Source organism: Megalobrama amblycephala, linkage group LG5, assembly GCF_018812025.1.
Source record: "Megalobrama amblycephala isolate DHTTF-2021 linkage group LG5, ASM1881202v1, whole genome shotgun sequence".
In the NCBI taxonomy this organism is placed as follows: Eukaryota; Metazoa; Chordata; class Actinopteri; order Cypriniformes; family Xenocyprididae; genus Megalobrama; species Megalobrama amblycephala.
In genome coordinates this window covers 32,320,620-32,444,743 of record NC_063048.1, presented here as the reverse complement: position 1 = coordinate 32,444,743, position 124,124 = coordinate 32,320,620, and the positions used below count along the sequence as shown (strand labels likewise).

General features: G+C 36.9%; 3 protein-coding genes across 3 annotated transcripts in view; 2 read left to right on the top strand and 1 right to left on the bottom strand.

Annotated features, from left to right (window-relative positions):
• Nucleotides 1-2,881: 2,881 nt before the first annotated feature.
• LOC125268171 (arf-GAP with SH3 domain, ANK repeat and PH domain-containing protein 2-like) lies at nt 2,882-61,794 on the bottom strand. The gene is made up of 7 exons (XM_048190262.1): nt 61,111-61,794; nt 30,575-30,647; nt 16,411-16,556; nt 15,516-15,590; nt 7,138-7,187; nt 3,078-3,207; nt 2,882-2,971 (listed from the first exon to the last, which is right to left on the bottom strand). The coding sequence occupies exons 1-7, from the start codon at nt 61,234-61,236 to the stop codon at nt 2,882-2,884; spliced, it is 690 nt and encodes a 229-aa protein (XP_048046219.1). The 5' UTR covers nt 61,237-61,794.
• A 6,127-nt stretch (nt 61,795-67,921) lies between these two features.
• On the top strand, nt 67,922-73,607 carry LOC125268170 (piggyBac transposable element-derived protein 4-like). The gene is made up of 2 exons (XM_048190261.1): nt 67,922-68,207; nt 71,810-73,607. Exons 1-2 carry the CDS (start codon nt 68,062-68,064, stop codon nt 73,605-73,607), a joined length of 1,944 nt encoding a protein of 647 aa, XP_048046218.1. The 5' UTR covers nt 67,922-68,061.
• A 13,964-nt stretch (nt 73,608-87,571) lies between these two features.
• The window catches only part of mboat2a (membrane bound O-acyltransferase domain containing 2a), an 83,865-nt gene continuing 47,312 nt past the window's right edge, over nt 87,572-124,124 (top strand). Inside the window, exons 1-2 of the mRNA XM_048191878.1 lie at nt 87,572-87,919; nt 120,893-121,038. Coding sequence (XP_048047835.1) covers nt 87,842-87,919; nt 120,893-121,038 — 224 coding nt within the window. The 5' untranslated portion in view covers nt 87,572-87,841. The remainder of the gene's footprint in view (nt 87,920-120,892; nt 121,039-124,124) is intronic.

Sequence of the window (124,124 nt, the reverse complement as noted above, 5' to 3'; positions counted from 1 at the left end):
CTCGCAGCTATATTTTTTTTTTTTTTTTTTTTTTTTTTTCCGTCTTCCGGGGCTTTTTGGGGGCCTTAACATGCTCAAAAACTCTTGAAAATTGGCACACACATTGGAATCCGCGGCCATTAGGACGCCGCAGAGGCTGGTACCCGGGCGTGGCAGGGGGGCTCGATAGCGCCCCCTTGAAAAAAGTCTGAAAATTTGGTCCATATATTAAACACGCTTGCACGTATTAGTATGAAACTCGGTACACATATAGACCTCATCGGGCCGAACAACTTTCGTACTCTAAGTTAAACGCCACGCCAACAGGAAGTCAGCTATTAAGGGTTGTTTGAAAAACGCATGCTCTGGAATTTGATATACTCCTCCTAGGCGATTAATCCGATCGCCACCAAACTCGGTCAGCATGAAGTCAAGACATTGATGATTAAAAATTGCCAGCGGATTTTTGATATCTCGAACGGTTTGGCCGTGGCGAGGCAACGAATTTATGGCGAGAAAAAGGAAACAGGAAATGTGTTATAACGTCTGCATACATATATTGATCTTTATGAAACTTCACGAGTGTGTTGGTTGTAGTAGTCCGATCACATGGATGTGATTATTGTGAGTCAAAGTTATAGCGCCACCAACTGGCAGCAGGAAGTGTATCACTTTTTGAAATGCTTTGAGATCCCCCTCTTATTTTTACCTAATTTGCTTCAAGCTTCATCAGTGTAATGTCAATACACAGCAGATGTAGACCTATGACAGGATTTTTGATATTTGTAATATTGTTGCCATGGCAACAGGTCAAACTGTAATAATATTCTTGAGTGTTTTTGAGGCTTTTAACATGCTTCAAATTGCATGAAACTCGACACACTCATCAATATTGTCAACCAGTAGACATGGACAAAGCCATAGAAATGGGCGTGGTGGAGGGGCTCAGTAGCGCCACCTTTTGACAAAAGTGGGGGGGTTAGTTTTTTCTACAGTCACCAAACTCGGTACACATATTGTTCTCATCAAGCCGGACAATTTTCTAATTTACATTCATTAGCTCCGACCAACAGGAAGTCGGCTATTTTTGTTTGAATGTTAATTTTTTTTTAAAAACAGGCTATGAATTTTATACTACTACTCCTACAGGGTTTATCCAATTTACACCAAGCTTTTTTTAACTTGTTGCTAACACATTGAAGTTGTTTAATTGCAAACGGATTTTGGATATCTCAAACGGTTTGGCCGTGGCGAGGCAACGAATTTATGGCAAGAAAAGGAAACAAAGTGTTATAACTTCTGCATACATTAATTGATTTTGATGAAACTTCGGCTTAGTCTTCGTTGTACAAGGCTGATCACATGGATGTGACTATTGTGATTCAGAGTCATAGCGCCACCAACTGGAAGCAGAAAATGTGTCACTTTCAGCATACATTGAGATCACCCTCTTATTTTTTACCTGATTTGCTTCAAAATTCATCAGAATAATGTTAAAACTTGGCACATGTAATCCTCTGAAAATGGGCAGGGAGGAGGGGCTCTATAGCGGCACCTTGTAGTGCAGTAAATGTGGAGTGAATTTGACATAGCCCTTTGATGTTTAACCGTTTTAAATGCCTATTGCCCGCTGTGCACAGTTGCCCTGAAGCCACCGGGGTGGCGGTGCCACCGGGCTTGGGCCCGCCATCGCTGCTCGCAGCTATATTTTTTTATTAAAACTTTATTTTTTAAATGAATAATCACAATTCTTCTTCCATGTTATAATTTTAACAGTAAAGCTCTGTTGTGCAGCACTTTGTTTGACAAAAAAAATTTAATATCATATAATTAAAAGATAAATTAAATTAATGTGTTACGCCTTCATTTGATTGCCAGAAAAATTAAAATGCACAACACAGAATCTGAAAATCTGAATCTGAGAATCTTCTGAAAAAATAAAAACAAAACATTCCATAGAAATTAAATAAAAAAATGAATACAACGTTATTTTTATGAATTATTTTTTGATTATTAAAGTTTAATTAAAACCATTAAAATGGAATCCAGAAAACTTAAAACAGAAAAAGAATTTGGTAAAAATAAAACAAAATTTGAGGAAAAAAAAAAGAAAAAAAAAACTATTTCATACAGCCCTAAAAAATTTAATTTTTGTTAAACTTTTAATAAATTGTTATTAAATTGTATACATTTCATGATTTTAATTAATTAGACACGCTTTTGATCACAAAAACTTTATTTTACCATTAAAATGGAGTCCCAAAAAAACAAAAACAAAAAAGCACAGAAAAAAAAAAAAAAAAACAGAATCTAGAAAAATTAAAATGGAAAAAATGGAATTTGGGAAAAAAAAAAGGAAAAAAAAAAAAAAAGAAAAGAAAAAAAAAAAAAAAACGGAATTTGAGGCCCCAGGGTCCCAAATAACCTAGTGAGCTGCCTACCTAAAAAGGCAGTTTTGCATCTTTTTATGCCTAAAAATGCTGTCTTAGGGTTGGTTCACAAAGAACGTTTTTGCAGGTTAGCGTAACGAAAAAAAAAAGGCAAGCTTTTTGAAGTTTTGAAGCGCATATTGATCCCAGAAATCGAGTGAGCGAGAGAGAAACCCTGTTTCCACTAAGATGTGTTTTGGGTGAACCCATCACAAGTGGTCAGCGAAAACACATCACCGTTTACACCTGGTTTTCGCAGGATTAGAATGTCTGAGATGCAATTTTTTAGAAGTTGAACAATTTAACTTTAGCGCAAGACGGTGCAAAAGACACAAATGCAAATGGTCAAAGACGTCCGTCTAGCGTGTTTAAATATAAACAATGGAAAATCTGCACAGTGGAAAGGAAAAATGCATTCTGTGTGAACAGGCCCTTATGATTTTTTTAAGATAAACGTTGACATGAGGCCAGACTTACTTGCACTGTGCATGAAAGTATTTGATGAGATTCTGGAGAAGGTCGACACCTTTCTTGATCTTGATTTCATTGACTTTGAGGAGGTACTGTAACAAAACAACAGAGGAGACTGAAGCACACACACACACTGCACAGGAAGTGCCTATTACAGCACCATAACAGGATTCTCCAATGAAATGAGTCTCTTCTGACCTCACACATCTGAAGCTGAAAGAAACGGCGCTCCTTTTCCATCTCTTCTGCTATCTCCGCTCCACTGATCTCAGTCCTGATCATTCCGTGCTGTCGGGCGTGCTCTTTTTTCTCCTTCTCTATTTTAGAACTGCGTGAAACACACAGATGACCTTAAAATTGAGACACACAAATACAAACACACGCACAGGAAACACTCATGCAGCAGGGCATTCTTTTCCATATGCTCCAGCAGCATATTGTACCCCACGTTACGGATGCAGCATTTCCTCTGTGGGGAAGGAGGGCCCTGATCTCAGACACAGGATTCCAGAGAGAGCCTCATGCGTTTGGTTTAGGCCTTTATATGCTCTCAGCTCCAGCGGCCGATCATGAAGCAGGCTGGCCATTTCTGGAACCTCTGCTTTCAGAGTTTGAAGCCTAGCGAGGAGATGTGATTAGGAGATGGCTGAACACTAGAAGCCATTTCCAAAACAAAACATTTCTAGTCAGTGAAACTAGAAACTAGGTAAAGGCAAAAAAAGATTGTGATAAAATGCATCAAGCGCTGAGTGAAGTGATGTGTTAGCATGAGAAGCTGCCTCTGACAACAATTTTGATTTCTGTATTTTACTGTTGGGGAGAAGCAAGACTACTAACTTAAAAGTGATTGTTCACCCAAAAATAAAAATCATTTTAGGTTATATTATGTATACGATGTACTAAACACGGATTGGAAACGCTTTTCCTTTGCGTTTTTCGGATACAGACGACAACGTTGTCAAAATGATCCCCGTTCACATGGATCCGCGAAAACAACAAAAAACGCTGTATTATTTATGCCAGGCCAGTAGATGGCGATGTCACTTTGTAAAGAAACACTACGCGCCTAAAGACTGAACACGTAATACGCATGAGCATGACATCACAGTTTTCGCAAATTAGCGTTTTGTAGTTTACGTGCAGATGATAATGACATCGTTTTCAAAAACTTGCACTTTGAAAGCTGTTTGGAAAAGTTTGCATTTTCAGGCCCCGAAAACACTGTTGTTGTGTAAATGAACAGCCAAAACATATAAAAAGTTTTCAGTTTTTAGTTGAAAATGGTGTCGTGTAAACGGCCCCCAAAGACTATAGATATAGAAAGACTGTTCACTCCTATTGCTTGTAAATGGGAGAAACTGCAACGCACAATATGGCGGAATAGGTCCCGCCTTCTAAGTAAAAGAGCCAATCGCTGATTGATAAAGTCATCGCGTCACTGCAGCTGCCGTTACAAGCTCCAGTTCCCATAGAAACCTGAGACTCACGCTTAGGACTGCACATGTGCATTAGCTCGTCTAGCCTGAAAAATTAGCTTTTTTTAATGCTATTTGAGCATAAGAACCAACATTTATGAAACAAATTTAGTTCATGTCAAATTTTGTTGCTGATTTGAAATATGTTATTTAATTGTGAGTTTGCCAAGCAGTTTTTGAGATTTTAGGATTCCCACATTCAAATAGATAGGAGTTGATCTTGGATGCCTGAAATAACTGCCTGGAGGTGTTGCAAATATGGCCGCCGAGTGAACAGACTTTCCTTGAAAGGGACTTTGATGGCCCCTTAGATTGTTCACCCAAACAAAAATTACTCACCCCATGTCATTTCAAAATTCTATGCATTTCTATCATCTGCAGTACACAAAAGATGTTATTTATTTATTTATTTATTTTAAAGTCTTCTTTTTGGCAAGCTAGTCTTTTAACTACACTTTTTAATAGTGTTACAGAAGCTGTTCAAAATAGTGCAGCTTTTCCAGAAACCCATAAAATTTCAAACAAGTTTCAAAAGGTATAACTTTTTTCTTTTGTATAGATATTTTGCTTGCAGTATTATTTAAAAACTCTTTCAAATAACACTGCCAAGTCTGATTCACTTTAGTTAACCTGTTCTAACACAATTTCAATCAATGGTTTCAATGAACATTTCAATTCAATGAAACAATTCAAAAACTTGCTGACTAATTCGCACCACTCAGTGTTTCCACAAGTCCTTGCACAGCATAGCAAGTTTTCCTTTCTTTTCTTTTTTTCTTTTTTGTAGCCAAAAAAAGTTTATATTTTAGCAACATGCCAATTTCATGGCTATTTTCATTGCGAAAGCCAGGTAACAAAAAACAAAAAAAAATATTAAAGCCTATTTAATATTTTTAAAATCTGTCTTTGATAAAAACTTGACAACTCAATGTGGTGTAGTAAAATAAATATTTATGGAAATACTCCTATTTTTATTTTTTTTTTTTGTTATATTAATTATACATTGTCTATAGAGTAAAATTCTTTCTATTTCAACGTCTTGTACTTTATTTTATATATATATATATATATATATATATATATATATATATATATATATATATATATATATATATACTACCGGTTTCACAGATAAGGTTTAAGCCTAGTCCCAGACTAAAATGCATGTTTGCTGTTTTAACTGAAAGCAATATGTCAGTGCCATTGTTTTGTCTCAAAATGCACACTAGTATGTTTTTTCGAAGGCATGTTTATAAAAGCTACTTAAATCCCCTAATTGAACTAAGGCCTAATCCTAGCTTAATCTAAACCCTGTCTGTGAAACTGGGCTAGGGCTGCACAACGATTAATCGCGATTAATCGTTTGCAAAATAAAAGTCTGTGTATAATAATTATGTATATATTATATATATATATATGCACATACATGTATAAATTTAAGAAATATATACATGTATAAATAAATATACATATTTATATATATTTTATATTACATATAAATATAAATATTTTATATATAAATATATTTTTTTCTTAAATATATACATGTATGTGCATGTACTTACATATACATAATTATTATACACAGAACACACACATATTACGTAACACAGACTTTTATTTTGCAAACGATTAATCGCAATTAATCGTTGTGCAGCCCTAAACTGGGCCATAATGTCCTATCCAATAAAGGCATAAAAAGTTAAAAATATAACTTAAAAGCCGGGAAGCCAATATTTTTCAAAGTAGCTTCCCTGACAATGATTACTTTAGGTATTTCATCTATACATCTGACAGATGGAAGAAATGAGTCTGAACAGACTCCCTCATGCCAGCACATCACTTCCACAGGTGACTATAAAGAACAGTCCACCATTTTTAGTGCAAACAAATCATGTTGTTCAATATCAAACCAGTTAAAAAATAAAATAACATAAAATGGTGGAGTGTTGCTTTCATCTTTGGGAGAAAGAAGTACACGCAAACAAATTAAATATGAATCGTGATTTGATGCTTCCTGCTGTTCACCTGCTCTCCCGAGGCACCACATTATTTTTAGCATCAGATTCTCTGACTATTACACAAACACAGCAAGATCTTTAGCACAGTCATCAGCAGGATATTTGCACTAATGAAGCGTGCCGCGCAAACTGCAATTTGCGAGAAAGCCGAAAGCTTTGCACAGACAGAGAGATTGAAGAGAACTCAAACTGTAGCGGCGGTGACGATGAAAACCAGTTTAATGGAGTTAGGGCCAGTGTCACGTTAGAGGACGGTTTCGTTTCTTTCTGTCTGGAAACATGAAGGTATCGGTCACAATCAAACACCCGAGATTATATCCAGTGATGGGCAGGTGAAACATGTATTTGACTGAGCAAAACTGCTGATGATGGAAAACAGCAATGATATTAAGAAAGACAGGAATGTAAAAAGCACCTGCCTTTAAAGGTAAATCAATTAATCAAATGATGTGTTATAAGAAAATATATTACCCTTTCAGTAAAGAATGTCCCTTGCAGCTTGGAAAATATATAAGAAGTGCTATATAAATGTCATACACTGTCGCATGCAGAACAATCAGTGTAAGAGCATAGGATAGGAATACAGGAAGTGAGGTGGTAACAGTGACAGCTCATTATCCAGAGTGCTAGGCAGCACTGATCCCTCATTTGACACTCAGACAACTGATGTTTCCTTTCTATTTGATTAATTTTCAGACTAAGATATAAACATAACAAACATGCATGACAGAAATTAATAAATATTCTTTGAAAATGTCTTACACTTTAGTCTCATAGTCTTTCCAGGCTTTATCAAAGGGCTTCTTGAGATCCTGCAAGAGAGAGAGGATATGCATTAAAAAAGACCTATGACTCAACTTTCATTTTGACTTCCACAGTGTAACCCAAATGACTAAAGGAAGAACAGGCCGTCGTCTCACAGGGCTAGACGTTTCACTATCAGCATAATGTCTGGTCCAGGTTGTAGAATTTTATGCAATATTTTTTCCTCTGAACATCAAGATATAGCTTTGGCATTGCCATACAATTTGACATTTGCTCATTGGTTGTGCGTTGAATGCATTGAGAAACATTAACGCAAATTAGTCAGGATTGCTTAGACTGGATGCATCAGCCAGCCAGCCAATCAGATTGGAGCTTGTGTTATGCACAAAAATGGCTATGCCATTTTGAGGCTTAAATTAGCTTAAAATCATCCCGCAGCTGCCAAACTCAGTGTACACCATCACGCATGAAGTCATGCTCATAAAGAAAGTACCTGATGCAATGCCAGTGGCTGCTTTTTGTAATGACATCATCTGAAATCTTTAGGGAAATTCTCTGCTTGTACAAACAGAGCATTCTCCAGCAGCTCTACCGAGGGTTTACACTAATAACAGAAGGCAGTGTTTGTAGAGGGACTTCCTAAGAGTCCTATGCACTGCGCTAATGTGCTTTCATAACAGATGTTACACGCAGCTTGAGTTGTGCGGAAAACAGTCTCATCTGTGCCAGCAAAATGCGGTTTGACAAGAAAAATGAGTTCAAGAACACACATCCAAACATTCCATACTTGAATCATTGTAATATAAATTAGAGGAGACAGGAAATGTTGTGCCCATTCAAACAGAGGGGTGATGTGGCAATTCTTTTTTAATTCAACTAGGGGAAATATAAATAATAATAATATATATATATATATATATATATATATATATATATATATATATATATATATATATATATATATATATAAAAGATGCCATTAAACAAATATTCGAACATGTCTACATTAATTTGGAGATTCAATGTGAAAATATGTATTACAACAAAAATATTTAACAAATTTTAAATTACATAAAAATGAATGACGATTAATTAATTAATCATTAGCACTAATTAATTATAACATATATAATGTCATCATGTAACTATGACTATAAAAGGTAATAACTGATAATGAAACTTAAAAATAATGAAAAACACCGTACAAATTATGCACATTTACCTACACTTTTTATGATCTTATAATCTGAGCATTTACATTTTACAAAACAGCAAGAATTAACTTTAACTTAATATATTTTATATTAAAGGTGCCCTAGATTCAAAATTTGAATTTACCTCAGCATAGTTGAATAACAAGAGTTCAGTACATGGAAATGACATACATTGAGTTTCAAACTACATTGCTTTCTCTTTCTTATGTAAATCTCATTTGTTTAAAAGACTTCCGGAAAACACGCGGATCTCAACATAACACCAACTGTTACGTAACAGTCGGGGTGTACGCCTCAATGTACGCCGTCGCTATTTTCATTTTTAAACACTTGCAGTCTGTATAATTCATAAACGCAACTTCATTCTTTATAAATATCTCCAACAGTGTAGCATTAGCCGCTAGCCATGGAGCACAGCCTCAAACTCATTCAGAATCAAATGTAAACATCAAAATAAATACTTTACTCACATAATTCGAAGCATGCATACAGCATGCATGACGAACATCTTGTAAAGATCCATTTGAGGGTTATATTAGCTGTGTACTTTGTAAATGTGCTGTAATATAATCGAGAGCCTGTGTGGCAGGGAGCACGCGAATTAAAGGGGCGGCGCGCTGAAAAAATCAGTGCATAGTTAATGATGCCCCAAAATAGGCAGTTAAAAAAATTAATTTAAAAAAATCTATGGGGTATTTTGAGCTGAAACTTCACAGACACATTCAGGGGACACCTTAGACTTATATTACATCTTGTGAAAAAGCATTCTTGGGCACCTTTAAATAAATACTGTTCAGACACAACACAAGGCTGCAGATACATGTCAACCAAACAAGTGAAAATTTAATCATTTGGATCGTTCATCCTCTTACCAATTAACACCAACATTTGGGCTATTGTAATTTCATTTATTCTCAATTATTTTATATTGGAATAATTATATTTTTTAAAAACCTTTGCACATAATAACATCACACATTTAATAGACTTTTATATTAGACACAATGTTTGAAGGAGGAGCATGGTGCAAGATGTGAAATAACTGATTAGTTAAAGAAATAATCAACAGATTAATTGATTACCAAAATGTTGGTTAGATGCAGTGGCCAGTTGCATAAACTGCTTAGACAATTCTTAAAAATTAGTCATCTAATTTATTTTTTTTTCCAAGAATGATCATAATTTTTTAAAGTCAGTTACACTGTAAACCCTAATGAAGTTGTTTCATTGTTTTGAGTATTATTAACTTTTATTAACTATTTTATTAATTCAGACAAACAAATTGACCTGAAATTTCTATTCCCCAGCATGCTTGGCCATGACACCTGAAAGGGAGAATATGCAAAAATTAAATGTTATATAAATGTTTTTGTGTTTTTGTTTTTGCTATGCTAATTTAGAAGAGTTTCTGTTATGTGTGGTTTTTGTGGTGTTACTGGTGATGAGTGATGAGCAGAGCAAGAGCTTAGTTTGAGAACAGGTTAAATGTTTTATATTGCCGTACTCTTTCAGCAATTGCTATGCAATGCTAATGCTATCAAAGAATTGTGTTACCAATGGATTAGCTAGTTATAGCTAGCTAAATTTCCACTACTAAAAATATTTAAATTGAGATTACATGATAATATTAAGATTGTATGAATGAACTCAAAAATTTCAAGTTACGAGCAATTCAAATGTATGAGTATAAAATTTAAATCTGCCAGTTCTGCTTGCTTAAACTTTGAATTTCTTACATTCAAAATTTAATGTAATGGATTATCACAAATTTTATGAGTTTTGCCAACTTATTCGGGTTTACAGTGCACCTTAAAAATGTACATTGGTGTCATTTGACACAGTCTTAACATAGCGGCTAAGTTTATGCAACTGGCCCCAGGTCTAATTTGCAGCTGTTTTTAAGACCATGGCTCATTACAAGAAAGATCTCAATCACAAAAAGGGCCACTTCAGGGATTCAGAGAATGAATGTTCAGCAATTCAGCCTATTAACTCATGAAAAGGGACAGAGAGAGAAAGAGAGATGCACATTTCTGAATGCCAGTGGGATTGAACACCATTTCGAGCTGCTTCATGTTGGTTTGACTGAACTTTAAATCATCATTCCTCACCACACAGCACCAGGATACATGTCTCTAACAAGCTGAGTCACAATGCCGTCACCTGGACTTTGAGACCGCAACATCTATCAGCCGGAGGGGTCTAAAAAATCTCGAGTGGGTGGGTTTCACAGCTCAGCGGGCTTCAACGCTGACATCACTCCCTCTGAGGCCGACAAAAACCGTCTACTGCAGCAAAGTCACTGGGACTGACTAAACAGAGGATGTGTCGTTCACAAACACACTGGAAGACAATAGACACAGCTGAGGAACAGACAGCACCATCATCAAGTTGAGAGGTTTTGGCATGATGTCAGTCCGTCTGTGCGTCCGTTTTATGAGGACTACGATTCCGCCTCCCTCAGCAATTCCGAAAACATGCAACTCAGGGTCAGGAACAGGGAACGTTGGGGTCAAGCTTTCTGGCATATTACAAACCGTAACCATTTACATTAAGGTTGAATTCATTAAAAAGATGTATCTTGAACTAACAGGGGTTTCTGCAGATTTTATGAAGGTCAATTTAAGACTTATTTTTAAGACCAAAGAAATTTAAGGAATAAACTGAAGAGAAACACTTCCGAGTTTGAAAATACAACAGATATTGGTTACTTTTTAATTCATTTCACCAAAAATAAAAAGCTTGATTTTTTCTACTCAAAACTACTACAATATGGAAATAACTTTTACTGTAACTTCTGATGCAAATGTAAAATGAAGTCTTGAAAAACTAAAAATTAAGTGAGTTTATGCTTAAAACAAGAACAAATATCGGTGAAAACTTCTAAATTAAGTTGATTTTTCTGAAACCATTGGCAGATATTTGTTCTTAGTTTAGTCATTAACTCCATTTTGGCTCAATTTCACAGAAAACAAGACTTTATATCTTATGTCATTTTACATTTGAACTGAAATTTGGGGAAATTTGAACTGCGTTGCATAGATAAGATATCTCCGGAAGGGGGATTAGGGCTGTGTGGCGCAGTTTGAGGTGTCTTGGCAAAAAGGGAGATTGAAACTTTGTTTATCAGTTTGAAGTGCCTTAACAGGTAGCAGTCCTGTCGTGTGAGGAAGATCCATTTAGATCCGTTCTTATGGATAGATCCGTTTAGAACCACTCTGATAGACAACAACAACAACAACAAAAACTCCCTAAGACTTCCTAGCTCTTCCATCCAGATAGCAAAATTCTGTTTTTACTGTTATTTCTATTCGTAATGTTCTAATTTTATTCTTCTTCTTTATGTAAAGCACTTTGAATTACCATTGTGTATGAAATGTGCTATACAAATAAAATTGCCTTGCCTTGTCTTGCCTACATCTAAAATAAATGTATCTTGATTTAGGAATCTTTAGATATTTGTACTGGAAAAAAGACAGAAATACTGAGGAAAAACAACTTTTTTTGCAGTGTATAAGAAATGACAGCACTAATGCCAGTGACGAGTAATATCTTACTTGTTCACTAAATATAAACATTAAATAAGTTATGCTAGCATGTGCTAGGATAAGTGTTGATTTCAAATGAAATAGAAAAGATTAGCTAATTGGTTCCAGGACTACAACTCTGGAAGTTGGAGAGATTTAAATGCTTTATTTTTATTTTTTTTTTATTTATTTTGAGTAATCAACTTAATAATTTGTGTTTATGCTACAAATTATTAAGTTCCTCCAACTCAATGTAGCTTGGTGGTTGAAAATAAATTCACTTGTTGTCATAGAAAAACATGATGCAAACTGTTGATTTAAACTTGTTCAGATTTTTGTATTGGAAAACAGGACAAAAATAAGAATGCATGCAACATTTAATGCCATGAGCCTTCTGCTCTTATTTAAGACCGTTTTAAGGCCTTAATTTGTGTAAGGGTGAAGACTTTAAGACTTGCAGAAACCCTGGGGAACACTTTGAACAGCATTATTGTTAATTTATAAATATTTAACAGACTATGGATCCAAAGACGGGTAACAAAACAGATGACCTCATAATGACACCAAAGACACTTCATTTCCAAGATCCATTTTCTGATGGGTTAATGAGGCACAGGGTCAGGTTAATGACTGGAATGATGGCCCAAGACAAGGCCTGTAATTTCTATCCATTAGCGGCAGTCCCCTACTGCGCTCAGAATCAAGCACAATGCTGACACAGACCGTTCTGAGACCATTAGCGTTCCATAACTGCAGGTTAAATGAAGCAGCCGCCGGTGTCCTCCCAATCACCTCTACAGAAAACTGACACAAAGCAGAAATTACATCTTCATCTGGGGTGGATTTATATGAGAATCTGATGCTTCAGCATGGGCTGAGGCCAGACTAGTTACTTATTTTAATTAATCATTTTAATCCAGTCAGTTCGCCAGAGTACGAAAATAGAAAGGTAACTGTAATCTTATTCCTCATAATTGCAACTTTATATCTCACATTTATTTTTTACAATTTCTTGTTATTGTGACTTTATAATTTCTTATATTAATAAATTTAATACAAATTGTAAAAAATAAAATAAAATGTTGTATATATTTAATTATATATATATATTTATTTAATTATATATATATATATATATAAATTTAATAAAATTTAAATTTAATAAAATTTAAAATTTAAAATAAAATTTAAATTTAATAAATTTAATAGTTATCTTATATATATATATATATATATATATATATAAGATAACTATTAAATTTATTTATTATATTATAACTTACTTTTTGACAGCTTGTCATAATTGTGATTTTATATGAATAAATATAAATTACAAATAGTTAAATAATAAAATGTAATTATATATACACATTGACAGCATACAAATATGTATGTCAGTTTTAACAGACACCTTCAAATTAAAATGTTTATCACAGCAAATTACATTCCTAAAACATTTCGTCTTGGTGTGAACAGGCCTTAAGTATGAGAAATAGTTGTGAGAGGCAGTGATGTTGTGAATGCTACCTCAGATGGAGAGAAACGCTTAGGTCACTGTAAAGGTCCAAACACGTTACAATAAGTCACTATTAAGGCCCAATTAAAGCCTATAGGAGTCTCACTGATTCAGTTAACCATCCTTTCATTTTTAACTACACATTTAAGGAATCACATCACCCAAGCAGAATGTCTTTTCAGCCCCATCGCAGAGAGAGAGAGAAGTCTCCAGGGAAACGAGACAGGGAGCTGAGTGAAGAGCCTCATTAGGAGTAAATCACATCAGATTCCCCCTAAGAGCTAACAAGACAGAGTCACATGGTGCAGAGAAGGTCGGGAGGTCACAGTGGACATTAATGAACTAAGGCGGCCTAAAAGGACATTCTGAGAATCACTTCAGTATAGAGCTGCTACCAGCTGTCTTTCGCTCAAGCGTGTTCATGTGAGCATAAATAGACAGGGGTCTTAGACTGGTACTTGACTTTCCACCAGACACATTCAACCAACACCATTGGGGAATATGTTTAAAAGTTGCATTGCTAATAAAAAAAACTTCCAATGTCTGAGTTATCTTATTCTGAATCAACTGTGCCACAAATCGTCATGGTAATATCAAAGTAACATGGTGGTGGGATCTTTAGGGGAAATTTACAAAAGCCCAGTGTGGAACATTGGATAGGATAGGATAGGATAGGATAGGATAGGATAGGATAGGATAGGATAGGAAATACGATAAGATAGGATGCAATACAATACGATACGATGGGATACAATGGGATATGATGGGATACTATGGGATACAATAGGATACGATAGGATACAATAGGATACAATAGGATACAAAACGATAGGATAGGATAGGATAGGATAGGATAGGATAGGATAGGATAGGATAGGATAGGAAAGGATAGGACAGGATACTATATGATAAGATAGGATACGATATGATTGGATACGATGGGATAGGTTAGGATACAATAGGATACAATACAATAGGATACACGACAGGATAGGATAGGCTACGATACTATACGATATGATAGGATTTGATACAATATACAATAGGATATGACAGGATACGATGGGATACGATGGGATACGATGGGATACAAAATGATAGGATAGGATAGGATAGGATAGGATAGGATAGGACAGGATACTATATGATAAGATAGGATACGATATGATATGATTGGACACGGTGGGATAGGTCAGGATACGATAGGATACAATACAATAGGATACACGACAGGATAGGATAGGCTACGATACTATACGATATGATAGGATTTGATACAATATACAATAGGATATGACAGGATACGATGGGATACGATGGGATACGATGGGATACAAAATGATAGGATAGGATAGGATAGGATAGGATAGGACAGGATACTATATGATAAGATAGGATACGATATGATATGATTGGACACGGTGGGATAGGTCAGGATACGATAGGATACAATACAATAGGATACACGACAGGATAGGATAGGCTACGATACTATACGATATGATAGGGTACGATACAATATACAATAGGATACGACAGGATATGATAAGATACGATACTATACAATACTATATGATATGGTATATGATATTATATATAATGTGATATATTATATGATAGGATACGATAGGATACGATATACAATAGGATACAACAGAATATGAAAGGATACGATAGGATATGATAGGATACGATATGATATATGATAATATTATATGATACGATATACAATAAGATATGATACGATACGGTATTATAGGATAGATAGGATACGATATACAATAGGATACAACAGTATACGATAGGATATGATAGGATATGATATGATATATAATATTATATATGTTATGATATACGATAGGATAGGAAAGGATATGGTAACATAACATAACATAACATAACAACATATAAAATGCAAAAAAGTAACAAATTCTTCCAAAAGGCAATGTGATTACACACGAAACTCAAGACCTGCTTGCCAAGGAATATTATCCATCCATTGTGTTTTGGCTGACTATCATGTGCCTGAAACACTTTGTGACAAGCACTGATCAATATGCTGCTGATAAACTGCCAAAAAGAGAGAAAGCATTTATAGGCTTAAAGTAATGAACTTACCCCTTTAACCCCTTTCAGATCACCCTTCAGCAGACTGTCCAATGGGAAGGTAATGATGTTATTCATGTTCTGAAACTAGAGAGCGAAAGCACACCATTAGACAAATGTCTGTCTTCCCAGCTGTGCAATTGTCTTTCTTATTACAGCAATCAGAGATAAACACACAAGACGGAGAGGAAACAAAACAGTCTGTTGCAGCAGGAGAAAATTTAGACGGTTTGAGTAGTATTCAAACAAACATGAAGTTAGGGGAATTATTCATTAAGTATGCAAATAAAAAACAATAACAAGAAAAAAATATTCCAAATCATAAATTACAGAATGAATTATACATGCCCAGAGGTCCAAGCACATTTAAGGACCAGTTCACCCAAAAATGAAAATTCTGTCATTAATTACACACCCTCATGTCCAAACCCATAAGATCTTCGTTCATCTTTGTAACACAAATTAAGATATTTTTGATGAAATCTGTGAGCTTTCTGACCTCCATATAGATGGCAATGTCATAACCAATTTCAAGGCCCAGAAAAATAGTAAAGACATCATTAAAATAGTCCATGTGACAACAGTGGTTCAACCTTAATGTTATGAAGGAACAAGAATACTTTTTGTATGCAAAAACAACAACTTTATTCAACAATGTCTTATGTCTTTACTACCTTTCTGGTCCTTGAAATTGGTTATGACGTTGCTGTCTATAGGGAGGGAATCTTAATTTGTGTTCCAAAGATGAACGAAGGTCTTACGGGTTTGGAACGACATGAGGGTGAGTCATTAATGACAGAAATCAGTCGTTTTTGGTTGAATTAACCCTTTAACAGCTGGTAGGTAAGATGTTTAAAACCCATTTGCTCTACATAAAATCACATAAACACAAAATAAATGTCCTCACCAGGTTCTTGAATAGGGCTGTGAGCTCCTTGGTGAAGACGGAGAACTTCAGGAATGCTGATCCCAGATCAGGATCATCTCTGTACACACAGTTCTCTCCAAACTTCTCCAGAGCTTGAGTGTACTGCTCCTCGTTCTCCACATGAGCTACAAACAGAATGTCAATACATCAAAACCTAAATAATCCATAAGCGCTTTAAAATGTGACTAATTTCATTAAATTATAAACAGCCACTAAATTCTATGTAGACTTAGAATGGAATAATGAAAGTGAAGTTTATTAAGCTCGACACACACACATAAGCCTAACATTCTTCACAGTCGCAGTATCATGTGTTTTTCTTTCCTGCTGTTGCTTTCTTTCCTCCAGATTGTGTCATCCTGTATTCCAGCATTATCAGTTACAGTCCACCTAATCACATCTACACACAATATAGTCTATTTATTGTTTTAAGGAGTCTTTTCCACACTCTGTTCATTGTTATTGTATGGCGAGATAAAAAGACCCTGATAGAGCCTGATGGAAACTTAAATAAATACAAAAACCCAGAACTTAATTCCATCAAACTCCCAGTTGTCATCCTTTCCAGGGGCAAAGCATAAAAAATGGACAACAAGTAAGCATGTAATTCACTCATGCAGTGATGTTGCAAACTCCCCATAGTTTGTCTGCAGGGAATATGTGTAATTTACAAGTACAGACATGTCGTAAAATGTCGGGATACTAGTCAGTGTGTAAGCCTGTTTGTAATCTACACCTGGAGATTTTCGAGCCTCCCTCGTGGATGACCGTCTTCCCACAACTAGTTAACATGTTTGTTCTTCCTCCAACAAAGACCGTCGCCAAGAATAGCCACACAGTATTATTATATAGTCGATGCCCTCTTATGAATAATTCATAACTGATTTGTTTTAGTGCAGCTTGTGATAGTTAGCTTGAGAGCTTTCTCTTTAGGTGACCTATTGTATCTCGATAGGAAGGACACAATGGGACAGGAAGTGAGGCGGTGGTACGCTATCACCCTAAAGCTAATCCAGAACTCGGGCCATGTGGAGACAACACAGCACAAAAACAAAAGGAAGACCTGTAGAAGCACTCTAGCAGATCCGAGCACTCACGTGCTTGAGTAGACTTGGAGCACTGCCCAGGTCACAACAACAGGCATGGTAATTAGATACAGGCCAATAAGGATAATGGATATATGAAGGTCGTATGCTGAGGAGATTACATTCAATTGAAACCACTTTCTTATACCTGACTGAGAAAGCAGGGATAGGGCACCTGTTTATGCTGTATGTCCTTTGCCTATTCAGTTTGATGAATGGCTACACCTGCTTCAATAAATAAACACTTGATAAATACAAGTGAGACCACAAATGTGCAGTATAGGCATTAGTAAAAACTGCTAACTCCAGCTCAAACTCAGGGTGTCCAGACTCCTATTAGCTGTATATCTTGTGTAGTAGTCAGGAACTGAACATTAAAAAAGCTCTTTTCCAAAAACTTGCTGACTCACTGTATACAGTAAAAATCATCAGATATCATCTAAATCAACATCCTAACTAGGCATGTGACAGTATCAAATTTTCATGATAATTGCTGAAGCTTTTATCACGGTATACGGTATTATCACGATATTAAAATAAGTTGCAAAAAAGTGTCACAGTATAACAGGTTTAAGAACTCTTTCTTATAACAAAAAGATCTCTGAACATTTAAATACAATAATGCAGTACACAAAAAAAATAAAAAAATAAAGTAAAACATTTCAAACAGATTAAAGTGCAAAGGAATTATAAAGAACAACAGGTAACAATATATAAGGTCTCATTAGTTAAAGGTGCCATCGAACGTTTTTTTACAAGATGTAATATAAGTCTAAGGTGTCCCCTGAATGTGTCTGTGAAGTTTCAGCTCAAAATACCCCATAGATTTTTTTTTATTAATTTTTTTTAACTGCCTGTTTTGGGGCATCATTAACTATGCACCGATTCAGGCTGCAGCCCCTTTAATTCCTCACGCTCCCCGCCCACGGAGCTCGCGCTTGCCTTAAACAGCATAAAGTTCACACAGCTAATATAACCCTCACAATGGATCTTTACAAAGTGTTCATCATGCAACATGTCTAATTGCGTAAGTATTGTATTTATTTGGATGTTTACATTTGATTCTGAACGAGTTTGATAGTGCTTCGTGGCTAAAGCTAACATTACACACTGTTGGAGAGATTTATAAAGAATAAAGTTGTGTTTATGAATTATACAGACTGCAAGTGTTTAAAAATGAAAATAGCGACGACTCTTGTCTCCGTGAATATAGTAATAAACAATGGTAACTTTAACCACATTTAACAGTACATTAGCAACATGCTAACGAAATATTTAGAAAGACAATTTACAAATATCACTAAAAATAACATGATATCATGGATCATGTCAGTTATTATTGCTCCATCTGCCATTTTTCGCTATTGTTCTTGCTTGCTTACCTAGTCTGATGATTCAGCTGTGCACAGATCCAGACGTTAATACTGGCTTGTGTAATGTCTTGAATGGCTGGCATATTCAAATATTGGGGGCGTACATATTAATGATCCCGACTGTTACATAACTGTAGGTGTTATGTTGAGATTCGCCTGTTCTTCGGAGGTCTCTTAAACATAAGATTTATATAAGAAGGAGGAAACAATGGAGTTTGAGACTCACTGTATGTCATTTCCATGTACTGAACTCTTGTTATTTAACTATGCCAAGATAAATTCAATTTTTAATTCTAGGGCACTTTTAATACATTAACTAAGATTAAGAATGAGTAATAGCTACATTTGTTACACAAGGTATTACTTGTTGTTAATGTTAGTTAAATACAACTGATCATTGTTAGTTTTAGCTCAGGTCCATTAAATAATAGATACAACTTTTGATTTTAGTAATGTTATTAAACATTAACTAAGAAATGAACATTAACTAAGATTAATAAATACTTTATAAGTATTTTTCATTGTCAGTTTGGTAACAATGAATTAACATGTTAACTAATGAAGCCTTATGTTACTGTGAACAATAACACACAATGTTAATCATTATAGGACATGTTGTAGTCCAGATTAAAATATAAAAATTTGAAAATAAATAATTTAAATTTGAAAATAAATAGCCTATTTAAGTCTTAAAGTATTAAGTATTTGGTGCCGTGATGAACAACATTGCGAACACAAAAAACTTAATGGCTATTTTAAGAGTTCAGTACAAGGAAATGACATACAGTGAGTCTCAAACTCCATTGTTTCCTCCTTCTTATATAAATCTCATTTGTTTAAAAGACCTCCGAAAAACAGACGAATCTCAACATAACACCGACTGTTACGTAACAGTCGGGATCATTAATATGTACTCCCCCAATATTTGCATATGCCAGCCCATGTTCAAGGCATTACACAAGGGCAGCCAGTATTAACATCTGGATCTGTGCACAGCTGAATCAACAGACTAGGTAAGCAAGCAAGAACAATAGCGAAAAATGGCAGATGGGGCAAGAATAACTGACATGATCCATGATAACATAAACTGTCTTTCTAAATGTTTCGTTAGCATGTTGCTAATGTACTGTTAAATGTGGTTAAAGTTACCATCGTTTCTTACTGTATTGACGGAGACAAGAGCCGTCGCTATTTTCATTATTAAACACTTGCAGTCTGTTTAATGCATAAACAACTTCATTCTTTATAAATCTCTCCAACAGTGTAGCATTAGCCGTTAGCCACGGATCACAGCCTCAAATTCATTCAGAATCAAATGTAAACAATATAACAGTATACAATACTCACATAATCCGACGCATGCATGCAGTATGCATGACGAACACTTTGTAAAGATCCATTTTGAGGCTTATATTAGCTGTGTAAACTTTGTTTATGCACTGTTTAAGGCAAGCGCAAGCTCCGGGGGAAGAGAGCGCGCGATTTAAAGGGACCGCAACCTGAATCGGCGCATTTCTAATTATGCCCCAAAATAGGCAGTTAAAAAAATTAATTAAAAAAAAATATATATATGGGGTATTTTGAGCTGAAACTTCACAGACGCATTCAGGGGACACCTTAGACTTATATTACATCTTGTTAAAAAAACATTCGATGGCACCTTTAAACACTGTTCAGTAGTGCAGTTCCTTTGTTTACGGGTTTCCGGTGTAACCACTGCATTTCTGCTGTCCCATCAGTGCCCTCTGCTGTCAGAGAGGGAACGTGCACTTTCATTAAGCACGTCTCCCTCACTCGTTCCACCATGTGCTTCTCATGAGTGTTGGGCTTGTTTACATCTGAGTGCGCATGTCCCTTTGATGTAGTATACAGCGGTGTTGTGATACGGTTGATGGGGAACATTCATTATCGTGATATATCGTATTACGGAAAATTGGCACGCCTAATCCTAACTGACACTGAAATGATCTGAGATGTTCAACATAGACAGAAATGTCTTAAGCCCAAAATATACTTCAGTTTAGCGTGTTTATATGCGAATGTACAGTCTTTCAAAGTATGCATTTGATAGCATTCAACCATGTGCGAACAAAGGCGCTCGACACGTGCGCACTAGAATGTTTCATCTTTATCCAGTGTCTGCCCCTCACACAATTGCTCTTCAACATGGGCATCTGTTGTTGTTTTGATCACTAGTTACGGTACACGCATTCGTAACAACATCACGGTACAGACGTCATGGTTCGGTGCATACAGTCACACAACGAATACAGGGCATGCAAGGTAACGCAACGCTACTGGTAAAAAGCGCAGAAGAAGAAGAGGAGACAATTGATCGATATGTACATGTAATCTCTCAATCAGAGCAAAAAGATAATAAAATAGCTTGGGAATAATATCTCACGTAGCATTACATTTACCTCAGGCAAGTCATTTAGTTTCTACAGCATGTTAGTTTACTAGAGAAATTAACTCTAGAGGGGAACATTTCATACATGCACTATATTATCATATTCATTATATTTAATTAATCTGTTAGTAATGTCTTGATTATTTAATGTATGTTTAAATAAATTTGCACTCAAAAAAATTATGTCCGGTCTTAAGGTTTCTATTTGAACAAGTTTTAACAAACAAATTAATAAACTGAATGTGATCCATATTTGTCAGTAATACGTAAACAAAACGGGTAAGATTTATGAAATTGTACACAACAAAACACCCATGTTAAATTAACACTGCCCAGTGTCCATGTGTGTGTACACTACAGAGTTAAAGAACCATTGAAGCAGTGTTGACGTTAAGGAGATAATTAAGTGATGATTGAGCAGTAATGATGAACACCTGCTGTTAACAAGCAGAATCACTGAAGGAAAGAGAAACACAAGAACTACAACTGACATCGGCCAAAGCCTTCGATGAAATCAGCTGAAGATAAAAGACATTAAATCTCTCAAGATCTGATTAAGCAACTCCACAGACAGCATTACCAGATTCACATATTATTAACCAGATTGACTTTATTTCTGTCATTTCTGTTTTAATGAAAATAATAGTTTCATTTGAAGTCACCATTATGGAGATCAGCAGTGGTTTTAGTTGGGCTCTTTACACTTTACTTTTAATATTAGATTTTCTCTTACTGCTGCAACTTTGTGTTTTAAAAGCACATTTGTTATGGCAAGGAAAGCCAAGAGAAAATGTGAATAATGAATTTAATAATTTGCACTCTGTTGTTAATTGTAACCTTTAATATTATAGTAATGTGTAAGTAAAGGCTCCCTATATAGTTTATATAGTTTACAGCATTAGCTAAGATAGATTTTTTTTATCCTAATGTTAATTATAATTGAATTTATTTAAACACAGAGACACATTTGTTCAAAAAAGCTTAGTTTAAAAAAAATCACTTTTATGTTTAGTTCATTGTTTAGCTTTGGAGATCTGAAAAGCGTGGGGCTCAAAAATAATTGTCATTAGTAACTCATTTATAGAGTTATTTTTATTTAAATATATATATATATATATATATATATATATATATATATATATATATATATATATATATATATATATATATATATATATATATATATATATATATATATATATATATTACACACACACACACACAAGAGGAAGGAGAGCAGTGGGATAGTGTCTGATTATGAGCTGTGAAGACCTGTTCCTTCAAACCACCAGCTGCTTCAGAGTGACTCATCTCATCTCATTACAGGCCTGCAGACTTTCCTGACTTCATATCCTCATTTCCCATTGATAAAGCCAGTGCCATTGCGTTCTACAAATTTTTCACTAAAGAATGTTTTCAACACACCCGGTGAATACTTAAACCGGTTAAGGTCTTGCGATCTCCAAGAGGTTTGACATTCACAATAGGGCTCTTCACATGCAGCTGATGCCGGCGCTAATGTTTTGACAATAAATCTCCAGGCCCGGCAGTGTGTGTACAGCCTCAACACAGGCTGTGTTTGGCCTTCAAACATCCCATCTTGTTTTCTGTCGCAGTGGCTGACTGAGCATTTGGATCTGACTTTTGTTTTTAAAGCGACATACGAGCTCTGCACATCTTCTGCACATCTGCAACGACAAAACTTTGGCTTTGGTGTCCTTCCTTATGGTAACTGAACCCTAGCAGGCAGCTTTCCGTGCTGTGGCTGTCTGAATGAGCTTTAGGGGAAACAGAATGACTGCTTCATTAGCCTTTTTCAGGGTCACCTTCAAAATCAGTCACACAAAAATATACAAGTTAGGGCAATGACTTGGGTGTTTAGTTTCTGAAACACCATTACACAAATACTGTTGCATAGGATTGACTTTTCTGATGGTTTATGGCTACCCAGTCGCTAAACTTATTATGTGGTTTCAGACAGTCAGCCCTGTAACCACAGGCACGACTGAGCCTGTGAGTGGAGGAGGGTTTGTTTCATGTGACTAATGCTTGAGTCGTTTAAACACCTGTGTATATTGCACCTGGTTTAAAGGGTTAGAAAAATCCCCCGTCATAAGTCATAATCTACTCCTAGAGTTTATCTAGAACAAGCTTTTCGATGCTATAAATTAGGGGTGTAGCGGTACATGCAATCAGACGACGAATACAGTCAGAATACAGTCGATCCACACTCCAATCCAGAAGGGGGCGTGCGTGGTAATACAGCGCTGTTTGCTAACCACAACAACAGGAAAAAGAGCAGAAGAAGAACAGCGCATACACAAATGACTTGAGCGCTTGAAAACAAAGTCCACTATATAGTGCGTATGTGTCAAATGCGTCTTTCTGTGCTCATGGACAAAGGAGAATACTTTGAAAGGCTTGCGCACTCCGTACGCGAAACAGAGCGGAACGTGGAAAATTAAGTATAGTTGGGTTGGACTTTAGCTTTTAATTTTGTACCTGATTGTGACCAAATACCTTTTGTTTTTATCAGATTCATTCAGGAACAAAACAAGTGACCATCTTTATAAGTGAGTCATTGAATCATTCCTTAAACCGATTCATTCAAAAAAAGCGATTCAGTCAGGAACAAAAAAGTGATTAGCAGCATCTGAAATCACATAGTGAGCAGTAAAAAAAATTACATTCTCTATAGTATGCATGTGTGTAGTATAACTGCAGCCCAGACATACTAAATCCACTATGCTGGCAATGATATGTGACCTACAGTGACAGTTGGTATTCGCTTTGCATACGTCTTTGTGAATATTAAAGATTCGGACATACTACTCTTCACGCATACTGCTTTCCGCATTCTATATATAGTATAGAAGTACACTGTTTTACACACAGCTACTGTCTTTAAAGGGTTAGTTCACCCAAAAATGAAAATTACGTCATTTATTACTCACCCTCATGCCGTTCCACACCCGTAAGACCTTCGTTAATCTTTGGAACACAAATTAAGATATTTCAGTTGAAATCCGATGGCTCCGTGAGGCCTTCATAGGGAGCAATGACATTTCCTCTCTCAAGATCCATAAAGGTCCTAAAAACATATTTAAATCAGTTCATGTGAGTACAGTGGTTCAATATTAATATTATAAAGCGACGAGAACAAACAAAATAACGACTTATTTAGTGATGGCCGATTTCAAAACATTGCTTCATGAAGCATCGGAGCATAAATGAATCAGTGTATCGAATCATGATTCGGATCGCACGTCAAACTGCCAACGGCTGAAATCATGTAACTTTGGCGCTCTGAACAGCAGATTCGATACACTGATTCATTTGTGCTCCGATTCTTCCTGATTTGAAATCGTCCATCACTAAATAAGTCGTTATTTTGGTTTTTTTGGCGCACCAAAAAAAATCTTGTCGCTTTATAATATTAATATTGAACCACCAATTTAAATATGTTTTTAGTACCTTTATGGATCTTGAGAGAAGAAATGTCATTGCTCCCTATGAAGGCCTCACAGAGCCATCGGATTTCATCTAAAATATCTTAATTTGTGTTCCGAAGATGAACGAAGGTCTAACGGGTGTGGAACGGCATGAGGGTGAGTAATAAATGACAGAATTTTCATTTTTGGGTGAACTAACCCTTTAAGAGTGAGTCACTGAATCAATCAATCACTCAATTGGTTTGTTCAAAAACACTTATTCATTCAGGAATGAAAAACCACTACTGTGTTGCTCTGAGATGTGCAATGGTTTATTCTGCTGTAGCTTCATTTGCAACTAATTTTTGGCAGAGCAAAAATTGACAATATAGTGTCTAAAGTGCAAGTGCAGTAACTCATTGATATTTAGAGCAATGGTATTCTTGCTTGTGTAATAGCGACTAAATAGTGACAACAAGTGTAAAAACACTCAGAATGTTTCAGAAACCTTGTTAGTTGTGATTTAGTGGAGGTTTTCTTTCAGGCCTTGCTCTTCTAAATGATCCTCTACACACCAGTGGGCACAACAGTCCTCCTCTAGTGACATCACTAGACAACTGTTACTGTAACTCCTGATGCCAGCTCAAGGTTTCATTATTGGCAAAACCCTCCAACAGGCCTCAGGCTCCAACCAGACAGGGTAAAGATGCTCCAGTTCTGTCAGCGTCTCTCTCTCTCTCTCTCTCTTACTTCCTCCTTCACTTTCTTCCATCCTCTCTGGGCAGCCTGCAGCTCGCTGGCTGCGAAAGACTTTGATCGTCATGCATAAATAACCCAGCATTGTTAGACAGAAGTGCTTGTTTCTTGAGCTGAAGTGAGAACACTCATGTGTCAGGAGTGAGAGTTGATCACTTTAACCTAGCTAAAGTCACACTGGCAGCTTATTTATTAAAAGTCTTTTGGTGAATGAAACAGCATGTGAAGTTAATATCTACCTCGATATTATATTATAGAATTTTATCCAAAATGTTAATTCTTTACGGTTCAATTTGAAAAAAAAACATTTGTAAATATTTGTGATAAAGCTGTCTTTGCTTAACCACGGTCTTTGAATGATATGAAAGAGCAGAAAATGAGTTTTACCTTTTAACTTTTAACTTAAAATAGTACTAAAATAGAAGCGTATATCTTGTTTGTTTTTTTAAACTGGCACATTACCACTTTTGTCATTCTGTGATCATTGCAGCATCTGCTGAGACAATGAAAATAGACGTTAATTTCAAGAGGATTCAAAATCCCAGCAGTGAATTCCACACTCCAGCAGTGATTTTAACACACTGTCACTGTTCTCTCCAGGTGTGAATCAGACCTATTTCTGCACCTCTGCATGTGACCCAGCAGTTCAGTGTGCTCTGATGAGGAGATTTGTCTCTCCCACATCAACATTGAGAGATTTACATCCCGGGCTGTCTGGCCTTTCTAAAGCCAGCTAAGAGCAGATGCCCTGTTCCTCGTTGATAACAGAATGCGTTAAGAGCAGAGAAATTAATCAAACTCACCATGGGTCACCAGCCTGTGAGCAGACATAGAGTCTCTGATTTATTACTGTGGAAGAACATGACGTTCTAATGAAGGATTATGAAATATGGCTTCTCTAATGAATAACCAGTTTTAATTGATTTAAAGGGGAGTTGCTATGGTGGTTGTTTTTTTGCACTAAAGTGAGTGGTTTTTGCTATGCAATAGCTAGGTTGTTCTGAGTGGTTACTGGGGTTTAGTTGTAGGGTGATCTGGGAAATTGTAAAGTGAACAACATTTCGGTAGTATCCTCGTTATTATATGATATTTATTATTATTATTATTATTATTATTATTAGACTTATATTTACATATCCATATTTAAATTACCATTGTCATCATCAATTACCATTTTTATACCATACATTATAAAGTCCACTTGTTGCATTTAAAATAACTGGTTTTAGGGTTTTATTTTTTATTTAGACAAAATATATTTATTATTATTATATTATAAATGTAGTATGTTGTTGCACATTTAAAGGGGACCTATAATGCCCCTTTTACAAGATGTAATAAATGAAACTTCACAGAATGTATCTGTGAAGTTTCAGCTCAAAATACCCCACAGATCATTTATTATAGCTTGTCAAATTTGCCCCTATTTGGGTGTGAGCAAAAACACACAGTTTTTGTGCGTCTCTTTAAATGCAAATGAGCTGCTGCTCCCCTCCCACTTTCCAGAAGAGGGTGGAGCTTTAACAGCTTGTGCTTCGGTTGCTCAACAACAACAAAGCTGGAGAATCTCACGCAGCCAAAATGAGGATTGTCAGTAACGGTGTTCAGCCTTACATTGATCAAACCGGACACTGATGGAGAGACTCAGGAAGAAGTTACAACTTTTAGAATGAAACTGGATATTTCTGAATGGTTAGTGGATAAATCTTGTTGTAGTCCCTTCCAGCCGTTTGTTGTAGTCCTTAAAAAGCGATTTCTGTAAAAGAAAATACTTCCCTTGCATTGAACTTTAAACACCGTAACTTTTCAGGTGTTGTTTATGCTCAAAACAGCAACATTACACACTAACTACAGTTAAAAAAGTGAAATCATATTCAAGGACCTGTTTAACATACTTTAGTTTTGTTTTGTTTTTATTTAGACAAATTACTATAGAATATATATGATAATATTGTGATGCCCAAATAAACTTGCAGCATTTAAAACAACTGATTTTAGTTTTTAGCTTTTTAATATCATTTTTATTGATTTGTATTTGCCTAAATACACTTGTAGCACTTAAAGCATAAAAATCTGATATGCAAATATGGTACGGATATTAAATGGACAGGTGTGTTTAGATCATTAAAATGCAAATAAGAAAAAAAGAATGAGGTTTGCAAATTAGTTTCAACGATCGAATGTGAATTTGCGTAATCAAATGAGATTACCAGATCCTGCCAGAATGAAACGGCACAAAAGCACCGATTCCCGCAAACAGGAAACAATAACGAAGCCACAGCTCTGGGAATCCCATCAGCATGTACGGGTGACAGATAGACACAAAGTGAGTGTCCTGGCACAGCTGTCCCCTGGGGTGTGGGAGACAGCTGTCCAGCCTGAACAGAGCCAGCAGTGTTCCTGGAAAAGTGTTGATCAGCAGAGTTAGCCCTGCGTTCTCGTCTGGGCCTCCTTGTGCAGTTGAAACAAATTCAGTGTGTGAATGATCTGTGTTGTCATAGGCAGAGACAGGCGGCACAATGGAGAGCTGCTCAACCTCAGTACCGGCAGCCAGTACAAAGAACAGCCCTTCAGTACACGCTGATAACTGGAGCCATTCAATCAAGCATCACTCGGAAACACTCCAAAACACTAATTATATTCCAGGAAGAGCGCAACTCATGAAAGAGATCTTCTCCGGTGGGTCAGTGTGAAGATAACACCCTGTCAGCAACATAAATTTAACGCCGTATCCTAAGCAGACGCGACTTGATAAAGTGGCAAGCGAACATTTTTGGCTCATGTTAATGAGTTTTAGTTCACAGCAATAACGTTTTATTTGGCATCATATGGAATAGCCCCACCCATAGTGAAATCTCATTGTTCTGAAGTCCCAGAATAAATTAGCATCCCATTGACTGTCATTTGCCATGTGATTCTGTCATTTCACACATTTCCACTTTCACTGTGAAACTCATAATATTTGATTCTAATCTTCCTCATTCAGTCATGTTTGATGTGTAATATTAAGATCAGTAATTCAGTCCAATGAGTTTGTAGTGTGGGCGGGGCTACTGTTGGAACTTCCATTGGTTGTTGCTACATTGTATTTATATAAAGTTTCAACATCATTGGCACATCACCAACCGGTACAGTCACTGAAAACGGCCAACTCTCATTGAAAACAAATGACTTTTAGTCAATAAACGATTGTTTTTAGCAGCAAAGCTCGACCGCTATACACATGAAAACACTGCTTGTGCAAACAAATTCGAATGTCAAGTAATTTTAAATAATAAATAGACAAGACGCGAGATTGGGTTCACGAGACGAGATTTTTGCGCAGTATTTTTTTAGGAATCCTCAATCACAAAATTTATGTGGCTGTGTGTGACCTCCTAACTGAACACAGAAATAAAAACAGTATAAAATAACAAAAATAAATAACATTTTTTTCTTAGTTATTTCTTATTAAGTGCAAACAATAAGTGCAACCATAATCAAAGTACTCTCTCAATAATCAAAGTGCAAACAGAGACCAGAGCTAAGAGGTGGTTACAACTGTCCAGCCTCAAGACGTGCATCAGATAGCTCGCGTTTTACTTTCACTTTTGAATTCATGATCATACATTTTTGAGCAAGTAAATGTACTTTTTACTCCACTACATTTGTGATGAGTAATGCAATTACAAATTACATTTCACATGGCACCTAACTTTTTCTGCAGCAGTTTGTTACTGATATAAAGAAGCGATATCGCCATCTAAGGGCATTGAAGGTACTACATCTTGTGTGCTTTGACTTTACTCACCCAAACTTGTCAACAAGGATACTTTAGTACAAGGATGTAGTACAACAAGGATGTGAGTGCATTAGCAGGTAGTTGCTGATCGCAGATATTTTATTTATTAGATGAGGAAATGACTGCAGCTGGTGATGAAGCTCAAACCAGCACATACAGTAGACTTTGACTATTTAATTTTACTTAACATTGTTTTATTTATCCACTATATTGACAAGACTTTTTTGAAGGATATTGGTTTACTTATGACCTTTCTGTGCACTTGAGCTGTAGACGTTTAAGACGTTGTTGTGTCGACCTTGATTTATTGCAACATTGAGGTTTTCAGTTTTATTTTGATTTTAGAAAATAAACTTAATTTCTCATCTTACAAATCAATTGTTTCCAATTTATACTGGCATGTCTCTCAGGACTAGTGGATCTCTGAGCCTACGTTCAGCATGAGTAAAATACTCAAGTACTGTTAAAATCAGATACTTTAAGACTTTTACTCAAGTTGTATTGTAATTGGTTACGTGTAACTTGTAGTGGAGTCATTTTCGATGTAAGGTATCTGTACTTTTACTTAAGTATGGTTTTCACTTGTGCAACGAATCCTCCGCCATGGTCTTGTCAGTCATCTCACCTTATTCTCGTCACATAATCAGTGAACTGTGATTCCTGCTGCACTGTGTGCAACTCTGGATGAGTAGAGTAGATGTTTACAATAGTTTACAATTGACTCGACCATTATCTAAATGTATTAAATGGTTTTTATTTCTATAAAAAAAGCAAAACGACAGCGGAGGCGTTGCCACTGTGGACACTGTAATGTAATGTAAATAAAGCGGTGGCATATTCTATGGTAATTTCAACCTCAAGCTTTGCATGGAGATATTGCGAGACAGCTTTTCACCTTGACGAGAAATCTCTTCACATTTTAAATATCACAAGATCTCATGGCACGAGATCTCAACACACCCCTAGTACATTGTATCAGGACTCTCCTCTTCAAATATCACTTTGCACTTAAAGAACCCATAGAGACACTGAACATCATTGACAATGAATGGAAATCAAACACACTAGCACCTACACTCAGTTCTATTCTAAAGGACAAACTCTGTTATTCAGCATGATCAACATATCATGTATCAAAAGTGTCACCTATAGATAAAATAGAGTACATTCCTTGTATCAGATGGATGCGCAGATGTGCTCCAGAGATTTCCTGACTGTAATCCAATCAGACTGCGGCCACATCATGAGACAGGCTGAGATGATGAATGACAGACAGCCAAGGCAGTGAAGAGGCTGAGATCACTTACCCAGACCGGAGGCGTAAATGGCCTTAACTGACTTCTTCATCTTGTAAAGGACACTGCGGTCCACATCCAGAGCCTAAATACAGACACAGAAAGAGAGAGAGATGTAATATGTGTATCCCAAAGCCTTTAGGGCAGTAATACAGATGCACATTAACATCGCCACTACCGTACCACACACATTTATCAAAGACCCTTAATTATCTTTAGGTCACACTCGAATATAAATCTCACATATACACACCCGTGCCAAAGGGTGTGTGTGTGTGTACACGAGAAGCAGTCCCTGCTGTCTTCAGTCTGCAGGTGATTCATTATTCAAAAGCAAGCTCCTAAAAATACTCTAAAACAATCCCTGCTCAGCAGGAGCAGCGGAAGTCTGCATGCAGGCCTGCACAGCTGAACCTGTACACTTTCACGAAAGAAAACACCCCGGGAGCACCGTAGGATGCAACAACACACACACACACACACACACAAACCAATATAACAGTCCAGAAAGAGTGTATAGCATAAGCAAGAAACTAACATACTTTAAAGCCCAAATGTTGTTATTGTACAGTTACTTTTGATAACTCTATTTCACACTGCAATTAACCCCGGGTTATCATCATTCTAAACCCTGCTTTTAACACCTGGTAAATGACCGGGTTAAAGTTTAGAAGCGGGGTCAGCACCGCTTTTTACCTGGGGTTATAAAACACCGGACCAGGTTTAGAACTGCTTTTGTGGTGTTAACCCTGCATTACATGTACAAACGTGTACAGTGTTAAACGATACTAGCTTATGAATAACCAGTATTAAATTTTAACCCTGGGTAAATTATGAGCAGTGTGAAACATGAAAAACCCAGGATTCCGTTTGCCCAGGGTTTCGAATGACCCAGGGTTAACTATTTCAAGTGTGAAAAGCCCTTATTGGATTCAATTTGATGCAATTCGATGCAATTCGATTTATTTGTGTCTATATTGGTTACAATGTAAATGTTGATTACTGCACTCTAAAAAATAAAACATTGGTTCAACAAAAAAAAAAAAAATATGTTAACATTTTCCACTAGAATTTTTAACTTAAGCCAATTGGGAGAATTACATTAATTCAAAGCAATATTTTGAGTTGATCCAACATAATGTTTTAAGTAAGGTGAAGACGTTTTTTTGCCACAATAAAATGCATTTCTAAGTAACATGAACTTAAAAACTGTCAACATGAATGCAACTATTTAAGTTAATCCCACATAATGTTTTAAGTAAGGTGAAGACGCTTTTTGGACACAATAAAACACATTTCTAAGTAACATGAACTTAATAATTGTCAACATGAATGCAACTATTTAAGTTGATCCAACATAATGTTTTAAGTAAGGTGAAAACGCTTTTTGGACACAATAAAACGCATTTCTAGTAACATGAACTTACCAAGCACCGCTTGTCACCATGATGGTAAATCTCCAAAAACCCACATTAACAGAAACTCTTCTAAATTAGCATAACAAAACACTAATTACTGCTAAATCTCCCTTACCATTAATATTGTGCAAAAAACATTATATAACACTTAATTTTAGCATTTACTCTCCCTTTCAAGTGCCATGGGCAAAGCATGATGGGAAATATAAATCCCAGCCCAGTTTCACTTAACTTAAGTTCATCTAAATTAAAAGAAGTGTTCATACAACTCAAAACAATGAAACACGTTTACACGTCATCATATTGTATTTTACATTAACAGAACTTAAAATTAAATACATTTTTGATTAACTGAAAATGTTAAACTATGACAAGTCATGATAGTATATCAAATCAATAGGCATAATTTGTGTGTCATCCAAGCTCAATAAAATACCAATTACAAGTAAAAAGTCTAACAGCATTTCAGAACTTGATTTTTTATTTCACAACAATATATATATATTTAAGTAATGACTAAAGGTCCCCTGAATTAGTTTTTAGAGTGTGTACAACTCAATAGAAAGACACTTATCAGCATATAAAATTTTATTATTCCTATAGTTACATCTTGTTAAGTTTCCATCCTTTTCAAACTATTTATATTTGCTCTAAAATGGCTTAAAAGTGTGAAAGAAACCAAAACATAATCAAGACGTTTTCCACCACATTGTTTGGAACTTAATTATATTTATTTTATTTTGCCTCAATATAAGGAAACTTAACTAACAACAACCTATTGAGTAAATCCAGGTCATTTTTAAAAATGGTTCAATAGAAATTAATGTCTCTATGCGATCAGAGACACTATATTATTATTAATATTTTATAGTCATGTTGATGTATGAATCACAACATTTTTGGTACATCAAATTGTATATCCCCACAAACAAGCATAGCAAACTTGGAACATTTTTTTAAATTAACCACATTTTCACATTTTAAATTTTAATCGGAAGGTAAAAATAACAAACACACACAGCAACAACACTCAAGAAGAGTATAAATCATAAGCAAGAAGCTTATACTTTAAAAGCCTGAATCTGAGTCAGAGTGTAAATTATTGTAGTTACAGTACATTCAATTTCAATTCAAAATTGAAATTAGATTTACACTTTAAATTTTAGAATTAGATTTTTCCCCAAATCGTGCAGCCCTAATGGTAACCATTCAGTGTAATAATGTCAGATTGGTATATTAGCATGACCAAAAAAAAAAAAAAAAAAAAATTGTTAAAAAATCTGCATCAAGCATTAAAAAAGAGAATCAACATAATAGTTCCTCAATTGAAGCAGCTCATCTCAGATTTGGCCAACTGATCATGTATCCACTTCCTTCACCTCTCAACACCTCTACGCTGCTTATAAAGACTCAACCCTCCAGACAAATCTATCGAAACACCGGCCCCGACACGTCTGTCGTTTGGCCCAGTTCACAAGAGGCTCCGCCGGCCCCAAAATGGAAGAATGTAAATCCCGCTTTTATTAAAAATGCTGTGTAATATTTATTTTCCAAATATATCATAGGGAAGCTTTCCAGATGCTCGTCTAGCGGCAGTCCGTGTTTTATTTAGCTGAGCGTTCAGTTTCAGAGCGGTAGGTAGACTCTAGACTGACAATGCTTTTGCTCGTGAGTGAGCAGGACCGTGAACCACCAAAACCAAGACGCCTGACGAAGCAAAATGAAACCTTACTGAGAAAACAGGACAGTTATTAATAAACCAAATTATTAAGTAAAAATAGAAAGAAATTCACCACATTATTTCATGAAACCACTACCGCTTTAGAAACCAGAAACCAGAATCAGACAAAGTCTTTTATATCATTTTATCATTTCTTATAGTTATCTTTGTGGGAAAGCAGAAAAACAATGATATTTTTTATAAATATCAATAGCGTTATTGAAGGAGTGGACGAGATGTGACCAACACTTGAACTTGACTTGAGTCAAAAAGGGAAGCAGTTTCATTTTAGGCATTAGACCTCGGCGTCCTATTGGGTAAAAAAAAAAAAAACTCATTCAAATTTCACTCCACAGTGTGTCTTTGTTTCACGCACAAAGATCTACTATACAACTGCCTTTCATTGAAGTGACATGAGAATTGTTGAAGAAACAGGACTTCATTACAGCGTTCATATGTGGATTACTTGTATTAGGTACTACTCCCAGTGACTAGTTACTGTATCTAGACTCTTATACTGCCTTACAGACTATGCATTTCCCTTTTATGTGCAGAAAGAGATGCATTAGAGTGATGTGCAGTAAAATCTGACAGACTGATCAAGTATCTCTCTGTAATCTGAAACCACCATCAGCCTCCATTTATGTTCATCTCTACAGGCCCTTTTCTCCTTCACTTAATCTCATTTCACTGGCCTTTATCTTTATCTGTAAGTAAAGCACTCAGCCCTGGACAAACTGAGACAGTGTTTTAATGAAAGCACATCTCGGAAGGAGATCTGACAATATATTTCTTCAGCTACCCCTTCGAATGAATCTTGAAGGGAATTTACAAAGGCATGAATCTCTTTCCACTGCTCATGAAGAGCATATAAGGGGTTAACCTCACCGAAGTGCTGTTATGACAACATGGTGGCATTTTTTCATCTACATCTTTCAACATTAATCTTCGTCGGTTTTAATTTAAATCAGTGAGGCACTAAATGAGGTCCTTGAAAGAATGCAGAGAGCAGAACTGAATTAGTCTCAGCCTCAGACGTCACACCCACAGACAGTTGGCTGACCGTCTGATGCATTAGGCACACAAAATGGGAAACACTTCAGGAGTTTTGAACTCGAGATGTGCGTGTCGCTGTTTACAACTGTGACAATGAGCGCTTATCAGAATCAACTAAACACTGGATTTTCAAAAGTATGTGAAGTTTGGAGCGCCATTGTTGCAGTAAACTTGCTTGAATGCACGTTCTTGATGCATGGTCTGTTATCATAAGCCGCGTTTCCACCGCAGGAACTTTCCCCAAGAACTAGGGACTTTGGGGTGGTTCTCGGTGTGTTTCGACCGCAGGGACCAGGGTCTAAATGAAGGTCCGGGTAAAAATTTCCCCCTCAGAAAGTCCCTGCTCATGAGGTAGTACTTTTTCAAAGTTCAGGAACTTTCGGAGGTGGGACTTGGGCGCTGAACATTTCAATTTGTTAAGTTCACACAGCATTTTGATTGGTTGACTCCACGCAGCATTTTATATCAACCACATTTTTAAAAGTCTGTTGCAGTGTGTGCAGTAAGAGTTGTTTGCTATTCAAATCAACAATGGAGTTTAAAAAATACGACTGATGGACTGACGACGAGGTTCAGGCTTTATTAAGCTAATATGCGGAGGACGAAATGCAGCGGTAACTGGAAAGTCGCGCGCAGTCCTACGTCACCAGACTGATGTTCACGTTACTTTAGACCGCGATGGAAACGCAGACATCTACAGGTCTGGGGGTAAAAAGTTCCTGGGACAAAATGTTCCCCAGTAATTTCTGTGGACACGAGGCTATAGGCACAAGGACTTTAAAATTTAACACAACGAACTGTTATTGTTTGCTTTACATGTCGGTCAGACATCCTCTTGCGCGGTTCTTGGCCAATGCACGCTGCTGTGGAGTCCAGACCTTCTGCCATTAGTCTAAAGCAGGGGTGGCTAACGTCAGTCCTAGAGAGAGCCACAGTTCTGCAGAGTTCAGCCCCAACCCTAATCAAACACACCTGAACAAGCTAATCAAGGTCTGAAGGGTTGCTAGAAAGCTATAGACAGCCGAGTTATCATCAGGGTTGGAGCTAAACTCTGCAGGACTGAGGCTCTCCAGGACCAAAGTTCACCACCCCTGGCCGGTTGCATAAACCACTTAGACTAGTCTTAAAAGTTAAGACACTAATGTTTTTCATGAAGAGTGGTCCTAATTTTTTTAAAGTCCGTTACATAATAAGGTAGATTGGAGTAATTTGAATTGGAAAAATAAGATTGATTACCCCTTGGTTAACTGCAATTTGGTCAAACTAGTTCTTAAGACACAGTCTTAATATACGAGACTAGAGACTGAAGGGAGACTCACCAAATATGTCAACATTTGTGCGATACTTTCATTATGTCGAAACACATTCTGACAGGCTCCTCTGTAAGAGTGTTTGAGTGTTAAATAAGCATGCAGGGACCGACAAGATGTTGTGTTAGTGTTTCTGACAGTGTGAAATGAATTACACACCTGCCACATGCTCACTTTCATCTGTGAAAATACCTCACTTCATCTGAAACTGAAAACAGGGTCCATTGTAAGGGTTGTACATTTCTGAAATTGTTCATTTAAGCAACATGACGTGACCACCCACATTTACATATGCCTATTCAGATTTACATATCAACACCTATTCAGTCATCCAACTGGTAGACAATCACAAACGTTTAGCCCGATTTTCACATACAACTGGTCTGTTCAGATCAATGCATTCAGAATGAAAATGCAAATTCACTCTCTGACAGTAGATGGCACTCATAAAAAAGCAGAAATACCCCGGTTACCCCCCGTGTACACACTCTTTTCTATTCGGGACAAAAACAGCACTTGTGTGATATTGTGCTTGTTACCCTGTGATATTGCTTATATATATATATATATATATATATATATATATATATATATATATATATATATATATATATATATATATATATATATATATATATATATATATGTAGTACAGTCCAAAAGTTTGGAACCACTAAGATTTTTAATGTTTTTAAAAGAAGTTTCGTCTGCTCACCAAGGCTACATTTATTTAATTAAAAATACAGTAAAAAACAGTAATATTGTGAAATATTATTACAATTTAAAATAACTGTGTACTATTTAAATATATTTGACAAAGTAATTTATTCCTGTGATGGCAAAGCTGAATTTTCAGCATCGTTACTCCAGTCTTCAGTGTCACATGATCCTTCAGAAATCATTCTAATATGCTGATTTGCTGCTCAATAAACATTTATGATTATTTTCAATGTTGAAAACAGTTGTGTACTTTTTTTTTTTTTTTCAGGATTCCTTGATGAATAGAAAGTTCAAAAGAACAGCATTTATCTGAAATACAAAGCTTCTGTAGCATTATACACTACCGTTCAAAAGTTTGGGGTCAGTAAGAATTTTTATTTTTATTTTTTGGAAAAGAAATTAAAGAAATGAATACTTTTATTCAGCAAGGATGCATTAAATCAATCAAAAGTGGCAGTAAAGACATTTATAATGTTACAAAAGATTAGATTTCAGATAAACACTGTTCTTTTGAACTTTCTATTCATCAAATAATCCTGAAAAAAAATATTGTACACACATATTTTGTACAATTGTACACATTAAATGTTTCTTGAGGAGCAGATCAGCATATTAGAATGATTTCTGTAGGATCATGTGACACTGAAGACTGGATTAATGATGCTGAAAATTCAGCTTTGCATCACAGGAATAAATTACTTTGTGAAATATATTCAAATAGAAAACAGTTATTTTAAATTGTAATAATATTTCACAATATTACTGTTTTTTACTGTATTTTTAATTAAATAAATGTAGCCTTGGTGAGCAGACGAAACTTCTTTTAAAAACATTAAAAATCTTAGTGGTTCCAAACTTTTGGACTGTACTGTATATCATGATATAAATAAATATGAGACAAAAACTCATACAGAGGCATTTTTGCCCCAATTTCTTGAATTTTAGAGTCATTCTAACTGAATTCTATAGGCTACATCATGCAGTGAGCGGTTGACCTGCTTCTTGTTCATCCCCAATCAACTGTATGAAATATAAGATGAACTACATAGGTCTGGTAACGTAGGTAAAAGCATTATTTTTCCCCATAACTAATCAAATTAATGCATTAAATCTAGTTCTAACATTTAACATTAAGCACAAAAGGTAAGAGGGATGTTAAAAATCATCCTGTAAAACTGAATTACGAATTTGATTTGGTCCAAGAAATCTTGACTTCAGGTGAAAAACAGAGCAGAATATGACCTCTGTAATGTAAATAGAATTTGTTATTCATTCTTGTTTCTTCTCTCTGTTTCCAAAAGAGCAACAGTGTCACAACGTCATCTTTGATTTCACTCAGGTGATAATGAGCGACACGGCATCTGCCACAGAAATGAGACATTCATTGTACTAGTGGTGTCCTGGCGTCATTATCCCGTGCTGGCACACACACCAGCTTTCTGAACAGAGCAAGGAAGCACTGTCCCATTTTTCATTTGCTTTATTTCCACTAACTAATGTATAACAGACACCATGAACACTGCCAAAACATTACAAAACCAAAAGTTTGACGACTATCCCAGCACAGTAAAATAGGGACCTTCAAGTCACTATGACGTCAGGCACCATCTGTCCTGCTCCAGTCTGGAGAGCAGCATCTCTGAAGGTGCCAGGCCATCGCTGGGGTGACTATGTCACTTTATATTCCCCACGCTGGCGGGAGAACACTGGGTTTCAGAGCTTATCACCCCGTCGGGCAGCAGTGACCCTGATTTATGGGACACCAGGGAAGAGTCACACCATGGGCCAAATGGGAGGAACTTTTTCCTGACAGATGCTGCCATGCGTCAAGCTGACAGAACCAACCCTCAAACCAATGGAGTATTGATTCAAAAATAAAGACGTGAAGTCAACTTTAAAGCTACTGAAATATATAATTCTATGAAGTTTTCTAGATATGGGCCAATGATATGATGCTTATTGTTTCATCTGGATATATATATGTTCTCCAAAATTATACATTAAATATGCATTTCATACATACATACAGTGACTTCAATATACCTTTTCTATGAAGAGCATGTTTTTAATTTCTGTAATAGGTCAATGACATGACAGGTCTTATTTGTTGTTGTTGTTTTTGATTTGTTTTTGTCCAAAGGCCTTAATAATAATAAAAACAAAAATATGACATCCAAAGTGTGTAAGGTAGTACAACTAGATCTCTTTCATTGAATCCAAAAGGTTTTAATTACATTTTGCTACATATAAAAGGTATTTTAAAGATTCTGAAGTATCAAAAGGTCATTTGGTTTAACCGTCCAAAGGCCAATACAGCCATTTCATTTGTGATTAAATTATTTAAAAAAATGTAATAAATGTATATATTTTTTATTCTGGCATGATTTTATAACATCACATATCAATATAGTGCAAAATATGTGTAGAAGTCGTTGCTTTGTTATGATAAAGAATGTCCAGAAAAATGAATTTCATTGATGTCATTCGGAGTAACCAATATAAAGGGATGCTGTCAGTATCATGTGACAGGATGTGACATCATTCAGACACCTGCAAAGGACCACATGGTTGTGAAGCAAAGTAACTAACTCTCTTTCAACTATTTGAAAAATCCATGTTTTCACTTGCTCATACGCATGTCCCGACATTCGGTACAACTACTATAAAACATGGAAAATGTAACATTTTAAAAACTTGTGCTAAATATTAAATGTTTGATTGTCATTTTGCTAGCTAGCTATCAGCTAGCTAACAGGCTAACAGTTAACAGGCTGATAGCTAACTAGCTAGCTAGCTATCAGCCTGTTAGCATTGTTTGAAAGTGGCGTCAATCGGTATAACCAAAAATATAATTCGGTAAAACCGCAATTTTGGTTAAACCGAATGAATGTTTTGGTGACAAATTTTTTTTACTAATTTTTTTTTTATACTTTTAAAAACCTTATTCGTCAATGACCCAAATACAGTATATATACATACACATACAAATTATTTTAATATATTTTTAAATGTACAAATAACAGTTTTATAAATTTTTATGAATGAAAATCTGTATTATTTATTATAATTGTATTTTTTAATAAAAAGTTATTTTAATAATTTTATTATTTAATACAAATAAAACATTAAAATATTTAAAAAAAAGTGAAAAGTGAAAAATATTTTAACAAAACTGCTCACTCCTTATTAATATTAACAAAAATGTCATGACAAATGTCAAAACATACTGATATTTATGAATTCATTAATTAATGGTATTTGGTATTTGAATGAATGAATGCTAAAAATATATATTTAAAAAGTTGTGAAAATAATAATTGGAGCGTGTGCCTCAACTTGGTTTCACTGTTTAATTAAGCTTAATCCACAAAACAGGGATGAAAGATTTATAAAAACTGCTGATTTTATTTTATTCTTAGAAATCATAACGTCTTCCTGTTCAACAGGAAACCATTATTTGAAAACCTCAGCCATATTCACCAAAATCACATGCCCTTCTTACCACCACTCAAAAAACAGCCCAACCACAACCGGCCATCAGCCCAAAACGGCTGACCAGAGCAAGGCCCTAATCTGCCGTCTGGCCCTGGTTAAGCCACACTTGGCTCAAAGCAAAGATTTAACACTCTTACCCTGTATCACACAAGGGTTTTTTTAAACGTTAATGCCTTTGCAGACTGAATAGGCTTAAATCGAAGAGCCTCCACATTGACAAATGCTTACAATATGGCTACATTTTCTGGACCGTCTATGATACACCATACTTACACTCGCTGCTCAAGAAACATTTCTTATTAACAATGATGAAAACAGTTGAGCAGAATGATTCCAGGTCCACTGCAGATAGTGGGATTAGCGTGACCTGGTCTGCATTGTTCTCAGATTTGCAACTATTTGATGACGGCATGTCTAGCGTAGGTTAACACCCTCCCCCTCCATTCCCACTGCCCCAAACTGACAAAACAAAAACAATTGTGGAAACTAGCATATTTTTGATGCATCACAATTTATTTTTTACTTCCTCTCACTGCATGCCTTCTTGTCTCAACCCAGATGCCAGTGCCGCCCACTTTGAAGAACAAAGCAGGAATCATGGGAGCGCCGTCTACGGGGCACGTGCTCGGCTCCTGTCTGGTGTCACTTTATAACATGTCGCACTTTCATCTCCTCCAAACCAGACAAAAAAACAGTGCAAACACAATTGAACTTGGGCCAAAGGAGGCCGTCTGGATAGCAATTATCCAATTCAGTGGGGGAAAGGGAGCTGATTAACATCCAGGTTTCACCGAGGCACCAGATGTTTTCGTTCAACAAACAAATACTGTGAAGCGGAAGAAGGGTGATGCAGTTCTGGGTCGTGTTTTCTTCACGTGCGATATCTGACACCGCTGTAGTGTTTGTGAATGGGAACCATGAGTGGTGTGTTATTATGCCGCAGTCTGAGACTCCAGACAGGCAGTAAACTCCAGCCTGTGTGGTCCACTCGTGTGTTGGAGGCATGGGTGTGCTCAAACTCTAAAGTGTCTATTTAGTCCTAGTTCAAACCTGTAAGAGAGCTGAATTTATCTTCATCCAAACAATTTGGTATAAATGGGTCAATTTTGTCAAAAATACATGAACAATGCATTTCTTACGCAGTGTTGGGGGTAATGCATTAGGGGTAACTCATTCAGATAACTTTTTTCAAGTAATTAGTAAATCAGGATTAAGTGTAGAGGCATTGTGTGCACTGAGTGAACATGATGGTTATTGTAGTTCTAGACTAAATGTGTAGGTAGAATTGTCCTGATTAGTGTTGTCTGATTAAAGTACCGACGAAATTTAAAAAATGTGACGATACCAGCATTTCCCCCTAGCATTTTTAGCGCTGTTGAGTGGATTCTTAAACCTCTGATTGGCCATTGTGTTCCCATGCTCAACAGATATGTCTGTGATTGGCTACAATGATCAACGCTTCAAAAACGTAAAACGGAAATATAGAAATGTTGTAAATAGACATCTTTGACGCGTTTCACTGAGCGCTTACACAGATACACACTGCTCCCGCTTTCAAAATGCTTTCAAACACTCCTGTGCATTGATCATTGTAGCCAATCACAAACACAGGGGTGAATTCAAGTTGATTGGGACACTTTTTCCAATTCATCTCAATGGCAAAAAGTGTTCCAATCACCCTGAATTCACCCTAAAGTCTGTGATTGGCTACAATGATCAATGCACGGGAGTGTTTGAAAGCATTTTGAAAGCAGGAGCGTGAGATCTGTTGAGCGTGTGAACGCAATGGCCAATCAGAGGTGTTTGTGAATCCGCTCAACAGCGCTCAAAATGCTATGGTAGCGTCACATTTTTCAAATTTCAGTACCAACTTGGTATCGAAATCTGTACTTTTGACAACACTATTACTGATATCATAATGAAGAAAATCTCATTAAAAGAATTAAATGCTTAAAAAGTAGCAAAAATTAAGTAAGTTGGTAAGCAAGTATTATTATTATTATTTGAAAAACTTTTGTCCGCCAAATCCAAGTCATGTGGTGTGACGAACAAAGTCATGATGTCATAGAGAGGACCACTGCAGACCCTCATGACTGTCAACTTAAATCCGTCACCTGAATTTCACTGTTACAGCTGAACATGTTAAGCCCGGAACACACCAAGCCGGCGGTTGGCCGTCGGGCAGTTTTTGTTCGTTGGCCGACTAAGTTTTCTCAGTGTGTTCCACACCATTGGCCGAAGTTGGTCCTCATCGTCTTTTTTTCGGCCGATTCGATAATCGGCGACGGAGCTCGTCCGTCAGTCGGGCCATCTGATCATTCTGATTGGCTGTTCAGCTACTGCCACCTGCTGGTACGGAAAGGCATTTCCTCTTACGCAGGCACAGAACGGATGTGCTACTTGGCCGTCAGGTGTCGAGCATCAGTTTGGTGTGTCCCAGACGCTGCCGACGTGAGCCAACACCCTGGCTGGGTGTGTTAGGTCAACAAAACTCTCAAAATAAATTGAACCTTTTTATTAAAAGGCAGCTCAGATTGTAAAATGTCATGTGATGCGACTTCCAAAAAGCTTGATATTTCTGAATCAATAATAAAAAAAGAATAATAAAATTACCCCAATAAATGTATTAAAATACATTTTTGGAAATAATGATTAAGATGTTTAAATGTACATGTATTCAAGGTTCAGGAAAAAAAAAAATATATATATATTTTTTACTCAATGTCATTAAGAACTTTTTTAAAGCAGTAAAAAACCAAAATGAATTCAAAAACATTTCAATACATGCGCTATAAACTAGACTTTTTAAGGATTTTTTCTTTTCTTTATAGTGGACACTTATGCGTCATTAATCTTTATACAGTAGCAATATGAGGACTAGAATGTATAAATGCTGCATTTGTGCTATTTTTGTGTATCAAGTAAATTTACAGCATCATCTAAAATCAAGAACCAAGAACCTTTTTTTTTTTCTCGTATATATATCTACATTGTCAGCTACACCAATTACATCATGCTTTTCTCACAGAGGTCATTTTGCAAGCCAATCTGCTTCTGATATCCTCAAGCCTCTCAATTTTGTGCAGCGGAAAGGGATTGGATCTGGTGGGTTGCCCAGAATTTTAATGCACTCTTTGACCCAGGGTCAAATAGTGACGTGTCCTTTGTGTACAACCCCTTAGAGTGTGTCAAATGTGTAAACAGTCAATCAACTTGTCAACAGTGGTATCAGCAGGAAAAAACAAAAAACAAAAAAAAACATCAAGAATTACTCTATAAATGGTTTCACTGTTGTTCTGAAATGGTCATCTGATTTCTTCACAGAGCTATTCCAGGGCACTATAATTGAGTTGTCACTGCCATTCAGGAACAAGAATAGCCTTTTCCCAGTCATGGGCTGTCGCAGAAAGAGGAATTTAAAGGAATTCAAAATACAGCTCTCCCATCATTTACTGTACCACTAAACTCAGGAAACTATGGTGTCTCACTTGGTACCTGGTTTGACCCCAATGTTTGTTTATAACAGTGTCTATAAATGAAAACTGACATCTATCATTGCTCTTGAAATGTTAAATGTGATTTGCACTTACTCAGTGCGGCATCAAAACATGAATGTCAAAGAGCTACACACAACGAAGGAAGAATAGGGGGCCACAAAGGTAATAGTGGGGCTGAAAGGTGTGTGTGTGTGGATTGTAGTGAGCTCAATTAATGCGATTGCTATGGCATATCTCCTCCCACTAATGCTCCTAGAACACCTCGTCTGCCACACCAGCCCGACTGGGATCACAGCAAGTGTCTATTAGCTCAGCCTTGTTCACACACACACCACAGATATAACGCACAGAGTGACCAATAGTGTGATAAAAGCAGTTAACGCCAGCGTTTTTCAAAACATCATCAGTGTTTTTAATATTTCAGTCTCCACCACAGTGGTCTGAACTCATCCTTATCCACCTTCTCACACATTCACCATCAAACAAGTGAGGAAAATTGCTACTAAATTGCACTTGAATTCTGGGGTGCAAAGAAATAGCTGATTTGGTGTAAATTGGCTAAAAATGACGCACGGTGCATGTGCTGAGGCAACGTGGCACATCTAGACGGCCTACTCAGCAAACAACCTTCAGACATGAGAGGAGAGAAAATGGAAAGAAAAGCTGCAACTCATTTAAGAACACATGACCGGACCGTAGCATGCATTCCTCCCCTCTGGAGCCATGCAGCCAAACAGTGCTGAGTTAGGCTTTACTAGTCTACAGAATGGCATTGGTTTTACTAGACTACATATGAGGCTGGGTTTTACAGCACTACAGATTATTACTACTTGTTACAGACTTCCCTTGACTAAAGATTAGATTGGTCTTTACTAGACTACAGACTAGGCTAAACTTTACTAGACTACAGAAAAGACTGGGCTTTACTAGACTACAGGTTATGCTGTTGTACTAGATTATGAACTAACATGGGTTTTATTACACTACAGTTTGTTACAAACAAGGCTGGACTTGTTACACTTGACTACAGATTAGGCTTGGCTTTAGTAGACTATAGAATAAAGCCGGGTTTCACCAAAATTATCCGGAACAATTTCGTCCCAGGAACTTTTTTGCCCCCAGACCTGTTGCTGTCTGTGTTTCCATTGCGTTCTAAAGTACCGTGAACATTAGCAAATTAGTCGGGTGACGTACAACGGTATGCGACTTTCTAGTTCCAGCTCAATTTCATCCTCAGCAAATAAGCTTAATAAAGCCTGAACTGATGTCGTCGGTCCATCAGTCATATTTTTTGTTGATTCGAATAGTAAACAACTCTTACCGCACACACCGCAAACAGACTTTTAAAAATGGTGGTTGAAATAAAATGCTGCGTGGAATCAACCAATCAAAATGCTGTGTGAACTAAACCAATCAGCAAGTTTAGCACCCAAGTTCCACCCTCGAAAGTTCCTGAACTTTGAAAAAGTACTACCTCATGAGCAGGGACTTTCTGAGGGGGAAATTTTTACCCGGAACTTCATTTAGACCCTGCGGTCGAAACACACCGAGTACCACCGGAAAGTCCCTAGTTCCTAGGGAAAGTTCCTGCTGTGGAAACACGGCTTAAGATAAGCTTCACCATACTACAGACTAAGGGCTCGTTCACACAGAACGTGACTTTGTGTCTAAAAACGCGAGACACAGCACTCAGGAATGGTTTAAAAAAAAAAAAAAAAAAGCGCAGTGCAGAACGCAAGGGTCTCGAGACACGCTTTTGAAACGCGATGCAATATCGGCAATAATAGACATAAGCAAACAGCAGGATAGATAGATACTATTTTTGACATGGAAAAAAGAAAATAATCGCACTGGCTATGGCCTCCTCCGCCATGTTGCCATCAAATAAAACAGCTGCCATGCCAGCTTGCTACTGTAAACAAAAGCTCGCAACAGTTGCCCCGCCTCCGAGTTCTTCTGATTGGTCCGATGTTTTGGAACTGACATTGATGAGCAGCGTTGCGTGTAAAAGTTGAAATTCTTTTAATTTGACACCTAACGTCTTCAAAATGCGGCGCTCATGTGCGAGGCGCTGCAAAAGACGCAAGATGCGAGCGTAATGGTCATACACATTCATGTAGAGCATGTTTTCATAGAAAAACAATGGAAAAGTAGCGCGTTAGAATAGAAAAACGCGTTCTGTGTGAATGGCCCCTAAGCAGGGTTTTTCAAGAATATGTTCTAACCTGGGTTTTACTACACTACTTTCACAAGACTACATAATGGGATTTTTTTTCTTTTTTGTGCAAACTACCCTGGGTTTTACTACACTACAGTTTGCTACAAACAAAACTGGAATTGTAAGTCTTGACTACAGATTTAAAGATTTTATAAGACTACAGAATGTTCTTGTCTTTACATTGGTCTCAGCTTTACCAGACTACAAATTAAGATGGGTGTTCAATACACTAGGGCCATTTCAAAGACCAGTCTTAAGCCTAGTCCCAGACTAAAATGCATGTTTAAGCTGTTTTAACTGAAAGCAACTTGGACTGACATATCTTAAAATATATCAGTGCCATTGTTTTGTCTCAAGATGCACACCAGTAATGTGTTTTTTTTTTGTTTTGTTTTTTTTTTTCCTGAAACCGGGCCCAAAGGTTATTTCAGACTTGTAACAGACAAGGCTGGACTGGACAACAGATTGGGCCCAGGTTTACTGGACTACAGTTCCGGAATGGACTTTATTTGACTATAAACTAAACTTGGCTTTACTATACTACAGTCTTGTCTTCTCTAGATTACAGTCTAGGCTGACCTTCACTAGACTACAGAACAGGTTTGGCTTCACTATATTAAGGAGTATGCATGCTTGGCTGAGCTGGACTAGCTGGAGCAGAGAAAAGAAACATCAAGCCGTCTAGAGCAGCAATGTCCTTAAAAAAAGAACAAGACTTTTAAATAACACCATGAGCTTATTGGTTCATTTTAAGGAATACATGTTTCTTTAAAACTGAATTGAATTTATGAAACTGAAATAAGTCAAAATAACCATCACTCTTTCAGAAAATGACACATACTGGGAACATGAAAACTGCTATTTAATGTCATATAGATAAAATCAAAAAAGTCTTTGTTGTGCCATTTATAGAAACTGTTACTATAAAAACACAATGGCCTTTGCTTGAGTGATTTCACAAGGCTGAATAATGCACTCTATTAACTCAAACAGGTTTTATTGCGACTCGTCTCTTGTAGCGTCACGGGACTGCCCTAAGCAACCAGTGTCAAACAAATACAATCTCCCTCAGGACTGCTGTTAAGTGCTCCATAAAAACAGAGGTAACTCTAGAGCGCTAGGGTTAAAATGCTCACCTAGACACACACACACACACACACACACACATCAGTGTGACATCTCTACCTCAAAAAACGCATTAGTAATGGACTAATCTTTGCATGCAGGAAAACAACACATACTAAAGCTCTGCGGATTGCTCTTGATGGCAGTTCAACCTAACAAAACCATCATTGTGAAAGCTGAGTGTGTTCGTCCGTGCGTATGTGTGTGAAAGAGAGAGAGAAACAAAAGAAGGGAAAGTGCAATACACCACTGCAGACAACTACCTACTTGACTAGGTCAAAGTCCCTTTGAGAAACTAAGAACTGAACTGGCACACCAACCCAAATTTTAGAAAACATTCAATTGAAACAAATCAAATTTATGTGACGTCTGTGATGAGTAGTTAAGGTTCCTCGTCCCTTGAAAGCTCATCAGTATACAGGTCCATTTGTCTTTAGTGGAAGCACTTGTCAACAGGAAGACCTTTTGCCCTGCAGTGGGCACTTCAAAGAAAAGCCTGTTTTATGTCCTTCTGGGTACACAGCACATCAAGTGTTACTGGACTGACCACAACTACTAGCACCTGAGTTCAGCTGTTAAAAAAATACATGGCACCATGTTGTTTTGCCCATTTGTTTAATGGTTAACCCAAGACCTAAAGATGCTGTCTTAAAGGGATAGTGCACTTACAATAAAAATCCTGTCCTTATTTACTAAAGGGATAGTACATCCAAAAATGAAATTTTTGTCATTATTTACTCACTCTCATGTTGTTCCAAACCTGTACGAGTTTCTTTCTTCTGCTGAACACAAAAGAAGATATTTTAAAGAATGTTGATAACCTGACAGTTGACGGCAGTTGACATCCATAGTATTTTTTTTTCATACTATGGAAGTCAATGGCTATTGTCAACTGTTTGACTACCACGCAAAAAAGAATAGTCAGATGGAAACGGATTTCCAGAAATGCAATTTGAATAGGATTTCAAACCACATATGAATGTAGCTCAAAATGGATTTGTAAAAATCCAATTTCATGTGATTTTTTTTTTTTTTGCCATTCACACTTGCTAAATCTGATCTGATTTCAAATTCAGATAGGCACAAAATCGTATTTGGCCTGAGAGTCTGAACATAGCGTAAGTCGACCAAAATTTTATTAGTCAGTTAGTTGCAGAAAGAAAGAAAAAAAACTTCACAGGAAGTGGCAAAGTCATGCTGTCCGTGAGGGACAGATCGTTAAAAGCGGGTCCTTGTGGTAATTGCAGTATGTTGGGCAGGAAATCCAAACGTTCGCCTATCATCATCCATCGACCTCAAATATGGCTTAACATTTGAAACAAGAAGTAGCAACTTTACATGGCCGCTTGCTCTAACATTAACCTAAATAAATGTGCACTATTATTAGGAGCATATCCAAGTGTTTGTGTGGAGTGGGGAAGCTAAAGTATTTGCACGCTTACTGCATGACACGGAGGCGCTGGCGCGATCACTTGCATTTTTATCTGATAACAGAGTAAAAAAAATGCTGCAGTCCGTAATTTTTTTTTGGTTAAAAATTATCCAAAATCAATTTGAGCAAGTACATAACCAGCCAGTGTTCAAAACTATCTCCTTATCTTAGCCCGATTCACAACGGTAAGCTTGTAATAATGTTTTAAAATAAGAGCGACCTGGTGGATTTCCACTGGAAATTTGAGCATGCAGCAGTTCATCTTTGCGTCATTATGTCACGTCCTTAAACAGAAAAAAGGAGTCCAGGCAAGCCGGTTTTATTACGTGAGGATGCTGCTTGTAGCGGATCATTTATAGTCTGTTGACTATAAATGATTAAAGGTGCCATCGAATTAAAAATTGAATTTATCTTGGCATAGTTAAATAACAAGAGTTCAGTACATGGAAATGACATACAGTGAGTCTCAAACTCCATTGTTTCCTCCTTCTTATATAAATCTCATTTGTTTAAAAGACCTCCAAAGAACAGGCGAATCTCAACATAACACCGAAAGTTACGTAACAGTCGGGATCATTAATATGTACGCCCCCAATATTTGCACATGCCAGCTCATGATCAAGCCATTAGACAAGGGCAGGCAGTATTAACGTCTGGATCTGTGCACAGCTGAATCATCAGACTAGGTAAGCAAGCAAGGACAATAGCGAAAAATGGCAGATGGAGCAATAATAACTGACATGATCCATGACATCATGATATTTTTAGTGATATTTGTAAATTGCCTTTCTAAATGTTTCGTTAGCATGTTCCTAATGTACTGTTAAATGTGGTTAAAGTTACCATCGTTTATTACTGTATTCACGGAGACAAGAGTCGTCGCTATTTTCATTATTAAACACTTGCAGTCTGTATAATTCATAAACACAACTTCATTCTTTATAAATCTCTCCAACAGTGTGTAATGTTAGCTTTAGCCACGGAGCACTATCAAACTCATTCAGAATCAAATGTAAACATCCAAATAAACACTGTACTTACGCAATTAGACATGCTGCATGATGAACACTTTGTAAAGATCCATTTTGTGGGTTATATTAGCTGTGTGAACTTTGTTTATGCTGGTTAAGGCAAGTGCAAGCTCAGGGAGCGGGGGAGCACGAGATTTAAAGGGGCCGCACAAGGAATCGGTGCATATATAATTATGGCTCAAAATAGGCAGTTTAAAAAATTAATTAAAAAAAATCTATGGGGTATTTTGAGCTGAAACTTCACAGACACATTCAGGGGACACCTTAGACTTATATTACATCTTTTAAAAAGACATTCTACGGCACCTTTAAATTTATCATTTTGATGGCGGATTGTAATCCAGAAAGATCCAAATGACAATCATCAGTGACAACTGGAGATTCACCCGTAGTCAAAAAGCAAAAGACTTTGGACTGTGGAGTGGCTACAGAAATTGAAATCTACAGGTAACACTAATATACACTAAATACACATAGCGTGCGTCTCAATCAGCTCCCTAGTTCAGTAGTCAGGGCACTGATCAGGGAATCGGCCACATTCATTTACATGATATACTGATTCACAACCTATAGGGAGCTAGGGAGCTGATTGAGACGCAGGGATAGTCATGCAATGCTGATGTTGTAAACATTAACAATTTGAGAACTATACTACTATACTGCCACTATACTGTGGAGATGGTGAGTCAGCATCATTAACTTCATCTTTGCAACCGACACTGACTCAGAAAAGACTATAGATTATTAATAAATGAATTAAAACGTCTGACAAATTCATAATTAGTATTTTTGCAGGTGCTTTGCAGCAAGCTTTATGTGTGCACTTGGCTATATATTAGGCCTACACATTAAAGGCTCCATTATGGTTTACATATACAAAAGTAATTAAATTAATATGAATATGCTATAAGTCGACTAATGACTTGAATTAACAACTACTAGTCGACTAGAAACATCTTTAGTCAGGGGTAGCCCTAATTGCAACACTGAAAGGAAAAAAAAATGCCCAGTTATTAGTTGACTTTGAATTAGATTACCTAAGAAACAAAAAACTACACGGAAAGACATACGCTGGCTCCTGTTTTAATGACTGCTTTATAATTTAAAGCAACTGCAAGGGAGTGTGTAAACTCCAGGAGACTGATGAAGGCGCAATCTCACAAAATGAAGACCAAATGTGTGTGCTGGAGACTCAGTGAATGTGAAAGAAACAGTTCCCACACTCCACATTGCACTGTAATACTGCAATACTACTGCTTTTTGACTACTTTTATGGTATTTTTTTAGTGTTGTCCTTTTTGGATCTTGGACAGCTGTTGTATGGAATATAGCTGTATGAATATTCTTCAAAAATATCTCTGGATCTGGAAAAACATGAGGATACATAAATAAAAAAAAAAATTTTAATGAACTACTTAAACATTAAAAACCTTATTTTTGAAAAACATGACAAACCTTCGGAGTTCTGCAGGATTTTTATTTGTTTCTCACAGATGAACACTCCTCACGTCTACAAACTTTCAGCAGTGGCAGCAGCAACATTAAAAATTCAGCTGCTGTAAAAATAGCAGCAATCCAGAGCCCAAGAGAGCATGTCGAAATCTGGACATGCAGGTGGTGTTCATACATTTTAGAAAAATCCTCTGAACAACAGATGAAAACTCTGGGATCATGACTTGACTTTGCTTTTCCATGGTGCAAAGGAGAAAAAAAACCTTTTTCTGATCAACTTGAAATAGAGTGAATTGAAAAAAGAAAAAAAAAATATCAATAAGTAATGTAAATAATAACAATACTCAAAAAAATAATAATCAAAACCAATATGACTGCCAATTTATTATGCAACGTTAATATTTAGCTCTATAGTCAATTACAAAATTAAAAGATTAAAAATAGTAGAAACTAGGATTTTAATGCAAGCCAAAGGAAAAAGTCCTCAAATTTGCCGTTGGGATTAAATGAAAGCGACAGTGTAACACGATTACCAGGCACCTCTGGGAAACGGATGGCCTTCTTTAAAAAGGACACAGCAACAAATCAATGGAGGGAACTTCATTAATGAAGAAGAAGAGCTTGACAGTTAACAAAGGTCCTGAAAAGGGAGTTGTCCCTGGTAATCTGTGACAAACCCTCTGGACGGGACAGAGGGTCTCCCTGCCCCCATCAACACTCACTAAACAAAGGCCAGTGCACTTGTGAACCCTAGCAGATCAATGCAACCTGCTCCACCCAATTAATGGGATTTCCTCAACCCCACTTTTCCAACACATCATCAGGGATTCATTCACGGTCCTTTGGCATCTACCATGTGAGATACAGAACTCCAGAATCTATTGGGAAAGGGCTGTGGCCCAAATCAAAGGGAATGTTTCCCAGAAATACAGTGAGCCTCAATGGATTCACAGCATGGTGACCACCAGAAAAGCACTTACTCCACCTCAGCTGATGTCACTAAACTCTCTTATTTTCCAATCAAATCCTGATGGATGAAGTCCCATCTAACATTTGTTTTTCCTGTTGAATATCTTGTTTCATTTGAAAATGCGTCAGGTAAGTAAATGAGATACAAATCCCTTTTTTTTTGACTTTCTAATCAAAAGGATTGAATTACGGTCTCAAAAGACAGCAGGTTTAAAAAGCATTTTAACATTTACAGAGGACAGATGCTAGTGTTGTTTTAGCTTTTGTCCACTGTAATCTCAGTTACTGGTGCTTTAAACCCCCGCAACTCACCTGTTCCACAGAGCAGCTGCTGGGTCCATCAGCATTGTTCCAGGTCTTGACAGTTTGAACAGTTTGAAGAGTGTTTCACTTGCATTTGCGACTAAAAATAGACGTATGCGAAGTGTAACACATATTTAGGAGCATTTGTTCAAATAAAAATAGTCCCCGTGGGTCCTTAAAAGTCTATGTTTATTAAATTTGCTGCATGTTTAAAGTTAAAACAAAGGCGCTGTTGCACGTTCTACAGGCTTACGCGCAGGTTTTGGCGCAGTTTGCAATCAATGAATACCACACATTTATGCTACGCAATTACATAAAATCTACTGTTGATGAATTATGACAATGTTTACTTGATGGCGTTTAGTGCTGGGGAAAAGTTACTTTTAAAAGTCATGCATTACAATATTGTGTTACTCCTTAAAAAAGTAACTAATTGCATTACTTAGTTACTAGGTGTGTGACGAGATCTCGTGACACGAGATCTCGCAAGACTAATATGTGACGAGATTTCTCGTCGAGGCGAAAAGTAGTCTCGTGATGTTGCCATGACAGAGTGTTAGGATGATTAGGAAAGAATATGCCACCGCTTCGTTTACATTACGCATCCACTGTTGTTTTGCTTTGTATTTAAATAAAAAACATTTAATTCAGTTGGATAAGGGTCGCCGCCGCTCCATATTTACAGAGTTACGCGCGATCGCTAAAAGTTAAAGTAAACGCGCGCGCGCGCATTCAAACGCGATTTCAATACACCGCATTTGAAAGCAGCTCCCTGATGAATACAAATATCTCTCAATATGAAAGCTATTTTAGGCTGGGCAGTGTAGTTGTAACCATCTCTTAGCTCTGTATCAAAGAAAAAAATGGTCTTATTTGCACTTTGGTTGCACTTATTGTAAAGTGTTACCATAAAAAATGAATAACTGTACAGTTTTCTCTTAATCCTATTAAGCACAAACAATAAGGTTTCATTTGTTAACATTAGTTAATGCACTGTGAACTATCATGAACTAACAATGAATGACTATTTTTATTAACTAACATAAACAAAGATTAATAAATAGCAAATATATTGCTCATTGTTAGTTGATGTTGGTTAATGTTCATAAATGAGACCTTATTGTAAAGTGTTACCATTTTTATTTATACTGTTTGTATTCTATGATCAGTTTGTGGAAAGGAGTTCAGTTAGGAGGTCAAAAGATGTAGAAGCTCGTAAATCATGTATAGTAAGGTCTGAAGAGACTGAAATCATACAGAAGAGAAGTCAGTCAGTTGAGTTAGTTGAGTTAGTGGCAAAACCTTTTACAGTACTTGAGTATTGTTGTCTTTGACTGCATATGATAATTCATACTCAGAAAGTAGAACTGAAATGACATTCATTACAAGATGATTAGTTAAAACATTTCAAATACACCTGCAGAATATTTTTTCTAGTCATGTATTTCGCCACTGAGGATTTCTTAAAAATAGTGTGTAAAAATCTTGTCTCGTCTCGTCTCGTGAGATACCTGTCTCGTCACACCCCTATTAGTTACTATTAATGGAAAGTAATGCATTACATTACTTTTGCATTACTTTTTCTCACCTGGGCTGGGCTTGATTGTTTACTTTTTAATAACAGTAAAAAAAGTTTGGCATTTTTGGCAAATGTAAAGACCCTTTCACACCAAAAGTGAAATAGTGAAAAAAAAGTGAAATGGGCTTCAGGCTGATCACAAATGTGATGTTTATCTCAAGTCATTTTTGCTTATTAGTATGGTTGAATTGGATCATCCAGGGTCAGTAGCAAAAACATAGGTTAATTTAGTCTAGAACTACAATAACCCGTCATGTTCACACAGTGCACACAACACCTCGGCACTTACTCCTGATTTCTCTCAACATGGAGACAGGAGAGCTGTCAGTCAATAAATGTGAAAAAGTAACTTGCATTACTTGAAAAAGTAACTCAGATATTTTGTTGTAAATTTAAAAGTAATTAATTACTTTACTAGTTACTTGAAAAAAGTAATCCGATTACGTAACTCAAGTTACTTGTAATGCGTTACCCCCACCTAGAGTTGTCAAAAGTACAGAATTCGATATCATGTCAGTACTGAAATTTTAAAAATGTGACGCCTTGAGCGCTGTTGAGCGGATTCGTAAACGCCTCTGATTAGCCATTGTGTTCACAACTCATCGGATAGGTCTGAAACTAGCTTAAATGATCAACGCTTCAGAAACATGTTGTAAATGGACCAGTCTGCTGATAGACACCTGCTTTCAAACGCTTTCAAATTCAAACACTTCCGTGTGCTTTTAAACACTCCCGTGCATGGATCACAGTCATATCTGATGAGCGCTTGAACACAATGGCCAATCAGAGGTGTTTAAGAATCCGCTTAACAGCGCTCAAAGCGTCACATTTTTAAAATTACAGTACCGACTTGGTACCAAAGTCAGTACTTTTGAACAACTCTACCCCACAACACTCGTGTTTATATTGTAATATGTTGCAGATATTTTATCTCCCTCATATGACTGAATAGACTAACTAATCCGTTTCAGCTGGTGACCATCTTAAATGACCCAAGCTGGTTATCAGTATAAGGCATGTTTTGAATATTATAGTAATCCAGCATGTCTATACTGTTCAAGCTGGTGTACCTGCAACAACAAAAGCTTTTTCCAGCAATAGTCCAGCTGCCCATCTGAAAACCACTGAGGAACCCGAATTTATTTACACCAAATGGGTGTAAACTAACACGAATGTTTGGCACACAAAATTTGGTCCAATTTTCACATGTGATATATCTGTCAGCTCTGGGCATGTGACCAAAAGTGTGTTGGAAAAGCAATTAGAACACCTCTCCTTAAAAAAAATGTGTTGCATTGACAATATGTGAATGTTCACAATCACATAGGCCTGAACAGACACATTATTCAGATTAAAATGTTTATCACACGTAAGTTTCGCACTGAACATTCGTCTTGGTGTGAACAGGCCTTAAGTGTTTATTTTCTACAGGATAGCTTCCAACGGACTAGAACAGCAACAAATATCCAATGACAACTAATTACTTTAAATAATATATATTTTTTTTATATTATTTTCTAGATCAAAAATCAGAAGGTTGATGATTAAAAAAAAACAAAAAAAAAAACAAATACCATAAATTAACATTAGCTATGTTTCCATCCAAAGTTGCGAATTTCGCTTAAAACATTTGCGAATAAAGCAGCGTTTGCATCCAGTAATTCTAAGAGAACAAAATCAATAAACTAGCACTAAATATCACTAAGATAAATGGAAGTTGCTGCAATAGGAGAAGCCACTTTATAAAATAATTTTACTTAAAATGACTTAAAATGGACGAAACGCAATAAGTGCGGTCATGTTATCTTGGATTTGGAGGCAGATGCCTGCTGTTTGGGAATGCAGTCGTGCAAAAGACAGTTCTGGGAGGTAATTATACTGAACCACTCTGACGACAGACTTTGCTTTCAGAATGACCAAAACAGCATTTTAGTTTCTGTGCAAAGAAATCGGTCCACTGGTTGGTCCAGTTATGCCGTCCCATCACAAAGTCACATGACTTTTTTTGATGCGCATCGAGGAATTTATTTGATAAATTTGTTTCCATCGTAGTTTATGCACATGTTTTCTTATCGGATAAATTTATCCAACTCAATTGAGCACATACGTTTAATATGCGCATTTTTAGAATCCATCCAGCGTTTTTTTTTTTAATGCGATATCTTAAAATGCACAAAAAAAATAGGTGGATGGAAATGTAGCAATCTGTTTCTAGGCAGCAGAATATTACAGATACCTGAATTTCCTGAAGACAAACTGGAATATCAAAAGAAACTCTGTTTTCTGGACAACAACGCACCACTGGCTTCAACAACCGAAGGTTTTCAGGAGATAACAAGGTCAATGCCAACATTTCAGAAATACCATAGTGATTTCCCAACTTTCCCCCCGTAAATCCCAAGCAGAGTCATTCAGCGGGATCACACACTTCAATGACACACTGTGAACTCTGTGTGGAGGTTACAAAGATGCACTCAAACCACACAAGGGTGGGCAAGCACTGAAGCCTCAAATGTGTTTGAAACACTTTCTAAAGATAAAGTGCAACAGAGGAGATGAAACTCCTGCCAACATCTAAGCTAGAGAGTCAGCTTGAACTAGGCTATTCAGCTCTCTTTGGCCTACAAAAGTGGGCTGCATTTATAAAAGTGGGTTAAACTTATTTAAAAGAAAGTCTGCTAGTTATATTCATGTCCTAAAGCACCGTCACATTAGAAAAATCAACATTCAGATAAATGTGAGAGAAGATTCAGGTATCATATTAAGCACTGATGCTTATTGATTCTGAACACGTTGACCTCAGCTGACCTCACAACAAGACAAGAAAACATCCGACCATAAATCAACCACACTCTCCCACGCCATAAAAAAAACCCAGGCTATTAAAATAAAACCACCAATATGCTTCAGAGTCCAAGATCAGATTTATAGTCACATTTTACTCATGAGGTGACTAGAGAACAAAAAGACGCAATCAATAATAGCTGGAACCGCAGTGCTTGTATAGATGAAGTATACATAAATCTAGTACTATTTGTTTTTCTCAGTGTAGTTAAATTAAAAGCCTGTTGGTTAATGGTTAAGCAAATGTTTAGTTAAGAACAGCCTATAAACAGAAGACTACACATTTCAATTCCATTATCTTACTTTCATGCAACCCAGCCACAAACTGGGTAGACGTTATTTCCCCAGTGGCTGAAGCTTTCACAACTGCAGGCCTCAAATTAACTTGTTTTCCAGTGTAATTGCTTTAAAAAGAAATTATATTTCCTTCTATCTAGTCCTGTTTATTATCAGGCAAAAGCTGCAAGTTAAATTAGGCCCTTATGTTTAAGTGGCTGGAGCAACAAGACCCATGAGGGAAGCAGTTTCAAAGTCACGAGACAATACAGCGAAGCATCATAAACAAATTCTCTGTGAACGCAGCTCCAGACCAATCACAATGCAAAAGTCTTTTAAAAGGGCATCTTTGCTGTAGCATCAAGAAATCCTTCAACAAATGCTGATTTGGACTCTGTTTGTTGGTGAGCTGTCAGTGTGAGACGAAACACAAAAACACCCAACTTACAGTGATTCCTTAAAACTGCAAATATGTGGGCAGAACTATTTATGTCCCGGAAGCAATGACCACAAAGCCAAAGAGCGAACAAACAGCAAGCAAGAGGAGGAAGACCAAAAACAATCATTTAGTTCCAGACTTCCTGAGTTCCTCATAGGGACACACAGCCACAGGAATAGAACGCAGTTACCCATTTGTAGAATACCTTAAAAGCACAGGAATCATTCAAAGGATTAGTCACTTCAGAATTCAAATTTCCTGATAATTTACTCACCCCCATGTCATCCAAGATGTTTCTTTCTTTCTTAAGTTGAAAAGTAATTAAGGTTTTTGAGGAAAACATTCCAGGATTTTTCTCCATATAGTGGACTTCAACAGTTACCAACAGGTTGAAGGTCCAAATGTCAGTTTCAGTGCAGCTTCAAAGAGCTCTACATGATCCCAGACGAGGAATAAGGGTCTTATCTAGTGAAATAAATGGTCATTTATTTAAAAAAAATAAATAAATAAATATATAAATATTACATTATATTATATTATATTATATTATTATATACTTTTTAACCACAAATGCTCGTCTCGCAGTAGCTCTGCAATGCGCCACGCATTACGTAATCAAGTTGGAAAGGTCATGCGTAATGTAGGCGGAAGTACCGATCCAGTGTTTACAGAGCGAACGTGCAAAGACTAACACCGTGTCCTAACCAGACGCCACGCCACGCCACGGCAAGCAATAAAAGGTATCTTTTCCATGTCCAAACCAGCCGCGACGGCGACACGCGAATATTCTAGAAATAGAAATGGTTTCTATTTCTCCGTGACGTCGCGAATGGAAAAGCAACACAAAGTATGGGTTTATGTGCTTTCAATGTAAAAGCATCTGAGTGTTCCCAGCTTCTTAGCTGTAATGAAAACAACACTGGCTAATTCACTTCAGATCTTGAAAATAAATAAATAGGCACAAGAACGTTCAAACGTTCAAGTGTATTCTATGACAAAGATTGGTTCAGTCACTCTGTATGTACTTTAAATAATTTTTAAATTGTGTAATATTTATGAATTTTACTAAGTACTTGCCCATTTCATTGTGTCCGCTGTGCTCTTGCCGAGAGAGCCCGCCCACACTCTCTTCTGATTGGCTGTGGTTTTTGAGTGATTTTATCGCTTCTCATTTTCGCAACGTGTCTAGTGTGGACAGTCAAATCGCTCGTCGCTGGAATCTTATCGCATCGCGTCTGGTTAGGAGTAGGACACGGTGTAAGTTAAACAGCCTTTACAAAAAAAAGGTAACAACGGCGTCAGACAATTTTGAAGTTGGAGGTGAAAATGAAATGGAGTTTTCCGCCCTACTGCGGTGCTTCCGCCTATGTTACGCGTGACCTTTCCAACATGATTACGTAATGCGTGGCGCATCGCAGAGCAGTGCAAGATGAGCATTTGTGGTTAAAAAAGTATATAAATTTTATTCTTTTAGAAAATGGCAGATCGTTTCACTAGATAAGACCTTTATTCCTCGTCTGGAATTGTGTAGAGCCCTTTGAAGCTGCACTGAAACTGCAATTTGGACCTTCAACCCGTTGGTAACTGTTGAAGTCCACTATATGGAGAAAAATCCTGGAATGTTTTCCTCAAAAACCTTAATTTCTTTTCAACTGAAGAAAGAAAGACATATCTTGGATGACATGGGGGTGAGTAAATTATCAGGAAATTTTAATTCTGAAGTGAACTAATCCTTTAACCCAATGGCAATCAAATTATAAGCAGTGAAATACACTAGCAATAACCTGATATCAAACACACCTCGCTATTATCAGTGAAAGTCATATAGATACTGACCTTTTCTAAGATAGCATAACATCTCAACACACTACATTACCGTTATCTGTAAACTTAATAACAAGTCTATACAGCCTGCAGCATCCATCACGGTTATAATCTGGAGCTGCGATGATGGCGATCCCACAGGAAGCTGTCTCCATTCAACACAACACAACAGCAGCAGAGCCCATCAGAGTTGAGAAAGGCTATTTATATCTGGTCAGGGCGAGGCTTCACTCACTTATGAGATGTTTTTATACAATCTAGACATCATCTTTAGATGCACCACCTTCATATTCCTTTTTAGAAAACCCAGTTTAATCTGGAAGATGTGTTTTGGAGCCTGAACTAATATGGTCGTCCATACTGACGGCTAGTTTTGGAGGGGTTTTGGACACTTTTCAGGGAGGTAGACTAGCTTGTCAAGAGCTGAACACCTGCTTTGCCAGTACTTGGAGCTTGGCCAGGCTGTGAGAACACTGTAAACCTGATTAAACTGTATCTTTTTGAAGCTGGTTATTATTGTATCCAAACTTGGACCATCTTAAAGGATTAGTTCACTTTCAAATACAATTTTCCTGATAATTTACTCACACCAATGTCATCCAAGATGTCCATGTCTTTCTTTCTTCAGTCGAAAAGAAATTAAGGTTTTTGATGAAAACATTCCAGGATTATTCTCCTTATAGTGGACTTCAATGGACTCCAAACGGTTGAAGGTCAAAATTACAGTTTCAGTGCAGCTTCAAAGGGCTTTAAATTATACCAGACGAGGAATAAGGGTCTTATCTAGCGAAACAATCGGTCATTTTCAAAAAAAAAAAAAAAAATACAAATGTATATCCTTTATATAAACAAATGATCACCTTCCAAGTGGTTCCGCCAAAACCACACTTTTGTATTCTCAAAAAGCTTACGCTGAATGTCCTACGTCTTCCTTATTCTACTTACGGAATGAACTTATGGAACGAGCGCAGTGCCAGTTCCATTTTTTCTGTAAGTTCCGCCTTCCCTATTCAATTTACGGAAAAAATGGAACTGCCGCTGCGTTCGTTCCGTAAGTAGAATAGGGAAGGCGTAGGACATACAGCGCAAGATTTTTGAAGAATACGAAAGTACGGTTTTGGCGGAATTACTTGGACGGCGACCATTTGTTTATATAAAGCATATACATTTACATTTGTTTAGAAAATGGGCGATCGTTTCGCTAGATAAGACCCTTATTCCTCATCTGGTATCGTTTAAAGCCCTTTGAAGCTGCACTGAAACTGTCATTTTGACCTTCAACCGTTTGGAGTCCATTGAAGTCCACTATAAGGAGAATAATCTTGGAATGTTTTCATCAAAAACCTTAATTTCTTTTCGACTGAAGAAAGAGATGGACATCTTGGATGACATGGGTGTGATTAAATTATCAGGGAATTTTATTTGAAAGTGAACTAATCCTTTAAGGATGTCAAGATGGGTTTTTGTAGCTGGTCAACCAGCTAAGTACCAGACCAACTAGAAACCAGCTTTGAAGGACAATAAAATGTGTTAATTGTAACAGGTGTTGATCAACTATTATTTTTCCTCCATATAAAGTCTAACCCATTAATGCATATGTATTTCAGCCTGTGCATCTATCTAATTCAGCCAGTTTATTAGATCTCATCAGTATGAGACAATGCAATACAGCAGTTGTCTGATGGGTGAGGCATCAACAAAGGATTTGCCTCCTCAGTAACTCATTTAGTTACTCCAAGGGGGGCAATAGCTGACTCTAGTGGTCTTGCAAGTAAGCAAAACACTCAGCAAGGTTTTAACAATCGCAAAATAGCAGGTTAATCAAAGTTATGAGTCTCACCTCCTCCAGTGCGGTTACAGTATTCCTGCAGTGAGTCATTCTAGTGGTGAAGTTTGAGGCGGTGGGCGATTTATAATCTTCATTCGTCTCCGCCACAAACTCCGCCACTGTGATCTGGTCCGGCATTGTATTTCCTTTCACAAAACCCACAAATCTCGGTTTTAATCCTCTTAATGCCCGGTTGAGGTGCACTTAATGTCGAAATTCAGAGATAAAATGACGAAATAAAACTCTCATGAGCGTCCTGAAGTCTTATCATCGCTGTGTTTTGCCCTCGGTGGATTAAGACAAGTTGGGAATTAATGAAAATCATTAGCCAACTACAGAGAAGTGTCGCTTCTACGACGGGAAATCTCTCTCCCACGGTGCTGGTTCTCACTTCTTCCAGGGAAAGTGCGAATTTGGTCCACCCGGTTGATAATAAACCAGTGTGATGGTGTAGTCCTCATCTGTTAAGGGACAGTAGTGTATGTTGTCGTGCTGGGATTGCTGCAGGCTGTGGATCGATGCGGCTCTCTTGCAACGCAATTCAATGAAAGCGCAGAAATTGACAAAGTAAAGGTGGAGGAGATTCAATGGGAAAGGAGTGACCAATGAGGAAGCAAAGCTACCCGCTGTCAGCCAATCGGAACTGACGCAGGGCGTGGCCTGATTGTAGATCGCGTTTAGGATCGTGAGCGCCGCTCTTAAGGCAAGTGGTGCTCACTGCAGAGACAAATGATGTCCAGCTCCCCCTCTCAGGAAGTCTGACTTAGTCCAACTCCACCTCTGTGGATCTAATGGGTGGAGGGAAAGAGTTATGAGTAGGGTTAAGGTGTGGTTGGACCTTATAGCTCCACCCATTACGCCCAAATTACATCCAGAGAGGGGGAACTGGACTTCACGCTCCACCCATGGCTCTTCAGTGAGCAGCCTCTCTCTTAAGGTGGAGAAGGACATTTTTTAAGTGTGTAAATAACAGAAATTGACCTTTAATGTCTCTCTGAAGCCAACATTCTTATAAATGTAAGAAAAAAAGAAAGTTAGTGCATGCTAAATCACAATGTAATACACATTTTTTTGCACAAAAATTATTTTAGGTTTTTAAAACAATAGTTCGCCCCAAAAAAAAAATGTAATCATGTCATTCCGACCAAGGAATTCTTGTAAATGTTTTTTACAAATAGAATGAAAATTCCAACAAGGACAAACAATTCATAAAAATAGCCTATATGAGTCCAGTCCAAATTTCCAAGTTTTCTGAAGTCATTGTGTGAAACTGAAGTCCTTACTGACTGATAATCTTCACTTTTGAAGTTGCCTAATAATAGTGTGCTGCAGATGAAGTATTTTTGTAGGCCAAATGCATTTGTGAATGATATTAGAATATATTCGAATTACATACAAGGTGCGAGAGGCTGTGCTGTATCATGAATAAGCAACGCTGAAGGGCGTTGTTAGGCACGATGCGAAGCAGAGTGCATCCCCTTTAGCCGTGACTTATTCACAATACAGCACTAGCCCCGAGTACCTTATTGCTTTTATAATACGGTTACCATACAATACAAATATTAAAGCCAAAAATATGTATCAATGCAACTTTTATGAAGTAAAATCACTAAAAGCCTTCCTTCCGTCACAAAAAAATAGTCCCTGACTGTGAACAGCAACAGAAGTTACATTATTACGCCATTAGATGGCGGCAAAGACTGTCTTTTGAGTGTGTCAGTCAGTAGCGAAGACTTTTATATTGAAAAGACTGAATTGTTGTGAACACGGAACAAGACGCAACTGATAAATGCTTTGACTAGCGCTGTCAGTCATGGGAAAACCCCTTAACTGTTAAAAGGACAAGATAATACAAGATAAGACATTTAAACAGATTTTTTATTATGAACAAAGGACTGACCTGAAGGAAAATGCTAAATCTGAATGCAGGTAATAAACTCGCTCACTTGATCTCTTTCTCACAATACTCTTCTACATAATCCAGTAAGCTTCAATGAACAATATCAATTGAGAACAAAGAGTTTATGTTGCTAAGAGTGATTGCTAAGGGTGTTGTGTAGTGATACACAGAACCGCTGGGTCAAACGGTCATAGCCGTGTTTTATCATGAATAAAACACAGCTATTGACCAATCAGAATCAAGGACAGGAACTAACCGTTTTATAAGTAATTATATGAAAATTTCACAATATTTTAGATTTATCTTTTGTGCCTAAAAAAAAAAAAAAAAAACTATCCTCCTTCCTGGAAATAAATTAATTAGCTTGTAGAATAAAGAGAGCTTTATTATTAGTGCCATATCTGTTCCAACACAAGCTTCACACCCCCTGCCTCCAAAACAAAAGACTAATTAAGATGATAATTCTGTAATTGCTGAGGCCTGTAATTGCTGGTGCAAAAGGAGACTTTATTATGAGCAGTTGAATTCACATTGATTAACAGATAAAGTAGTTTTTGTACTCCAGTGCTTGAGAAATATATATATATCAACACAAGTGCAGTGTGAAATAACAAATTTACAAAAGCAATCTATTGCTATTTCTAAAAGCAACAATCCTTTTATAACAAGATATCTGTGCATTTGCATCCTCACAAAAGAAAAGACTGCAGTCACTTCAGGCTAAGAAGAGGAAACACTTCATAATTTTATGCCATATACAGTATAATTCTGTATGTATATATATATATATATATATATATATATATATATATAGACGACTGGGTCAGAGCATCTCCAAAACTGCAGCTCTTGTGGGGTGTTCCTGGTCTGCGGTGGTCAGCATCTATCAAAAGTGGTCCAAGGAAGGAACAGTGGTGAACTGGCGACAGGGTCATGGGTGGACAAGGTTCATTGATGCACTTGGGGAACGAAGGCTCGTCTGTGTGGTCCAATCCAACAGACGAGCTGGGAAACCTTGGGTCCTGCCATCCATGTGGATGTTATTTTGACAGGTACCACTTATCTAAGCATTGTTGCAGACCATGTACACCCTTTAATGGAAACGGTATTCTCTGGTGGCTGTGGCCTCTTTCAGCAGGATAATGCTCCTGACACAATGCAAAAATGGTTCAGGAATGGTTTGAGGAGCACAACAACAAGTTTGAGGTGTTGACTCATGGTCTCCAAATTCCCCAGATCTCAATCCAGTCGAGCATCTGTGGGATGTACAAACAAGTCCGATCCATGGAGGCTCCACCTCACAACTTGACACACAGCTGCTAACATCTTGGTGTCAGATACCACAGCACACTTTCAGGGTCTAGTGGAGTCCATACCTCGATGGATCAGGGCTGTTTTGGCAGCAAAAGTGGGACCAAGACAATATTAGAAGGTGGTCATAATGTTATATATAAAGGCTATTGTGGAAACTTGATATTAAAGACCATAATAGATTACTGTGCTTTTGGTTTATGTATTGTGGATGTTTGCACACCTTGATAATTATGTGCAGGGGCCCATGATGACCCCAATGACCTTGAGACCAATCAAATGAACTCCTGTTAATATATGAATGCTGTGAATTAATTAATATGATGAGCAAGTTTTATCATATTATTTTGCACAGCAGGTTCACCTCTGAATGTTAATATGCTCTTCCACACAGAGCTCATAATGAAGAGTGAAAGCAGGAGATGATTCATGACCTCTACTGGTGCCTCCTGGAATAAATTGTTCATTATTGAGAAGGTTTACTTGAGGAGCAGAGGCTGCAGTGTATTACCATTGAGTCTGCTACATCTGGAGTACGTGTTTTAACTTTTATCTGCTCCATATTTACAATTTAAATCTCTATTTATTTATAAAGCACAATTAAAAACAACAACATTTGAAAAATGTGCTGTACATTGACTCTAACAAGTTAGAAATGCAATTAACAGACAGTGATTCAAGACATAAAGACAACAGGCAATAAGATGACATCACAAGGCTAAAGAAAGGCTAGTTAATATGAAAGCCCATTTCTGTCATAAATTATCAAATAAAACAATTAAAATTATGAGATAGTAAGCAATAACTATGAGGTAAAAAGTGAAAATGATGACATAAGTCACAAATATGAGATAAAGAGTTGACTATGACATCATTTAGGAGATCATAAGTTAAAAAGATATGGCAATGAAAGTTAAAAATTATGAAATATATATATATATATATATATATATATATATATATATATATATATATATATATATATATTTAAATCGTAATTTCAAATATCTCATAATTTTGACTTTTTGTCTTAATTTTGTCATATATCTTACAATGTTGACACTTTACCTCAAAATGTAGACTTTTTATCTCTTTTATGACATAATTAAACTTTTATGTCATAATTATGACTTGACATAATGTTGAATGTTTATCTTTTTATCTCACTTTTTCTATAAATTACCAAAGCATGATTTTTTTTTTTTTTCTTGACAAAGAACTATTTTTCACAAAAATTAATTTATATATTTGCTGTGGTCAATAACTCACAAGTGTGGTTTATCAATACCAGGTGGTATTTTGTACAAATGTAGAATGGCTTCAGTATAATTTCACTTTGAACATAAGTTGCACATTGTTACTTTCGACCCCGTCAGGTGGGACGAAAGTAACACAACAATACAACCTAGATTTTTTTGTGTTAGTGTTGTTTTTATTAAAAATACCTGACTATGACCTTGTTGATATGTAACTGCAAACATATTTTGTCCTTTATCTTTGCAAAAAAAATTAAATTAAATTAACATAATATAAATTCTTAACATAATGTAACAGTAGTCAAGTTTAAAATCCAGCTGTTTTTATGCATAAATTCAAAATATGCATAAAAACATCTGAATGGAAACACTGCAAATTCATAGGTGGATGTGGAAGTGCTAAGGTGTGGCTAAAAATTAAATGGTAAATGTAAAGAGATTGAGTGAATAAATGGTGACATACAGAAATCATCAACATATATATGCAGAAACGCCTCTCATGAACATCTGGCTGAATCAGACCTCTGTCTGTTTTTCTGACCCTCACTTTTGGCATATTCTGCTAGTATAATATGACATAAACATGTTTTAATAAATGTTGCAGCCACCACATTAGCACTGGGACAAAAGAAACACTTGTTGTCTGGAGTGGGACGAAAGTAACAAGTGTGATATTTAAACTCGATTTACCCTCATAATGAAAAACTCTGACAAAGCAAACTTCAGGATGTGTTACAGCACTAAACTGTAGATTGATCATTATTGTGACACATGAAACAGAAACACAACTTATAAGTAGAAAAAAGTACCGCTTCAAAAATGTATTTACTCGAAAACTGCTTTCCAGACCTAACCGCGGTAAAACTATGACGAAATCACATGATATTTGGCAGCTCCGTCAAGGATTGCATGCTGAACGTGCTGTCATAACTTGGAATTCAAATGTAGTCGGGGCTCTGAGAAAATCGCTTTGTTACTTTCGTCCCGGTTCTACCCTGCTATCTATCTATCTAGATATATTTATGCGATCTGGAATACTCGATTCTAATTGGTCAGTCGTCGCCCAGCTTTCTGATATTTTAGGGGCTGTTTACACAACACCTTTATGCGTTTTAGCCGTTCACTTACACGACAACGGCGTTTACACGGCCTGAAAACGCAAACTTTTGAAAATGGGTTTCAGGGTGCTTTCACATTAGCACTTTTGGTGCGCACCCGGGTTCGATTGACGTCAGAGTTCGGTACATTTGGATGATGAACACTCCCTGCATCCCATCCACCCTAAATAGTATTGAAAATGACTAATGTCACATACTATTTAAGATGGATATGCACATTGAGACGCAGGCACCGTCTTCTGAACTCTGGTGCACACCCGCGAGCTGTAACGCTTAAAAAGGGTGGTCTTGGGTACGGTTCGCTTCTGATATATGAATGCAAACGTACCAAATTGCAGAAGTGAACCGCTATTAATGGCATATTATTTGATAAAAATGTGTTTTTGTGTGTGTTTCACTCACTTTCTCACAAACTCACAAAACCAATGGTTGAAAAACAAAAATATAAAAGTGAGGAGAGCAACGTTATGCATTTTGCAGCCTTCTCCGGTGCCTTCCTTACTAAACAGCTGCTGGTTTGATGACACGGACTCAAATAATATAATGTGAACACAGTCCAGTGGGGGCAGGGGGAGGGGGATCAGTCGAACTCGGGTTCGGTCCAGGTAATCGAACCAAGTGTGAAAGCACCCTCAAAGTGCAAGTTTTTGAAAACGGTCTCTGTGTGAACAACAAAAACGCGAATCTGTGAAAACGATGACGTCATGCACATGCGCATTACATGTTCAGTCTATAGTGTTTCATTGCCACCTAATGGCCTGCCAGCAGAATACGGCATTAGTCATTTTCACGGATTCGTATGAAGGGGGACCGTTTATGGTGTCGTCATTCGCAAAAAAAAAAAAAAAAACTCAAAGGAAAAACGTCTCCGTTTTAACCAGTATATTTAAGCTACTTAAATATCATAACTGAACTAAGGGTACGTTTACACACCAACGATATGGTTAAAACGGAGACCGTTTACAAAAACCCGTTTTCAAAAGTTTCGTTTTCAGGTCACCAAAATTGTCCTGTAAGTGAACGGCCAAAACCCATAAAAAGTTTTCCGTTTTAGTTGAAAACGGTGTGTAAACGGCTCCTGTGAAACAGTATAGACTCAGAGTTATGGTTACAGCTGTGGGGTTTGCCATTCCTCAGGGAGTCACTTTTCATAGTTATAGTGTGGTTACTGGTTAGGGTTGTGGAGGTGGGTGTGCGCGTTCGTCAGTACCTAACTTCCGGTCTGAAGCTGCTGCTGGACTACCGCTGCTGCTGGACTACCGCTGCTGGTCACGTTTCGCTCTGCAAATGCACATTCCTCATAAGTTGGAGTGTTTGAGCACGTTGAACAGCATTTATTTACATTCTTTCATTTTTTCCCCACACTAGTCTGTGGACAATGTCTTCTAGAGAGAAAACGGCTACTCGAAAGCTGTGTTTTGGTGAGAAGTCTGATTTAGAAGAGTCTGGTCATGTAAAGGACAACGAATTTTGCAGCAGCGACGACGAGGCCGATAAGAACGTGGATGACCCTGATTTTGAGGAGTACGTATACATTGTGAACTGATAAAAGCTTTGTGCGTTTCATGTGTGTCTGTTCTGTGCATTTTGTTTATATGTTGCATGTTTGAATTGTGCCGCACATTTGTGCATAATATGTTGTGAATTGCATTGTGCATTCTTTCGAGCTTCTCTGAATTTTAGAAAGATTTTGCACATCTCACACGTGCATATATGCGAATTGCATTTATGTAACCGTTAACGTTACCTCCATGTAAATTACACTGTGCACATGTCGATTCATAAATGCAAGAGACCATTCACATATGCACGCATGTTGCCAGATTGGGTCGACAATTTCCATCCCAAAACATTAACTGCCAAAATATTGTGATATATAATTCTGTTCCCATGACAACCAATGTTGATAAGGACCAATTACCTCCTTAACTAAATAATGATGTCAAAATAAAATTATAAAAATTAATCATTTTCCCTGCCAGGTGAACAATACAGCAGGAAAACGTGGCAAATTGCCTACATTAAAACAAAATTGGACGATGACATCACTGTTTTCTCCAGTGCTGATATATAGATAAATTAACTAATTATTGATTTTTACAAGCGAATGAATCAATACTGAATTTACTTAAGCAGGGCCAAAGTATTCACCAGTTATCACTGTAAAGCTGCTTTGACACAATCTGCATTGTAACATGCGCTATATAAATAAAGGTGACTTGACTTAAATGAGCAAATATGATAAAATAATGTTTCTACCCAAACAAGTAATTGAAGAGTAGTCAGTAAAGTTTTGTTTTTATCTTGCATTTGATGACTACTTTGGTAGAGTGTGAGACTCTTGAAGTGTTTCACTACCCAAAACAGGTAGACATTATTAAATTTATGTCAAATATTTGCAAACAACAGTCAAAAGATTAACATACTTCCCTAGTAAACACACATTCTTTACAATGTCAACAGTAAAAACAAGCCAATATAAGTGGTGCAACAAGCAACATTTTGGGTTGAAATGACAGTGACACACTCATCTCACAATATGCACACACAATAACAATAATATGACAATAATACTGCACAACATTAATAATCACAACAATAATAATAATGTGCTTACATTCATTCGTGCTTTAATTTCAAATATAACAAGTACACATTGTAGAACATAATGCAGAAATTTGCACGGTCAAAACCGATTAATCGTTGATTCAAACCTTTTTCAGCAGCTGTCCTGGTTTGCACATAACAATGGACAAGAGCTGTAGTCCCATATTCGATTTCAATTAAAGGGATAGTTCACCCAAAAATGAAAATTATCCCATGATTTACTCACCCTCAAGCCATCCTAAGTGTACTATCTTCATTCAGACAAAGACAATCAGGATTATATTAAAGAAAAAAAAAAATTATATATCCTGGCTCTTCCAAGCTTTATAATGGTAGTGAATGGGGTTCAAGATTTTGAAGCCCAAAAAAGTGCATCCATCCATCATAAAAGTAATCCACACGGCTCAGGGCGATAATAAAGGCCTTCTGATGTGAAGGGATGGGTTTTTGTAAGAAAAATATTCATATATAAAACTTTATAAACTATAATAACTAGCTTTCGGCAGACGGCTATACGCATCAATTTACACCAAAAGAGTAACCTCTGATGCGACATAGGATGTAAGAGTAGCGTGAGCTTAGGTGAGAGCAGACGTCTCTCGCGGTTTAAACAAATAGGGCTGGGCTCAAGCTGCTCTTTTATATTCAAATCCTCCGAAAAGTTTTTAAATTCTCGTTTTAGACTACTAATCCGTGACCTTTGTTTTGTTTTGCTCTATCTGCACTTCTGCGTTCATCAATACATCATGCGTCAGGTCAGGGGTTAAACTTTCGCTGTTAATCGACGCGTACGGCCATCTGCCAGAAGCTAGTTATTATAATTTAGAAGTTGGATATGGATATTTTTGAAATAGGGATATTTTTCTTACAAAAACCCATTGCTTCGCTTCAGAAGGCCTTTATTAACCCCCTGGAGTCGTGTGGATTACTTTTATGATGAATGGATTGATGCACTTTTTTGGGCTTCAAAATACAACGCCCCATTCCCTACAATTATCAACCTTGGTAGAGCCAGGATATATTTTAATATCACTCCGATTGTGTTTGTCTGAAAGAAGATAGTCGTATACACCCTGGCTTGAGGGTGAGTAAATCATGGGAAAATTTTAATTTTTTGGTGAACTATCCCTTCAAAGTCATGAAAAACTGTTCTCTCAAAGTTACTGTATTTACAAAGAACCTTTGAGTCATTTCCTACCACAGGTGTAATCCATGTTTTGAGAGTTGTCACTTTCCCACTTTTTACTATGGATGCAGTTCCAGTGATTGCAACATTGGCATTGTGATCACTGGAATAAACAGCTACAAGTTCAAAATCTGTTACCTTATCACACTAAAAACCTGTCACTCATGAATCAATACGTCTACCTGCTATCTCTCTTAATTGGCTAAAAGTGCGTGCTCATCGACGACATCAACACCAACACCAACACCAGTTGACTCTTTAGAAACGTCAAGATGATTGGATGAAGTAGCCTACATGCACACTTGGGTTTTGTTAAATAATTAGCCTATTAAAAGGATAGTTTACCAAAAAATGAAAATTCAATGATTAATTACTCACCCTCATGACGTTCCACACCTGTAAGACCTTTGTTCATCTTCAGAACACAAATTAAGATCTTTTTGATTAAAATCCGATGGTTCAGTGAGGCCTGCATTGCCAGCAAGATCATTTTCTTTTTCAATGCCCAGAAAGCTACTAAACACATATTTAAAACAGTTCATGTGACTGCAGTGGTTCAACCTTAATGTTATGAAGTGTCGAGAATACTTTTTGTTAGCCAAAAAAAAAAAAAAAAACTAAATCGCAACTTTATCCAACAATATCTAGTGATGGGGCAATTTCAAAACACTGCTTCATGAATCTTTGTTTCGAATCAGAGGTTAACCAGAATTATGTGATATCAGTAAACGAGGCTTTGTTACATCATAAGTGTTTCAAAATTTCAATAGTTCACGTGACTTTTTCACTTGTGACTTTTAATACATGCTCTGAACCACCAATTCGAAACAAAAGATTTGTAAAGCTTCATGAAGCAGTGTTTTGAAATAGATACTGGATATTGTTGAATAAAGTCGTTCTTTTGGCGCACAAAGTATTCTCGTCACTTCATAACATTAAGGTTGAACCACTGTAGTCAAATGAACTGTTTTAAATATGTCTTTAGTAGCTTTCTGGGCATTGAAAAATAAATGATTTTGCTGGCAATGCAGGCCTCACTGAGCCATCAGATTTTATCAAAAATATAATTTTAAATAATTTTATGTTCTGAAGATGAACGAAGAGCGACATGATGGTGAGTAATAAATGACATAATTTTCATTTTTGGGTGAACTAACCCTTTAAATTCCAATTTTTGAAAACCGTCTAACCTATCCCAAAACCACCCACATTTTGTCCACCCACCCAATCCAATTTTGTCCTGCACAATCAAATTCAAGGCCACCCAGTCTAGCATCACCACACATCAGATGTGCATTGCCCATGACCATTGATCAATTTGTGTTTGTTACAGTTTTGACTCAAGTGATGAAGAATCAGAACCAGAAAGTGAGCCAAGCCCCAAAAAACAACGTCTTACCAGCACACCTCGCACCCCCAGAACCCCCACATCTTTTACCAGTGGTTCCTTGAGTCCGTGGTCAACTCCAAGAGGAACGTCTCGTTCTCCACGGGTGAGGAAAAGGTCTGCAAGTGGCAAGTCAGTGGAGAGTGACACAGGCACTTGGAATGACATCAGTGTGGAGGATGAGGCTCCAGTGCTACCTAATTTTCTTCCAAAGCGAAACCCAGGAGCTCAGCTCGTCATGGACAGAATATATTCCCCCTTGGAGCTATTTCAGCTTTTCTTCCCAAACTCTGTGGTGGACACTATTGTGAAGAACACAAATAGTTATGCAAAAATGAGGTCTGAAGCTGGGAAAAAATTCATGTGGGTGCCTTTGAAAGCACAGGAACTGTATTCGTATATTGCGCTTGTTATTTACATGGGACTTCTCAGTGCAAAAAATATTGTAGACTACTGGTCAGGAAAAGACATTTACAAGTTACCTTTTCCAAAATCCGTGATGTCCAGGTCCAGATTTCATGCCATCTCTTGGAATCTGCATCTTTGTGATCTTAATGAGGATCGAGCGAATGCACTGAAAAAAGGGACTCGTGACTATGACAGACTTTTCAAAATCAAGCCCCTTTACACTGACATCGTCGCGGCGTGCAAAACATACTTCCATCCAAACAAACAGCTGGCGGTGGATGAGAGGATGGTGGCGACTAGAGCGAGAATTGGCTTCAAACAGTACATGAAGGACAAGCCTACCAAGTGGGGTTACAAACTCTTCGTTCTTGCTGATTCTGTCTGTGGCTACACATGGAACTTCTTTGTTTATGAAGGTAAATCTTCGCTGAACTCTGGTAAAGGACTGAGTTACGATTCCGTGATTCGCCTCCTGGATCTGCCTCTTCTTGGCAAAGGCTACCAGGTGTATATGGACAACTTTTATACAAGCCCGGGCCTTTTATTGGACTTGCTGGATAAAAAGACACTTGCGTGTGGCACGATACGTTCCAACACACAGGGCTTTCCTAGAACTATGTCCAATGACCTCAGCCTCAGAGCTCAAAAGGGATCCATACGCTGGCTTCGGGATGGTAAGCTCCTCTTTTTGAGGTGGATGGACACGAAAGCGGTTTCAATGTGTTCAACGATACACAAGGCGTATGATGGTGCTACCGTCTCCAGACGTATCAGGAATTCCAAGAATGAGTGGGAAATTTGCCACATCCCAATTCCGGCGGCAGCGAAGGACTACAATAAATATATGGGTGGTGTGGACCTTTCGGATGCTCTAATTGGGTACTACAATGTCCTACACAAAACCAAAAAATGGTACAAGACCTTTTTCTTTCATTTTGTCGATATCGCCGTGGTGAACAGTTTTATTCTCCACCAGCAACTGTCCAAATCTCAGAATAAGAGTGCTCTCACCCAGAAGGACTTTAGAGAGACACTTGTGTCTGAGCTGGTAAAGATTGCCACACTGTCCAGCCCATCACCTGCCCCCAAGCCATCCACATCAGAGCCCTCCACATCTGAGGTCGGCTCAAAGGAAGAGCCATGCTGGCCAGAGTATTTTGGGACAGATGCCTCAAGTGGGAGGAGAGTCTGTGTCTTGTGCAAAGTTTCAGGTCTCAAAGTAAAGACACCTGTGTACTGTACAAAATGCAGTGTAGCTTTGTGCTTTGTGTCTTCAAGGAACTGCTTCAAAAAATGGCACACCGAGAAACATGGGGAAGAACAGACTGTTGACTAAAAGTTGTGCCCTCACCCCACTGAAGTGCTTTTTTCATCATATAGTAACTTCTTACATTGTAGACTTTTTACATTTATAAACCTCAGATGTGTACTAGGGCTGGGCGATATATCGCATGCGATTGTCAGGCGCATTTCGTCAGTAAAGCCGGTTCCCTGATTACCGCTAAATCGCCATCACCTGCTTTCAAATGGAGCACCATTTAATAGCCAGAGCCGCAATATCGAGTTCATTATCGAAGGCGATTCATCTGCGATATGAACGCGATATTGCGTGGCTTGTCAGTGATCTACGGCTCTGTCTATTAAATGCCGCTCCATTTGAAAGCAGGTGATGGCGATTTAGCGGTAATCAGGGAACCGGCTTTACTGACGAAATGCGCCTGACAATCGCATGCGATATATCGCCCAGCCCTAATGTGTACACTGCTTTCCAAATTATTATGCAAGTGACATATCAGTAAAAGTTCAGTACAATAAACATTCAGATTTTCGTTTTTCTATGAAAATGTTTTTTTAATTTATTTATCCATGTCTTTTTAGATAACTGGTATCAATCTCAGACAAATTAATTTGCCAGGTCTATGGAAAACCTACTTAGAGGTTGTTCAACATTATTAAGCAAGTCACAGTTCTCATGCATTATGGGGAGGAAGAAAGATCTTTCTGAAGATGAAAAGCATGAAATGGTGCAATGTTGTGCAAAAGGCATGAAAACAACTACTATTTTGTGAAACTGAATGGAGATTATCATATTATCATAAGATTTGTGAGTGATTTAGAGCACAGCAGAACTCGGTCAGATAAAGGCTTATTAATGAAAGTTCCTGTCAAAAAAATTTATTGTATTAATTGTATTGGCTGGCAGTTGTGCGTAAAGATGGATTTTAGCCACCACTAACCAAACCTCACAAAGAGAAACATTTACAGTGGGTGTAGAAATACATTTTCAAACAGTTTTATTGCTGTGTTTTTTGTTTTTTTTCAGCATAGGATAGTGCACTGTATTTCAGAAGGCACTACCCTCCTTTTTATACCATAGCTGAAAATGGCCAGTTATGAACTCCACATATCTTGCAAAAGTCATTTAAATACCCTCCATCTCACTTCCCAATATTCCAGCCCAAATCATCACCCGTCAGCTCCTTGCTGACATCACAGTCTTGTTGGAACGTGGTGGCCATTCACCAACCATCCAGAAATCCATCCATTCTAGTACAGCATTAGTCAGTAAATAAAACTATTTAAAATTGAGTCTTCATGTATTTCTAAACACACTGTAAATGTTTCTCTTTGTGAAGTTTGGTTTGGAGTGGCTGAAATTAATCTTTACACACAACTGCCAGCCTGCATGGAGACCTTCTTGAGACTCCAGTGGCACCAGGAGCTTCAACTACCAGTTCGCTGCTCAACACTGGCTTTTTTTTTATAGCTTTATAGCTAATGCAATTAAGTTTTTTTTGACAGGAACTTTGATTAATAAGCCTTTATCTGACCAAGTTCTGCTGTGTTCTAAATCACTCACAAATCTTATAATAATTTGATAATCTCCATTCAGTTTTACACAATATTAGTTGTTTTCATGCCTTTTGCACAACATTGCACCATTTCATGCTTTTCATTTTCAGAAAGATTTTTCTTCCTCCCCATAATGCATGAGAACTGTGACTTGCTTAATAATGTAGAACAACATAATAATGTGGCAAATAATTTTGTCTGAGATTGATACCAGTTATATAGAGAGACATGGATAAATAAACAAACAAACATTTTTTTTTTTTTTTTTTTTAGAAAAACTAAAATCTGAATGTTTATTGTACTGACATCTTACTGATATTTCACTTTCATAATTGGAACGCAGTGTATAATGTGTTTTTGAAACGCATCTTTTTCCTATATCCATTCCATTTTATTTGTTTTTTTTGTTTTGTTTTTTGTCCTTTTTTGCATCTTTATTTGATCGTACCAACTAGTTGTATTAGTATTTTGTAAAATAAAAAGCACAAACTGCTATCTTGTCTCACTCCTTTTGCTTATTTGTTGCATGATATGGGTCAAGGTAAAGTCCCCGTGAACCGGAAGTTGCAAATTAATTTTCTCGAGTGTTGTGACATGTTTCCTAGTGAAACGGAGTATTGAATAGAGGGCAGGGTTTTACTTTAGCGCTCCTCCTCTCCATCTCTCGCTCATAGCAGACTAACGGTTGGAGGGGAGTGGTTTAAGTGTTTTCAACCCAAGCTGACGTCATCAGAGAAGGAACGCCATTCCAGACCGGAAGTAACTTTTAAGATTTTGATTAAAGATTACCATGACAACTTTTTTCTGTGTATTAACTAATTAATTGTTCACCACAAGAAAAGTAATATGCGCTAACAAAAGTAAATGGGGTCAATTTTGATTTCATGACAACTTTAATATGGAAGCTTGTTTCCGGCACTGAATATAAATAAAAAAGGTCATTCTGACTTTTTTCTCTCTCAATTCTGACTTATTTCAGAATTAATATTAGTTTCGGCTGCGTCTGAAAACTGGAAAATGCTGCTTTCTGAGGACACATTTCAAGGTAGGAATGCATATGGTACGTCCGAATCCAATGTTAGCTTAACTTCCTGTCTCATTAGATGCCTTCATCTGATCGATTTGAAGGAAGCATAGATGTATCCTTAGCTACCTTTGATATCCCACAATCCTGTGCTTTCCATTCCGTGACAGCTGAGCTAGAAAAATAAAGATGGCGTCCGAAAGTTGCGTTTGCTGCTCAGTTTGTGTATAAGTTGAGATGTTTATTTGTTTTATAAAGTATTTTTAGTATTTATTAGTGCATGTACAGTAATTGTCATGTTCAGTAATAGTATTGTCATGTTCATACAAACGCAAACTAGATTGTAATTTAATGTAAAATAGTGTATTCATCCATGTTGGAGGTAAGTGGGTGAAACAACGTCACATTTTCAACGTTGATCCAATTTGCAAAACCGAAAGGTAATCCAATGTTGATCCAACCATGGTACCTGACGTTGATTCACCATTGAATAAACGTTGAAATGCCGGCTGGGTTCAAGTGAACTCCGGTACGGTTCGCTTCTGAATGCAAATGTAGCCTACCAAATTGCGGAAGTGAACTGCTATTAATGGCGTATTATTTGATAAAAATGTGTTTTTGTGTGTGTTTCACTCACTTTCTCACAAACTCACAAAACCAACGGTTTAAAAACAAAAATATAAAAGTGAGTAGAGCAACCTTATGCATTTTGCCGCCTTCTTCTGCGCCTTCGTTACTAAGCAACGGAGTAAACAGCTGCTGGCTTGATGCAAACGAACCGCGGGTCGGACTCAAATAATATAATGTGAACACAGTCCAGTGGGGGCAGGGGGAGGGGGATCAGTCGAACTCGGGTTCGGTCCAGGTAATCGAACCAAGTGTGAAAGCACCCTCAAAGTGCAAGTTTTTGAAAACGGTCTCTGTGTGAACAACAAAAACGCGAATCTGTGAAAACGATGACGTCATGCACATGCGCATTATATGTTCAGTCTATAGTGTTTCAACGCCATCTAATGGCCTGCCAGCAGAATGAAGCGTTTTTAGTCATTTTTACGGATTCGTATGGGGGACCTTTTATGGTGTCGTCTGTACGCAAAATAAAACTGCTGTCGTGTAAACGAACCCTGAATCCCAGTATATTAAAGCTACTTAAATATCATAACTGAATGGGTTTACACACCAACGATATGGTTCAAACGGAGACAGTTTTCAAAAATTTGCACTTTGAAACCCGTTTTCAGGTCACCAAAACGCTGTTGTCTTGTAAATGAACGGCCAAAACGCATAAAAAGTTTTCCGTTTTTAGTTGAAAACGGCTGTGAAACCGACAATACTATACAGTCTCAGTGAGGTTATGGTTAGAGGAGAGCTGTGGGGTTTGTCATTCGTCTGGGAGTCACTTTTCCTAGTTGTAGTGAGGTTAGGGTTGTGTTGGAGGTGGGTGTACGCATTCGTCAGTACCTAACTTCCGGTCTGAAGCTGCTGCTGGACTACCGCTGCTGGTCACGTTTCGCTCTGCAAATGCACATTCCTCATAAGTTGGAGTGTTTGAGCACGTTGAACAGCATTTATTTACATTCTTTAATTTTTCCCCCACACTAGTCTGTGGACAATGTCTTCTAGACAGAAAAGGGCTACTCGAAAGCTGTGTTTTGGTGAGAAGTCTGATTTAGAAGAGTCTGGTCATGTAAAGGACAACGAATTTTGCAGCAGCAGCGACGACGAGGCCGATAACAACGTGGATGATACACGTAGGCTATACACTGTGAACTGATAAAAGCTTTGTGTGTTTCATGTGTGTCTGTTCTGTGCATTTTGTTTATATGTTGCTGCGTGCATGTTTGAATTGTGCCGCACATTTGTGCATATTATGTTGCTTGTGTGAATTGCATTGTGCATTCTTTCGTGCTGCTTTGAATTTTAGCGAGATCACACGTGCATATATGCGAATTGCATTTATGTAACTGTTAACGTTACCTCCATGTAAATTACACTGTGCACATGTCGATTCATAAATGCAAGAGACCATTCACATATGCACGCATGTTGCCAGATTGGGTCGACAATGTCCAGCCCAAAACATTCACCGCCAAAATATTGTGATATAATTCTGTTGTCATGACAACCAAGGTTGATAAGGACCATTTACCTCCTTAACTAAATAATGATGTCAAAATAAAATTATAAAAAGTAATACATTTCCCTGCCAGGTGAACAATACAGCAGGAAAACGTGGCAAATTGCCTACATTAAAACAAAATCAGCAAATATGATAAAATAATGTTTCTACCCAAACAAGTAATTGAAGAGTAGTCAGTAAAGTTTACTACTTTGGTAGAGTGTGAGACTCTCTTGAAGTGTTTCACCACCCAAACAGGTAGAAAATATTAAATAATGAAAAATGTTTACAAACAACAGTTGAAAAAAATGAACAAACTTCACTAGTAAACACACATTCTTTGCAATGTAAACAGCAAAAACAAGCCAATTCAAGTGCAATTCCCCCTTGGAATAAGCAATGCAATTAGTGCAACATTTTGGGTTGAAATGACAGTGACAAACTCATCTCACACTTATGCACACACAATAACAATAATATGACAATAATACTGTGCAACATTAATAATCAAAACAATAATATGAATAACCGTCCACATCTGAGGTCGGCTCAAAGGAAGAGCCATGCTGGCCAGAGTATTTTGGGACAGATGCCACAAGTAAGAGGAGAATCTGTGTCTTGTGCAAAGTTTCAGGCCTCCAAGTAGACACCTGTGTACTGTACAAAATGCAGTGTAGCTTTGTGCTTTGTGTCTTCAAGGAATTGCTTCAAAAAATGGCACACCGAGAAACATGGGGAAGAACAGACTGTTGACTAAAAGTTGTGCCCTCACCCCACTGAAGTGCTTTTTTCATCATATAGTAACTTCTTACATTGTAGACTTTTTACATTTATAAACCTCAGATGTGTATAATGTGTTTTTGAAACGCATCTTTTTCCTATATCCATTCCATTTTATTCAGTTTTTTCCTTTTTTGCATCTTGATTTGATCGTACCAACTAGTTGTATTAGTATTTTGTAAAATAAAATGCAAGAACTACTATCTGGTCTCACTCCTTTTGCTTATTTGTTGCATGATATGGGTTAAGGTAAAGTCCCCGTGAACCGGAAGTTGCAAATGACTTTTCTCGAGTGTTGTGACATGTTTCCAAGTGAAATGGAATATTGAATAGAGGGCAGGGTTTTACTTTAGTGTCAGTCTTTATCCTCAGAATTGGACTTTGTAACTTACAATTGCGAGTTTATATCACACAGTTCTGAGAAAGGATGTCAGAATTGTGAGATAAAAAGTCACAATTATCTTTTTTTAAATCTTTTTTTATTCAGTGGCGGAAACAAGCTTCCATAAGTTAGTCACCATAAAATCAAAATGGACAATTATATTACAAACCCGATTCCAAAAAAGTTGGGGCACTGTACGAATTGTGAATAAAAAAGGAATGCAATTATTTACAAATCTCATAAACTTATATTTTATTCACAATAGAATATAGATAACATATCAGATGTTGAAAGTGAGACATTTTGAAATGTCATGCCAAATATTGGCTCATTTTGGATTTCATGAGAGCTACACATTCCAAAAAAGTTGGGACAGGTAGCAATAAGAGGCTGGAAAAGTTAAATGTACATATAAGGAACAGCTGGAGGACCAATTTGCAACTTATTAGGTCAATTGGCAACATGATTGGGTATAAAAAGAGCCTCTCGGAGTGGCAGTGTCTCTCAGAAGTCAAGATGGGCAGAGGATCACCAATTCCCCCAATGCTGCGGCGAAAAATAGTGGAGCAATATCAGAAAGGATTGCAAAAAATTGCAAAGAGTTTGAAGTTATCATCATCTACAGTGCATAATATCATCCAAAGATTCAGAGAATCTGGAACAATCTCTGTGCGTAGGGGTCAAGGCCGGAAAACCGTACTGGTTGCCTGTGATCTTCGGGCCCTTAGATGGCACTGCATCACAAATAGGTGACCTACGTGAATCGTGTTGATTCGATGAGATTCTGACTGAATTTGGTGAGTGATGGTTTCAATCATTTTAATATTTTCTGGTATATCTAAGTTAAGATACCCAGAAGCTCTGTTGACATGGACTTAGCTAACGTTAGCTACAGCTTGATGAATTGAGTCATTGAACACTGCAGGAAGAACGCAAAGTTAGCCAGCTAGCTAAAGCTCCGGTGGAAAATTATTAGCTAACGCTATCGTTTTTGAGGAGGTAGATTTTGAGGTGAGGGGACTGACAAGGCAGAAGGTAATCAATGTCTGCTATCAATAAGCAGACATGCCAACCTGTATGCAATTTGCGTAGCGGATACGCATTTTGACTTCAAAGTACGCTGGTACGATTTGTCACTCTAAACCACGCAAAAACCTGGTGACGCCTCTGTGCACACGCAGTCCTCAAATCAAGCAACAGCAAAAGAAGAGTTCGACCAATCATAGCACTAGGTTCTTCCCCTAAATAGCAAGTGGGGATGATTGACAGATGCGTAAATCGACACCAATAAAGATTCCCGCTGGATCCCCCTTCATAATACTTAGTAAGGAGGCCATAATAATTTTTGACTCATGGCTGAACTTAAGTTTCTCCAGCTCTCCCCAGGTTGGCAAAAAAAAGCATCTCAAAATGCATCAGATTGATGCTTTAAAATATGGAATATTTTAAATTTTTGTTATCAGCGCTCAGTTCAGAAGCCTGCATCTTTGATGGTATGGGGTTGCATGAGTGCGTGTGGCATGGGCAGCTTACACATCTGGAAAAGGCACCATCAATGCTGAAAGGTATATCCAAGTTCTAGAACAACATATGCATAAGACATCATCTCTTTCAGGGAAGACTTTGCATTTTCCAACATGACAATGGCAGACCACATACTGCATCAATTACAACATCATGGCTGCGTAGAAGAAGGATCTGGGTACTGAAATGGCCAGCCTGCAGTCCAGATCTTTCACCAATAGAAACCATTTGGCGCATCATAAAGAGGAAGATGCGACAAATAAGAACTAAGACAGCTGAGCAACTAGAAACCTGTATTAGACAAGAATGGGACAACATTCCTATCAGTGATGCGCGGGTCAATGTATAAACAACCCGCACCCGACCGACGTTTTCAACTAACCCGCCCGCAACTCGGACCGCAAAAAAAAAAAAAGGAAAATATTGTACCCGACCCGCTTCCTGACCCACATTTTTTTAAAAGTAGTAAATGCTCATTGTAGCGTCATTGGGCCATAGACGTAAGAACTAGGGGTGCGTCTCTCCCCCGACTTTCCCAACAAAAATCCCGCCCCCTCTCAGAAAATACATAAAACTGACATTACTGAGCTATTTGCGTTTAAAAGTAGCCAATTAAAATGGCATTGCTCAGTTTAACGTGTTGGGAAATCGGGCATTTTGTCCCACGTCAGCATTTATTCAAAAGTTAATAACGCTCAACATTCAAAAAGTAAATAAGGATTTCCCACTTGTATTAGTAGGCTTAGGCTATTTCGCCACGTGAATGCCCAATTGAAGCTCTCACAAGCACAAAATGCAGGGATAGAATATGTTAATAAAGTATTTATTAACGCATTTTAGATGAACAAAAACAGGTAGGCTAAGCCATAGACTGAGGCTACAATATCCATAAATAAATGTTCACAAATACCCATGAAAGTAAAACTGAAACCTTTAAGTAAAACTGTTTTACTTGCTAACTTACTAACTGTTTTACTTTAAAAATTAGTTTTACTTAGTAAGTAAAACTAATTTTACTTTAAAATTACAAAGGTTTAATTGGCATCTTTATTTCAAACGACCCGACCGACCGCGACCCGAATATCATTAAAAATATTTTTGGATGACTCGTAACCGCGGGTGACCGCGGGTGACCGCAGGCACCCGCTCATTTTGGATCAACCCGCGCATCACTGATTCCTATTCCTAAACTTGAGCAACTTGTCTCCTCAGTCCCCAGATGTTTGCAGACTGTTATAAAAAGAAGAGGGGATGCCACACAGTGGTAAACATGGCCTTGTCCCAACTTTTTTGAGATGTGTTGATGCCATGAAATTTAAAATCAACTTATTTTTCCCTTAAAATGATACATTTTCTCAGTTTAAACATTTGATATGTCATCTATGTTGTATTCTGAATATAATATTGAAACTTCCACATCATTGCATTCTGTTTTTATTCACAATTTGTACAGTGTCCCAACTTTTTTGGAATCGGGTTTGTAGTATTACAATAATTATTTATGTAATATTGGCGTATATATTATAATTGATTTTATCTGTGCAAATATATAGTAAAATAACTGCCTTTCCCTCCCTCCTGCAGTGACTTCTCCTCTGATGACGTGTTTACCTGCGAGAGGGCGGGGCAACCTGTCACTCACATGAGATCACAGCAATAGCAAACCACAACCATCCGATCAATCCCCCATGGATAAAACGAAGTCCTGCCTTACATTTTTTTTTTTTTTTTTTTTTCTTGTTTGAGAAGCCTTTTCTCTCCGTTATACGTCACAATAGGGAAGGAACAAAACTTCCATTTCATGCCGACTTCAAACGGTTTCATTGACAGTCACTAACTGTTTGCAACTCAATGGGTGTTACTCCAATAGGTATCATGGAGTGTAGGAAAAATGTTGATAACTTGTTTAATGGGGTCAAAGGGAACTTTTAGTAGTTATAGATCCTGATCCTGAAAAACATTTTTTTTTTTTTTTTTTTTTTAACCATAAAATTGTAAACAAGTACAATAATATTTATGAATTATTCCACTTATTTAAATTGAAGGGTTTTTCTGTACAATTTTATTGAAATTTTTTCCCATTTACTCCAGTAAATAAGTGTATTAAAGTGAACGAGAGCGATTCTCCTTTGTCTGTCTGTTTGTTCCCAAGTTACTGCATACTGGAATGAGAGGTTGATTACATCCGGTGTACATTTATTGGTAGCACATGAAACATATTTTAAACATTGCATTTATTTATTAGCAGCTATCATGACATTTTTTGCAGGCCTATCAAGCACTACTGTATAAAAATAAATGTACAAAATAGGTTCATTGGTTTTATTTAAAAAAAATTAGTCTAAACAAAATTAAGCAGAAATAGTTTCACCCCTGTTCTTGACTGTAGTAGTGATAAACTCGTGCTGTGTGTAGTAAGAGCGTAACGTGTGTCCAGACGAGTCTGTCTACAGTCACTCAGCCTGGAGGAGCTGCTGAGTCATGGCTGCTCCTGCCCTCACTCTCCATCCACTTGTATGCCCATATATCTGCCACTGCGCTTGCTCATCGGTAGGTGTTTAGCAGAGACCCCTATCAACAAAGCCTTGTACTAACATGCTGACCTACCAGTGTAAAGTCTGTTAATGAGAAGAAAAAAAAGCCAAACGAGCAGGTGTTGTTACATAACAACGTAATTGATCGAGTGGTTTAGAGCTAATCTACTGACATCCTGGTGAAACTTTAAAATGGACCTGCTCTGTCAGACTGATATTTGCATATCATTTTAATAGTGAACATTACAATTTGTAGCTGCCATTTGCACGTTAAGCTGTATGAAATCAAATCACCTGAATTACAGTAGCTATATGTAAACGCTGCTTTGAAAAATGATCTGCCTTTATTTTCATTGTTCACAAACAGCACCTGTTAGAAATTGTCATTCCACAAAACTGATTGTATGATTTGGACTTACACATTTTTAGATTTTTTACCAAAATGTATTACTTTTCTGAACACCCCACAACATTAATGACATATTTAACTTCCAGAAAAACATATTTTCCCATCTCAGGCATCAAATCCCTATTATTATTGGTCATTATTTTAAGTTATGGACACTATGGGAGCTCTCTGAATATTATTATAAAATGTATTTGTGATAAAATCAACTTTTTCCTATTAATCAGATGTTCCTCACACTAATTAAGTAATTGCAAATATAAAAGTTACATAAAATCTCACACTTTTGCTGTACTAAAGCCTGAAATGGGCACTTTTTGTGACAGCAACCTTTATTATCAAAGGCTTAACTTCAGAATTTGATCTAAAATCAGTATTCTTATGATTGCTCTGAACAGAATTCAACTAACTTTAAATTACTTTTTCATAAACATAACTAAATAAATAAAAAAATAAAAATAAATAAATAAATAAAAATGTAGATGTGATGGGGTTGTGATGTTTTGCCCAAATTGGCCACTGCTCTAAATCTAGTGAATAAATGGAGAGCGCATGGCATGCATGATATTAAGAAATTATGAATAATGTTAAAATAACAAAGATAATTTTCGTAAGTAATAGTTTTCTATCTTTAATTGACGTAACGGGGTTGAGTCGTTAAGCTTGACAAACACAATTTCACAACATAATTTAGTTATAATTATTAAAGAAGGTGCTAACTTGCCTGTGTCTGCTCACAGTGTGGTTCAGAAGACTTCTATGATGTCACTTCCTATTAATGATGTCACATAAGTATCTGTTCATTATTTTTATAGGGGGAGAATGGTTTGTGTAACGGGGTTGAGGGGTTACTGAGGTACGGAGCTAAATAATGCGATTTTAATGAATAATCATGAATTTACTTAGAAAAAAACAGCAAAAAAGCACTTGTGGATATTTATGGGAATGGCAAAATGAATGGACTTTTTCTCATTTTATTATTCATATCCCAAGTACACTTTCACCGCAAAATAGGTGATGTCAACTAAAAAAAACTAAATAATTTCTAATATAAAGATAAAATGTATGTCATGTTTTTTAAAACATTATTAAAGGAGACATTTCAAATAATACAAAAAGCTTTTAAAAATATATTTTGGTGACCAAATAGATAAAATACACTGAAAAAGATCAGAGAGACTCAAATCGTACCGGTTTCGTTGAATGACTCAAAAAGCAAAAGCAAACTTCTGTATGTGAATGGGAAAAGTTATTAACAACACATTTTGCAATGGCTATTATTTATAGGTTATGTATTGTATAAATATCTTCTTTATGGTGTTGGCAAGAATGAAACAGGATGTAGGCCTAAAACATGGTGCACATAAACAAGTCTGCAGCCGGACTCTTCTCAATAAACATCTCACTGATATTTTTATAAAAACGTTTTTGTCTAACAAAATATATATATTTTAATTCATTAAAAACAAGTTAAATTCTTAATAAATTACAAACTGACGTGATAAAACAGGGATATTTAAATTATTTTTACATTCCATCATGACCAGAAGATGGCGCTCTCTGACTGCTGAGCATATAATAAAAGAACTGATATATGAAAAGTACAAACAAAACAATTCGACCATTGAGCTCTGGATACAATAAATAAATAAATAAATCAGTGATGTTATTGTGAACTAAATTTAAAATGTTTTTCATTCATTGAAATAAAGATGAAATAAAAGAAAAGAAAATATAGGCCTACATTATGTAGGCTACTTAAAAAAGCTTAAACGAAAATTAGAAATGTTGCCTTGACTGCTTACCATAGTAATCTTGCAGGCAAAGGAGGTCAGGCTATTGGTTATGCCAGAAACAGTGTGATTATAGTTTTTAGGCCTATAAAGACTTAAGCAAAAGCTCAATATGTGAAGATTTCTGAAGATGAATCGAGCAGAAGCTTCTTGTTTGAACTTGAGGCGTCATTGTACATGTTTGTTTATAAAGATCCACACCAGTGAACTCAAAGACTGGATCAATTCACATAACAGCTCTATGGTGTGATGCACTAAAAATATATTTCAGAAAAAAAAGTCTGGTGCTCTTACTGCACAATAAGAGCCATATTAATAATAGACATCATGTAGGTCAGATCTCGGTTCTGGGTCTAATTGAGGTCACAGAGGTCAGGCATGTAATTACTATTTCTGTTCCAATACCTCTATAATAATCAAGCAATACAGTCCAATTTTGTCACTGCATGTATTGTAGGGGATCCATTTCCAAAAATATACATAATTTCATAAAAATTCGAGCTGGTTAGTTAAATATATTAGTTATATTTAGCTAATGTCATCATGCGTTTTAATATTAAGTTATTTTAGCTTTTTTTATTCATGATGTATACTTGTATTCAGTCCTAACTAATTTGTCATATGTATATTGTGTTAGTTTTTGATTGATTGTACTTGTTTATGATTTGTAAAGCGCTTTGAGCACTTGCTGAAATGATGATTATTATTATAAACGCAATTGACCCTTCGCCGGGAGTTTGATTGACAAGCGATCTAACCAATCAGAACGCCGAATCCGCCATTTTGTCCGACAAAGCAGTCGGTAGTTAGAAGATTAACCTCGGTGGACTTAAACTTGAAAAAATGTGTACTGACGTCTTTCCGCGTTTGAAACAACATTCCTTCTCATGTTCATTCATGTTTATTTGATGCCATAAATGAGTAGGAAGAGATGATCGGTTCACGAGCCGCTTGAGCTGAGGCACTACAGCAATCTGTCACGACACAATAAAGAACCGAAAGCTGGGACTTTGTTTAATATCATAAGTAACCTGCTTTGTCTTGTCTTTCGACCTGTTGTCAGTATCCTCTTTGCTCCTGATGTATTTTTCACTGCGCCACGGCTTGTCAGACAAAGCAACAGTAACTAAGGGGGGCGGGTCTTTGCGAAGGCTGGTCATGTGATGTCAACATGGCCGCGGCCATGAGGGGGCGACCCGCCTCATGTAGAGTTTGCTGCGTCCCAATTCGCATACTATCCGTCCTAAATAGTATTCGGAATAAGAATTAGTAGCCTATGTCCCAAATCGTAGTATGTTGAAATGAGTATTCCAAAGATACCCGGATGATACTTTTTCCGGTTAGAAATCGAAGTGCAGATCCGTGCACACTTCTAACGGCTAATATTGCCCATAACACATTGCGCTGTGGACGAGGATTCGATTAGAACTACAAATACGAATAAAAAATGTTAAAAAACTACAAACATGAAGGATGTGCGAGACCGCAACGGTTAAGGAGAGCGGTTAAGATAAAGGGGCTTGAATGATTCATAATCAGTATCTAACCTGACGAAAAAATATTTATTAAATGTTATCCACATTATATTTCTTCTGCAACAGCATTGTGAACTTTCTTTTTCTAGTAGAATGATTTGTCTGGAGTCATGTAACGTTAGCTAACGTTACATGTTTTTTTTTTTTTTTATATTAATTTTTTTTACATATTTTTCAAAAGTTTAGTCTTAAAAATATATATATTAAAATAATATTTCGTTGTAAATGTTTAAAAATATGAGTGGACTGTTGAGAAAGATGAATGAGAGGGAGTGGCAGTTAAGTTCTTTTGAGCGCTCTCACTCTCTTTCTCTCTCTCTCTCTCTCTCTCTCTCTCTCTCTCTCTCTCTCTCTCTCTCTCTCTGTGTGTGTGAATGTGTGTGTAAGTGTAATTGAGCAGCAATAGTTTGATGTAATGGAGGGGCTGGGCGAGTCAGTCCGCCTACACGGGCTTTGTGTTGATGTTCAGGCGGTGCAACAGCGCTGACAGTCCGCGACTAGAGCAACACCATACAACGGCATTCCCAACACCCATCCTCCATAAAGAGAGGAAGAGAGGGAGAGAAAGAGGACAGTGTTTTGGGCGATTTGACTGTAAGGGAGTGGAGCTGGACTGAATCATGGCTACTTCTACGTCTTGCACAGGCTCCACACTGCTGCAGCCAATTAGTACGATTATTGATCTGCCACTGGACCAGGTAAACTGTCACTTTAACTGGGATTTATGTTTCGCTTTGGTCATTTTGCCTAGCAAAGATAGCTAGCTAGTGTGGAGTCGTTTGCTGTAAATCCAGCACATTTGATGGGCACGTCTGCCACCGACAACTGCATGATATAAGAGCGTTTTAGTATGATATTGTAGTGTACATAACATAACAAGCCTGAAATTCATCTTCGCGTTACGTTTCTCTTTTTCTTCCTGTATTTTTCCTCAAAATATTGTCTGATGACAAGTGAGTCACATGGTGTGTTGGTAAACCAAATATGTTATCTGTTTAGAAAGGATTTATAGGCATCTAGCCGCCTTCAGAGAAGTCCTAACATCACGCACGCGAGCGCTCGTGAATGATGTCTATGTAGGGAGCTCGATAGGTTTCGAAACACCGCCATAGTCACGATTTCGCCTGTGCTAGAGCGAGGTTCTGCAAAAGAAGAGATTATATTTACAGATGTCCTAAATACAACCCTTTGTAACACGAATTACTGAAGCAAAAGCACTCTTCAGTTAAGGGAGCGAGACGAGAAATGTTTCAGTTCCCCATTATTTTCCACGTTATTTTGCTCAGTATTCGTTTGCTTGTATGTAAGATATTACCTCACTTAAAGGCCATGTAATTTACTGTGAAATTTGTACATATTTTATAAAAGACCAAAGGTTTTTCCTTTCATATCATTTGGTATTCTATTTACAACCTAAATAGTAGCTTTGATTCATCCAAGTGACTCGAATCTTTTGAATCAGTTCACTTAAAAGATTCATTAACTTGCTCGTTCCCTCACTTTTTGACACAGAGAATTATATACAAAAACAAAACAAATTATCTATTGACAGACTGATTTGATATATTGGATACATTTACAAAACAGATGTGTGATGTAGTTGCTGCCTATTGTAGCTTTCTTGTATGGATAAATTATTAATAATGCCTCTGGATAAGTCATATGCCGCCTTAGGTTAAGTCATCGTTCTTTCATAACCCTCCATTAAACAAGAGTTATACGGCCTCTGTTCACAATGCTGCTCTGTTACACCAGTGTGGAGGTGTGATAAAATATTCATCGCATTTAACAGTTAAAATCCCGGCTTTCATGCATTACAGTTAGTGATGAGAAGTTCAAGTACAGTGAGATGTTCTGAAGTGCATCTAGTTGAAAGACAATTTTTTTTTCAGGTTTGTTAAACCTGAATAAAAGTTCACATTGCAGATATTTTCTTAATATTCAGACATGAGAGGCAAGACCATTAACAGTGTCAGCTCCGCCAGTCACTTATGCGTTCACATTTTTACAACATTGCTCTTAATGCCGAAGCCAGCTGCACACATATCATACTTTTCAACTCAATTGACCTCTGTAGCTGCTGCCGCCCATCTCGTAATGCAAGTCCAGGCAAGAATGAGTCAAGATATGTAGTGATTCTGGAGTGTGTACGTGTGAACACCCACCTGCTCAACGTCTTTTATGTTAAATATCTTATTTGGGTGTGGGATCCAGTAGCTAGAGTGATAATGGCATCATTCCTCCGACATTAACCTATAGTCAAGATAAATCATGGATGAAAATCCAAGCAAACAAGGTGGTTTTTGATCTGTAAGTCCATTTGGTTATGTCCGCAGCTCTTGTGCCCTTTGCTCTGTCATTGGCATGCTTCTTCACCAGCCTTTTTGAATGAGATTTTGGCAGGCGTCAGCCTACAAACCCTATCCCGACACGATTTCACTCCAGAACTCTTGTTAATGTGACAGGAATCAATAATTCAGTCCAAGCACAACATGAAACGAGCTGTCAGGATTACTACATCTTGAGCTTTAGCCAACACTGTGGTGAAGTTATGTAGATCTGTTTGTGATTGCATAAGATGTGGGTTGCAAGGCTGAGTTTGATATTTTGCACTGTAAAATGACAGTGTATAATTTGAGACTGTTAATGTTAAAATAGCCTTGTCACTAAGGGCATTTCCTAGTCAGCTGTGAGGATATGAGCTCATAGGTCCTAACGCCCTTGGTTTCCTGGTTTGCATTTTAGGGCACTATAGTTAAAAGGATAGTTCACCAAAAACTGAAAACTTAAACATCATTTACTCACCCTCATGTTGTTCCAAACCTGTATGGCTTTCTTTCTTCTGCAGCATGTTAGAGTACAACTAACATTGGAGCCCACTGACTTTCATTCTGTGTACATATTTCAAAATATTATTTTTTCAATATCAATCATCATTTTTTTTGTGGAGTGAACTATCCTGTTAAGGGTGAAGTGTGTATTTACTGTACAAAATCCAGCCATTCATAGGTTGATTTGCCGGGAAACGTGTCAACATAGTGATTTTTGAGACTTTGCTCTGTTTTAGCATCTCAATCAGCCTGGCAACAGCAACATTGGGTCAACCAATGGCATGGGTTTAGGGCGTGGCTATCTGTTTGGATAACCAATGGCAGGTGAAGGTAGTGTTTGGGGAAACTTGTTTGAAAACATTTTTATTTTTTTTTTCGTTTGGTGATGTTAGCAGCACAGAAATCACACACTTTAGCTGTGTCCGAAACCGCTCCCTATCCACTATATAGTCCACTATATCGGGTGTCAGCCATTTTGTAGTGGTGTCCGAATTCTGAGTGAACGACTTCATCCCCTACATTCATTCACTACTTTATACCCACAATTCTCTCTGATTTCGAGTGTACGTTCGAAATAGTACATTTGCTGAAGCACTATTTCCCAAAATTCAATGTGGAGAGAGCTGAGAGCGTGTGTGAATAAGCAGAATGTAATCCAGAGATTATTTTACAGCTTTTTATTTCAGCTTTAACATTAATTTCATTTTCTATTTTCAAAATTAATCATTACTTGAATGAAACCTACTAAAATATAGTGAGACATTATGAATTTTAAAAATTAAATTATATTAATAAGGTATAAATATAGGCTATTATTTTATTATATTATGTAGCCTAGGCATTAAATCAATTTAATGTGTTTTTATAACAGCAAGGTATAATCTGTGGCATTGTTGTTAACTCATTAAACTTTAAGAGATAATTAGTGGATGATTTAAAAAGAGTCGTTAATCATCTGTAGCGTATTCAAATCATAACGGTCGCCTGAGGGCGCTGAAAAGACCACGTCGTCTGTGAGTGTGAGCGTTTCTAACAAACTAAAAAAACTTTATTAAAAAGAATGAAATTATGTACACTTGTTAATGTGTTTATTTTTGTTTGCAGTATTTTATAGTATAATGATTATGAACACATTAAGCATGACAAACCAATTATACAATCGATGAAAGTACAAAGCTGGCACGGAGTCATGTAAGATTACAAAATAAAGTCATTATATGATTGTTATTGTTATTAACATTATTGCATAATGTAAGTAACAGTAAGATAAAATAGTTTAATCGTGTCGAGCCATTTCTGCGACAGCTCCAGCTCTCCGACGCACAGTGTATACGTCAGCATCCGAATTCACTCACTTCATTTCGTTCACACCATGCAGATATAGTGCACTCAAATGCCATACACTATATAGGGAATAGTGAATGAGTGAACGAGTGAGTGGTTTCGGACACAGCTTTTGACTTTTAAAACACATTATGAATGGTTATAGAAGGTAGAAACCAGTCTAAACATGTGACTGGCATCTTTCTGGTCTTTAAACTGGTGACTAATGCTTTGTTCTATGTAAAACGGACCTCTTTAAATCACTTGGCTTCAAGGCGGTGCCCTTTCTGAATATTCTGGTTGATTTTCAAAGGTTGATAATTGCCAGTTTGAGGACTCGTATAATATGTGGCCACAGACTTCAAATGGACTACATCCCATTAAGTTGTTTTACGTCACTAGTCCACACTTGAAAGTACACTTACAGCTGCCAAATCTCATAAAAGGGCCATTTAATACACTATAGTTAAAACACTAAGAATGAAATGCATTGGCTGATAATGTTGTTTATTTGCTCAGGCTAACTGTGAAGTTTTAGCACCAGATTCACTGAAACATTCAGGTAACAGCGTACACATGGGCAAAACTGTTGAATTCAGCGTCTGTAGTAAGATTACACTACCGCTCGTTTTCTGCCTATATTTTTGTGGAAATTGTGATGATTTTTTAAATGATTCTTTGAAAAAAGAAAATTCAAAAGCATTTATTTGAAATGGAAATCTTTTGTAACATTATAAATGTCTTTACTGACACTTTTCTGGGACTGTTCAGCATTGCTTCACTTTGTTCTAGACACCTCAATTGTGTTTTAAAGGTATAGTTCACCCAAAAATTAAAATTCTGTCATTTACTCACCCTCAGGTTTTTCCAAACCTGAATAAATTTCTTTGTATTTCTCAAAGCAAAGGAAGATATTTTGAAGAAAGATTTGTAACCTTCAATCGTGGCTGCTTTGGGCCACGATTGACTCCCATAGTAGGAAAGAAAAATAATCTGGAAGTCAATGGTTGCCCAAAGCGGCCGGGTTACAAACTTTCTTCAAAATATCTTGCTTTGTTTTCAACAGAACAAAGAAATTTATACAGGTTTGGAACAACCTGAGAGTGAGTAAATGATGACAGAATTTTCATTTTTGGGTGAACTATCCCTTTAAAAAGTGCATATGTAGTTGCACACTTTCAGCCAGCCAAATAATAAAGAAGTTTTTGAATATGATGTCTATATGGAGCCTAATTTACATAGAAAGAGGTGTGTTTGTAGTGAAAAAAATTGCAGTGCTATTTCAACTTATTTTGCACCTGAACTCGATGACATACAGTGCGCAAATTAAGTGTCGCAACTTTACACCGGAAATCTTACTGGTTTCTGTTCACTACCTGTTGATTCATATGTTTTGTAGCATGTAATAAGGAAGCACACAGGTCTCTTGGCACTAACCCCAGTGAGCACAGCAGGAGCGTGAGGCGCAGCTCTGATTTCTCATGAGGTATATGCCCATCCTTTCTCTCTCTCTAAATGGGCACTCTCCTGGGAATAATTGCCTTTGCTTGAGTTCTGCTTATGGGACTGTTGTACTGTAGTGTTGTACTTCCCTTGATGTGCTGAAGTTTTAATTAATGCATTTTTGATTTTTTTTTTCTTCTCACAGTTAAACCACTTACATTTATGGTTGGGAATAGAAAATCGATTCCAATTGTGGAATCGGACACTTAAGGTCAGGAATCAGATACTTGTTATAAAATGAAAATTTCAATTAGGGCTGGGCGATGTATCGAATGCTTTTGTCACGCGCATTTCTTCAGTAAAGCCGGTTCCCTGATTACCGCTAAATCGCCATCACCTGCTTTCAAATGGAGCGGCATTTAATAGACAGAGCCGTAGATCACTGATAATCCACGCAATATCGCGTTCAATATCGACGGCGATACATATCGATATTGAACGCGATATTGCGTGGCTTATCAGTGATCTACGGCTCTGTCTATTAAATGCCGCTCCATTTGAAAGCAGGTGATGGCGATTTAGCGGTAATCAGGGAACCGGCTTTACTGAAGAAATGCGCGTGACAAAAGCATTCGATACATCGCCCAGCCCTAATTTCAATTCCGCTTATCAATTCATGTGTGTGCATTTTAATGTGGTTTTAAACTGTTCAAGCACAAGAAGACGTGAAAGAGAACTCAATTCGGCAGTCACTAAAAGCCACCTCTCATATAGTGCATGAATACTGAATTCTCTTTCACATCTTCTTGTGCTTGAATGGACAAATACACACAAAATTGTCAAAATATCTGTAAACAGTTGAGAAAGAAAACGCATGTGTAACAGTATATTGGATCAGTGCATTCGCTCTTAAAGTGACAGCAGCCTAATATACCTGCTGCCGTCTCATTATTGTTAATCAAAGAACAAAAGACAAAGGAAATCTCTCACTGATTTTGACTGAGTAACTTTTTTTTAAAACTTTAATATGGATTATAATATGGATTAATTATATTTTATTTCTATAAAGAAAACTGCCGTGTTATTTTACATTTGATTTCAATTTCTGAATATTGATCAGTTGTTTTTATTTGTGCTATTGCTAATTTGGTTATTTGTTCTTATTGTATTACTGACTGTATACTTGTCTTTATTAATAATGTTTGAAATTTATTTAGTTGTTCTTTAGGGTACTGGTTTTTGTTATTCAGCTGCAACAGAAAAAGACACAGAATAAATATGTTTGATATCTAAATGATTTGTACCATATTATGTCCATATTATTTTTTTTTACCATATTATGTCTATGGAATGTCCCCATAAAATATGAGATGATGATGATGTGTGTGTGTGTGTGTGTGTGTGTGTGTGTGTGTGTGTGTGTTTAATAGAACTGGTTCTAAATAACCCTAGCAATTACACAACTAATTCAATTCATTACATGTCAGGAATCTACATGTGTATGTAATTTCTCTGATGTGAATGTACCTAGTCTTTCATTTGGCTGATTCTGGTTCCCTCCTTTTTGAGCACTTCCAGGCCTGTCATTGAAATCAGTTGTTAAGAGACAGGCATATTTTACTGTCAGTCCTGATGATTTCATCAACCAGATATGACGCTTTATATAAGAGGGAGATAATTACAGCTCTTGCACTTTGCTATAGCATGCCAGTTCTGGATTTTTCTCTTGTAGGCTATTTGTTTTTGTTCAGCACTCTTAAAGAGATAGTTCACCCAAAATCATTCACTGCTGTTCTAAACCTGTATTCTGTGGAACACAAAATATTATTATATAATAAGATATTTAGAATTTTTTTGGAGTATATTTATACTCCCCCCCCCCCCCCCCCCAGTATCAGTGTTTTTATCAGTACATCTCTAATTAATTTTAATCTTTATACAAAGATTGTGACATTTCAGAGTATGTTAAAGTAACATGAGTTATTTACAAGAATGGGAAGTCATCCAGAGTGGCAAAAGACAATGAATCTGCTTGCTCAACAAGAACAGGAATGAGTGGATGATGTTTAAAGTTCAAGCTTTTGTTGCATGAGTAATGACTACTTACTTACTTACTCATCTCAGCCTGTGAGCACAGGCCCAAATTTAAAGATGTACTTGTAAAGTTATAATTTTATCAGTGCCAATCAGCCAATCAGCTGGAACTGTCAGGAGCTAGAAAGAACATTATTGTCATGTTGTATTATTATCTTGTATAGCCAACAGGCTTGCTTTCTAAAGCATTTTCACCATAATTTTGGCCGCTGAAAATTATCAGCTGAAAATGGCATTTTTGGTTTTTGGAAGAAAGAAAAAAGGCCGAAAATATATATACTGCCCCAACCCTCAGTGTTCAGCACTCAGGTTTCACTCTCACTCTAGCCATTATCACTGCGCGGTGTGATGCTCCACTCTATGCTAGGGGTTAAACGAATCGTAGTTGATTCATCGATTCAGTACTCGTACGCTGTTATCTGTGCGCACAGCACAGCCACGCACACAGAGAGGCGTGTTTCAGACCGTGCTAACAGCGAATTGATTCCTCTTTTGTATCTCCACATGCTTGAACAGACACATACACACAAAATGATGTCAAAATACCAGTCTCAGCAAGTATTCTCAAAAACATAATCAGTTATGTCTTAAATCAGGGGTGTCCAAACTCGGTCCTGGAGGGTCACTATCCTGCACAGTTTAGCTCAAACCCCAATTAAACACACCTCAACCAGCTAATCAAGGTCTAATTAGGCATACTAGAAACTTCCAGGCAGGTGTGTTGAGCCAAGTTGGAGCTAAACTCTGCAGGACAGTGACCCTCCAGGACTGAGTTTGGACACCCCTGTCTTAAATGAATGTAAAGATTTGAGAAAAAAATTGGATGTGTGTCATTATATTGGATTTGTGCATTCGGCCTTAAAGTGACAGCAACCTTTAAATACCTGGGTCATTAATGTTAATAATAATAAAAAAAACAACAAAAAAAACAAGCTTTAACAAAGATTATTCTGTATTTAATTTATACAGTGAAAACTATAGTGCTATTTAAATTCAGGCCTAATTATTACATCTCTGTACCTGAATACACTACAGATAGACCTTACTTTATAGCCATGTTTCCACCACAGGAACTTTACCCAGGAACTTTGGCGAGGTTCTCAGTAGCCGCTTTTCCACTGTCAGGCCAGTGCGAGCCAGGGCTAACAGCGTGCCGGGCTGGGCCTATGGCCACAGACCTTAGGCACCGAGGCCAAAATCAAGTTGCGTTTCCACTGTCGGTTCGCTAGCTCCGCAGCGCTGATCTAAAAATCAAACGTCACACAACCCAACCCATTTCAGCGTGTAGACCATGACCTGACTACGATTAGCTCCGCCTTTCACCTCGACCGCGCCTCAAGCCCCAGCTGGCCCGCTTTGGACCAAGGTTTTCGGCGGGCCGAAAAACCCGTGCCTTTGGCACCGAGGAAGCACCGAAGAGGCACGATCAAGCCCCAGAAGTGACAGTCGAAACGCGACCGGCCCTGGCACGCACTAGCACACCCGCCTTTGGCCCGGCAGTGGAAACACGGCTAGTGTGTTTCCACTGCATGAACCAGGGTCTAAGTTCCGGGTAAAAAAATCCCCCTCAGAAAGTACCTGCTTGCTAGGTAGTACTTTTCCAAAGTTCCGGAACTTTCGGGGGTGGGACTTGGACACTGAACACGCAGCATTTTGATTGGTTGACTCCACGCAGCATTTTATTTCAACCACCATTTTTAAAAGTCTGTTGCGGTGCGTGCGGTAAGAGTTGTTTGCTATTCGAATCAACAATGGAGTTTAAAAAATACGACTGACGATGAGGTTCAGGCTTTATTAAGCATGTATGTGGAGCACGATATCCAGCAGGAACTGGAAAGTCGCACGCAGTCCTACATCACCGGACTATCTTCACTGTACTTTAGACTGCTATGGAAACGCAGCCAGCAAAAGTTTCAGTGGGGTTCCATATAGAACACTTTATGCCAAAAAGGTTCTATATAAAGAGAAATGTCTTAAATGATTGCAAAATACTTTCATGTTTAATGGGTTATTTTATTTTTTTCTGGTGATAAAGTTTACAAATGGTTTAATTCATAAAATTTAATTAAAAATGAATTAAAACTAAATCCATAAATTGAACCCCTAAAAGGTTCTATATATGAAGCGCCTGACAGAACCCTTTAAGGTTTTATATAGAAGCTTTTCTTCTAAGAGTTTGGTCTAAACCCGAAACGTAAACCAAAAGTAATGCTAACAGACCATCATGAAGTAATTTTCTGTCTTTTTAAGAGCACGCAGCATCTTTTTCCTTCTTCCAGATGGCATCTGCTGCTGACAATGCTCAGGTGTGATGTTATTTTGGACTTTTGCGTGTCATGACTCATAGCTGATATGAAAAGGAAATTAATCTCATTTTAGTCGCTTTTCTTTCTTTGTGACTTGTTATCAGTCTCATTTCCAGCCTCTGTGGCAGTGATGTATCCTAGCAACCAGAACTTTCAGACACTGATTGTAAGTCATTACAGCTCGTAAGGTGAAATTGTCAGCGTGCCCCTTACTTGAATGTGTGATCTGATTTAGCGGTTCTTGCAAAAACACCTATTACGTTTAGCCCTTTTCCTTGTGCAGACTCATTATGAGATGGAAAAGCTTGGTTGAAGTCCAACTGCTGAAAGTACACACATGGAGAATTGTGTCTGAATCAGCATGCCATAGTCTTCTCCAGCAGATGCTCTTTGTCCCAGGTGGATCATAGAATTGCAGACAGCATTGAAGAAAACTGATAAATAGAGACATTAATGGTCATTTAAATAGGGAGAGCTGAGATGTGAGCTGAGTAAGAAAGAAGGAAACAAAGACAATGGAGTGCCACGGGAATGAGTCCCAAAACCCGGAAATGAGTTAGCATTTTTGAACGTACGGTTCAGTCATCTCAAAGTCATTGGGTTTTTGGTTAAATGCCTGATACAAAGTCTGTGGTTAACAAGTTTTATTCTACAACATAAATACATCAGTAATATGATTTTTTTTTTAATGCTTTTTCATGTCTTGAAAAGGTCGGTTGCTAACAGGTTAGCTAAATGGGACTAGAGGCTTTCCCGTACAGTAAACGTCATCATGTATGTAATATTGACAGCTAGTGGTTGAAATAGATACTGCAGTCCAAATTCAAAATATTAGAGAGCGTTGTTGCCTCGCTCCCACCCCCTCCTCCTCAGACTCGACGCTCACACGGGTTGCCAGATTGTGGACACACAACAGGAGCGATCGCAATTCACCCTTCGTCGGGAGTTTGACTGACAGGCGATATGACTAATCATAACGCCAAATCCGCCATTTTGTCTGACAAATAAACCAGACAGGAGAGTTGGTAGATTAATGTCGGTGGACTTGAAAAATGGTATGTATTCACAACATACCTTCTGATGTTCATGTTTATTTCATGCTATATCTAGTAGGAAGAGATGATCGGTTCATGTGCTGCTTGAACTGACGCCCTACAGTGATCTGTCATGACATATTAAGGCCAATACAGTATTTATTGATAGAATTTCTTTAAAAAAAATGACAAAATTTTAAAGTTGAGACTTTTTCATAGCAAAAGTGACCTGCTCTGTCTCGTCTGTCAGTGCATTGCAAGTGTCCTCTTTGCTCCGCAATGTATTTTTCACTGCGTGAGAACGTGAAGTGTGGCGTGAGAGCAGCATGGCTTGTCGGACATAGCAGCAGTAACTAAGGTTAATTACAGACAGCAATCTTGCTAATCTTGATCCTGATACCATCTTTAATTTGGCAGCTCCCCTTATGTGGGATGAAATTAAGACTACTCTTGGCTTTCTACTAATGGCTTTCCTGCAGAATTTAATACATTCTCTTTTAAATGATCACATCTTTAGCTTAACATGTTCAATGAGTCTTACACTTCAGTTCCGCACTTCTTACGCCAAGCTATTATTTCCCTAATTCTCAAAAAATAAATAAATATATAAATAAATAAAGATCCTTCTCAATGCATTAATTATCGCTCCATCTCCCTTTGTACAGATGTGAAATTATTAGCTTAAGTTCTAGCGAGATATTTGGAGTCGGCTCTTCCAATCATAATCTCACCAGGCCAGACTTGGATGCTGACAGGGCTGAGTCGAGTCGAATGGCTATATTTGTTTTACACACTTATTTTCCTGAATAATTCATAGCTTTATACAGGTCTCCCATGGCCTGTATTATGAACAAACAATAAATATCCTAAGTATTTCTATTATAGTCATGGCATGGAACTAGACAAGGCTGCCCACTCTCCCCACTGTTATTAACAATAGCCACTGAGCGTCTGGCAGTTGCTGTCAGGTCCAGTGCGATGGCTGGCATACTAAGGGGACGGTTGAAGCATAAGTTGTCTTTATACGTGGATGATTTTTTGTTATATGTGTCTGACCCTGGCACCTCCATTATCTTGGTTCTGGTCTATTTTCATAATATAAGTTAAATCTGAGTAAAAGTCAATTAATGCCCATCAATGCAGCTTTGATATACCTATTAGCATCTCCACCTTTCAGATCTTCTTTACAGAGTTTTAAATATTTGGGAATAAGTGAAAAGCTTTCAGATTTATTTAAGGGTGCAATATGTAAGATATTTGCAGTAAACTATCCAAAAACCACTAGGCCAGTGTTATATATGTTCACTTGATTACTTACAATATCCCAAATGTTTGCAACTATTTGTAAAGGGTGTGAAAATTGCAATTTTAACTAAGGCTCTGGGACGTGTGAGGAGTCGCCTGTCAATTGCGTCATACCCGCGTTACCCTCGGTTTCCGGTTTTATTTTGTAGAAACCATGGAAACACTAAAGACGCTTTAATATTTACATGTTTTAATAGGCAAGGGAACAACTGTTTTGATATATTTATAGACAGAAAAATAATTATTGTTATATAGCTCAACACGTTTATTGTTTAAATCTAATTTTCTTGATTTTTTTGCGAGTACCATGCTTTACCATGCCTCAGAGAAAAACACTGTTTTGTGAAGTAGCTAACATAGCATAATCAAATTTATTTTTAATTTATTTTTAGTAACAGTAATACAGAATTTTCTCCATCATACGATACGTTTTAAAATGAATTGCATGCCATTTATCGACACAAGCCATCCAGCATTTAATATGATATTCTATAATCGACCTACCTTGTGCAGTGTGCAAAAGTGTCTCACAGCAGCCGCCGAACTAATGCACAGAGTAACGTTATAACATCATTTTCAACACTCTCAAATGTATCTAATATGATAAACAGAGCTGCGTTACCTCATACTCATGATCGGAAAAGCGGAAGCGCCACCAGCGACTGTGGCATAATAAAAGTCCCGCTGCTTGTGAGGCGTGTGTTGCACAATCGCTCCAGCGGCCTCGTTCAGCTCCACAACACTCAGTCCTGCTCTGCTTCATACTACAGTAGTAGTATGCGTCCATGAGCATGATTTCTTCCCGAGTCCTATCCCTATTCTTTTGCAACGTCTGTTGAGGTGAAAACCACATGTCCCAAGATTCTGCGCTCAAACTTCGTCATCAAGCTACGCCTTTGTTTTGAATAGGCCTCTAGCGACCTCTAGCGGACAGAAATCTTACATACTGCACCTTTAAATCTTAAAATTTTGATTTTTGTGGCATTTTACTCTTCATATCACCCCTCGGTTATCCTCCCAAACACTCCAACCCTCTGTTCCATCCTTTCATTTTGCACAGTACTTAGGACTCTTGGAGGAAATAACTGTGGGCTTGGCAACACTGATTTTTTTGGTCTATTTGTTATATATTTTTGAATATACATTTTAAAGTCCCACTTCTAGTGTTCCATGTCAGCATCATTTACAGTATATTTTTGAAAAAATAATTCTAACTTGATTTTAGCTTCTGGGAACAATAAATAGTTTGGGATTTCTTGGTCATCACACATCACACGTGTCTAGCTAGTAGCTTACTTGTTAGTGTACACTCATCAGCTGCAACTCACATTGAAGAACTGACAAGTCATATTGTATGTGACTCAACAAATGTGGTCTAGTTCCTCCCTGCATTTCCTCAGACAATAAGATGGTGTTTGTTGTTCATGGTGGGTGTTTACATCCTTTTCTCATTTTGACTAGCTTTACTTTTTGGCTTCCAAAATGAGGTGTTGAAATTGACAGGAAACGTCAGAGACACTTGTTTAATTAATCACCTTTTGCATCCATAAGGGAGAGTTTGCATTGGTTTGGTATTGGTTAGCTATTCGGCTAATTTTGTATTCTGTTTGAGGCAGGGTGAATAGGAGGCGTTTGTCATGCAGGGCAGGCTTGAATGGAGGGTTATTTATAGCTGACCAAGGAAGCTGTGATCATTGGATCAACATAAAGGGACGTAGCCGAAGCCTGCTGTCAGTGACAGGAGTCTTTTGTGTCTGGTGAAGTGTTTGAAAGCAGGAGATGCTGCGTGCTCCATTCTGCAGCTACAGGTTTATATACAGTAGGACAATGGACACTGTAACTATGTGCATCTGAGATGCTCCCTGTTGCTTATTTTTTTTCATTTTAGAGCATTGGTCCTGCACTATTTCAGCAGTCTGGGGTCTGGAAATATTTTTCCCATTCAATTTCTGCATAGGGATTTTAAATTGTTTTGAAAGGAGTCGTATACATGTTTACCAAGGCTGCTTATATGTACTTTTCTAGTATGCAGCGCAAGGACTTGCTTCTCCTGTTGAGGAATTATGCCCTGTAGGTATGCAGTTGTAGAATTACATTCCTGGACATAAAACATGCTGGAATTTGTGAACATGTGTGACGTGACTACTAGGAACTTCCTCTGTACTTATTGTTTTATTTGTTCAGCTTTTTGATCTTTATCTTCATCTGATTAGCTTTATCTGATAGCCCCTCAACTTCATTGGCCTTATAAGAAATTAAAGTGTCCACTGTTTGCTAATGCAGTAAGTTATCCGGGTATTGTTTAGTCCCTCTTTTCTCTTCTCAACTGTTTTTCAGGCTAAGTTTGGCTGGAAAAGCCGTGTTTGATGTTCAACTAGAGCAGACAGGCTGTTCCCGCCTCTGCTGCTCTCTGATCTCAGTCTCTGTTCCTCCATGTGGATGAAATTTAGAAGGAAACCTGCTTCTGTCTGTCTTTATTTTGGGCCTCACACAGAGCCAATGAATCTTGTACCCTCAATTTGGATCATCTAATTTTTTACATTAAAGGAGGGATCTGAGCCATATCATAGAAACTTGGGAGTGGGCTCTTTTTGGATAGTAAGCCAAAAACAAGCATAGGAAACTAAAAACCAGCCAAAACATCTTATATCAATGACCTGGAAACCTCCTTACGTTACTTAAAGGATTAGTTCACTTCAGAATTAAAATTTTCTGATAATTTACTCACCCCCCATGTCATCCAAGATGTCTATGTCCAAAAGATGCAAACTTTTGAACTGTACTAATATATATATATATATATATATATATATATATATATATATATATATATATATATATATATATATATATATATATATACTTTTTAAGAAATTTTTTTTTGTCTTGCACGGCTCTACGATGCGCCACATGTTACGTAATCACGTTGGAAAGGTCACAACTGCTCTGAAACTGTAATTTGCACCTTCAACTCGTTGGTAACTGTAAATGAAGGTAACTGTTGAAGTCCACTATATGGAGAAAAATCCTTGAATGTTTTCCTTAAAAACCTTAATTTCTTTTCAACTGAAGAAAGAAAGACATAAACATCTTGGATGACATGGGGGTGAGTAAATTATCAGGAAATTTTCATTCTGAAGTGAACTAATCCTTTAATATAATAATAATAATTATCAACATTATTAATAACATGCATAACTACCTTAGCATGGTAATGACTTTCAAGGACAAGCACAACCCATCTTTAGAAAATGTAACACATTTGACTTGAGAAAGGAGGCCTTTTGGTGTTTTTGTTTTTCCTCTTCACCCCCACCTTACGTGCAGTTGTTCATGTTAAAGTCACATGCCATATGTCATTGAATTAGCATTAGCACCTTAGCAATGCTAACATAATTAAATTTACAATTTATAGTCAAAGACAGAAATGAATATGGGCTATATCATGAATTGTACTGAACATAGGTACTTGTCTCTTGGAGGTTAGCTCGAGCAACACTCTGGAGGAAATGTGGCTTATCTTGGGAACACTTCTGGCACACTACCCTCTTATCTCTGACTGCAAGTAAAGTTGGATTTGCTGCCTTGCCGGGACCTATTTTAGAGATGGATTGCCAAGTGAATCAGTAAATCAGGAAGAAATACATTCAGCCCAGGAGCAGAGATGAGGAGGCATCTGCCGGCAAACTGCTACATTTGCATTGGAGGTGCTAGAGAGTCACACAGGTGCAAAATGAAGTACAGAGTAGATTCCCATGGGAAACGACAGGTGCCACACGCGGGTTTGGCAGGCCCGACTTGACAGGCTTGTTCTTTTTCTCCATGAAGTAGACTTTTGCATAATCTTTACCTTGACTTCTTTTTCTCAAAGTTTTTTTTTAGTACAACGTTGTTTTTTTAACAGGCATGATAAGACCTTACTTTGTGTTTGAGCTTTTTCAATCTGGATCATCTGCTGTAACGATGTCAATTTTTTAAAAATATTCTTTTTATGTTTCACTAATAATGAAAACAAGACAAAATGGCACATTCATATATTAAAGGCTGTTCATATATTAAAGGCTGTTCACATGTTGCATTCTTGCTGCTAATTTTTTAATTGCTGCTTTGTGTACACATTTTACACGATTGCTACTTATTGCTGTTTTTTCAGCGCCTCACGCCATGAGTGTCATGTTGAAAGTAGTTTTGTGCCACTTCATCAACCAATTTTTGATTGTAAAAAATTAGGGTTGTCACACTGTACTGGTATTATTAAAAAATGATATTTGAAAAATTAAATATTGAAATCATCTTAAAAGATTAGTCCACTTTTAAATACACTTTTCCTGATAAATTTACTCACCCCCATGTCATCCAAGATGTTCAAGTCTTTCTTTCGTCAGTCGAAAAGAAATGAAGCTTTTTGAGGAAAACATTCCAGGATTTTTCTCCTTACAGTGGATTTCAATGGCTAACAACAGATTGAAGGTCAAAATTACAGTTTCAGTGCAGCTTTAAGGGCTTTAAATGATACCAGATGAGTACAACCGTTTATGCTTTATAAACAAAATATCGCCTTGAACGTACTTTCCGCTTCACTGAAACTGTAATTTTGACCTTCAATCTGTTGGTAGCCATTGAAATCCACTGTAAGGAGAATAATCCTGGAATGTTTTCCTCAAAAACCTTCATTTCTTTTCGACTGACGAAAGAAAGACATGAACATCTTGGATGACATGGGGGTGAGTAAATTTATCAGGAAAAGTGTATTTAAAAGTGGACTAATCCTTTAATACTACACATACAATAATATCGTAAATAATCCGACACAGTAACTGTCTGGTTGACATGCCAACATTGCATCATAAAATATGTATCAATTTACTCCAAAAGAATAACTTCTGATGCGACGTAGGATGTAGGAGTAACGTAAGCTTAGACGCCTCTCGCGGTTCAAACAAATAGGGCTGAGCAACAATCTCAAGCTCCTCTTATATCGAAATCCTCCAACATTTCTCCTTAATTTTCTCATTTTAGACTTTTAATTAGAGACCGGTGTTTTGTTTTGCTCTATCCTCCGCGCTTTTGCGTTCATCAGTACGTTATGCGTCAGGTCAGAGGTCACTCTTTCACTGTAAAATCGATGCGTATGGACATCTGCCGGAAGCTGGTTATTATAGTTTATAAAGTTTTAAATATGGATATTTATTTATTTATTTTTTTTACAAAAGCACGTTGCTTCACTTCAGAAGGCCTTTATTAACCCCCTGGTGCCGTGTGGATTTCTTGTATGATGGATGAATGCACCTTTTTTTTTGTTCATCTGAAAGAGAAGATAGTCATATACACCTAGGATGGCTTGAGGGAGAGTAAATCAACTATCTCTTTAAGACAGAGTGTGTCTGGAACAGACACTCATTAGCTATCTACCCATTTATGATGCCTTAAAACGTGACACAACTGTGCTGGTGCTTCTCTCCAATCTGTGTGAGAAGGTGAAGTGCCCATATTCTAGAAGGCATCAATACAGACATAACTCTCCTGTAGGTTTGGAAATCCAGAACTGGTTACTTGCTCCATAACTGATCCCTGATGGGAGATTGAGATTGCTCCTTGTGTAGAAGTATGTGTCAGGCCTGTTACTGGCAGTCTCAAAAGAACAGCATTCCACACTGCCACAGGAGCTGTCAGAGGAGTTTAATGTCCCTCCTCAAAGCCGATCTGTTTCCTTTTGGCGAAGTTGTGCTCTGTTGAGCAGTTGGTTGCTTAGATACCAAATGTGAGGCCCAAAGCGGAGCTGTGTCGCGTTGTCAAATGGAACAAGTTTTGTTTACCCCCTGCTTTGTTAATGGAACAGCTGCTGTATCATAAAACATAAGCACAATTGAGACTGTTTTGCTGTAGGGTGTAGCATTTAATCAGTTAAAATGTGTAGCTCAGTAAATAAAAGCCATTTGTTTTACAGTGTGAACATGATGGGCTTCATGTCCTAGGGAGTTTTCTTTATATTTTTTGTTATAAAATTGTGAGAGGCTTTAAAAGGAAAAAAAAAACCAAGACTAATTGAATTTGTTTGGCCATTCTGCACTTTTGAATTTTTAGTTTGGTAGGTTTTTCTCTCTGCATGTTGCATTTGTTAATTCTGTTCACAAGTAGTATACTATTTCAAAAAATCATGCACAAAAAACTACCAAAAAATGCCATCGTTTTTGGATATGTATTATGTACTATGGTAATTCCATGATAATTTCACGGTATTCATAATTTCATAATGCTCATAATGTTGTTCATTTTTTCTCAGTCACTTTGGTCATATAATTTTTATATTATTTATATAATTTATAATGCACCTCAAATTCAAAATAAAAATACAATAAAAAGCATACAATTGATAACATAAAAATAATAACATATATATAAATACATGCATATACACTACCAGTCAATTCATAGTAAATACAGAAAAAACAATAATATTGTGAAATATTATTACAATTTAAAATTATGGTTTTCTATTTTAATATACTTTAAAATATAATTTATTTTTGTGATGCAAAGCTGAATTGTCAGCATCATTACTTCAGTCTTCAGTGTCACATGATCCTTCAGAAATCAACATCTATGATTAAAGAGTTTGATTAAATTTGTTTCTTTTTATTTGCCTATTTCATGCAAAGATGCATAAAAGAAATGCAAAAAGTTCCACCAACCTCTCTGAAACGTGTCTGAATAGGGCATATTTTATTGTATTTCTGATACTGTTTGAGGTTTACAGCTATAAGAGAAACAGAATAAGAATCAATGCCTTGCATTTCTTTCCTCTTTGCCAGGAATCATTGCCAAGGCTCTTTGTCATTGTTAAACCTGACTGGTAATGTCACAGATAGCTTAACTGCTCTAGGTTTAGTATCGCTTATTGCAATGATATTGATTACCAGTTGAATGATATTGATTTCCCACTCTGAAGTGGTTGTGCATGTCTTCCTGTTTAACTCAAATGAGTGCCTAACCTCCCTTTTTGTACTACCAGTAATATATTACATTCCCATAAATTATTGAAGTGAGCGTCTTTCTACATTATTCATTTGTTTTGAAGACTCTTGCACCTGAGTTTGACTCTTACTGGCAAAATCTGATGTCTGAATCATGCTGCAAGGATTTTATTTTTACATTTTTATTTATTTTGTGGCATGTTTTCTGAGCTGACTCACTTTTACAGAATTTGTACACGCAATAGATTTTGAGTTCAGTTGTTTTAACACTAATAGAGTTTGTTAACTAACTGCTACGATGAAATAATGTATGATTAAACTTGGATTTATTTCTCTAGTGAGACAAAAATGTCCTCACATTTGAGGCTCTAGGGGATCTGGAGGGCCACTTGTTGGAATGGCCCTGTTTCACCCATTGGAATTAGCTATTTTTAGCTTATGATTTCAATTCTAAGGCCATCACATAAATGTTTTTAGACTTTAGTCAGAATTTCCGCCTTATTTAATGTCAAAAACCAAAATGGGGCTGATGTACCAAGTCTGAATGAGTCGTGAAAGGATGATGCAACAACCAATAAATCTCTTCCATGAAAGTCTGTATCAAAGGCTGTCAAGCTTCTTAAACCCATAGCTAAAGGCTAATGAAATTGAACAGCATTAAAAATATTGATGCTAGTGTTCATGCCAAATCTTTACATCTCGTATTCAAACAGTAGCTGGTGTTTGTCAGAATGAAAACAATACCTGCTGCTGGAAAATCCAACAAAACCAACTTCTGCTTGGTTCAAGCTGGTTTAAAGCGGTTAATCAAATGGTCTACAAATTGTTTTGACCAATGTTGATCCATTTTGTTCAAACTGGTTAGAGCTGGTAGACCACCATGTCTATTTTGGGGGCCTAGTTGAGCTGGTTCGTTAACCATGTTCCAAACCATATCTTGACCTAATTGCCAGACTAGACCACTCTAAATGGTATGGCCTCTTTTTCCCCTACTGAATTGAACGGTAGAGGATTAGGGCCAAGCAATAATAAAAAAATAAAACCATCTCGAGATTAAAATCACTATTAAGAGAGATTAAACTCGTTAAATTTCGAGAAAAAAGTCGAAATAAAACGTTGAGAATAAACTCGTTCCATTTTGAGAATGAAGTCATTATGTTTTGAGAAAAAAAATAATTAAATTTCAAGAAAAAAAGTCTAAATAAAATGTCGAGAATAAAAATGTTAAAATTATGTTTCAAGAAAAATGTTGAGAATAAACACGCATTTGAACAGTGTCATGTTCATGCATACTGATAGAAGACATGACAGAGTTGGATCGCTTAGTCAAAAAGTTTAACGTGGCTTAATGCATTAACAGTGATATTAAAAGATCAAATTCTGTACACAACTTATTAATGAACCATACTATGTGCAAATAAGCGCATATGAACGAAACGCGTTTAATTACACTTTAAGCATTTTCTTCCATAACGCGCCTTAGAAAGAAAACCGATATTGTGGCTTAATGTACAAACTAAGACAGTGGAATTAAATGATAAAATTCTGTACATACCTTATTAATAAACCATACTATGTGCATATATAAGCTTCACCCTATAGGCTGGAAGAGTGTGTATAGACATTTTTCGATAGCCTATATTTCTTTTTGTGTAGCCTATTTAATAAGCCTGTAAACCTGTGGTTGTGTAGAGATTATAGATTTTCTTTTTTGTTTCTGTTTGCACATTTACAGTAAAACACATCGATGCCACTTTTTTCATTCTTGAAGTGAACTTTTTGTCTGTATGGTGATTAGATTCACTATTTTGCATCGCCACCTTGAACTTGAGAACACACTGCGTCTGGTGTGCATATGGCTCCTTCATCCATAGCGTGCACACAGAAAGCGCACAAAATTCTTGTGCTTGAACCGACAAATACACAAATGTTATAATTAGCTAAAGCTGATAGTATCTTATTACTAAAAGAAAGCCTAAAATATAGCTTGACTAAGTGATCCAACTCTGTCCTCTATCAGTATGCAATGAACATGACACTGTTCAAATGTGTGTTTATATGTGTAATTTAATGAGGTTTTTTTCTCAAAACATAATGACTTTATTCTCAATTTAATATTTATTCTCAACATTTTATTTCGACTTGTTTAATCTCGCTTAATAATGACTTTAATCTCGATGGTTTTATTATTATTATTATTGCTCGGCCCTAATCCTCTATTATAGAATTGAATGTATTGTTTCCTTGTAAGGTATTTTTGTCTATTCTGAGTGAGACCTACATTCACCTGATGCTATTTTTAACCCCAGAGGCCATGCTACGTGATTATTCATAACTACCTGAGTGTAGTCAGGGATACTGACTGTAAACATGACTTGCCGGTCAATTTTCCACTCCAGAGACACTTTCTAAAAACACTACTCACTCACTCCTCCTCATCACACTATTTGTCATCTGTCTGTTTTGTGAAATTGCTGGTGCTAGCTACAAGGCTAATGGGTGTTTTACAGTATATGTTGTTTCTGTTCATATTTAAAGGAGTATAGATAAGGATGAAAGATAAAGATGAAGAAAATGAATGCAGTGGGCATAAAATAATCAGTTAAACAGCTATGTAAAGCTGCGTAAATACAGATTTAATCACTTCATATGAATGTTTAACAGGAATTTAATATGATATTTGTGGTATTCTGACAGAAATTCTGAAGGTTCATAATACATTTATTAGATTTTAGACTTTATTTTAAAGGTGCCCTAGAATCAAAAATTGAATTTAACTCGGCATAGTAGTTCAGTACATGGAAAAGACATACATTGAGTTTCAAACTCCATTGCTTCCTCCTTCTTATATAAATCTCATTTGTTTAAAAGATCTCCGGAAAACAGGCGAATCTCAACATAACACCGACTGTTACGTAACAGTCGGGATCATTAATATGTACGCCCCCAATATTTGCACATGCCAGCCCATGTTCAAGGCATTACACAAGGGCAGACAGTATTACGTCTGGATCTGTGCACAGCTGAATCATCAGACTAGGTAAGCAAGCAAGGACTATAGCGAAAAATGGCAGATGGAGCGATAATAACTGACATGATCCATGATTACATGATATTTTTAGTGATATTTGTAAATTGTCTTTCTAAATGTTTTGTTAGCATGTTGCTAATGTACTGTTAAATGTGGTTAAAGTTACCATCGTTTCTTACTGTATTCGCGGAGACAAGACTGTTGTTATTTTCATTTATTAAACACTTGCAGTCTGTATAATTCATAAACACAACTTCATTCTTTATAAATCTCTCCAACAGTGTAGCATTAGCCGTTAGCCACGGAGCACTATCAAACTCATTCAGAATCAATGTAAACATCCAAATAAATACTATACTCACAGGAATCGATGCATGCATGCAGCATGAATGACAAACATTTTGTAAAGATTCATTTGAGGGTTATAGTAGCTATGTGAACTTTGTTTATGCACTGTATAACTGCACTTATATTCGAGAGTTCGGGAGGGCAGGGAGCGAGAGATTTAAAGGGGCCGCACAGCCTGAATCGGTGCATATTTAATGATGCCCCAAAATAGGCAGTTAAAAAAATGAATTAAAAAAAATCTATGGGGTATTTTGAGCTGAAACTTCACAGACACATTCAGGGGACACCTTAGACTTATATTACATCTTTTGAAAAGACGTTCTATGGCACCTTTAATTATGGCAGTTACAGTTTCCTCATGTGGTTATACTACTGTAATTAACCATGTCGATAGTTAAAGGGTTAGTTCACCCAAAAATGAAAATTCTGTCATTAATTACTCACCCTCATGTTGTTCCAAACCTGTAAGACCTTTGTTCAACTTCTGAACACAAATTAAGATATTTTTGATGAAATCCGAGAGGTTTATGACTCGTCCATAACCAGCAATATATAATTACCACTTTCAAGGTCCAGAAAACTAGTAAAGACATAGTTAAACAGTTCATGTGACTACAGTGGTTCAACCTTAATTTTATGAAGCGACGAGAATACTTTTTGTGCGCAAAAACAAAACAAAAATAACGACTTTATTCGACAATATCTACTAAATTTCCAAATAAATACACATTATTGGAAATCAAAATTTCCAAGAACACGTGAAGGCAGTATTATACAGATACTACAGTTAAACAATGGGTCCTTGCAAAAATTGTTAATCTTTTCTCACAAATGACTTTGGAAACTGGGAATGATGTGGCAGAGAAGGAGATCTGACTTGAATTGTCACTTATTTTTGAATTCACGATCCATGGACTAGTTTAAATCATTGAGTATGAGTGTCTTTGTGTATGTTTCCTTTATCTATATTTGGCATGTTTGTTGACATTTTTCTTTTCAACACCCTAACCCTAATGGTGTCACATTTAGAAACCCATGTTTGAGCTTTAGTACAGTGTGAACTTAGTACTCACCCTTTATGTTAGTACACATTTCCCCTCAAATATAAAGGATTGCTTACATTTTACAGAGATATTTACTCAGCACACAGTGACCAGATCTTAATATTGACCTTTAGTAAGTCATTCTCTGTTTCTCTCTGTTCCCAAAAGTCCCTTTGCTCATATATTTCTCTCTCAGCTGAAAGGCTGAAGGTGTCTGTGGAAACAAAGCCAGATGGCTTTCTGCAAAGAGAGATGGTTTAGAGCCAAAGGGGGACAAAATCTGTCATCACTGTCTCTCTTTCTGTCTCTGTGTCCTTATTGCTGAGACCAATGCTATTTAGATTGTTGATCATAACTCTCTAAACATTTGCAGCTCAAACAGCATGCAAAAAATTGTTGACTGAATTATTTGTGTTGAAAATCTATGAGGGAGGCTGTTAAAGGGATAGTTCACCCAAAAATAAAAATGTACTTACCAAAATTACCAAAATTTCAGTAGTCTGTACCAATACCAGTAACATTGTGCAGTTCTCTGTACTAGAGCAAAAACTTGAATTAAGTACTTGAATTAAGAAAATGTTGTCCTGTTTTGTCTTGTCCGTTGGTTATCACTGTCTATCATCAGTTTCTGATTCAGTTGCACATTTAAACACAGTTATCAATCCAGAAACTTTGCAGGGTGCTTAGCAGCATGAAAACTAAACTTGTATTCAGATTGTGAATGGGTAATACACAGAAAGCAAGAGAAGATCCTTCACTTTAGAATTACTAAGGCTGTCAATCTCTAAAGAGCAAGCTTGCTATTCTGAATTGTTGCAAAAACTCCCGTTATAATTTTAAAAAAATTGTCTTAATTGTACAGCAAATTTCTTTTTTACATAGTGTTTACACTTTGTTGGTTATAATAAAAGGATTTGCATGTGTGCAGCTCAAGTTAAACAGGTGTTAAAGGGTTATTTCAACCAAAAATGAAAATTATCCCATAATTTTACTCTCCCTCAAGCCTTCCAAGGTGTATATGACTATCGTCTTTCAGAGTTATATTAAAAAATATTCTTGCTCTTCCAAGCTTTATAATGGGAGTGAATAGTAACAGATATTTTATTAGTGATGGATATTTTGAAGCCCAAAAAATCACATCTTTCCATCATAAAAGTAATCCACATGGCTCCTGGGGGTAAATAAAGAATTTCTGAAGCGAAGCAATGTATTTTTGTCAGAAAAATATCCATAAAAATAAACTAGATTCACTGGCTTCCATATGTGAGTCAATTCCGGCAGAAGAGTGAACTTTGACCCAACACATGACATATTGACGAATGTGGAAGCGCAGAGGATAAAGCAAAACAAATACGATCACAAATTAGAAGTCTAAAATGAGAATTTATAAAGAGAAATGTCGGAGGAGCTTTAGTTAGTTGTCCAGCGCTATTTGTTTGAACCGCGAGAGGCGTCTACTCTTGATTATAGTCTATAAAATTATAAATATGGATAGTTTTCTTACAAAAACCCATCGCTTCAGAAGTTCTTTTTTAACCCCTTGGAGCAATATGGATTATTTTTATGATTGATGGATGGATGTGCTTTTTTGGACTTCAAAATATCGGTTACTATTCACTCCCATTATAAAGCTTGGAAGAGACAGATTATTTTTAAGTATAACTCCGATTGCATTTGACTGAAAGTCATACACACCTAGGATGGCTTGAGGGCGAGTAAATTATGGGATAATTTTCATTTTTGGGTGAACTTAACTATAAGGGGATTCTGACTAACTTACTAAATAGCACCTCTGATAGGCCATTGTGTTCACACACTCAACAGATATGACTGTGATTGGCCACAATGCTCAACGCTAGTGATCGACCGATGTATCTGTTTACCGATATTTTTCCCGATATTTAAGCATTTTTCCATAATCGGGTATCGGTTTTGTAATATCGGATTCGCCGATTTACGGCGCCATCTTGTGGCCGTTTTGAGATTTCCGCCATTGCAGCCCGGGCGTCTGAGGAGATCAGTCAACAACAACTCAGTGCACTGGTAAAGTATATGTTCTACTTGGTTTGCTTTAATTAATCAACTTTATTTAACATAACAGACATGCACAAATGAGATCTGAGACATAAATTCCTGATATAGTTCATTTATGCAGCTTGTTTCTAAACAATTGAGACGAACTCATTGAGTCACGTAGTGTAATTCGTCATGTCCTGCCCCAATAAAGACGTAACTTTACATGAATTAAATAAAACAGACATGAATGAGTGCATGTTGAAAATAAAAGCGCTGAATTTAATTCTCTATCTGTTGTATTTGCTCACCATTAGTCTAGAAGAAAAAGTTCGTTCATATTGCTTAGCAACTGACGGCTGATCAGGAGGCTTAAGCACGGCCACTGAATGAAACTTTTGACAAGATTATCTTGTTTAAACACCCTAGATTATATTATCATTTACTACATAACAATTATTTCGCTAATACACATATAAATAAAGCCTACCGCTTTGTGGAAATTAATTATTTATTATCTCCATGCGCGATCGCGGTTGATTAAGTTATAGTCAAACAGCACTTTGTCAGTTGGCATTTCATGATTTAACGTTAGATTAAATTTAGATCATAAAATGCCAACTGACAAGTAAGGAGGGAGTGATTGTTATAAATAAAATGGTTTGTTCAGCTCATTTGTGTTGTAATAATTGTCAAAAACAGAAGTATAACAGTAAATAAATATCGGTTCTGCATATCGGTTATCAGGTACATAAACATGCAAATAATCGGTATCGGTTATAAAAAATCAATATCGGTCGATCACTACTCAACGCTTGTAAAAATACCTTGTAAATAGAAACCTTTGACGCTAAGAGAGCATCTTTCAGCGGTCACTGAATATACCAGGTCCTCTCTAACACCGGTTTGACAACCCTTTCTTCTGTGGAAAACCAAAGGTATTTTTGATTACTTTTTTATTTTTATACTTTTTATTATTATATATATATTTTTATTGTTAATAAAATAGTTACTCAGTTAATTGTATGACACAGCTGGTCATGTGATGCAAATATGTCATCGGCCATGAGGGAGTGACCTGCCCCATGTTTAATATGCCAAACTTTTTAATTAGCAAAAATGACTGACTGTCCCTTTAAGGCAGTGAGAACAGATGAGGTGTTGCTTTGAGGTGATGCATATACCTACGTATATTTACTATTTACACAGTTCAGTCATTTGTGTCATCATGCAGTGCTATAACTTTAGCATTTTCACTTTTGCTTTCTGGTTGATAAAACATGAGAAACCATGGGAATGGGTCTCATACTGAACGCACATTTGAACTTAGCACTTTCCACCTAATTCACCTGAGTTTGTTCTTAACCTTGTTCTAGTGTCGACTGTGTGTCCGAGGTCATTTACATAAAACACGCCCAAACCATGTCCATATAAGGGCTTTCCGCGCACCATTTCTTTCGTCACTCTCAGCAAAGAGGCCACCAAGAGAATGTGATTTTTGCATGCGAATGTTTTTAGATGTTCCTACAATTTTTCGTAAATTTAGAATTAATTTTAGAATGGGTTAATGATGAAATGATTTGTTTGAGACCCACTGTCCACCAAGCGATGCCCTGTTTTTAAACCATGTGAATTTGAGAGCAAAGATAGGTTATGTTTAATTGGGATTTAATGTCCCAGATTAATTGAGTGTAATTCTGTAGTTATTTTTAATGGCTCTAAAGCGACCACAAATGCCGGTTTAGGTCAGTTCAATCATGAAAGAGCTCTTAGAGATGTAACAATAGAAAATGGCAAAGGCACATCATCTCCATAAATCTGCCTAACCACAATTACTTACAGTTGTGCGTGTGTGTGTGCGTGCGCCTGATTTATCCTGCCAATAACAATGCTTCTTGTGATACAGAAAGCGTGGGGGATATAAAGAAGCGGCCAACGAGCTATTGTTTATGGCTCACTGTTGACCCGTTTATGCAGACTGAAACACAATGGCTGCTTCTGTACAGTATAACCGCCTGTAACGTAAAGGCGACGTGTGAGGTTTCTTGTCAAGGCTGGACACGTTTCCAGCAGTTGAAACATTTCAGACAGGGAGATCCAGAACGAAAGTGACAAGCACCTGAAGGGGGACGGAGGAGATGAGAGGTGTCTCAAGGGAGTGACAGAAATAGACCAGGGAAAACAAACCAAAAGCCTTCTGATTGAAGTTTCAATAACATTCCCCGAAGGTTTTATTCTAAACAGAATGCTTCTGTCGTCTTTCCAGCACATTTTCTGACATTTTTAGAATAGAGAGGAGCAATTTATTGTAGTCAATATTTCAGCTTACGTCATAGGACAAGACTTTGGTTGTCATCCATGACAGAATCTTATGCCCCTTCTTCAGTGCCCTATGTTATTTTATTGATTTAATTTTTTTTGGTTAAGGTGCAGCTTGTTAGCTGAAACTGAACAAAAGAAATTGAAATATTTAATTTGACACTTTTTAGCTTTGGTGATATTATGTAATATGTATTTTCAAAGGATATAGCTGTTAGCTCACTACCTAAAGGCTAACTGAAAACACACAAAAGAGAATTAAAATGTTTAATTCAACCATTACAGCTTCAATGGTATAATTTAATTTAAAAGGCCGAGAAGGGCTATATCATTACCTTGCTAACTTAAAGGTGCCCTAGATTCAAAATTTGAATTTACCTTGGCATAGTTGAATAACAAGAGTTCAGTACATGGAAAAGACATACATTGAGTTTCAAACTCCATTGCTTTCTCTTTCTTATGTAAATCTCATTTGTTTAAAAGACTTCCGGAAAACACGCGGATCTCAACATAACACCGACTGTTACGTAACAGTCGGGGTGTACGCCCCAATATTTGCATATGCCAGCTCATGTTCCCAACATTATGAAAGACATTAGACAAGGGCAGCCAGTAACGTCTGGATCTGCACAGGTGAATCATCAGACTAGGTAAGCAAGCAGCGAAAAATGGCAGATGGAGCAATAATAACTGACATGATCCATGATAGCATGATATTTTTAGTGATATTTGTAAATTGTCTTTCTAAATGTTTCGTTAGCATGTTGCTAATGTACTGTTAAATGTGGTTAAAGTTACCATTGTTTTTTACTGTATTCACGGAGACAAGAGCCGTCGCTATTTTCATTTTTAAAAACTTGCAGTCTGATTAATGCATAAACACAACTTCATTCTTTATAAATCTCTCCAACAGTGTAGCATTAGCCGTCAGCCACGGAGCACAGCCTCAAACTCAAACTCATAGAGAATCAAATATAAACATCAAAATAAATACTTTACTCACATAATTCGAAGCATGCATACAGCATGCATGACGAACATCTTGTAAAGATCCATTTGAGGGTTATATTAGCTGTGTGAACTTCATAAATGTGCTGTAATATAATCGAGAGCTTGTGTGGCAGGGAGCACGCAAATTAAAGGGGCGGCACGCTGAAAAAATCAGTGCATAGTTAATTATGCCCCAAAATAGGCAGTTAAAAAAATGAATTAAAAAAATCTATGGGGTATTTTTGAGCTGAAACTTCACAGACACATTCAGGGGACACCTTAGACTTATATTACATCTTGTGAAAAAGCATTCTTGGGCACCTTTAAGGCTAACTGATACACATGAGGGAATTTTTTTTTTTTTTTTTTGCTTCACAGTGATATTTAGTTTAAAAGGGAAGTTATGTCTTTTTTTCCTTATTGTGACGTATAATCGAGAAACGGCTTCTTGAACAAGAAACCATGTAAGATGGGGCTTGATTTTTGTCCATGGGGAATTGATTGGGATTTGGGAATTGGTTGTGGTAATTGGTTCCAAACCCATAAGACTTTCATTCACCTTCGGAACACAAATGAAGATCTTTTTGATGAAATCTGAGAGCTTTCTGTCCTTCCATAGACAGCCTATGAAACTGAAACTTTTCAAAAAGGAAGAGATCGTAAAATTAATCCATATGAATTGAACGGTTTAGTCCAAATTTTCTAAAGAGACTCGATCGCTTTTTATGATGAACAGATTTAATTTAGGCTTTTATTCACATTGATCAGTGAACATAAACAGAAGCTCAACCGAACCCGAATGAAACGTGAGAACAAACCTCTTCTGGAAGCTCAAACGTGCTGCTTAACCAATGAGGTTCATTCTCATGTGTTACGCAACATGTTTGAGCTTCCGGAAGAGGTTTGGGTTCGCTTGAGCTTCTGTATGTTTCGGTTGAGCTTCTGTTCTGTTTATGCTTCGGTTTACGACAGGAAGTTCTCAGATTTCATCAAAAAGATCTTCATTTGTGTTCTGAAGATGAGCGAAAGTCTTACGGGTTGAGGGTGAATAACTAATGACAGAATTTTCATTTTTGAGTGAACTAAACCTTTAATGAACATATTTTCATGATTTAGACCCTGTAAAGCAAATGTCTGTCATTTCTAATCATGCACTGAGTATAGTTACTCTGTTTTGAAAACAAAACAAGTAGCATAATCAATCATTAGTTTAAATGATCTGAAAGTACTCAAACTCAAGGCCATCCTTATTTCAGATGGAGACTGAGATGGGATAGGCCACGCTTCTTGTAATGGACATGCTTTGTCCCTGTCAAGTAAAATTGAATGAGTGAACTAAACAAAAGCAAAATGAATGGAGAGTGAGAGATCAATAAAGCAGTACAGAGTCGGGAAGGCGGAGTTATTTTAAGCCAGTGACGGATTGTTTCTTTGTTGAGCTAGAGCTCATTTGCATGGCAGCAGGCATATGAAGATGACCTCACTCTTGCTTTATCTCTCTCATACTCTCTCTCTCTCATACACACACACACACACACACACACACACACACACACACACACACACACACACACACACACACACACACACACACACACACATTCAAGGGAGTCAGACAGAAGGCCACTGAGCAGCAGGGAGAAAAGTAATGTGTCTGTGTTGCTCCCCAGCTGAGGATATATTCAGAATAGCAACTCGTACTGTTTTTGCAATGTGTATATTTTGCACATTGTGCATATTTTCTGTATGCATACAACCATACAACTTTGACTTTCTATATTCAGCAAAATGTGCAGTAGTGTATTGCACAATACAATGCACTTGAATCGACCTCCCATCTCCAGAGTGATGAATGAGCCGAAATCTCCTTGACTCATTATTCACCAAAACAGGAGACATTTTTAGATAAAAGTTAATCAGAAATATTAAGTAAATGTATAAATTTCCTGTGCGATAACTGGTCATGCATTAAAGGATAAGTTCACTTCAGAATTAAAATGTCCTGATAATTTACTCACCCCCATGTCATCCAAGATGTTTATGTATTTCTTTCTTCAGTCGAAAAGAAATTTAAGGTTTTTGAGGAAAACATTACAGGATTTTTCTCCATATAGTGGAGTTACCAACAGTTACCAACAGGTTGAAGGTCTAAATGTCAGTTTCAGAGCAGCTTCAAAGAGCTCTACATGATCCCAGATGAGGAATAAGGGTCTTATCTAGTGAATCAATCGGCAGAAATACCAAGAAAGTGTTTACAAAGCGAACGAGCAAAGAATAAGTCAAACAGCCTTTACGAAAAAAGGGTAAAACAGCGATATCAGAGGATTTTGAAGTTGGAGGAGAAAATGAGATGGAGTTTTCGCCCTACCACGGTACTTCCACCTACGTCACGCGTGACCTTTCCAACGTGATTATGTAATGCGTGGTGCAACGCAGAGCAGTGCAAGACGAGCATTTGTGGTTAAAAAGTATATAAATGTTTATTTTTTTTTTTAGAAAATGGCCGATCGCTTCGCTAGATAAGACTCTTATTCCTCATCTGGGATCATGTAGAGCTCTTTGAAGCTGCACTGAAACTGACATTTGGACCTTCAACCCGTTGGTAACTGTTGATGTCCAATATGGAGAAAAATCCTGGAATGTTTTCCTCAAAAACCTTAATTTCTAAAATCTAAACATGATCCAGAAGCGCAGGCGTTTTCTCTGGGCCAAGGCTCATTTAAAATGGACTGTGGCAAAGTGGAAAACTGTTCTGTGGTCAGACGAATCAAAATTTGAAGTTCTTTTTGGAAAACTGGGACGCCATGTCATCCGGACTAAAGAGGACAAGGACAACCCGTTGTTATCAGCGCTCAGTTCAGAAGCCTGCATCTCTGATGGTATGGGGTTGCATGAGTGCGTGTGGCATGGGCAGCTTACACATCTGGAAAGGCACCATCAATGCTGAAAGGTATATCCAAGTTCTAGAACAACATATGCTCCCATCCAGACGTCGTCTCTTTCAGGGAAGACCTTGCATTTTCCAACATGACAATGCCAGACCACATACTGCATTAATTACAACATCATGGCTGTGTAAAAGAAGGATCTGGATACTGAAATGGCCAGCCATTTCAGCGCATCATAAAGAGGAAGATGCGACAAAGAAGACCTAAGACAGTTGAGCAACTAGAAGCCTGTTTTAGACAAGAATGGGACATTCCTATTCCTAAACTTGAGCAACTTGTCTCCTCATTCCCCAGACGTTTGCAGACTGTTATAAAAAGAAGAGGGGATGCCACACAGTGGTAAACATGGCCTTGTCCCAACTTTTTTGAGATGTGTTGATGCCATGAAATTTAAAAGCAACTTATTTTTCCCTTAAAATGATACTTTTTCTCAGTTTAAACATTTGATATGTCATCTTTGTATTCTGAATAAAATATTGAAATTTGCAACTTCCACATCATTGCATTCTGTTTTTATTCACAATTTGTACAGTGTCTCAACTTTTTTGGAATCGGGTTTGTATTATTTTGGTCAAGTGGACAGTCATAGCACAAATGTGCATGTGCTATTGTTGAGTAAGTTGCGTTGTGAGTTAAAGAGATATCAAACAAAATACAGTTGGACAGTTGGAACAACAGTTTTCTTTTTTTGGGGTGAACTATCCCTTTAAAAATGTTGCTCTTACAGCGACAGGTAATCTTGCTTAAGTAAAATGTTCCTGAAATTAAAGGAAGAGTGAAAGACTGATTCAACACAGCAGCCTACTATACATACTTTATGAGATTAGTCATATAAAGCACACAAGACTGTAATGTTCAGGTCCAGACATGACTTTGTACAGTAACCAGTGATGTCAAGTAAAATAAAACACTTTCATGGGTTTGTGAGCACACGTTTCTTTTCTTATCACTTAGCATTCATTTTGCAGAGTGGTTGGGCATGGTTAGTGGTTAGTACATGTATTTGTCATCCATCATGCTGCCCAACCCGAGTTTCATGTCATAAAATCCAGACTTGTACAATTTCAAGTCCCTGCCGCATGAGAAAATTCTTTGAATCCATTGATTTCAATGGACGTGGTGTCTCGCAAAGACTAAAGGGAAATACGCCAGGGTTTGTGAAAGTTCTTTTTTTGCTATACTGTATGTGTATAAAAATGAATTTAATCAGAATACTCAGCTACTTATGAATGGCCGTTGGCTTTTTTCCCTCCATGTAATTTTGTTATGGCATTTACTAGCAGAAACTAACTGCTGCCAAACAGTTGACCCCCAGTTCTGAATCAAGGGAACATTTCAAGCTTGTTATGATGTAATTTCCTCTTCTCATCCACTGACATGACTTTATCCTCTTCACAAATGCATTTATCTTGTGTTAATGTCAACATAAAATTCAGTGTAAAGCCATAATCCAGATAAGACTTGCATTTGATGATTACATGGAGATTAGTTGTGATTTTCCTATCCTAAAGTGTATTTTAGTTTATTTTTTTGAAGTCACAGTCCAAGGCTGATCTGAAGAACCTTTCTAATTAATTTGGTCTGAAAGATAAGTTTAATTGAAAGTTGTGCCACTTTCTGACTTTTCTTCTTGATCACTGTGAAATTAACCTTCTGTGTCTCTCATTAGGTGAACTTTGTGGTGTGCCAGCTCTTCGCCCTGGTCACGGCTTTCTGGTTTAGACTCTACCTGCACCCCAGTAAGACGAGTCCCTTCATCCGGCATGTAGTTGCCACCCTGCTGGGCTTCTATTTGGCCCTCTTCTGCTTTGGCTGGTGAGTGTTTGTCTCCTTCATCCCTCATATATCTCAGATCTTCCACATTTGATCCATAGCAGCATCATTGATAGCCGGTTAGCGAGCCATTCAATTTATAATGAGGATATGGAGTGCTGGCAGAAGACCAGAGTCTCCTCAGCAGCTACGCTGTGAGCTGGTGGAAACTGAGAGATGCTCTGATGGAGCAGTTTGTAGGGCTCTTTATTAATCTGTACATGTTTACAGCAACACACCATTAGTGTAGGAGCTCTGTCCCGTTTTTAAGGACGCCTGTTTTGTTGTGTTATTTTGTTTTGATGTTTTGGTTTTGCTTTGTTTGGTGTTTTGGTTTTGTTTGATGGTTTTGTTTGTTTCGGTTTGGTTTTGTTTGGTGGTTCTTGTTTTGTTTTAATGTTTTGTTTGGGTATTTGGCATTTTGTTTTTGTTTGGTGTTTTTGTTAGATGTTTTTTTTTTTTTTTTTGGTGTTTTTGTTTTGTTTTGTGTTTTCATTTGTTTTGTCAGGACTGAACCATAAATGCAACTTACCTGCTGTGCTTGTTAGTTCAAATTAAATTAGAGTTTATTATAACAGAAAAGCTGTATTGAGATGCATGAAAGGAGTCATTATTAACAGATAAAAAAAAAGGTGTATGCATTGGTACTGTTTTTATTTTCACTGTGGCCTTCAATAGTTTAATGTTACTGTGCAGTTTATGAAATGGATAAGGAAAAGCAACCACCTTTCAAATGTTTGATTACAAAATGAGGAGCAAAAATAATCTTCATTCCTTAGTTTAAAGATTTAATATACAGTGAGATCCAAATGTTGGAGATCACCTTGAAACCATGGTGAAAGTTACTGTTGACAGTATTTTCTGATTTATGGAGAGATGAAAATAGATCCCCTCTATAAAAAAAAAACCTTTAACTCTAATATGTCAACAGATGAATCATAATTTTGAACCTGGCCTTATTTAATATTACATTTTTTGTTCTGGAAATGTATGAAATGCATGCATATTTAATTAATTAATTTGCATATTTAACATAAACATTCATAAAACCTTTAATACAAAACAATTGTCTTACTGTATTTCATTAATAAATTTGGAAAGATATCTATTATAGTTACAACTTTCCCCTATTCAAACCAACTATAACCCTAAGACATTCTGAGATTCATATTTTATATGATTGTTTCGCTTATTAGTTTTTAACTTTTCATTTATTTTTATATACTGATAATTAGAGATGCACCGATAAATCGGCCAATTATCGGAATGGACGGATAGTGTGAAAATATGCTTTTATCAGCTGATATTGATTATTGGCCCATATATTGGTGCATCTCTAATTATCAGTATATAAAAATAAATGAAAAATTTAAAAATAATATGCAAGACACTCATATAAAATATGAATCTAATAGTTTAAAAACAGCTAATAGTCAGGGCCGATATATCCTGTCAATCAAAAGAGGGCATAAAAATGCACTGAATTTGTGCTTTGTGTAAAGAAAATGATAACGAAAGTTATTATTTTCACCAGTTTGATGTACATTATTAATAGTATTTGTATGAATTAATAACATTCAGAAAGTTAAGTAATATTCATTTAATCTTCAGAATGTAGTTAATGTGTTAATATTAATTTGAGTAATGTGTTTGTTTATAACTGATACCAGTTACTATGAAACAAGTTGATGAAATCGAAAGAATAAAGTTTTTATTTACATTTCTTTCAAAATATAATCATTAAAAATATAATGATTAATTATTAATCATAATGAAATTATCATTAATTTAAAAGAAGTTATAAAAGGCAGAACCCCCAAACTATTGGTATCGTTTTCAGTATTGGCAGATATCACTCTGAATAATCCTTATTGGTGGAGAAATTTAGTGAACTGAAAATACAATTTGTAAAGACACATTTTGTACTAAATAAGAAAAATGCAAAGTAAAAGCATCAGACTTTTAGATCTCTGTTTGTTTCAACATCAACTAAAATAAAAACAGACCAAATTTACATAATCAAATCACAAGATTTTATTTATTTATTTTGTCACAAGGTCAAAGTGTGATAAATTGCATAAGTGGGAGTCATGCTTAAGCTGGCACTTATTGAAAGGTCAGTCCACCCAGATCAAACAGGAAGTCATTATGCAATGAACATGACAGTAAGAAGTTGACCAAGATATAGCAGATGCTAATGTTTTCCCCTCATTTTGTAGTAAGTACCAATTGCATCAAGCAAATATCTATTTGTGTGGCAGTGAGTGAGGGGGTTTCCCTTCCTGATTATACCGTCAGCTGTTCTGATGTGCTATCATCACATACTCAGAGAGTTTGCTTTTCTCTCTGCACCCCTCTCTGTCCAGCAGAGGCTCATTCAGATCATTTACTTTCTTAATGCGAGTTCACGGTGTTATTTTGAGGGATTCATCAGTACATGTTATTGCAACAAAAAAAAAAAAGTTTGCTGTCTTTCAACGAAATGCAATAGCTTTGCCTCACCCCTCAAACAAATTTCCTTTTTGCCGATACATAGGTGTTGTGTTCCAGTGGTTAAGACATAGCTCTAGCTCTATTCTGGTACGGAACGGAATCCAAACAATTCCAGATGGATGAAATCTAGTCCCCCCAACTGTTTCTCCTGTTGGATAGTGTTGATAATGTAGGTCTACTCCTTTTGTGTAAGGAGAAGCTTTTTTTTGCAGCAGTTCAGCATGTTGTGCACACAAATGAGTTATTTTGGATGTGCACGCCTCTTTCGATATAGACAATATAAAGCTAAATATACACTGCAAGCAAAGCGGCATGACAAAGCTATGACGCTTCTTTTTGAATTAAAAGTGTAGACAATGTAAATGATTAAGTTGTTGTCTTGATTTAGTGAAAGTAGCAATAAAGTCATCCAGCAACTCTATTATCAGACTGTTTTGATCAATTGTCATACATAGGGTCATTGGGATGCTAGGAAACACCCAAGATGGATGGCAAATGTATGTGTATATGTGACCCTGGACTACAAAACCAGTCATAAGGGTCAATTTTTATTAAAATTGAGATATAAACATCATCTGAAAGCTGAATAAATAAGC

Excerpts from the sequence above, each read along its gene's own strand:
- LOC125268170 (XM_048190261.1), top strand. The coding sequence starts at position 68,062 with ATGTCTTCTAGAGAGAAAACGGCTACTCGAAAGCTGTGTTTTGGTGAG. Across the intron at positions 68,208-71,809 it reads GATGACCCTGATTTTGAGGA|TTTTGACTCAAGTGATGAAG; the intron begins GTACGTATACAT and ends TGTTTGTTACAG.
- LOC125268171 (XM_048190262.1), bottom strand. The coding sequence starts at position 61,236 with ATGCCGGACCAGATCACAGTGGCGGAGTTTGTGGCGGAGACGAATGAA. Across the intron at positions 15,591-16,410 it reads CAGCCCTATTCAAGAACCTG|TTTCAGAACATGAATAACAT; the intron begins GTGAGGACATTT and ends TTCGCTCTCTAG. Across the intron at positions 2,972-3,077 it reads TTCAGCTTCAGATGTGTGAG|TACCTCCTCAAAGTCAATGA; the intron begins GTCAGAAGAGAC and ends GTTTTGTTACAG.